Genomic DNA, 135,727 nt, shown 5'->3' on the forward strand with positions numbered 1-135,727 from the left:
GGGGAAGGACAGAGGATAATGAACAGATAGAAGAAAGGAGAATAGAAGTTATCCTCAAATTGAATAGTAAAATTAATGCAGAATAAAAAAAAAAGAAGACACGGGCATTCTGGTTATTTTAGTGCAGTTTCAGCTATTATAATAGGCATAGCGTACTTCCATGTGTCTTTACAGAGTAAACATCTAATCCCCCAGGAAAAGTAATACGCATATTTTGAAATATTACATCATTTGGAGCACAGCTGATGCATTCCCCCTTTGCTTCAGTTTCTCTGTTACAAATCTGCAAGAACACTGGAGCCAGATTAGTTCAGAACATCTCCTTGTATCTAAAACCGTCTGATTGACATTTACCGTATTTGTCCTCAACTGATTTACAACTTTGGGGTTCACAATGAATACAAACAAAAATTAAACAGATGGGGTTGCAGTTAGTGACTGAATCTCCAAACAAACTGAAAAATGGCTAACACATTTTTAATAGTTATTCAGGTTCCTTGAATTTGTTCAGAGCGTTTTTTAAAAGCAACAGTAGCTCTATCACTATTATTAAATGAACTTGCTTGACCTCCCAGAACAAAGCAGTACTTTATCTTCAAGCCCTGCCTCGGAAAGCATTCTGGATTGCAGATAAATACCTTGCTTGTAGACCATTCCGTGGAAAATATTCTTTGCAGATCAACTATTTCAGATTCCCAGAACTGACGTAGCGAACTGCGAGTACAGCTTCACTCGGCATGTGAAGAAAGAGAGGAAATCCGTGGGAAGGGCTTCATCTGTGCTGAAGAAGAGGTCTCCTTGCTGGATTCCATTATTAAACAGGCTGCCTTTAACTATTTTAACTTCAGACTGCGCTATGACACAGACATATTCAATCACACCTGAGTCTTGAACATGAACTTCAGTACAAATCCACTGCTTGGGCTTCTAGCTTTTCAGATTCTCATATTACAGCTAGCGCCATAATGAGTTAACTTTACTCTGGCTGAGATCTGACTAGGAAGCACTGCACAAGAGTCCGTTTCGTTTACAGCACATTCGTCAGATTTTTTATTTCAAGCAGCAAAAAAATAGCTCCTTTCACCATTGCACTTGCTCAGTGCAACAGAAATTAAAAAAAAATAGAGAATTCTGTTGGACTAAATCTATAACATCACTGATATTAGTACAAACTTGTCAGTTTACACCAACAATGATGAGGACATCAGCAAAATTTGACTGATCTCATGTATAGAGTTGCTTAATCTTCTGGATGGATCGATTCCACCAATCTTCCCAACGCTGAATTGTCAGCAGCTGAGCTGTGCTTTCTTCCTTGATCTGGGCAAACTGCTGCTCAAGTTTACATTTGTATTTCTGTATAAACAACAACAACAACAAAGGACAAAATTGGTAGTAATGAAATATAATTTTACTTTGCCTAAATCCAGGTCCTGATCCACTGTGTCAGAGGATTGCATACAGGCCACTTATTTTCTGCCTTTGACAACAAAACTATATGAACAATGAATTATTCACTGCCTTCCTTCTGTGTTCCTTTTAAAGACTTCTGAAACTAGATTATCAGCAATATTTAAATTTTGCTAAAAATGCAAGACCTTCATCTCACTTCCATTAGCTCCTAAGATTAAAGAGCTGCCTTCTCTAGAAAAGAGAGAGGAAAGCATGCATCTCAAACACAGAATGCACTCTGGCTCTTGCCGGAACTTCCTAAGTCATGAATATGAACTGAACTATTACAAAGCTGCTAAAAAGGTAGTTCACCTAAACAGAAACCTGTAGACTACCATGAAAACCACTTTATTAAAGAGTCCATGCTCCAAAATATAAAATACTGTATTTTTAATGCAACACACATTCAGGAAAATATTTCTGTGGTATGCATTTACTGTACCATACCTTGCTGACAAACTACGTTCGCTTCAAAACTGTACTGTAACCAGGTGCTTAGGTACCATAACTAGATACATAAAACACTCATGCAAATTTATAGTTTTGATGGCATTTGCGATTGTTGACAGTGTATTTTATATTTCTGTATTCAAATCTATATATTTTTTAAAATTAATTCAGTTCACTGGCAGTACGATTACTTCCAGGACAGACGCATGAACACTGACCATTTATTTCCAAATGATTTAACATAAGAATATGCTCCTAATTGCTGAACACTACTGTTTCGCAAGCTATTGTCAGTGCAAGTCAGAGTCTCAGAGTTGTCTGGAATGTGCTCATTCTTCTAGCAGACTTAGTGAAGAAAGAGTGATCAGTTTTATGGTGGAAACAATGATCTGTGGTGGTTCAGGATGTAAGACAGGTGTGAAGTATCCTGCAAGCCCTTCACCTTTTATGGAAAAATTGGCCTTTGTGGTCTAAGGCTAGAGCTGGAGACTTTATAAAGAAAGGTGAGTGAAAGCAAGCTGTATTGAAATGGCATTGTGGCAGCAGCTACTTTTTGAATTGCGATGCTGCTGAAACGCATGAAGTGTCACGTTTCTGACACCATCCATGCTTCTCCGATGAAACAGTTCCCTATTATAATGTATCTGAATGAGAGGGCTCCTCAAGAAACCAACTCTGTCTGCTTTTGACAACATCACAAAGAAATGGACACAAGAGAGGATTTCTACACACGGTGAATATGGCTTTAAGATCTGAAAACACTGTGTCTATTAAAAACTTATACATAGCTATAATTTTCTTCTTAAAAAAACCCATAGCAGTAGCAGCCCCACTCACAGTCCTTTCCCACAGACCGACCTCATATACAGCATCTCTTGCTTCTACTGCTGCTGCATGGCCCAGTGTAGTCTTAGCTGTGGTAACGGATGCAGTTTCTCTGCAAAGAATATACTCTGAATTGTCTGTAAGAGTAGTCATGGGTATTCCTGGCCAAGTCCTTTAAAAAACACAAATCAACCAACCAAAAAAGCCACATGAGAGACAAAGTTAGAAAAGAGAGCAGATTATACTAATTCATGTTACTTGTACTTAAAGTGCAAAAGATTAAACAGTTTCTTTAATCTCCACAAAAAGATTGCCCTAAAAACTACTTTATTTAGTACAACCACCTTTTCTTTTAAAACGTCAGGATCTCTGCACAGTAAATAGAGTTCCTATCTTCTAAGTGAAAATACACAGTATATTCATAGATTTGAAAGTGTCGAATTGATAAATAGTGGCTAGCTATAAAATTGAAATTGTATTGCTTTACAATACAACACGTAATTCACTTTTATTTATTTGGACCCATTGCTATTCTTTCTTTAAAATCACCACCCACCCAAACTGCCCCATAACTAGTTAAATGGCATTACTGTTGATGAGCATAATATTCAGCAGTTTCAACGAGTGCAGCAAAAACCGAAACTGGTATCAGACACTGTCCTCATAGAGAAGAGAAATTACATAGAACAGTGTTCACTATCTTCAAATGTTACCTCCTCCCACGTTCAATTAATTGTTTAACTTCACAGGTTTCTAGAGGAAGTCCAGCTTGTTTACGGCGGATTAAAGTGGATGTCTTCTCTCTCGGTATTTCAATTTCTGGGAGATAACAGAACATAGAGTCAGCAGCAACAAAACAACGACAGCAGTACCATTGCTTTGAAGTAACTATATGCAGCTAGATGCTCCTCACTTTCCAGAAATAGCTTTGCATGCGCAGTCATGCAAATCTTTCCATTTAAAATACTACAGCATATAAAAGTCTCCTCTTCCTAGGCAAAGTCTGCTGCAATCTTTCAGAAGGAAGGGGAGGGCTGAACAAGCAATCTCTTCTTTACTTACTTGCTACTTGTACATCATCAATAGTGACACTTTCATCTAATTCCAGAAGCAGCTTTTCAGTCAAGGCAGCTAGTGCAGAAACAAAGTTCTGAGCACACTCAGCAGCACAGTCCTGTTGGGACATTGGAGACAAGTGAGAGGAATTCCTTTGATAATTTGATCTCCCCTCCTTTTAGTTCAGCTCCAAAAGAACTACACAAGTATCCAACCTTGACATTTTGCAGCAGCTGCAGATAACAGACATAAGGCTCTAAGTTGCACATAAAAGGGTCTAAAAGTGCCTCTCTGCTGTATTCTCAACACGACCTGATTACCTAAGTACAAAAAGCTATAGAATTCATAGAATCATAGAATCGTTTAGGTTGGAAAAGACCTTTAAGATCATCCAGTCCAACCATTACCTACACTACCAAGCCCACCTAAACCAATCAAGGGTAGACTAGACTAAACCATATCCCGAAGTGCCACATCTACCCGTTTTTTGAACACAATTCTGTGTATAGTTCCCCAGTAGTTGAATATTTGGGTTAAGCATCTAAACGTGAGAAAAACAGCTACCTGTAAACGCATTCTTCTGCCCAAATCAAAGGCCATTTTGGAATTCGGGTACTTTGGGTGGACGTACTTTGTCCAGGTATTATTCTAAAACAGGGTGTGTGTGTTTCTGTGTGTATATAAAGAGCTAAGAGGAGAAGGAGATACTACTTCAGAATTAAAAATATATATACTCTGCAGACAGTACAGAATTTCGAGTAAATGGCCTGCGAGAAGTAAACAAAGAGCTTTAATGCTGGGGAACTGACCTTCAATAACCCTAGAGGATGGAGCGGTTAAAGTGTTTTGATTCCTGAATCTCTCCTGTAAAATTCTGCTTGTTCCAGTTCTTAATTTTATATAGAAAAACGTCAATTATTTGCACTAATGAAATGCACACAGAAAAAACCCTTCCAGGCATCTGTTGTCTGCAAGTAATGTAACTAACCAGAGGATGTCACTGTTGCTCCCAATTTAGACTTATATCCAACAATTCTACCATTAAGAGATAAGTCATCTCTTCCTCAGTATATTCTATGAATGATACAAAAGATCAGTTAGTTCCACAATAAATCTATGCACGTGTACACATGCGTATACATTTATTTATATATTGATCTAATGTTGATAATACATAACTTAAAAGTTGAAAGATACATGAACAGGATTGCCTGAAACTGAAAACGTTTTCTAGTTTACTTTTGATGGGGAGGAAAAATGTATCCAAGATGTACTCTCCTTTCCAAATGCAACACCCAAGTTCATATTAAGCAATGGCTTTACAGTTACCTGCAGCATCTGTGTGTTGAGATTAATACCATCAGCTTGGTCTTTTTGCCTTTTTATTTCCTCTTGGCACAAAGTGTCCAGCTGAAATAAGTTGTCTGGGTGTCCCAGAGAGGGATGTAACCGATTCTTGTGCACAGCCTTTAAGTAAATACATAAGCAAGAAATGCCTTCAGTAAAGAATGTGCAATTGAGTCATAATAAGGAAGAAGTAAACCCCACACTTATATAAAAGTATTCAGAAAGACAAATTAATTTAGTGCATTCCTTGGCTGTCTAGAGAGAAATCTTGCAGTGCAGTATATACCAAATTGCCTACCTGCTGAGAACAGGGCCTCTGATCTCACCTTGGGTTTTGTTTTCAACAAATAATAATCTCTCCTACCAAGTGGTAAAAAAGATACTGTTTATGTCTTTATATTTGTATTTTTTCCTGACTTTAACTTAATACTCAGAGGGACAAAATCTCAAGATACTACTTTGTAACATTTTCTGCATGGTCTCCATTATGATTCTGTTATCAGTTCTGATATTACCGGATAAAATATAACTCTTTTTTGAAAGATAGTAAATAATATTTCATTATCCATATGTCATAGTACCTACAAACGGGTGCAGCCATACATTATGAGCTGTATAGCCATACCACAATGTCACAGCCCTTAAAGAGTGTACTATTTAAGTGTAAGATGACAGGCGGAGCTGTACAAGATATAAAGAGGCAGCCCAATGCTGGAAGCAGTGAGAGAAGGGACTGAGTTACTAGAAATACAAAGCTTCCAGCAGAACTACACAGACTAACTGCAAACGGAAACTAAATCTGCGGGTAGCTCAGCAGTGAGTGATTAAGCAAACAGTGAGATTAATAAAAAGAAAATTTTATAATTCTGATGCATTTAGCATTGCTTACACTGGGAGCATTCCAATATGTCCATGATACATACCTTCACACTCTCCCAGTCTTCCAGCTGTTTATTGAAGAGGTGCCAAATCTGACCAGTGGAATTGCTGAGCTTCTCCTCGTGTTCTTTTAAAAGACTATCAACTGCCAACTGGGAGACATAAGGGAGCTGCTTCTCAAACAACTCCAACTGATCCCGAAATTCTTTTGGAAAAGACAGGGCGTTTATGTGATGAAGAAGTATTCGTTGCAAGGCGGGGGAAAAAAAACACAAAACAAAACCCACTCAGCTGAGTTGAGTGTACACTGCAAGGGTCAAGCAATGGAATTTTCTCTCACAGAGATTCTGTCCCTGCCATTCCTTTTTCTAGGTCCAATGCTTTGAGAAACATACACTTAGTAAAAGACATGACCTTGTACAGGTCCTTCAACATAGTCCAGTGCTCTTCTGCCATGCTTTTTGTAGCTGATAATATATAAAAGAGAATACTGGCCCAATTTCCAGTAAAATCAACCAGCATTTTTCCACTGAGTGTGATGGATTAAGCAAACTACATAATTCTTGATCACTGCAATTTTCAGTTTACATAATTGAAAAATTACATACACAAGAAATTAAAAGGTAACTGAATGAATTTACCTATAAGACAGGAATTGTAGTAAACATCTGTCTGACTTTGGTATAACAATAGATTCTGTTTGAGCACTTCTGCACAGTGTTCAAATGTCTCTGGCAGATCTTCAGGCATTGTGATTTGAGGTTTCTCTTTTTGGTAGAACTCCTTCAGGAGGTAAAGATAAAACAGAAACGTTGTTGATAATACATTCAAACAAGTCACATCTAGGCATCTAACAGTAGCAGGGATACGTAAGGCTATCAACCACCCTCTTATTTCAGACCAGTTTTCTTCCTCTGATTCTGAAATGTTTAGTTAATATTTATAAAGAAACCTGTGATTAAAAATACACTGTGTCAAATACTACTTAAAAATGAGATGCATTGGTGAAGAAAGGAAAAATTTTGGATGGCCATCCAAACATTGTAAAGAACCGAATTATTTAGCTGACACAGGAGGAGACCTATGAAAGCAAAAGAAGACTGAAGAACACAGGGTTTTCTTACCTCAGCAAGGCAGAGCAAGCTGTTATTACCTGTCCAGAGAATATTCATAATAATCCCCTTAAAAGTACTGAAAACAACAAAAAAAATTTTTTAAATTGTAAAAAAGACAAACACTCTGTAAAATGATCACATTGGCAATATTTACTGTTTTTCAAGTATTTTGTTCAGGTTTATTTTAATACATTTTTCAGAGAATACAGAAACAAATATTCAGAATGCCTAAGAACCTTCACCCCCGTTAGTACAGATTCTCTTCAGAAGAAGCAAGGACACTGAGATATTGTAAATGCTTACTGGAGAACACCTCCATGTCACTGGAACAAAAAAGCAATCTTAGCCAACGTCCTGTGCTGAAAACTTACCTTAAGAGCTTCCCAGGCATTCTGAAGGTGGGTCTAGCTGTTTACTGGAAGTATTTTGAAACACAATGTAGAACAAAATTCCCAAGCACTTAAACATCTTAGGCATTGATTTTAATAGTTTTGCATGGCACATATGAAGTATCTCTATTCTATATAATACAACTGCACATATCAAGAAAAAATACGATCATTTTCTTAGAGGAGGAGAATGGAACCATTTAAAAGTCACCTCCTAAACAGTTTTTCCTTGTTTATTTATATAAATGTAATATTGAGCACAAGAATGTAGTGTCATAAAATTTATTGATCTTCTTAGAGGTGAAAATAACTGAAAGACAAGCTATTTTATGTTTTCCAGCCCATTTTTTGTAAATGTACAAAATGGGCTCCATTGAGGCCACACATTTTAGATACTAAACAGAATAAAATGGATGAATTTTATGTTCACTATTGTTATGCTGCAAAAAGGAACTGTTCTGTAAACACTTTGACGCTTAAATATCAAGGTTAAATACCTCCAAATTCAATGGTGAACTCCATAGTTCATGATTACAAATGAAAAAATAGATAGATAGATAGGGTTTTTTTTCAGATTAACTTCTACTTCTGAAAATATACATGACTTACTCAGACTCTGGAGGCTTCTCTCCAAATATCTGGAATTTCTTGTCACTGATAACTGGTCTGGTGTATTTCTGCATCCTAGGGAGGCCAAATGTTAATTTGAAACTATCTACAAGTATTTTCCTTCTCTGGCTGATAATTTGAGCTAGTCAGTCATATGATGGACATGAAACTGAATAAAAATTGGGAAAAATATAACTCTAAAACTAGTATTATATGAAAATAATTTTTTGATGGAAAAAAATTCCCAGGATTCTCTCCTCAACAGCTCTCAAAACTTTTCTGCTGTTTTCACTATTACAGTAGCTCATTTCATCTACCTTTGGACTAAGCTGAAGACATACTACTTAGACAGCAGACCTGAAAATTAAGCCGTATTGATTTAAGAGTGTGGTTAGTCTGTATTTCAACAACTTCGAAATACAAAACAGCAGCAGATGAAGGAGAAAAAGAAGAATGTTTTTCCAGCCAAAATCTGAAAAAAACATGCAGAGCTGATCATGAGGACATAAACAGGGAAGATACCCCAAATGAGAAGCACTAAGAATTTTTCAAAGTACAGGCACTGGACAAAGTTTAGGTAAATTTCTGCATAGGAATGTTCTAAGTGAAATTCCTCCTTTCAGGTGTCTTACCTTTGTTTTGGCATCTTTTTCTTAGAAGATGAGTTCTTGGTGACCTGAGCTGCATAGCTGCGAGTAGCAGAGTTCTGAGAACCTTCATCAGATAAATTTAAGTGAGAATTATTCTTTGATGTGGGAAGAAATGCTTTATGCTTTATATTTAACAAGGAAAGATGAAGAACATTGTATAAATGCCAACTGAAGTCTTTTTTATATGGTTATACAGTTTGTGTTCTCATTTCTATGACATTTCCTTACAACATTAAGGGGACACCTATAGGAACAATAATTTCTGGCTAACAGAACTGAAGTAACCCAGCAGTGGCAACAGCAATAAAGGTTGTGCATTGGGGCACGAGTAATGGGAATGTCATAGAAAATATGTGGTAGATTGGAGGAGATTTAACAACATTAAGGCAGGAAATAAGAAAGAGAATAAATGGGCTACATTCATAGTCTTGGCTGTGATGGGGACTTAGGAATGTGGAAGAGAGAGAGAATATCTTTGGAAGTGGCTGGAGGAGTCAAGCTCTGGAGAAGAGAGATGAGGAAATGGGAACACTAGGTAGGGAGGGTAGGGAGCAGCTGGGGTTACCTCTGCACTCACCTTTGAGTGAATGATAATACACTGTGAGAAGGATCCCTGATCCCCTACAAATTTTCATGACATCTCTTCTAATTCTTTTCTCCACCCCTTTCCACTTTTGCTCTCACAAATATGGGTACTCTTTATAAAATTGTTATCTCATTCTGCAGCTTTCATCAGTTAAGAGCCAAAAATCATCTTATTATTGCAAAGTGAAGATATCCAAGAAAAAAGTTGGGATGCACAACTCTCTCGGAGCTAGCATGTAAGCCACTGGCCTGGAACATGCTAGACTGCTCAGTGATATGCTAGAACTACAATTTAGATTAATGTAATGTATTGAAAGAAATGCTGGCACACCTGGTCCTAATGAACGTGAGTGATCATGTGTCTCCCGATTTAGGCCTGAAGATTTTCTGGACGGCTGAATTCTGAAACAAAAAAAAGAGCTAAGTGGCTATTGAATACCCTGCTATTTGATATTATATAGAGAACTATGTAAGTTCTCTATCCCTACACCATGTGCTAAGTGCAGTTAAATTTCCGAGATAATATTTAATAGATAGGATTACCTTGACAACAGACAGTGTAAATACTTTCATAGGACTAACTAATTGTTTAACTGGAATTTTGGAATTTCTACAAGCAAAACTGCATTAAAATATTTATTTGCAAATCACACATTTGTCATACTGTTCATTTCACACTCTGTATGTTCATTCAACTATGTAGCATGTAATCACATTTTAAGTAAAATAAGGCTCTAGAAGACAAAAATTTAATACCTAAAATTTATCATAGCACTATCAACTAAATGTCACTTATTGTTCACAACAGGGTATTTTTGGCTATTAGAAATATTGCTCTTAAAAAGAAAGCAGTCTCAACTAGACTGATTTTAAAGCTAGACTGATCAGAAAGTATGCAGTAGTACTACCTACGAACAATATATTCAACAGTTCTGTATATACAAAGGTAAACTACAAAATATGAATTATTGAAAAGCTTCTGGAACATAAATTTTAAAAATACCGTAGTGAAGCCCCTTGTAGTATTATCATGAGTCTCATGAAGAGAAGAGGTATATATAGCAAAGAAAATATAAATAAAGATACTGACAGAAAAATACCTTTAGGCAAACAAGTACTTACTCAAGTAAATTCTTGATAACGCTTATGGATAAGTCATCAACTGCAGACTTTCCCATTCTGCTTGGATTTAACAAAGGAAATTTGACAGGATCCAGCCCCATCACCATCACTTTGTTCTCATCTCTGAGACACTCTGTTCGAATGGCAACAGCAATTGGACCTCGTAACGTAACATCTGTTGCAAGAGGAGTAAAGGCCTCCTGAAATGGGAAGAAAAATGAAACCCTGTTGACTGTAGCAGGCAATTAGTGAAAGCATTACATGTAGCTACTGATTGCTGAAGCAATCTTCCAAACATACACTATTTTGCTTCACAGGCTGAAAGTAAGTTTTTTATAATTCTAGCAGTAATGTTGTTACAGCTATACAACTCTGGGACACTTAAAAGTAGTTAAGAGTAGAGTCTCATCATTATCATAAGCAGTACTTACATATATACCCTTAAAACAATGATCCACTGTAGATTACAAAATAAAGACAGACTTTCCAGACAAGAAAGGGGGGAAAAAAAAAACCCAACAAAACACTTGATAAAAAAAAAAATCTCTTCAGGACACATTTGAGTTTGGTTTTTCTTTTAAATTATTTAAAGAAATCCATGAAATATGTATCTATGAATAGTGCTACACCTTGAAAATAAACGCTTGTGAAGAACTGAGCAACTCATTGTGATGCTGCGCATCTTTTAGTAAATTCAGTGGCGACTGATTGACTCAGCCTCTTAGAAGAGCTGAGCTAATGAGACAATGTCTTGGACAGCTTGGCATAATGCAGCTTCTTTCTTCATTTGAAAATTCAAAGCACAGATTCTGAAAAAAACCTTTAACATATACAGATAAAAATTCACTCAATATTCAATAAAAGATGGAGAACTTAAATGCTATCTTACATTATCATGCGGGCTTATTGCTTTTACTAGCAAGCAGTCAAGATACTGGCTCCTCTTTTTCAGTTCTTTCAACACTACTTTGGCAAAATCACACAACTCTTCAGGAGTCAAAGCCTGAAAGATATGGTAATACAGATGGTATTTACTAAACCAGTCCTTATCTCAGACTTTTCAAATATGCTGACTGACACATACAACATCATTTGACTCTGTTCTGTCACCATTTTATTTACACATCTGTGGAAGCAATGAGATTGTATAGAGGCTGAGGTTATTGTTTGGCAAACAGGAAAACAGGTACAGGTCCCTCCCGAGCAAAAATTCTGTGGTAAAGTACTCTTTCCACCCACCCCTCAAATGTGTATAAGCATAAGTCTATCTTAAAAATATTAGTTTATACATTGTACAAACATGCACAGTGAGTCAAATTAATACCAAGTCAAATTAAATACCATTTTGTGCTGATAAGAACTTACTTCTTTATCTGTAGCAGGATGAGCACAAGCATCTATCTTCTGATGGAGCTTCTCCAGATAAGAGTTTAATGTCACTGCCTGCAGACTGGAATTTTCTACCTAAAGCAGAAGCAGATATTGGTGAAGTGAAATCCCAATCAAGAGATTTTCAGAGGCTGCACTTTGAAACCACTAGATTTGCTGGTAGAAACACTCAATCACTGGTACTCAGAGGAGAAGTTGAAAACAATAATCACAAAAGCAACACTTCATGTCCTTTACTGCACCACACAAAAATGCTGGTTTATTCAGATGTACATACTCAATGTGCTGCAAGACCACAGTGTTCCAGCATAGCTGCAGCGGTAGTACAGACATAGTTTTAAGCTCATAATGACAGAAAATGTGTTCTGAATGAATATAAAAAGTCACTTAATGTTTGTCCACTCTGAATTCAGCCAAAAATCTCTTCAGTGGAATAAAAGAGAAATTATTATAATTCATTTAAACAAAGTTCTGAAGTTTCTGCTTGTACCTCTGATTTGATTTGCACTTGTAGATTTGTGAAAAATCGTCGCATCTTCTCCATAAAGACTCGATTCATAAAGAGGTAATGGAACTTTGTTTCAGCCTGGTTGATAAGTTCAGTAGCCTTTAAGAATGCCAGAAACAAGAGACAGAACCAATTAATTTTCACTTTTTAAACTTAAATAGTAGAACTCACCATTTCTACTTATTTTTTCCATCATGTAATTGCCACACAGAAGAGTCTTACAGTCCTAATCTGGGAGCAGGCTGATTATAAATCACATCAATATGCCAATATAATACAAAATTTGAAAGAATGAAACTCTACACACCTGCTCCAAGCAGCTCGATTCCATTTTCTCCATATCTGCCTTGATTACACGTTCAAAAGAGCCAATATGCTTACTTTCTTCCTGAAGACGCTTGCTGAAAGACTTTACCTCCTCAGGAGAAAAGTTACCTCCCTCCAAAAATAATCTGAAAGCAACCAGCAAAGTAAAAGCAATTGGCTAGGAGCTTTCCTTTTGTCAAAGACTATTTTATCTAAGCAGACCTAAAACATAGGTATCAACACAAATGGGATGAAAACAGTATAATAACTGTGGCTTAACAAAATATATTTCTTTTTTTAAAATAGCAAACTAGATGAATAACAAAATAAACTTTAATTTTACTGTTCTGCCCATGCGACAAACACTGATGCCCTGAAATAGGTAACTATTTATAAACAACGCTCCAATGAAATCTCTATACCTGCAAGCTTTGAGAAAATCCACATTTGAATCCCTTAAGTTTCCTAAAGCTTCCTCCAAATAGTTCCGGTAACTCCTCAGGGAAACCTGAATCACTTCCAGATGATTATGTAGCTCTGAGTGCAGACTGTTGCTGAAAGAAACTAACCTAACAGCAAATAATAAAAGACAGGGAAAACATAGAAAGAAGAGCACACATGATGATTCAGAGACTGCTGGCTGTGAAGACATAAACAAAGTCTGAGAACTCAAGAGTGTTTTAGTATTCTGAAAGCAACTCACTGAACTATGATTGTTTTGATGAACACTCTGAAGATATCAGCAAGCAGTTGATGCTATTGAAGAGTATCCTTCAAAACCAATTAGTCAATTGCTATTACTGTGCAGGTTCCACAAACTGGAGAAAATCTAAACAGATGAAACATCTTTTCTGCTTTAAGACTGCCAGCAGTTTGAAAATACATGAAAATTGTCATCCGTTCAGTACTGATTTTAATTTCTTCAGGGAGAGATAAAGGAAACAAAAATTCTTTACATTTTTTTAAAGTTTCATGAAGCAGTCTTCATTGAAGAGTAATGACATATGCAAACCAGGAACATCTCAGACAGCAATCAGGGGTATTTAACTACGGAAATTCACAGCCAGCAACACCTGTGGCACACTTACTTCTCAGTCATAGGAGCACAGTGGAAGACAGACTCCATGTCACAGATTCGTGAATGTAAGTTTTTGATGATGTTATTTTGCTGATCACAAAACTTGATAAATTCAGCTCTCTCCTTTTCCAGAGCTTCTGCCAGCCCTGCACAGTGGCACTCTAGACACTCTTTGTGAAGCAACAGTTCCACTGATAAGAAAGGAAATTTTACAGCATGGTCATTATTCCCTGTTTACTGTGGGCTATCACAACACTAGCCGATCAATTATGAGAAGCAGTGGTAAAATAAACTCAGCCAGATCTCAGAGCGTCTAAAACGTACAGATAAAATACATCCAATTCTGTTTCTTCGACTTTTCTCCTGTGTTGGACATATATCCCTGGCAGCTCCTAATCCATTCAAATCACAAATGTCTTGTTTGCTGTAAGCCCTCTGTTTCCTTTATTTTCGGTCACTGCTGACATCTCCATTATCTCTCTGTTCTCAGTCTTGTAATAAAAATAAAGGATTTTTTTTTTTTAATGGAAAATACACTTCTCCCTATTTTTGTGTGGGGGGAAAAAAAAAATCATTTTTGGTCTCCCTTCTGGAATGATAGTTGGATAAATCAAGAACCAGCCAATCAATCTCAGGAAAACTGCCAGAAAAGGCACCTGTGCTCTTTGCAGGAAAAAAGCAGAATTGAAAAATTATTTCCCTGTTCTCCCAAAAGAGAATTTTTTTAGTTTTTATGTTAAAGACCAACAAATCTGTCTTAAATAATTTTTTTCCCACCAGAAAACCCTGACACTTCTCATACAAAAAAAGAGTTCTGATTAGTGGCCAATCTGTAACTACTCAGTGATATTTCACATGGCTAAATCCTTCCTCTCCTGTATTCAGAAGCCAAGCCCTGGCATTTCATCTCTCCCAATACTTGCTAATTCTTTTTCTGCAACACTATTAAAATTATTTTTTGTACATTGCAAACTCTTGTTAAATAATTTCAAGGAGAATGAGGATTCACAAATACTGACAATAGAAACTGAATGTTCTACATCTTTTACAATCAAGTCATTGATCAAGGCACTGCTGGGTATTTTCCAAACATAACATAGCACAAACCAGTATGAGCTATAGAAAAGAGACATCTTTTCTGAAATATATGAGTAGCATATTATACTAGGAATTAGTAGACACTCAACTGCTTCCTATTGTCCTCTACTACCGAGTCAACTGATGCTGAAACAGATTTTGGTCCCTTTATGATCGTCTCTAAATGAAGACATGTAATGCTCAGAGTAAAAAAAAAAAAAAAAGTCGGTACCAGCTCTAGCATTGTAGATATCTGTCTCTATATTCTCCTGCCTTTGTTGATGCAAGTGAAGACGCAGCTGAAGTTCTGAATTCAGCTCCTCTTTCTTGGCAGCTACAAAGGCACAGGAGTTGGACAAGGACTCTGCAAACCATTTCTCCAAGTGTTCAAAAAAGCAGAGGCGAATCCTATGATTGAAAAAGAAATATTTAAGTGAGCAGCAGTAAGTAATAAATAAGAATTTATTAGATATATTAATTCTAAGAATTTAACTTCTGACTATAAGAAGATATGGATTCATTACCATTTGCACAATACTGGTAGAGTTTTTGAGCTGGCTGCATACTATGGAGTACCAGGCATTTTATCTTCATGGCTCTGCAGGGAATTTGGGCAAATTACTTGCCTTTCTGTAATATGTTTTCTCACTAAATAATTGTCTGTAAAATATGAATGTTCTGTAAGAGGTAAACGCTTGTGTGGTACTTCAAGAGCCATGGATGAAAAGCAATATAAAAAATTTCCCTTATTTTTATCAATTTGAAAAGAGGAATAACATCAAAATAATTAGATAATTTTTACACCCTTAGTCTAATGTTTCTTCTAAACAGCTGAAATTTGTCTATTACCTAAAGGGAAAGAAAGAACATAAGTTGTTTCCTACTAACCGTTTCTTCAGCTCTACAAACACGGTTTCTTTGATAAGTACATATTTCAGGTACATAGGAAGTGGTTCTTCTTTTTCATATTTTGTAAAATAAGTCTCTGGGATGTCAGTCTTTCCTGCTTCTTCAACTCCAAGAACTGTGTAAGAGTTTCCACTAGAAGTGGAAAAGGTCTCAACGGCAATTTCAGTGCTTTCTGCCTTGCTGCTGTTGAACATAGCCTAAGAAACAACTGGAAATCATCATCTGTTACCTTTAAATGTATAAGCATAGAATCAACAGTGCACAAGCTAATGTAAGAATTCTAAGGATATTAAGAATAATGTTCTCATTCTCAGTTTGGACAACATTCATACAGAGAATATGCTTGCACGTCTCAATAGCCAGAGTCATCAATGTTTTAAAAGGTTTTTGTTATGGTAATAAATTCACGTAACTAAAGACCTGAAAAACTAATACTTAGATATAAATACAGCTTAAATCATTCACCATGGGTTAAGAATACTATGATGAAAGACAGACATTTTAAAAAAAAATTCTATGCAAAAGGTTTTTACAAGAGTAAAAGCAGTGCATAAGGAATGGTTGTAAACTGTTTTATACACTCCATTTCCCCATAAAAAAGATCTAAAGCCCTGATAGTCCAGAAATAAATGAAAACAATAAAGACTCCCACGTGCTTTGTGTACAAACTAAATCTAATCTACTTTAAGGAATTTAGACTTACCTCAGCAAAAAGACGACTTCCTATTCATCATTATTTTGTGCAAGACTTCCTTCACCTTCATTCTCTTGTTCACTTACCTGTGTAAAGCTTACCCTCTGTTCTGCATGCTCAGTTTCCTCACTTTCATGAGGAATACTCTCCCCATCTTCTTTTTCCTCTGTTTCTTCACTTTCCTGTGCAAAGATCTCCTCATTCTCAGCTGTGTTTGTTTCTTCATTTTCTCGTTGACAACTGTCCATCTTTTCCTCTCCTTCATTTTCTTGCACAATGCTCTCAGCTTGCTGGTCCACCAGAGGTTCAGCTTCTGAAGCCGTAACTAGTTCTTTCCAGTTAAAGCAGAGTTTTACTGGTCACAATCCAAAGAAATACAGATTGAAAAACAAGCAAGCAAAAATACCTGTTTGTACCGTTGAGGTATTACCTTGATCTTGGAATGTGAAGTCTATCTCTCCTTGCAAGTTCTAAAAGCAAAACAACAACAACAAAAACCCACACACAATTTAAAAATAAGGATTTGCTTGCTTATAAGAAATCCATGTTCCTTCTCAAAATATATCTATTTCAATAAGATATGATAGTCTCAGATGGATCGCTTATCTTCTAAGGAAGTTGTAACACTCAAATTGATTAGTATCACTTTGTTACCCTGCTGTTTTCTTTTTAAAAGGCAAGTGAATTTGCTGAAATGTAGTTTGTAACAGGACAGAGTTAAAAGTATGGGACAGAGGAAGGTTTTGTATTTCCCCCCTCTATTTCTACCAAAAGCACTTCAGTGCTATGGCCAAAACAATGCTTTAGTTTATATAATCTAAATTTTAAAGCTAATGTAAATTTTCCAAAAAGTAAAAAAATTAATATGTTGGTAAGATTTTAAACCAGAAGAAGTTTGTTTTCTTTATACCTGTTTGAAGATTTCCTTTACATTAAAATGCTGGCTGATGGATACACTGTAAGAAATCAATTCCTGCAAAATAGCTTCTGGGTAAGCCATTACATTATCCATTAGAACTTGTGTGAATGTCTCATACCTGTCAAATTTAAGGTCACTGCTTAAAAGACTCAAGTATGTATAGAAATAAAATGAAATATGACTACAATGTCTTTAAATTCAAATCTAACTTTTTGACCAATATCATAAAACCTTTAGGCTAAACATTGTACTGTATCTCTTTAGCCTGAATACAATCACATCCTGGCTTGTTAGTAGAGATCGGTTCATTACAAATATATAAATATACAAAGGTTAAGAAATATTCACAATAAAGTATTTCAGATCTTTCATTTTGGATGGGAAACCATTCAAGACCTGTGCTTACATAAGGAATATTAGAAGTGAGAGGTCAAATTACTGTCTCTCATGTTATTTCTGTATCATGCTCAGCTGTGACTGAAGCTTTTTTGGTTTATTTTCATTTTACTTGGAAATGAAAACTAATGGTTCAAGCTGAGTCTTGATTCAAGAAAAATGAATGTTCACACCTGTTTTCATTTACATTTACATTCGCTTTGTTTCCTATATGAAGATAATTATGGGGAATTTATGTATGTGTTCAAATGTTCAGACAGATTACGTTCCATCTCTGCAACCTCTCACTGTATTTTCACTCACCTAAAAAGGTACGTTACCTTTGGGTTTTTTTAAATTGTCCTAATGAATATGAAGAGTACTGAACCAACAGCTCTAAACACAATTACAGTGTGAGGTGTGTGCATGTATGTGTATCTGCCTCTCAGGTCCACACCACTCTTCTAATATGTCTCTGATCTAACAGAAAGAGAAGACGTTCTGGGTGTGAAAATATAACTGCTTCCTCCCTGGCTATCGAATCCTCAAACTTTCTGCTAAGATCTTCAGCAAGGAGAGTGGCATGTGCCAATTTTGATGTGATTTTTAAAGATGCAAATGCCTGATTATGAGAAATGTAACAGAAAAATTACTAAAATATGTACTTTAGCTATCTAAAAGTTATTAGTAACTGCTAGTCCTTGCAACTTTGAAAGAGATCAAATCTGTGAGCACAGGTGATGGCACAGACCTACTTTCTGATCCCTGTGATTCAAGAATCTGAGCTACTACTTTTACCTTCTGAATAAATAGTTATCCCACTGGCATGGATGACATGGTATACTACATAATAGTACTGTTCTGGTGTATTTTTTAAATGATACCAGTCTTCCTTAGTCTTACTTCTAAAACGTGGGTATTATTTGCCTTAACCTTGTTCAATATGGAAATTATTTTATTTTACATTCTTACATGAAGTAACAAGCAGTGTTTTTCCACACCTTCACACTACAGCATAAACAAGACCTAAGTAATACAACCAACATTCAAATATGCTTTACTTTTTAAGTTTGCACTACAAAATTCATACCTAGCTCTAATGTCATCTAAAGAAGAAAGGGCGTTCTCCAAATATTTCTTCAGCTTTTCTTCAGAGCTCGCTGTTCTCATTTTATCCAAAATGATATCAAGATTAGCTTCCATCACCTAAGGCCACATAAAAAGAACCCAGTAAAAATGATTTAGTAATTACTAAAATGCTTCATAACTATTTAGGATTCAAATAATTTAATTACATACGTATATTCTACACCAAGAAGGGAAGCTACCTTACCAAAACTCATGTACTATGAAGATCTTTCATAGATAGCAAGCATCTGACATTGCCACCCCAAGTTGCATGTTATACCTATAATATGAGAACTTGACATACAAACAAGACTCTATACCTGCACAAGATCTTACGAGTAATAGAAACTTGCAGCCATTTAATACATAAAATATAATCTTTATCATCATTGCCATATCAGGAATAAGATATGACTGTACATTAAGTGTGAATCAAGCAGTTAGCAAAAAATGTACCTGACAGAATGAAACCACCCTGTAGAAATTCCAGTATAAATGTCAAAGATTACGTTTCAAATTTTATACCAGGTATTTTGAATTCCAGAGGGTTTTCTGCATTAAGAAGTCCTTTCTTTACATCATACCACTTCCTTGTTTTTACATTTATACCTGTATTAAGTTATCCTGTTTCCATCTGCATTCATCTAATTTCTTCTGAAATTCACCTTCCTGCTGGGACAGTTTGAGCTGATGGACATCCCAGAGACCCATGGCCTCCTGAAAATAGCTGTACAAGTCTCTACAATTCCGCTCGTTCTGTTTAGCCAGCTCCTCAAAGTCTCTCTAAAGAAATACATTTAAGTGAACCCGTTACTATTAAACTGTTTGCGGGAAGGTGAAATGAACGAGTAAGGGGACATATGACATGACAAAAGGCTGTCTGGAAGTACACCATGAGTATTCAACACGGTCTCTTCTATTTGGAAAGGAAAAAATAGTCCAAGTAAACTGGATAGGAAGGTGGATTTTTGTTCTAGAAGCTGAGAGTATCAAAACTTGTTTATTTTTCTGGTACTGTAAAGTACAGAATCACCAAGTTCTGCACATGCCCTGAAGTATCTGGCCATCTATCATTTTAGGAACAACTGCCCAGTCATTTTCATGTACGGAATCATAAAAGATAGGATTGAAAGAAATTTGGGAGATCATTTAAATCTACTCCTCTGCCTCCAGGCAGGATGGGATAATTTATCCCTGACAACATATTATAAATATAAACCAAACAATTATGAACTCTTCTCCTTGAATCACACCAAACTATTTTATTTGTGGGGCAGGTGTTCGGTCACACTACGGACCTCTTTCTAACATGACATCAATAGCCTAGGATGCATATGGCACTTCAGGCAGTAGCACAGGAAGAACAGACTGCTCCCAGAGAGTAATAAAAATAAATGTAATAAACATACATCCATATGCCCCAGTTCTTCTTCAAACTGACTTTTTAGTTTCTCAGTCAACTGAAGTAAGTCAGAATTCACAACTTCTTCAGCCTCTTTTTTTGTGCAAACATTCAGATTCAACAGGTTATTCTAAATGAAAAGAAAGCTGAGTTATTAACATGCATATAATATAAGAAATATTGTGTGGCTTTCAGAGAGTGTGGCTAAATTTAGTGTCTCTTCTTTTCTTGTGAATGGATAGAGAAAGATTCAACCCCCTAGATCGCACATTCTGTTAGTAAACAGTACAATTCTATTTGGACACAAAGGTAGAAACTAAGGCAGAACGGTGCAATTTCTTTCCCAAGGTAAGACAGGTTTGGCACAAAGGCTGAGGGTTCTGACCCTGCGTCCTCCACCTAAATGTGGGAGAGTACTCCTTTCATTATTGGCATTTGTTACTGCTTTTACACATTTCAAGTACAAATACTACATGCTACTGTGAAACAAAATGGACAGTAAGTTTTCTAACAGAATAAGAGAGAGGTAAAAAAGTAACTTTACTTGTTATCTCAATGTTTGGTGGATCCTCAAACACGTATTACTGTAACAACACATTGTATACTGTCACCAATAATCCTTCCAAGAATTTGCAAAGCTACGATACTAACCTTGTGTAACTGCACCTCTGCCAAACATTTTTGCTGGACCATCTCATAGTGGGTGCGTATTTTCATCATACACTGCACGTTGTGGGTATCTGAAGGATACGGAAGAACAGACCATTGTAAAGATTTCCATGTTTCACAGTGCAATGTGAAATGGCAATATGACAGAAGACCCGTGCTGACACTCAGCACAGGTAATATATCCCAGTAGCATCTTCACACTTGTACAACACTATCAACCAATAAAACAAGATGTTTTCATACAAATCTTTTTACCATTATGCTTAAAAGTAGCGAGTTATTTACAATTGCTAGCAACTTCTTTGCTACTATACAGGCTACAAACATTAAGACAGGATGTGTTCTGGAGACAGAGAAGGTAGACACACAGGGGAAGGCACACCACAGGACTCGGAGAAAGGAAGCATCTCAAATACTTCCCCTCTCATTCTCCAACAGGTAAAAAAGGGAGTATTTTTGTATGACTGAGAACTGATCTGCATTAAAATTAACCGTCTATTTTTCCCAGATTCATTCTAACCAAGTCGGTTTCTGCTAGGTCACACCATGCAAAAATGCTTGTGCTGGCAAAAGGGAGGTGATGCAATAGACAGCTTATTTTGGTCATATTGCTAGCGCAAAGCAACTTAGAAGGTACATGGAAACACGTGGAAGAATATAGCAAACACATACTTTCAAAGCAACTGTCTGACTCATTACTGCCTGGAAAAAAGAAAGAAAGAATTGCTTGAATTCCAGACTGTTTTTATGATTTCCCAACTTACCTATACTTTTGTTTAAATTCACCAAAGATGCGTACCATTCATTTATCTCAGCTTTCGTATGTGTTGGAGGCAACAAATCACTATTGAAATAGCAAACGAGAGTCAGATATCTTCAAACATAATCCAGTCAGTTCTTAAAGGATAAGACTACAAATCACAGTAATCATGCTACTGTGCTTTATTTTATTTACAGCCGTATCAGCAATGAAAATAAACCAAGATGACTGCTGTTTTTCAAGACCGCTGTTTACTGACAAGGAACTAACTGTAATCTTGTTGCTACATACATTGTAAAAGAAAAACTGTAACTATTGTAATGCATTGCATCTTCTTGTCAGGATGGACATTCAAACACAGCAGTGTTAGATTTCTATCAAGACTCCTTTCTTAATTTATTATATAAATCAAACTCCCACACAGAAATAATGCCTTGACAAGATCACCAATTTTTACTTATCTACGCATCCTTGTCTGCCCCTTTCTACTATGTTTCAAGTGTTAGTAAGATTTACTTTTGGGTTTCTGCATTGCTAGTCCTTGATCACCCACTATTTAGTGTAACTCGTGAACTGAAAACCACGAATGCATTTTTTCCATTAAAAATAGCTTTACAAAAGAAGTTTGTACAGTGCAGCAGTAATGCAGGGCCTAATTGCACACTGAAAGGGAGCAAAGTACATTTTGTAGTCAAGTCCCTCGCTAACACTAGAAAGAATTCTATTTTCTTTTGTTCCTGTTCTCTCTTTTGTCATACCCAAGGTTCTGCAAAATCTCCAGTCTCTCTTCACTAAGTAAAATCTGATCTGTTATCATATTTTCCATTTCTGTTTTCACAGTTGGGGGATTCTGTATTTCTTCATTTGCCATAAATTCTCTGTAGGATGGAAGAACACATTGAAGTAAATATCTGTTTGGGAAAATTTCATGTTTGAAATACTACATACCAGGTAAAAAAAGAATGCTAAGTTCTTTTAGCTTTTTAGTTTTATAATGGAAAAATGATAAAATATTACTGTTTACAGAAAACACAAGTGAACACTAGTCACTTTGTGTTATTTATACTCCAAAATACAACTGTAAAATTTCTGACCTGAAACTGTGAACTACATTGTTCTTTCGGATGAGCTTCCAGTCCTTGACTCTATCTTGCCATTTCAATCGATGTGATAAATCCCTCTTCATCTCTGATTTCATTAGATTAAAGAACAGCTTGTCAATTGCCCTCTGATTAGCCAACAGTGCTCTGTTAATCATCTGCATATCAAAAAATAAAGGAATAAAAGCAGCATATAACATGCAAAAAAAAAAAAAAAAGAAGAGGGAAAAATAATACAAATGATAAAGAATATCCTGCAAAATAGAAAAATCTCCTATATTGCAGTGATTGAGAGGTAGAAATAATGAATTTCAGCTGGAAAAAAAGACATTCTGGGAATATTCAGATTACTACCTTCTTGCAGGTAAAACAGACTCTCAGTATGAAAGATTTACCATGGCCTCATCATTCATGAACCTGTAAACATCAGCTGACAAGAAGAAGGAAATTTCCTCCAGTATCACAGTATACTTCCTCAGTACACCTGTTATCTGCGCAATAAAAGAATAAAGAATAACAACAACAAAAAAATCTGTATAACTCAAATGTCAGTTTCCCAAGTTAAGCAATGATATGAACAAGACAAATTTTTCCATTAAAATAAATTCAATTGGCTGACAGATTGAGAAGTGAATCTTAAAATACCTATCTTAAGTATCTTAAATACCAATTTTTTTAATAATTCATAAAAATAGTAACTGAAACATTCCATTTTGTTACTGCTGAACTGATTTCTCTTTAATATCTGTGATAATTGAGTGCTATGCAGACAGGCTGCAATCTGAATTTAAAAATCAAACCAACTTCCTTTCAAGTATCTGTAGTGAATCCACTGGTGGTTGTTTTAAGTGGACATGAAATTTAAGCAAACGTGGTCATCTCTGGTATTTTTTCATGACTAATCAAACAGAAAAGTTACTGGTGATACTGTTCATCACGTCTACATTACAAAGAGAGGACAAACTGACAGGTGTAACAGATAGCTTTGCCTACAAGGATAAAGCAGCAAGGACTTCCTTACAGACTATCCATTTACTTATCCAAACATTTACTGTGATGTCCAATGACTTTTACAGGTCAGGCTGAAGCCTACGTAACTGTAGCATGTCTGCTACTGATACCCAGCCTACCCAAACTAAAATCGGCTAAGGCACATCTGTGCACGCTCTCAGCTGCAGAATAGGTATGTCCCAACAAAATAACATTAGACCTGTTGACAGTTTGACCTAAATAACCTGCAGAAGTATAAAAGCAGCTCACATATTTCTTGCATCTTTACTATGGGTAATTGTGGAAGAAACAAACACCTTGTAACTGGAGAAGAAGTATCTTCTCCCGATTACATGGGTATAAAATGAGAGAATGATCTATTGGTGAAAAGACAGCAATCACCTACACAACAGAACCCCTGGCAGACCTCCGACTCCTGTGGAAACAAGCTACTCTTTGCTCTGCACCCAGCATTACAAGCAAATAATAATCTTATGCTTAATTAACAGCTATTAAAAGTGCAGCTCACTTTATCAGCTCGACTCCATTCAACCTTTTTTAAGGATTCATCCATTTCCCTAATCCACTTCCTTCTGGTCAAGGATTCCTGATGGATGATGTTCCACAGTTCTTCCAAACCCTGCAAGAAGGATTTACTCACAATCTCACTGAAAAGGAAATGTCAAAAAAAAAAATCCCAACCAACCAACAAGCCCCCCAAAACAAACAAGCATTTATATCTTAAAACTACAGCATGACATAAGAAGCTATGTTACACAGATCAGGTGCAAATAACTGAAGATGAGACAATGGCATGAGCTGCCTTACTTCAATCGAGAAGCCTTCCAGAATAGTGTCAAACTCAATCTTTTTAAACAGAAGTTCAATTTTTCTATCAGATTCCATCAGTTTTGTCAGAAGGAAATTTCCGGGCTCCAAAACAAAGGGTTCCATCTCCTAAAAAGGTAAGGAAGTCAGTCTATTCTTTTGAATATTAGGCCCTGACCTTAGTATAGCACTCCAGACTACCTGGATTACAAAATCCAGTCTTACCCTGCCAACGCAGGCAAGCTCATGATACATTGAGGTTAGCGCTTCTTCATGACGGCCTCGCCGGCATTCTGACAGGTATTCCAAGATGTCACTCTTCGTTTCCTCAGGAACTGCCAAGAAATAAATGAGGATGATGTAGCTTGGAACTGCTGCTGCAGAATACATAACTGTGGTGGTACATCACCCCCCCCGCCCTGTTTTTTTTTTGTTCTGTTTTTCCCCTTTACTTCATCTGCTTTACAATCTCAGGAATTCCAGGCCGCAGCTTTTGCGTAGAGAGTTGGTCAGTTAAGCGCCCCTTAATTGTACCAGAAACTCCTACATGTCTGGAGCAGAGAGCGGCCCTGTCCTTATCAAGATTCATATTACGGCTAACGAGGGGAACGAGAACAAACAGCTACCCCTGACAGCCTTGAAACAGGGTGGTATCATCACTGCTGGAATTCCAACAACAAGCCGACCTGAATTGTGGCTCGGATGGAAATTTACTGGTGATTAAAGTCAATCATCTCACAATCCTATAAACGGCAGTCCTAAGTGAGGCCCTTTGAGCTCTCCCGGACTGCTGTGGGCCGCAGCAGCATCTCCCTCTGATTGAAATGTCTCTCAGAGTCAGCGAAAACTAGCAGACTCCGAAAGTCTGCTGCTACCAGAACTCCATTGCTGGAGATTGACAACGGAGCCTGGGCTGCTGATATTCTTCACTCCCTGAGACTCTACTCTCGCCCGTTGAGAAATGCCAAGGCATTAGACGTGAGTATTTCACTAAACTCGAGGGGAATTTTTAACAGGTATACTATTTTCATATATGCGTTTAAGTTGTAAGTGTGCCTGCATGAATCAATTTAAGTAGCTTTGTAGATGTATGATTTAATTTTAAAAGGAGTTTTATATTGCTGTACTATTCTTATAGCACTACTCTCCTAAACTGTTGACCAAGTCTGGGACTAAGAGTGGGCCCAGCCGCACCTCGGCTCCTCTCTGAGGAGGAGTTTAGAAAGCAAGGGGGTCTAGTCTAAACCTCGCGACTCAACGGGAGGGCCCCCCCCACCTTGCCTTTATTCCATATATACACAATGCTTTTATGAATCATTTTAACTCGTTGTGATTTAATTCTCTTTTATGTGCTTCTATGTAGTAATAGAGTGAACCTTGCCATCTTCGAATCTGTAACTAAGTCACTGTTTTGATCAATTTTGTCTAATCACTTTATTAATCATTGATGATTGAGTGCTCTTGAAAATATTATAATTAAATTCTGCAATTTGCTACAAGTAAATTCTAACTGTTACTAAATCAAACTGTGTAAAGTCACTCATTCATAGTGCATTGACATAATCAGCAGGATTCACAGACCTGCATTCGTGACAATAACAGGCGCACAACGAGTCACTGAATCTGCACTGTGACCTCTGTAGTTTGTGCAGCTGTTACAGTGCGCAACAGCTTTCCACAGGAAGTGGTATCTATGCAAATATACATTAAAAATAGTAAAGCATATTTTAAAATTTCCTTTGATTTTATTAATTTGCAATTTTCAGAAGGATGAAAGCATGGAAGCTATGAACTAAGTTAAAGTATAATGCAAAAAACTGCAACTTCCAAGAATGAGATCTGCTTACATCGTAACTGGAATTCACTGTCTAAACACAAACTGTGATTGACTGACAATTTTATAACCATTTTTTCTATGAGTAGACTCTTCATCTTCAAAACTACTTACAAATCATCAAAAATGTGTCAGGTCATTTCTGAGCTTGATTTTATACTTTGTTCAGCTAAAACCATTATATGTATGGTGGTGTTCAGCTAAAACCATTATATGTATGGTGGCTCCTAAAAATGCAAATTAAAATATCTGACATTAAGGGAAATAAATTTTACCAACAAAATCAGGTAGGGATCCAACTTCTGCAGCTGCATTTACAGCTACACTTTTCCAAGCCTTTTGAAATGCTGTAGCTTCTCTGAAACAGGAAGAGAATAAAGCTTTGATTTGTACTAAATACTTAAGTCTAGGGATCTGCAATTGGTATAATATTCAATTTAATTGGCAAAATGTAACATTTAAGTGAACATAAGCATCATTCTAACTTCAAAGAATGTGGTTCAAAGAATTAGTGTTGCTTCTTCTGAGATGAATTGGACTGAGTAATTATCTATTCGGGGCTGATCACAACCTCGAATCTGCTATAATGGCATAAAAAGCAATAAAAGCTAGATTTAATACATGTAAACTACAAAGACATACACGCTATCTCTAAAAGGTATAAAAATCTATGAACTGTTAAGTAAGAACTAGCTAGAAATGTGGAAATAGCCTTTCTCTGCCCTCTGCTCTTCCCAGCAGCTGGGGCACTGTGTTTCTCCTTGGGAGAAGTGCGAATAAGGGTGTCATCATTCAGCGGAAGGGTTAGGGTGAAAAGGATGGATGCACTGATCTCTTCTCTCGCTCATGACATAATCATTACTGCATCATCATGTAAACCATTAACACAGTTTAAAATATAGTTCAAAAATATATAGTTCAAAAATATATATGACGAGGCTCGTGTCTAAATTGCTTTGAACAACAAAGACACAAAATTTATTTTTAAAAGAAAAGCCATACAATACGTATGCCATTGCAAATATTAGCCTGTAGATCTGCACTTCAACAGGCAGCAGCTTGTTATACTCAATTTACACCTGGCCAGGAGCAGTCTATTACAAGTCGTTAGTGCAGCGACCAAGAATTCAGGAGCATCTAGCTCCCAGTGCAAATCTTACAGCTTCATACCTATAGTCATGGACATATAATTGGGGTTTTATGCTTCTGTTCCCTACCTGTGCGATAGTGGCTTTTCTGCGGAGTCATTGGAGGGTGTTCTTTCAACACACTTCTGCTGGTAACACGGTAGTAACCTGGCATCAGTAGAAGTTTCTGAATCCCTAACCAAAGCGAGCCTTTCGCTCTTTGTGGAAAACCTAGTCTTGTTCCTTACTTTATCCAAAGAGCGTACTAAGCGAACCTTCAAAGAACCATAATCAGAATGGTTAGCGTTCTTTCCAACCTACTGAACAGAGAACAGTAACAAAATAATTGATAAAAACAGTGGGGGAAAGGCAGCAGAAGAGAAGGGTAAAATAATTAACACTACTTGGCACATACGTAACAATTTTCATCCAAGACTATTTTCAAAACAGGAAAACAAAAAGATATCCCCTTCCTCAAAGACGAAAACTGAAACAAACAGGATTGTGTGCCCAGCTTATGGTTACAAGAAAAGTCAACAGCAGAGTGAGAATGCCTGAATCTGGCTTACCGTGCCTCTTAGTTTATCTTTTACCGCTGCGTTACAACGATCCTGCTTTCCTTAACGCAAGTTCATGTGTCCTGATACACAATGAAGACATAGGAGCACCCGTAGATGCACTAGAAAGCATATGCTGATGATAACACAACTATTTTCTACTAAAACACACACAACCCAGAAAGGCTGAAACTGACCTCTGGCTGAGGTCACTGCTTTAACAGCCAGAGAACAACCAACCAACATAATTAACTCATATGGCTTTTATCACTTTCTGTTTTGGTTTTTTTTATGTTTTTTTTTTTTACCTCATCCTCAAAGATCTGTTTGCAGACGTCCCCGCTGGGAACGGGGCGCACAACCCCCACCGGCTGCATGCGGCTCGGCACAGCCGCCGTCCAGGCCCGCTGCCAGAAGGATCGCGATTTGCGAGCTAGGGGCCGAGGGGGGAGAGAAAACAGAATCACGGAATCATCGGATCGTTCAGGTTGGAAAAGGCCTTTAAGATCATCCAGTCCAACCATTAACGGAAGACTACCAAGGTGACTTCAGTTTTAAAAGGTTCTCCTAAGGGTGAAACCACACGCCTACTGCGGGCTTGCCGCCATCCGCTAAGGCCGCCGCAGGCGAGGCATTGGGAGGATCGAAAACCGAGGGGGCAGCAGCGTCGGGGGGCAGCAGCGTCGGGGCCCACCTGTACCCTCAGGGCAGCAGCGTCGGGGGGCAGCGCCCCGCGGCCCGCCCGTCCCCTCGGGGCAGCAGCGTCGGGGGGCAGCAGCGTTGGGGCCCACCCATACCCTCAGGGCAGCAGCGTCGGGGGGCAGAGCCCCACGGCCCGCCCGTCCCGTCCCCTCGGGGCAGCAGCATTGGGGGGCAGCGCCCCGCCCGTCCCCTCGGGGCAGCAGCGTCGGAGCCCGCCCGTCCCCTCAGGGCAGCAGCGTCGGGGGGCAGCAGCGTCGGGGCCCGCCCGTACCCTCAGGGCAGCAGCATCGGGGGGCAGAGCCCCGCGGCCCACCCGTCCCCTCGGGGCAGCAGCATCGGGGCCCACCCATACCCTCAGGGCAGCAGTGTCGGGGGGGCAGAGCCCCACGGCCCACCCATCCCCTCGGGGCAGCAGTGTCGGGGCCCACCCGTCCCCTCAGGGCAGCAGCGTCGGGGGGCAGAGCCCCACGGCCCGCCCGTCCCCTCAGGGCAGCAGCGTCGGGGGACAGCGCCCCGCGGCCCGCCCGTCCCCTCGGGGCAGCAGCGTCGGGGCCCACCCGTACCCTCAGGGCAACAGCGTCAGGGGGCAGCAGCGTCGGGGCCCGCCCGTACCCTCAGGGCAGCAGCGTCGGGGGGCAGCGCCCCGCGGCCCACCCGTCCCCTCAGGGCAGCAGCGTCGGGGGGCAGAGCCCCGCAGCCCGCCCGTCCCCTCGGGGCAGCAGCGTCGGGGGGCAGCAGCGTCGGGGGGCAGCGCCCCGCGGCCCACCCGTCCCCTCGGGGCAGCAGCATCGGGGCCCACCCGTACCCTCAGGGCAGCAGTGTCGGGGGGGCAGAGCCCCACGGCCCATCCATCCCCTCGGGGCAGCAGTGTCGGGGCCCACCCGTCCCCTCAGGGCAGCAGCGTCGGGGGGCAGAGCCCCACGGCCCGCCCGTCCCCTCAGGGCAGCAGCGTCGGGGGGCAGCAGCGTCGGTGCCCGCCCGTCCCCTCAGGGCAGCCCAGGCGGCCCCGCCGCCGCCAGCCCCTCACCTCAGCGCGCGCCCGCCGCCATAGCAACGGAGGGGGCGGCGCTCCCCGTTGCCATGGCAGCGCGGGGGCGGGGCCTAAGTGCGCCCCGCCCCCTGAGGGGACTCCGCCCCCCGGGAGGCTTTCCGGGACGGGGGCTCAGTCGCCTCGATGACGACCACCGTCATGAAGGCTTCGAGAGCCGCGTCCCGCACCCTACGGCTGTCCAGAGGAAATAACAGCACCTGCCATTTTCCCGTTAGGAAAAACACTACTAATGATTATAATAAATCAGTCGGAAGGTGTTTCTTTGGGACAGGACGTTTAATTAACAAACACACAACAGGCTTTGTTACAAACTTGGGAAGCCACGGCTGTGGCTGCCCCGTGGGCTGGTTTCCTCCTCCAGGAGAGCGGTAGCACAGCCGCCTCGGACGGACAGACGGACGGCTGGCTCCGTAAGAGTTCATCACGCCCCCCGGGCCAAACTCCCACCCCGGGCCGCGAGGGCCGCCTGCCCCGCTCTCACTTCACGCCAGCTTTTTTCAAATCCTCTGGCAGAACGCGGCCTTTCTTCCGGGCCCTGGCTTTCTTCTTCTCTATCCTATCCTTCTTCTTCTTCTGAATGTTCTTGCGACGCTTCTCCTGCCGCTGTTGCATCTTTTCTACCACTTTTTCTGTCCGCTTCTCCCACTGCCTTTGGCGTTGCGCTTTACGCTTCTCCTTACGCTTCAGAGCTTCTTTCAGACGCTCCTCGTCGTCACGAATCTTCACGCCTTCTGCCTTATAGAGAACATTTGTCCATTTCATCTTCTTCTCTAGCTCCTGAGCTCTCTTCTGGTCCTTATCCTTGAGTTCCTCCAGCTTATTCTTCCTGGTCTCCAGCCTGCTCAGCAGCTGCTTGTAGTTTTTGCCTGTCAGAGGAGTGATATTGCCTTTCACTGCTTTCCTCTTCTCTTTCTTCTTCTGGATCTTGCTCAACTCATTCTCTTCATGGACTTCAACCCTGTTAAAGACAACCTCAGCTGTGGTCTCCTCCTTTTTGCTTTCTGGCTCTACCGGTACCTCCTCAGTTTCTTTCTTCTCCATTTTTGCCTTCATCTTCAGCTCCTTTCTTCGGCGCTTCTTTCTCTCTCTCTCATACTTCCTTCGCTGCCTCTTCTCCAGGACTGCAGGGGGTAATTCTTTGGGATCATCCTAAGAAGAAGGGTGGACATGAATCAGGAGCCTTAAAGGGATAAAGCAGAATTAAAAGTGGGAAGTCCTCAAGTTCCTGATTTCAAACTTCCCCTAAGAAATGCACTACTTGTGACAAGAAGCCATAGGCTCAGCTTTTAGAGATACTAAACACAGTAAAGGCATTTCAAACCTTTACTCTCTCTCAACACCCTGTAGCTATGCTCCCTTTCAGGCTCTTCATGCTTTTCTTTTTCCTAAAAATCACCAGAAGCATGCTCTCCTCCAAGCCAGGCCCTACCTTTTCTCACGTGTTTTTCCAGGCCACAGAAAACACACGGGTCTCCCAGCAAAACCTACAGACGCTTCCTTAGGAGATGGAATTCGCTCAAACCCTGAACCTTGTAAGATCGTAGTCTTGTCCCCACATCCCCTGGGAGGCCAGGGAGAATTTATATTGCATAAACACACTTATCGATACATATTAAGAGTTCTCATACTTGTCCAGAAGCTTTTTTAATCTTCTCGTGTAGTCTCTGACGCAGGAGATTCATTGCAGAAAAAGAAGGGGAACCCAGTTCACTTTTGCTCCCTGAAAATGAGAGGAAGAAAATAAAAATACTTAAAAGACAGCACTAGCCACACAGAAGAACTTTCTATGGCTACAGGAAAAGCTCTGAGAACTTTTTGTGTTCAAAAAACGTGTTGACATGGCACTTTGGGGCATGGTTTAGTAGGCATGGTGGTTTTGGGTTGACGGTTGGACTGATGATCTTAGAGGTCCTTTCCAAACTTAGTGATTCTATTCTAGTTTTACTTTCATTAAAAAATAATCCAGCCACCAAGACAGGAAACATGAAATCAATTAATCCTCTACTCTTAACTGTTTTAGTGGTGGACTTGGCAGTGTTAGGTTAACGGTTGGACTGGATGATCTTAAAGGTCTTTTCCAACCGAAATGATTCTATGATTCTAACTCTTTAGATGCTGTGACTAGAACAGAAAATGTAAAGAAACCAAGAGTTTCTATTTCATTGGTTTCTTTAGAATTCCACCTTTTCTATCCATGTTATCATTGAAGACAAGCACCAAGCTAGTGGAAACAAAGACGCTGAGAACATCTATTCGTTGTGATCAGGCTTTTCAGATTCATAATGGAAAGCTGGCCTGCCATGACAGAGATTGCATCCATGCACTAATTCCCAGAAGTTACCCAGACACATAAAAAGTCTGCGATTCAGACTAAATGCTCCTGTTTCCAGAGAGCCACCCAGTGGTGATGTTACAAATTTACGTACATCTGCATAAGCTTTTGGGGCACACAGAATAAGAGATGTTTTCAATTCAGCTGAACTTCTTAAAGGCTTTCCAAACTATATTGCATGAGTGACTGAAAAGCAGCCACCTCAGCTTAAAGTAAACTTTAACCAGTTAAAGTAAACTTTAACCAGACCACGGCAACGCTGGTATTCCTACCTGCAACCAAACTCTCATTTCTGCTCCGTGTAACACCCTGTGGAGATGATTTGCTGGCTTGAGGGGCTGCTTTCTGTCCTGGAGTGGGTTTGTTGGTGGCCACCTGTTTGACTGAAGGAGCGTTTGTCTTCTCAGCTTGCTTCCTGGCTTTCTTTCTCTTTTTTTTCTTGAGCTGTCTGCCAGCATCCTCGGACTGGCCTGGCTTTGACACTAGAAGGCAAAGACAACTTACACAAAACAGGACAACACTACATTCCCACTTCATGCCATTCTGTTATTACCGAAGACTAAAGTCCTGGCAGTGCAATGGCAGATCTCAATCTTCAAAAATTACACATTCTAGGATTTATTCAGACAGCCCAAACACGCTTGCAGACTTCACTAAAATCCCAGTTCTCCCACATCCGATCACCACGTGTGCAGAAGCGCTGAGGAGCCCCGTGTTACAGCAGGGATTATTTTTTTCTTAAAAAACCGGCACAGCGCAACTCCCCCGCGCCAAGCGCCCCGAGGAGGCAAGCCCAAACTCCCACCGACCGGCCGGGAGGGACAGAAGCCGCAGCGCTGCAGCTCCGTTACCAAATTTCCTTTTCCGCGACTCTGGGGCGTGCTGCACGCAGACCTTCCTCGCCAAGCCCTGCAGGTAGGAGTCCTGGGCGGCCAGGCTGGCCATTACCGGCCCGGGGTGGCCCGCACCTCGGCGGGCCCGGCTCCCTCAGCCCGGGCCCGGCTCCCGCAGCCCCGGCCGCGCCGCCGCTTCCTCAGAGCGCCGGGAGCACCGCGGCGTCCCCGCCAGGAAGTGACCTCAGCGCGCCGCGCAGGAAGTGACGGCAGCGCGATGGCCGCGGGGCGGGCGGGCGGGCGGCCCCGGGAGCCGGCCCCGGGGCTCGGCCCCGGCCAGCGAGGGCCGAGGGCCCCGGCGAGCCCCAGCCGGACGGAGCGGCCGCCGCCCCCCCGTCCCCGCAGGCAGCCGCACGCTGTCCTGCGGTTTGCCCCGATCCGGAGGCCCCTTACTTGCCACGGCGGGGGCGGAGGAGGCGGACCCGTAAGCGGTTCGGTCTGTGGCGGCCGAGCGCCCGCCGCACCGGGCCCTGGCCGCTCTGACGGGCCTCAGCATCGCGATGGCTTCGGGCACGGGTGGGACGGCAGCCCCGCCGCAGCACCGGCTGGAAGGAGCGGGGCCCGCTCCGAAACGGGGGTGAACGCTCGTCCTAGCGCGCGCTCGCGCTTAGCGGCGTCGTATTTGGTGGCGTCCACCACCCAGAGAGGTGGTGGAGTCACCATCCCTGGAGGCGTTCAAAAAACGGGTAGATGTGGCACTTCGGGATATGGTTTAGTCTGGTCTACCCTTGATTAGTCTAGAGTGGGCTTGGTAGTGTAGGTTAATGGTTGGACTGGATGATCTTAAAGGTCTTTTCCAACCTAGATGATTCTATGATTCTATGATTTTCGCAGAGCCTCGTGGCTGAAAACACACGCTTTAGAAATTATACAAAAGAGTTAGTTTTATTAAACCACCCGATTACAAAAATAAATGGAATGGAAGAACACCAAAACAAGACATACACCAACATTCACATCCTAAGTGATGTGACGTTACGGCAGAACGCAGGGGAAGCTCAGCTTCAGTCACCGGGCTGTCCCGACCGTATTCCAGTTCAACTACACCCCCCTTCCAGCCACAGGGCTCGAGTCAACGCAGAACAACCGCAAAGAGAAAGGGCAGAAGAGGTGCCGGGCTGCTGAACAGCTGCAGACGAAGCACCAAACGTGCCGCTTGGGAAGGAAACTGCAAGAATAACCGAGCATCCCTCACTGCTGCATACACCCCAGCCAACTCAAAAGTTGTTTTTAATTAGACAAAACTATTGGCCAACATAAGTGCTGGCTTCATGTTAGCTCAGGCTATGTTAACAGAAAGTTTCTGTGTAAACACTGAAAAAGGAATCGGACCAACTAAAGCGCATTGCTGCTTCTATCTGCGGCCGTGAGCAAGTGGTACCATCCATACCTCGGCCCGATTCCTCGGTTTGCCCTTTTCAGAAGGCAGAATACTGCTTGTCGGTAAGGGTCCCCGAGAGCCTCCTCCCAACCGACCGCGAGCAAAAAGTTCAAGTTTGTGAAGCACTCTGACAGTGAAGACTGCTGTGTTAAAAAAAAAAAACAAAACCCACAAGATTCTTACTCTAGTTAAGTAGCATGGAGGTTGTCAGATGCCATCCTGAGAGAGCTTTAAAGCAGCCAGAATGCCAAGAGCCTTGGGAAGCAGGGTAAAAACCCCAAACTGCTCCCTGCCCCCACATTTGGCTCAAGTTTATCCCAAACAAATTCAACTCCCAACACTCCAGCGTGTACACATGGAAACAAACTCGATTTCTAATGAACTCTACATGTAACCATCACGTAAAAGCAAACCTAACTCTAACTTGTTAGAACAATCAACTCTGTATTTACTTATCGCTATCTCTTAAGGGAGAGGAACACTCATGGCAACGTCCCGGGGGTGGAGAAAGCGCTGTGGCTATCCAGTGAGCAGAAACCTGCGAATACAGCTGCAGCGCGTTCTCCTGACAGCGGGAGACGCTTGCTCAGTACAGCAGGTGGAAGACTTCCAGCAGTGCAGTGCCGCTGGGAGGAACACGGTCAGCAGCAGAGGATCCTCTTCAGGAGTGCTCCGCGGGGCCTGCCCCGTGCCCGTTGACGTGAGGGTGCGATGGGGTTGAGCTCTGGGAGGTAGCAACGCTCTGCTCTGCCGCGGCAGCTGTCAGAGGCATGGAGAGGCTTTCGGGGGACAGCGTGGCAAAGTCTTGTCTCCAGTAGGCTTCGCACAGTGGAAGATCATTGCTGTCACACAGACTGTAGCTTTCCAGAACAAACAACCCCAGTAAGGAGAGAGAGCGGGTGCAATAAGAGAGGAGGGGAGAGAGGGAAGGGGTGGGGGGAGCAAGACAGAAGCAAAGCATTAAGAAAATGGCAAAAAAACGTTCACGGCTGTATGGTCCGCATTCACAAATTCATCACAAGTCTCGTGACACTGGCCTTCCCTAAGACACTCCTTAAGGGCTGGTCTTGAACCTCATGGGCCTGGTGAGGATCAGGGGAATTTCAGGGACAGAACTGTTGCTACCAACTGCAACAGAGGCTTGGTTCTAATCCAGATGCTCCAAATCCCTGAAAAGATCTGGGCTGAAGTCCTGGCACCCCAAATATGGGAGCTCTGCTACTGACCTGAGTGAGACAAGGACCTCATCCAAAATTATTTTACTTGGAATTAGATCACAACCTACATGAGGGAAAGAAAAAAAAAATATAAATCCTGCTCTAAATTTACATTCAGCACAAAAGCTAGCACAATTGTTTTAGGGCCTGTCCCTGTCATGATAAAGAAGAAACCTATTTGCACCCTTGCCCTTTCAAAAAAGCGCTCCACAGAAGGTCCGTGTCTTCTATTGAAGCTCCCCAGCCTGACTATAAAGTTCTGACGGCTCCTACCATTTTCAGCCGAACCTGAGCTAACAGTTCTTCTAACAGCAGCTAACAGTGCAGACTATAGATAGAGCTGGATGAACCAGCAGTGGGGGAAAGTAATGTTTTTAAACGACTGGCTAATTCTTGCCTGTGCTCCGAGGAAAATGCAATGTGGAAGGGCCAAAACTAAAAAAGAAAAATGATGGAAGAAACTGGAACAAAACCAAAACAAATTCCAAAGAGAGGAAAGAGCTGCACACATAAGAGACACCCAAGACAAAGTGAGTGCTGGAGCGGAAAGCAGCTTGCGTTCAGAGTAAAACAAACCCAATGGGTCAAGTGGTTTTGTTGTTGCAGCTTTATTTACATTTTTAATGTATGGACTTAATAGATGCTTAGGGAAATATTTTAGATGTAGAAATACGAGACACTTCAAATTGCACAAACATGAAACATGTTGAGACCTAACCCCACACTCAAGACAGCTCCTGTGATCTCAGAGGAGGGAGCAGTGGAACATAAATGCAAGTTTGGGGTTTAGGATGAGAGAAGGCAAGCTGGACTTGGAGTTACCGCTTTGGGGAATAAGCACACAGAGCACCAGTTGCAAGCATCTACTTCCGAGCTCTTTTCTGGCAGCATCACCTGGCTGGTTTTGCAGTAGATGTGAGAAGGCAGTGGACACAGGTTTTACATCTGGGGCCTTTGTAAAATCCCTTGGAAGATCACCCTTCCCTACAGTCCCCAACACACAGCGAAGCTGGATTCAATTAGTAAAGACCTTCAGGACTGAACCAGAACTACGACTCCCTTTCTGTCAGTCTTAGACCTCAGGCCATGGTTTGCAAGGAAAACCTGGCCACAGCATCCACCACATCTTGCCCAGGGGAGTTACTAACAAAGTTTTAGCTGCGTCAGAAGCATAACTGCTTCTCTCAGGCAGTTCCAAAAGTCTAAGCTTCGCCTTGCACGTAACATTCCTCAAAAGTCGGGGTGAAAGAGCAGCTACTGCACAGCCCACAACAGCACCGGCCAGCCTGCTACTCTGTCATTTGACTGAGGGTTTCTCAGTTTGGGGAAGGGACTTCACTACTGCCCCTGGGGCAGGCAGTCAGGCCTGTGCGCAGAGGAACAGCTCTAGGAAGCTACTTAACACAGACTGAAAGCAAAGATTCCTCCAGAACAAACCTATTTGTCTTTAGTTTCAAGGACCTGCTTTCAGGTCTCCTCATCAAAACGCCATGTAAAAAGTTTAGCAACGAAACCCAACCCTACACCCAATGCGCATCCTATTAGTTACTCGCTGCAGGCAAGGGGCTGACTCCTAAGCTCCTTTAGTGCAATGGCAGTGAGGACTGCCGGGCAGGAGACGCTCCCTGCCACTGGCTTTTCACAGCCGTCGGGAGCAGCGCACAGGGACCAAACAAGCTACACAGCAAGGGGCCGCTCTCAGCTTGGCACACCTGGAGGTGTGCTGCTGCAGGGAGCTCGCTTTTCTACAGCTCTCCCTGGAGGGACGACCTAAAATAAACCAGCGACCTTTGGGGAAACTGGAGCGTGGGGGAGCAGTTTGGCAGGATGGCTGTACGGAACCCATGTCCTGGCCTCACGGGACCGCACACCTCTTTACAAATCCTGTGGATTTGTAAGACCCATGAGAAAGTAATGGTGCAGAGGCAACCCTAGCTGGGCTCACAGGACAGCACAGAATGCCTGTTTGTGGGCAAACCGGCTATTGCATTTACAGCCATTTAAGCACGATTATCACTCTGTGCTATTATGACATATTACGACCATGTGACGTAACAAAAACCTTTTTCCCCCCACATAAAACAGTAAGGTTTCATTAAAAATATCTTAGTACTCTAATTATAAAAGGACTTTGAATAAATCACTGGTTCTACATATACACACGCACACACATAATTTCTTTGGTGCAGAAAAAGACAGGAAAGAGCACAGGAAGGGAATAAGTGCTATAAAAGCCAACGACTAAGTGCTACATGATATGAGGCTTCAGCGGAGGGATCGTAGCTCTGTAGAGTCGCCAAGTTTCCTCACCTCATTGCTGCTCTTGTAAGAAAGAGCACGAAGGCAAATCCGTTTGGTGTATGCCAACATTTGTGCTTAGATGTTGGTTCTGTTACGAGGGGTTGCTTTGCACGGCATCTGGTGCCAGGCAGGTGAACAGACCATGCCAGCACAGTCAGAACCCTCAGTCCAGAAGTTAAAGCTGCCGACACACAGTGGTGGCAGCTTGGTGACAGCGTGAGAGGAGCACGTCTGGCACACGTGAGGCACTATCATCCCACACCACACCACTCTGGATACAGCTCATTGCTATGCTCTATGCAGCCTGTGGACTGGATGCACCCCTGACCTATCAGGACCTGGATGGGTGCTTGGGTTTGTGACCATCACTCTTCATTTTTGAGATATTTCTAGGATCTCTTGCCACTTTCCCCAAAAAAATGAGTACAGTTTGAAAAACAGCTCCAAACTTCTACCTCTAGTTTTATTCCAATGTCGTAACTGTTCCTAAGCTACGTCATATCAGTACCCTTTTTACTCTTAAAATATGTATATTACCCATAAATAATGGCCTAACTTCCAAAGATACCAAGCAATTAGGGTTATAGCTGATTTAGCTGGGGTTATAGGCATTCAGCGTTTTTAGAAAGAAGGGAAAGGCAAAAATAGAAAACCTGGTCATTAAAATTCTAAATAAGATTTTCAAAAGTTAATTTTTTTTGTTTGGAAGTCATGGCATTATTGCACTGACTTCACTTAGCTTGGACAGTGCACCCAAAATGATCAGGTTCTCATTTGTTTTCTCCTGCTTTTGTTTACTGCATCATCAACTAGAAGTGCTGGAGTGCATGACAGAAAATAAAATAAAAAAATAAAGTGTCTGAATTCTCTAAAGCCTGTTCTCTAAAAGTCTTTCTAAAACATTAAAAAGCCCACAAACAAATCAGTAATAAGCCTTCCACAGAAAATCCTATCATAATACTTCATAATTCAACAAAATTGAGCAAGTCTTTTTTGCTCATTTCAAATGTTCACCCCAACAGGACTCCAGGCAGCCGGGGGCAGAGGACTACAAGGGCAAAGGCACACTGTGTAACCAGGTCACTTGTGAAAGGACTCACCACAAAGACGTGGTGACCTCATCTAACATCAGGACCCGGCTCAGCAAGCTCCATCTCTAGGGAGAGAGACAGAAGCTCCTTCAGAGGGATACTCAGACAGAAGCCTGTACCCCCAAGGAAATTCATCTACTTTTACAATGATTACAAAAGATGTCTCAGCAAATTATCTGACAAATCTAGCCAAGTAAAGCAGGCGCCTAGAGTTGGATGTTGTGAATGCCTCCTTCACCGTGACATTTATACCCTGTAGGATATCTACAAGGAAAAGGCAGTTGCTTTAGTCGCAGAAAAAGAGTTTGACCTAATTAAAAACAGGAGTGAAACCTCGTTGGGAACATTCTCAAGACCTATACTGTAAGGACTACTTGTTTGTCTGGACTAACTACCCCAAAAGGGCTGGAGTCATAAGGCAGAAGTCCACTGCCCTATTTGTACCTGGAAGAGTAATATTCTTCTTCTAGCTCGTACAGGTCAATGGAGATCTCATCCCGTAGTGCAATCAACTTCTTGTCACATTCCTCCTGCAAGCTTCTCAGCTGCTGGTTGCGCTGGTTGATAGCTTCGTTCACGGAGGGGAAATCATTGAGGATCAAGAACTGCTTCAGGTCAGACACAAGCTTCATCAGGGACTCACCAGCTCGGACCTCGTAGCAGGGAGAAAAGTCACATAGCACGCAGCATATCAAAACAGTGCTTTGCTCCAATTCTAAAACAAGATTTCCCAAGCAGCTCCTTCAGCCCAAGTCTTGAATGAAGTACAAACTCCCACATTGTGTGAGGATTCTGGCAGAAGCCTGTAGCTGACAAGCCAAGCTACCCAGCTTTCCCCCAGGGAAGGAACTCACCCAACAGCCACCCCAAATATCAGGTCACTCTTCTAGCAGCAGTCCTCGTAAAAGTTATAAAGGCTGCCCTAGATGCAATAATGAACCCAACAGTACCTGAAGGATGTGCTGCCCACTGATTTGAGCAGCAGATGGTACTCACAATGTTTGCGGCTCTGACATGCATCTCATAGTTATCTTGTTCACCCTGGGTTGCTCGAGACACTTGAGTTTCATCCTCAATCTAAAGGAAAAAAGCGTTATGTATCCACCTTTATATACTAAAATCCTGATACGCGATTACTACGTTATAAGGCATCTCATTTCAGTTCAGTCCACACTTGGAATCCCTGGGGCAGCCTCTGGACTCTACTCTCACGTGTCATCTTTGCTACCCTCCCCGCTTGCTTCTGCATTTCTTCCCCGTTCAGCAACGTCGCTTGGCTGCCCGCAGGGCAGAGGCAGGGACGCCAGCAGCAGCCAGGGAGAACCAACCCCCTCTTCCCTCAGGGCTGCCCTCGGGGGAATGGGACAAAGGTCCCCCCGCCGCCCCCTCTCCCCTCAGGGCCCTTGCTCTCCCCTCAGGGACCCCCAGCTCACGCCGCAGGGACCCCCAGCTCTCCCCTCAGGGACCCCCAGCTCTCCCCAGAACCGCCCCTCGCTGTTTTCCCCTTGGGGAAAACCGCCCCTCTCCCCTCAAGGACCCCCAACCCTCCCCAGAGCCGCCCCCAGGAAAAACCCACCCCTCTCCCCTCAGGGCCCTTGCTCTCCCCTCAGGGACCCCCAACCCTCCCCTCGGGGACCCCCAACCCTCCCCAGAGCCGCCCCCAGGAAAAATCCACCCCTCTCCCCTCAGGGCCCTTGCTCTCCCCTCAGGGACCCCCAACCCTCCCCTCGGGGACCCCCAGCCCTCCCCAGAGCCGCCCCCGGGGAAAACCCGCCCCTCTCCCCTCAGGAGCCCGGGTGCTCCCGCGGGCGCGGCCCCCTCCCCTCGGGGCTCAGCTGCGGCCCAGGCCCACCTTGGCAGTTTTGATGATCTCGGTGAAGTTGTCCATGATGGACTTGACATCGTCCTTGAGGCGCTTGTTGTAGGACTGCAGCAGGGTCTCCTTGCTCTGCGGCAGCACCCGCTGCTGCGCCATGGCGGCCGCCGCCTCCCCGCCCCGCCCCGCCCCGCGCCCCGCCCCGCCGCGCCGCGCGCCACGCCGCCCGCCTCTCGCGAGACGTCGCGCCCCATAGATATTTCCCGGCATGCAGCGCTCCGCCTTTTTCTTCCTCAGGCCAAGATGGTGAGTGCTGCCGGGGCCGGGCGCATCCGTCCCCATCCGTCCCCATCGCTGGGCCGCGGCGCGGCCGGGAGGGCCGCGCGGGTGCTGGGCGGCCCGGGGGAGCGGTGGAGGGGTGTTCCGTTCCGCTCCGCGCCCGATTTGCGGTGAGCGGGGCCGGTGCGGGTAAGGCCGGGTCTGGGCCCAACCCGCCCGCAGCGCGGCGCCGCCCGGCCCGGGCTGCCGGGAGCGGGGCTGCCCGGCCAGGCCGCAGCGTTCTCCCCGGTGCAGGGCGGGCCGGGCTCGGTGGCCGGTAGCCCGCCCGGGGAGGGGGGGGGGTCTCGGCTGCTGGCGGTGTCGGGGAGCGCCGGCCTCTCCTTGGGCGGTCGCTGCCCGGATGAGGAGATCGAGACGCGGTTTTAAACGGCGTCCTTGTCGGGGAGGTTCATAAGCCTTTTAAAGCCAAATCGAAGGATTTGCTCTCTGGGAGAGCAGGGCTAGGCTGGGAGGTTGCCCGGCCGGTGAAATGCCTGCGAAAATGCATTTCCAAGGTGGAGGGGGAGCTCTTTTAAGTGCGCAGGTGTTTGAGGCACAAGAAGGAAGAACGTGTTTCTTGCTTGCAGCCGAAGGGAAAGAAGGCCAAGGGCAAGAAAGTGGCACCGGCCCCTGCTGTAGTCAAGAAGCAGGAGGCCAAGAAGGTCGTCAATCCCCTCTTTGAGAAGAGGCCCAAGAACTTTGGCATTGGTGAGTAAGTGGATATTCGGGCTACTCAAGGTCTTTTTGTTCTATGGACAGACATCTGAATTGTAAAGGGAGGTGTATTGTAATGAAGCTGTAGAGTGGAAAGTGATGAAGACAGTTGCCTTGCTGCCTGCAGTTGAGGGCTGTCCTTCATTAGCTATATGAAGGTAGAGATGGACAATTTGCTGAATTTCCCACATTACATAGATTCACGATGTGATTCTGTTGTGATAAATCTTGCCGGTTTGTGTGTGGGGTGCTAAATCAATTCAGACTTTGGTAGTGCTGTTTTTGTACGGTGTGCAGATGATGTGAAAGAATATTTGCTATCTGAGTGATAGTGCTGACACGTTACCACCAAGATCACTGATGCACTCGTGCCTATTCCACGCTGTTGCTGTCTGGGTTTGGGACAGCTTTGAGTTAAAGTCTGTATTTTTAGGACAGGACATCCAGCCGAAGCGTGATCTCACACGTTTTGTGAAATGGCCGCGCTACATCAGACTGCAGCGCCAGAGATCCATTCTTTACAAACGCTTGAAGGTGCCTCCTGCCATTAACCAGTTCACTCAGGCTTTGGACCGCCAGACAGGTAAGGATGTGCCCCACAAAGTTCTCTTGACTTTGGGTCGTTGGTGGGATATGTCTCAGAGAAAAGAAACTAATATAAGAGTTAACAAAGGTAAGTGGGAGAGTATCTTTCGAATCATTTTAGGGAGGCTGTAATAGTGACTGGGGTGATGTCAACAGCAAGCTGCTGTCTGAATTTGCTGGCTTCGGTCTAGATAGCTGCTATGTGCTTTGGAAAAGGAACAGAAAATACCAGTGCTCCCACTTAATGACCCAAACTCGGTTATCTTAACTGCATGTTCCCATCGGAGTCCGTTCTTCCAGCTTGATGTAGAACCACGTAGGGTTCTCTTATCTGTGTAAACAGATAGCTTGAGGAAACTATGAGCACAGCATTTGGGGGGGTAAGCCAGCATCCTGCAGGCTGAGACCGATACAGGGGAAGAAGGGACTTCAGGGCCTTCTGTGAAATGAGTAAGTAGTCTTTTCCAGGTGACAGTGTCTATGCAAGAAACTTTGCAGCATATGTAGAGTAACTCCCTCGTAGATGTTGCCAAACAAGTTGCTTGCTTTAAAGGAGAAAGTGCACTGCCTTTAGCCGTAATTGCTGTGGGGGTCAACAGGCATTTCCTCACCCAAACAGTGAAGGAGCTCTCTCTGCCAACAGAGGTGCATGTAGAGGTAAATACAGGCTCTAGAAGTGCTCTCGTCTTGCACTGTGCGAATGATGCTAACTTTTTCCTTCCTAAATACACTTGATGACAACTACCAAGATCGCTGATGCACTGCAGTCTTTTTAAAAGTAATGCTTAGATTTTTTTTTTTCCAGGTCACGCAACTAACTAACTAGTAGATGTTTTCTTCCAGCTACACAGCTCCTGAAGCTGGCGCACAAATATAGGCCGGAAAATAAGCAAGAGAAGAAGCAGAGGCTGCTGGCTCGTGCTGAGCAGAAAGCTGCGGGAAAGGGAGATGCGCCGACTAAGCGGCCACCGGTCCTCCGAGCAGGTGACTTTGTACATGGACTTGGCTGCTTGCATATATGGGAGCGTGGTGCTTTGTAGGAGAGAACGCTGATGTGTTGGTGCTCTGCTCCAACCAAACAGGACTGGACAAGCTATTGCGATGATGTATGAATTTCTTCACCTGAGCTCAAAGTGAAGAGCAAAACAGACGAGCTTTTTAACCCTGAGCTTTAGCAGATTGTCCATGGAATATCTTCTCTGTGCTGCTGAATGGATGTGAAAAGCTTTCACAACTTTCATAACGAAGCTGCGCTGTGGAATCTGAGCTGGGTGTATGAGGCTTATATGAAAGCTCTGAAAATAGACTGAGCGGAATCAAAGCTTACCTATAACTTGTTTTTCAGGTATTAACAGTGTCACGACTCTGGTAGAGAACAAGAAAGCTCAGCTTGTAGTTATTGCCCACGATGTGGACCCCATTGAGGTAAGCGTACTCACTGGTACGTGTTACAGGCTACCTGTGTAACCCAAGCTGAGGTCAGAACTGGGCTTGGGGTGAAAATGCATTTTAGGACTAATTTATTGTGTGAAAAGAGAATGCATAAAAAGATGTATTTATCAGAGCTGGAATACTTAGGTGTGTTCATAGTTGTCCTGGTATTACAATGAGGCTTGGCCCTTGCAATGATGTATGAATTTCTTCACCTGAATCAACAATGAAGAGCAAAACGAGCTTTTTAACACTGAGCAATTGCCACAGCCCAGGCTGATTCAAAGAATAAAAAGATGTTCTCCCTCAGTTACACAGCACGCTCCCTTTCTTTTCAGCTGGTGGTCTTCTTGCCAGCTCTGTGCCGCAAGATGGGAGTGCCGTACTGCATCATCAAGGGCAAGGCCAGACTGGGGCGACTGGTCCACAGGAAAACTTGCACCTCTGTTGCTTTCACCCAAGTGAACCCGTAAGTACTCTGTGCTGACTTGATCCACTGTAGTGGAGAAAGCAAACTGCCCGTAAGCACAGACACTAGGGCAGGTGGATATCAAACTTGGGTGTCTCTAGTTTAAAGTAGTAAAACTCAAAAATACTACCTCTGTAACATCCAGTATAGATGTCCTTTTGGATTAAAAGCTCTATCGGATCCTGAAGATACAGGTTACTTTGACTTACCAAAATGCATGGTTACTCTAAAATACATAGAATCACAGAATCATTTAGGTTGGAGAAGAGCTTTAAGATCTACCAGTCCAACCATTAACCTAACACTACTAAGTCCACCACTAAACCAGTTAAGGGTAGAGTAATAATTTCATGTTTCCTGGCTTGGTGGCTGGATTATTTTTTAATGAAAGTAAAAACTAGGAATCATTAAGGTTGGAAAGGATCTCTTAAGATCATCAGTCCAACCATCAACCCAACACCACTATGCCCACTAAACCATGTCCCAGAGTGCCACGTCTGCCCATTTTTTGAACACTTCCAGGGATGGTGACTCCACCACCTCTCTGGGCAGTCTGCTCCAATGCTTCACTGCTCTTTCAGAAAGAAATTTCTTCTAATATCTAATCTAAAGCTCCCCTGATGCAACATAGATGGAACTATTAACCTTAAGCTGAGCAGTGCAGATTCCTAAAGCATTTGTGGTTGGAGGGATTAACCCTTTGCAAATGCTGCTTATGCTTATCCTGAAAAGTCACGTTGCCACTATGAGCTCTTAAATCCCGAGGCAAAAGATTTATGGAAAATGTTAAATCGAGGCTCTTAAAGGAACTAAAACTATTGCCCACAGGGAGGATAAGGGAGCCCTTGCAAAGCTGGTGGAAGCTGTCAAGACCAACTACAATGACAGATATGATGAGGTAAGATTCTCTGTGCTGCTAGCCTTGTCTTTTAGTTTATGCTGTTAACATCCCCAAAAGCTTCCCAGTGAAACATGAATTATTTCAGACATAGTGACATCAGCTCAAAGCCTGTTGGGTGTGTTGTACCTAGATTTGCCTATGATGTATCCAGATTCTTCACTTGAGGGTGGGATAAAATGTGAACGCTGTCCCCAAGTTACAAGTAAATGGAGCTATCACAGGGCTAGGACTGTAGAGAGAGTAACAGCTTCTGCTAGGCTCAACTCCATCCCCCAAGTCGAGGAGTTACATGATAAGCCAGCACCATTCATGGGGAAGGATTTTAAATTCTTGTATCTCTGCGCTGCCCTGAAACGTGGTTCACTGCTTGAAATGTGTAGGACTTCCTAGTTGAGGGAGCTCTTCCCTTTCTGCAGAAAGGAATGGAATTGAGCAAGTTGATTGAATGATGTAGTAGGAGATTGTATGAGGCATCTAACCTGTTCTCACTTCTTTGCAGATCCGTCGTCACTGGGGTGGTAACGTCTTGGGTCCAAAATCTGTGGCTCGCATTGCGAAGCTTGAAAAAGCAAAGGCTAAAGAACTGGCCACTAAGCTGGGCTAAAGATGTACTGGATTGCTACCGTGTTTTCTGTACATAAAAAGAATAAACCCCCAGATTAAGTTTCTGTGGTCTCTTAATGGGAGCGTTGCAGGTAGTGGATAGCACGTTAGTGTTACCTCACTTCTCTGTTTGCCTTCCATCAAATGATTGAATAGTGCTGCACAGAAACAGCTGCATACAGCAGGTTCTTACTTTACTTGGAACAACTGCCCTTAACTACTAGTCCTATGCAGTAATTCCTCTCCTTCGAACACACAGGCCATCAACAGCAGCTCAGCTGTGCATGCTGTGTGATCATCAACTTCAGTGGGCTAGGCTAGCTCCGGCTTGAAGCCTAGCTTGCTTATGCAACTCTCTCAGTTGGAAATTGGCTCTAGATCATCTCCATTAGTACTTAAGACTCAGTTATGCTATGGGTTAACTGGGGTGTTAACACCATTTTAGCAGGCTAACCAGCGGGGGCCCTCTTAGGAGGTCTGTAGTGCCTCTTCCAGGGCACGGATGGTCCGTGAGGGCAGGCTGAAGTGGTGGAATAATTTAGACCTTGTCCTTCTGTTCTTTCCTGACTGCTGACTTGGTCTTGCGGCAGGCTACCAGGCTTAATAAGGCTCCAGCTGAGGTAGGCCCTTCTTGGTTTTGCTAGCCCTCATCACACTCTTACAAAGCCACAGGCTGCCTCACCCAGCTAGATGTGAGTATCCATGGTAACCTTCAAGTCTGTCAATTAAGATGCAAGATGCACAATGCAAGTCACAACGCAAGCACCTATAGGCCCTCTTTATTCTGCTGCAACTGCTGTGAACCACTCCTGAATTCAGGAATGATCACTCAGTGCAAAAAACCTGATTCACAAAATCCCTTGCCATCTTTTGGAAAATACAGCAGCAGAGAAGTTAAAATGTTGTGGCCTATAACGAACCACAACAGAAAAATGTATCCTTGAGATTAGAGCATCAATCAGCCTCACTAGAAGTCTCAACAGCTACTGAGAATTTGAAGGTCAATGCTTCCAAGCTGCAGCTGAATCGCAAATGTAGGAGCTCAGAGTCTGCATCAGTTGCTTACAGTATTTGCAGCTTGATAGCTGCATGCGCTTACTGAATGTGTTGCCCTGAAAGCCTGGGTGCTTCAGTTTTTCAGGACTGATCAGACTGCTGTCTTCCATAAAAGTCTGCTCTTGCCGGTAGTACAGAAGAGAAGAAATTAGCCCTTCCCCTCACAGAGGTATCTTCTGTATAAATTTTCTGTACCACAAGAATGAAGTTGCAGCGCATAAGCCATACCTATGAAAGAAAACAAAAGCACACATTCACACCTTTTCAAGATGGGCCAGACCTTCCCTAAGTTGACTGGTGCAATAAAACACAATTATTTCAAATTGCCTTGTGAGTGTTACTTAGGTTAAAACTTCGGGCTTTTTGTAGCTTAAGAGCTCACTCATCCAGTATCACTGATGCAGGAGCAAGAATGCCAGGCAAAAATTGCTCCCTTGCTTTCAACAGAACACAGTTCAATGCATTTTCCTTCAAAAAACCAGGTGGAAGTTCAGTCAAAGGCCAGCTGGGTAACTTACCAGGTGACGATGTACTGCATGTGCTCGTTTCTCAGGTTCACTCTTGTCTGGCCTCCGATGGGCCCCCCTGGGACTGTGCTTCCTACAGGTACAACACAGCGCACAAGTTAAATCTCTAGTCTGCACCGTGTAGAGCTGCCCTTGCTGTGAGAAACGGGAGGAAGGTGGCCGGTCGCATGGATACCCTGCTCCTCGTCCTCAAGCAATGGTGTTCCCAAGTTGCCAGCACAGCCAGAGCTGCAGGGCAGGCAGCCCTACAGCAAATGTCTGGCTGTGCTCGAGCCATCGAACACCACCTGCATCTCTTCCGAGTGTGCTGCCGTTCCCCAGCGCTGGCCGCCTATCACCTTCGAAATACTAAACCTAGCAGAGTATGCAAAGAAGGGAAAGATGCAGTACCTTTCCAAGTGCCCAAGGGAAATTACTAACTGAATGGAAAGAGGGGGAAACGGACATCAATTGGACATGGGGTTGGGCTCCTCTGTGACTTACTGAAGTCTGCATCGATAAAGATGGGCTCAGCGCCGGTCACCTTTGCCATAGCCTCCAGGTCACGGTAGTGCCAGCGGTTTTTCTCAATGTTGTTTTCAGGCACAAAAGGTTTCCGGGTTTCTGATAACCTCACCACCCCAGTGAGATCGATTTCATCTTCAATCTGAAGAGAAGTGCAGAGGAGAAAAAAGGAATCTTTCAAGGTTCATTTCATATTCTGGCATACCATGTTCTGGTAGAAAAATACGGCACTTGCCGGGTCTGATTACAAATCAAGTGGTGGTGCCCTGCAGTGGGGCAGTGCTGTAACACAGCAGGGAAAAAGGCAGATCAAGAACAGCTCCTTGCTTGTGAAAGACATTATTTACTTAACAAAAAGGTGGGAAGAAAAGGTTTATCTTCTTTGAAAAGTGCAATGACGATTTCAGTAACCCCCCATGATGCTGAACACGGCTATTGCCTTTCTTGGTTTGTCAGTAGTGCCTCTGGGTAATCACAGGGCAGAAGGCAATACGCAGCGTTCCCTGTGTCCCCCTTACCTGTCCCTTCAGCCTGGTCTCCGGTTTCAATTTCTTTTTGGGCACAAATCCTCGGTTGACTAAAATCGTGACCCTGGAGTTACATAAAGAAGTATGGCTCATGAGTGAAAGGAAATTTATTCTTGCTGCTCCCTAGAACTAAGTACCAAAGAAAGAAGCAACCCATATGTTTGGTGCCACTTTTTTGTCATCCGAGTGCACATTATAAGGGACTTCAAAAACAATTTCTAATTGAGCCTCAATGACCTAACAGCCTGTGAGAGATGCCTTTTAAGGGAGAGGGAGCAATTTATATAACCCCAACTGCTGTGATTCAGCTTTTCAAAACAAGTGAGTTGCTCACATGAACCATGACTTTCATTAACTTACCCTAGTTCTGTGCAGTAGAAAGGAGTAATGACATTTGCTCCATTTTCCGGGTGGGATGTCAGCCGCCCGGCTTCTCTGGCTTCTCGCTCAGGATCCACAAGTGACCGTGGCAAAATATAGAGTTCCTTGGAGTGGTCAAAACGCCCTCGGACCTTTACAGGTCTGTACTCCAATTCCTTCAATTCCATGGGGCTGCATGGAACAAGATGAAAACAAAATCATGGCTGCGATAGGCAAATCAAATTAGGGGATTCTACCATGGCATTATCCTTCTCCCTCATGGTTCACTCTTAGGCCAGTTGGCAAACAGAAATGGAAGACAAATGCCTCATGGAGTAAGCAGCTGGCTTAATATTTTATTACTGCCACAGTGAATCAAATCGAGATGATTGTGAGTATCCAGAGAGCAGTTCTTTTCCCCGATATCTGCAGCCCAGTGCCACTTCAATGGCACACAGAGCTGATCAGCAGGTGGATACGCTGCATGTGCATCCAGCCAACAGGGAGCATTTCTTTCCCATCCCAGACCATGAAATCGAACGACAAAACTGTTTTGACAGTTGTGCCATGTGGCCAAGTGACCTTAAAAATCTCTCTCATATCTGACACAACTGCTCCACGCTTGGGGTAGGGCCTGCTATTGATCCAAGACTCCCTGTTGCAGGAATAATCCCTTTGGGAGGTCACAGACACCAGCTACCAAGTCCTCCTTCTTCAGGAGGGTTACATATGGTACGAACTACATACCGCATTCTCCTGAACAGAGATTCATCCTTTTTACATGCATTTAGAGTACCCCACAGGGAAGCGTTCACTTATTCTCTTACTAAAAATAAGAAAATTAAGGGGATGTCTATCTTTCTAATTTGCTTGCACGTCCTGATTACCACTGCATTCCTTCATTTTCATGCATTCAGTTTAGCATAAGCTCATTAGTGCAGAGACCATTCTAACATCCCCAGCACACACTCCATGCCCTGTAGACAATAAATGCCATCTCAGTTCCATACTCTAGCGTCAGAGGGATGGGCTCTGCTGTAATTCTTGATGCCAGTTGTGCAATCAAATCTAATTTCCACTTTCGTCGCTGAACCTGAAAGTAAACACAAAAGTAATTCCTTATGGTAGAACAGAGCAATGTAATAATCCCAGTGAGCCTTAAAATCTTTGTCATAAGTTTCTCCTCAGACCTGGCCTAAAACAGGGTAATTTGAGATAGGGAAATGAAGGCTACTGACATTAATTTGAGGAAATATTTATATGAAATACAAGTGTAAAAAATAAGAATCTCTCCTTTAAAGACTTACAAATGGGCACTTGGAAAACAGAAATGTAAAATAACAGCAAATCTTTACGCTGTATGTGATTTGAACTAGATTAAACAGCCAGAGATGGAAAAACATGACAGCCCTCAAGTGCTCATCTCTTGAAAAAATGCAATATTTGTACCTGCCAAGTGCCGAGACAGAACGTGGTCAGAGGGACCAGAAAAAGACCCCATTTGAGTAAGACGTCCTCTCCAGATGCATCAGCAGCTGTTGTGGAACTTCGTGGTCTGCGGAACCTCAAACAAACATCTAGAGAAAAACAGAATGAGGAATAGGATTTGTACAGGAGAGGAGATGCCAAATTCCTGCAGAAAATGTCACCTCTTGGTATAAGGTTGAAACAGGGCAGAAGCCCAAGCAAATCTTTTCTTACCTTTAGTCTGCTGGACCAGACCAGAACCTGCTTTAGTTAGGGGATACCTAAAAAATGTTCTTCTGATCAAGCAATGTGATAGCTACATGAAATAAATAAAAAGAAAAAAAGATCCTTTGTAGTGTCTCTGCTTTGTAAAATTTGTTTCTAGATGACATCAGTTGCCTCAATGATTGCATTAATTTTTTTTTACCCATGGAGATAAGTCTCATCTGAGCAACTGCCTGTGAAATGCTACAGGTTAGGTTATAATTAAAAAAAAAAAAAAATCAAATTCCAGTTACAGAGCTGACCATAGCACAGCAAATGATCTATCCCTTTCCATCCACGCTACCAGCAAACGCAGACACCATCTGCACAAGGGCAGAGTTACAGCCTTTCTGCCACCGATTCCGCTCGCTTTTAGCACCGCCTCGCCCGGTGCAGCGAAGCCGGTCCCCGCACCGCGACGGGGGGCACGAACCCTCCGCAGCCAAAGCCCGGGCCCCGGCAAGGTCAGGGCGGCGGCTGGGGGAGCCCGGCCGGGCGCAGGCACAGCGCCGAGCACCGCGGGGGGACGGGCCCCGGGCGGGATCGGGGCCTCACCCGGCCCGGCCCGGCCTTCCTCAGCCCGCACCCGGCCCGGCTTCCCTGAGCCCGCACCCGGCTCCCCTCAGCTCCGCTCCCCTCAGCCCCCCGGCCCCGCTCCCCTCAGCTCTTCCCCGGCCCCTCAGCCCCCCGGCCCCGCTCCCCTCAGCCCTCTGCGGCCCCTCAGCCCTCTCCGGCCCGGCTCCCGGTGCTCCCCCGCTCCCGGCCCCGCTCCCCTCAGCTCTTCCCCGGCCCCTCAGCCCCCCGGCCCCGCTCCCCTCAGCTCCGCTCTCCTCAGCCCTCTCCGGCCCGGCTCCCCTCAGCCCCCGGCCCCGCAGCCCCCGCTCCCGCTCCCCTCACCCGCTCCCGGCCCCGCTCCCCTCAGCGCTCTCCAGCCCCTCAGCCCCCGGCCCCGCTCCCCTCCCCCGCTCCCGGCCCCGCTCCCGGCCCCGCTCCCCTCAGCTCTCCCCCGGCCCCGCTCCCCTCCCCGCTCCCCTCACCCACTCCCCTCCGCCGCTCCCGGCCCCGCTCCCCTCACCCGCTCCCGGCCCCGCTCCCCTCAGCGCTCTCCAGCCCCTCAGCCCCCGGCCCCGCTCCCCTCAGCTCTCCCCCGGCCCCGCTCCCCTCCCCCGCTCCCCTCACCCGCTCCCGGCGCTCCCGCAGCAGCCGCGGCCCCGCGCGCAGCAGCAGCCTCCACGTCGCCATGGCAACACCGCCCCCGGCCCAGGCCCCGGCCGTCCCGGCACGGGCGGGCCCCGCTCTGGCCGCTCCTCTCTATGGTGCTCGCGGCTCCCCGGCGCGGCCGGCACCGGAAGCGGAGGCGAGCGCCTGTCTGGCGGCGCCTCTCTATGGCGGGGCCCGGGCCCGGGCCCGCCGGCGGCGCGGCCGCGGCTGAGGTGCCCGAAGCGGAGCGGCTCTTCCTGCGGCAGCACCCGCTCCTCAGCCTCGCCGAGCCGGGCAAGGTGGGGCTGGAGCCGGGCCGCGAGGGGCTGAGGGGCGGCTGGGGCCGCCCCCGGAGCGCGGCCATGAGGGGGAGTGGGGGCGGCCGCCATGAGGGGTTCGTGAGGGGATGCTGAGCCGCGTCCCCGGGGGGGGCCGTGAGGGGGGACGAGGCCGGCTGGCGGCAGGCCGGGGAGGGTGCCCCAGCAGCTGGGCTCGGCCCCAGCGAGCTCCCTGGCCCGGGGGCTTTTCTCCCGCCATGAGGGGTTCGTGAGGGGATGCTGAGCCGCGTCCCCGGGGGGGGCCGTGAGGGGGGACGAGGCCGGCTGGCGGCAGGCCGGGGAGGGTGCCCCAGCAGCTGGGCTCGGCCCCAGCGAGCTCCCTGGCCCGGGGGCTTTTCTCCCGCCATGGCAGCCGGAGGAGGGCTGGGGAGGAGGACGCTGGTGGGAGCTTGAGGCTTCTCCTGCCCTCCCCGGCCCGGGGTTAATCCCCTGGGCTTCCCTGACCCGCCGGCGTTTTTCTTCAGGTGAGATGCCGGCTGACAGGCCACGAGATGCCATGTCGGCTGTCGGAGCTGCAGGCTTATACTAATGGCAAGAAGTATCAGCGGCTGATAAAGACAGCCAGAGAGTTCGACTATGGCAAGTTTGAGCCCCATATAGTGCCCAGCACAAAGAATCTGTACGTATTCTTCCTCTTGTGTGTTACGGTTCACGCTTTGTTCAAATTCAGACATAAAGTGATCGACCTTTACAAAGTTCTTGAGTCTTTATGGGTTTGGGGAGACTGTGAAAGTCTACACAAAGTATTTATCGACTTTGAGCACAGTGCTTATAAGTGAAAAGCCGTTAAGTAATAGCATATTTTAACTCTGTCGCTGGCTTTTTCTTTGTCTGTCAGACACCAGCTGTTTTGCAAGCTCACTCTAAGACACATCAACAAGTTTCCAGAGCACGTGCTGCGTCACGTCCAAGGGAAGCGCTATCAGAAGGCTCTAAAAATGTGTAAGTGGCTTTTCTGAAGATAAAACCAGCCAACTTTTTTCCCTGAGCTGTTGAGATTCCAGTAGCTCTACATGAAGGAAGGGGATACATTTTCTTTAGATTGACCGTAATGTACTGCTGTTGCTGTGTGTGCTCCTCAGCTAGGAAGGGAGATCCCAGATGTAGGGAGCAATAGGCCTCTAGCAAATATCTTGGAACATCCTTACTTGAGAGGAGCGGTTCTAAAACTTCCCCAGAGAGGGTGGTTCACGCATCCGGCACAGTCTCTGCGTTAACATCTTTCCCATCTTTCATGGTCCATAGTATCGCTGTAGATTACATGAATGTATATTAGAGTTGGAGCTCGACATACTTTTGAGTTGCGTTTAATATAAGTTAGAGCTGGACATGAAAGGGAATAAGGTGACTGCGTAGCCTTGCTAAATGCTGCCCAACCCCTCACACTATTAGATGAGGAGTGCCAGAAGGAAGGAGTGGAGTACGTCCCTGCCTGCTTGCGACAGAAGCACCAGCAGACGCGGCACCCTGATGACCAAATGAACGGGAGCAGACAGCCTTACAGAAAAGAGGAATTCTGGGAGCCAAAGTCCAGCGATGAGGATGGAGAGGAGACAGATGACAGCATGAGTGACCTGTATCCATGTGAGTAAGAACGTTGGTGTCGTCTATGTCCTGAAGGGAGTTTGTCGGCTTGTTTTCTCCTGGCTTCTTTTTACTGCTCCCTGCTGCTGGCGTGCTGGAGGCACATGACTTCCATCCAGCTGGGGGCTCTTGGGTTTCAGAAAAGCTTGCCACTGCCAATAAAGAAATAATAGTTATTACCAAGTAATAACTAGAGCTGGAGCACATAAGGTGTGAGGGGAGGGATACAAGATCCACTGGGATTTGCTGCTATCGGTATCTCTACAGCAAGTGCTCCCGTCTGATGGGAGTTGGTGAGGCCGTTCCGCTGACTTACACGTGGAGATGTTGCCTTGCTGCAGGAGAGCGGACACAGAACCGCCTGTGCTGAACAGTTCCCACAACGGGGCTAGTGAGAGCACCAGGCATGTTTCTAATAAAACACCAGTGTGTTTATATCCTGAGGATTTCAGTAGCGACAAGTATATGCTCGGAGACTAGAAGCAGCTTGGCAAATCACCTTTAAGGTGCCCTCCCCTTAAGGGGAGGCAGAGCCTTTGTGCACAGGGAACCAATTCTGAGCTAAATCTTTGTATTTCAGCCGCACTCTTCCCAGAAAAAAGCCCAGCAGCTCCACAAACCACAAAGGGCAGCGATGACTTTGCAACAGACAGCGAGGACGAGGGTGCCAAGCAGACTGGTGACGTGAACGGAGAGGACAGTGGAAGAATGGATGTCAGCGGAGCAGTTGGCAACAAAAGGGGAAAGGTGGGAGTCACGCTGCCACGCGCAGCAGCGGGGGAGCCCAGAACCGAGATCCCATCCTGTAGGTGTTTGTCTGATCTATTCCTGTCTGCGAACCAGCAGAAGGTGCAAAGCTGGTTCAGGAGAATAGGCTTTTCCTCATGTGCCAGCCACTGAGTCGCATCCCGAGGTGTGAATTGCTGCCAGTAAATGTTTACCCTGTCTGCTCTAACTAGGGATGTTCCTGCCTGTATAAATAGCTCATCTTTGATGGGATCCTTGCTGCATGCTCTCTTTAACAGGGAGACTGAAGACACTAAGCGTGTCTTGGTTCCGTAATCTTCCTCCCTGTAAACACACAAACACTAGTTAAACCCTTTCGAAGTCACAGGGTCCTTCTAGATCCTTTTTCTGCCTCTCTTGAGGAGCTGGCCAGGTCCTGCCTTACAGGGCATACCCTGATCCTTCTCAGGTTGGGAAGCAGGCAGACATTATGTATGTAAAGATGGGAGAAACCTTTAACTCTCCAAGGCAGCCCCTGAGGAAGGGGCTGGATCCTTTACCACTGTATCAAACTGGAAAGTTAAGGCTGGATGAAGTTTGGGCTCATTTCTATGGGGAGACCGTCACCGTATCTAATGAAACCATATGCCTGTCACAGAAAAGAATGCTAACTTGCAGGACAGGGCCAGGAGAAATCCTGGCTGACTCTGTGACCAGGGCTGCGCTTCCTCAGTCTCTGTTGGTAAAGGAGACCACAGTTTCTCTTTAAGCTATCTTGGGCAGGGTGGATTTGGTAATAAGCTGATTAACTTTTTTTCCTCTACAGAAACAGTCAGGCCCTTTAAAGAAGAAATTCAAGAGTCATCATCGAAAACCCAAGAACTTCAAGAAAGCAATCAATGGCAAATAAATTTTACAATAAATACATGGCCTGAAGCCTGTTGTATGACAATTCTGGAGGGTGCACAAGACTGTCTGAAGTGTTTGTCCATTCCAGGTAACTATTAGAGCTGGGGAGGGGAATAGTGGGGTGGAATTAAGTTGTATTCTAACAGCTTCAAGCCACCCCCCACCACCAAGGGAAGGATGACTGCTGCAGTCAAGTACAGGCGGCCCAGTGCTCGGAGCTCTTTATAGAAAGATGATTTTCAGTAGGTGGGAGAGAAAGCACACAAGAACCACTACCCAACATTTCCAGGCAGCCTATCTGTGGAGTGTCACCAGTCACACACGCCAAGTGGATACAAAGATGCCATTGTTTTATTCTGATTGTTTCCAAAAATCAAAACATTTTCAAACACAACTAAGGTACAAAATACAGCATAAAATGAGAATTTATACTTATTTCTTTTTCCACATAGAAAGCAAAAATATATTCAGAATGAATTCCAGAACACTTTGCAGAGCCAATTGATAGCTGACATCCTGCTTGTGAGAGCTTCTCAGCCACGGGGAGAGGTCACTATTTTTGGGAGATGCATGAATACAGCAGTGTATGTAGGAAACCAGGATCTTCTGCATCGGGACTCACAGTTAGTAAGTCTGCATATTGCGCTGCCTAAAAATATCTTACAGTGCCCTCCACCTAACTCTGCCCCTTTAGTACCAAAATGTTTCTGCTGCAAGGGACAGTATCAGTTCCTTTTGTGGGGTCTTTTGTTGGAAAGGGGACTTGATTTTCACAGAGGAAACTGGTCAGTATTTCATACTAGTCTATCATCCAGCTCCTTAGTTAGACAGGACACCAAAGTTGAGAAAGCCAACTTAAGGGCTACTTACAGGAGTTGTTTCTATCATTCCATTTATAAATACTATGAACATCAACAGCAGTTAAGATATCTGAGAACGACTGCCTTGATGTAGTCTAAAACTCTTCTAGGACCTGCAGTGAAATTGAGCAGAAGCATTCCGTGCTGTATATCCGTAACTGAAAGGACCAGTTTGTTTTGCTATGAAGAGACAGGTACAGCAAACACTTGAGGTGAAAACTTCTCTTCCAAAACCTACTTAAAAAGAAAGCCTGTGACCTGAACTTAAATGCTGGCTTCCCCTCCCATCTACCCCCCCCCACATAGCAACTCATTCCCATCAGCAGCAGCACATCCTGCTGTTACATAGGCTATTTTCCCTATAAGATGATGAAATTGCTGGTTTAACATTCATCAGTGCTCTTCTATTTGTAATCCGTTCTTTCAGCCTAGTTTCCTCTCCTAAAATGCAACCATTAAGCTGAACTGGCCAGGCTAGTGTCCTTACCAGGAGACCCTGGTAAATAGCTCCTGCTGGAGGCGTTCAGCTGAATTACTCCTTGAACAAACAGTTGAGCAGCTTTCTCCAGGGAGACAACAGTGCAAGGAATCAGTGTAACCTTAGCAAGTTGGTGGGGCTCACGCTTTCTAGAATTCTTTCATGATCTACTGAAACAGGTTCACCTAGTTGACTAGCAGAGGACAAAATGCCTCCTCTGAGCAGCACTAAGCATGTTCATGGCACAGAGGCTGTGGCACTGAGAGGTGAAAAGGGGGTCTTCCTCTCTCCTCGCCATTATGCTGAGGAATTCCTCTCTGAACACGCAAGTTACATTCCTGGCTGCTTATTCACCGCACAGGCTTAGCACTTGCATTCTTCAGCTATAACCGTTTGCATACAGAGTTGAGAACTGGGGCTATGGCAACACGCAGCTGACTTCCGTGTCTCCTCCCTACGCATCTCAGCTCCGAGATGGCAGAGAGAAGGGGCTGCACTCGAGAGTTCAGCACCCCAGCTCTTCTGCTGTTCAGCCACCTGGGACTTTCACAGCTGAAAGACTGACAGTGAATCTAAGCAGCAAAGGTTACAGATTAGAAGATTGCTCTCATCTTGCATGTACTGAGTAGAGGGAAAAGGGGAGTTTCTGTAATTCTGAAGACACTTTCACCAATAACCTGCAATTCAGATATGAATTTGGGGCATATATGGATGGAAGCTGGTTAATAGCAGATAGGAGCTTTTATCATGGAACCTGCAGCACAACTTGACTCCCTTCTTGGGAATTTGCGGGGGGCACGGTGCAACTTTGGGGAAAGAATGCTGAATAGAGTTCTTTTGGCACAGAATTCTAACAGAATCTAGCATTCTGACTCTTCAGGAGTATCTCCCCTCGCTTCCTTCTTGAAATCTGATCAGCCATACAGGATTCCTGATTAGCAGTACCAGATTCTCCCTTATTTCCCTGAAGAGTAGAACTAGGATATGGTAGAAAAAACCCTCTCCCTTTTCTTACCTAGAGGGGGGCACAACTACTTTCAGGGTTTTATTTTTGCCTTCTGTTTGGGGGCAAGAAAGGCCTCCCCTCTTGTTAAACAAAATGGAATTACAGGCCTCTGAGCAGCAAAATACGGTGATTTTTTTTTTTTTTTTTTTGTGGTGCTGCTTTCCCTCTTGATAAGCAATGCTATAACCAGCAATGGAACTCCTTATACACAAGACAGTTTTGATGAGGGTGAAAGGGGATCCACTTTCTTAGTTATAGCTAGAACCCAACAGCACACTGAATGATACAGTTGTATCTGCTCACAGTACTCCAAATTTCAAAACGTTGCTGACATTAAAGACAGCAACTGTTCTACTGCAACTCACTGAAGCATCAGCAAAATGTAGGTTCCTTGGGTTAGTTCCAAATCTAGGAAGTTAGAGTAAGCCTAGGCAACATTCCTTGGAGAAACAGGATTTTATCTATTTGTATTACCGGTGCCACTGTAAATCAAATTCAAAACATCTGTGCCTTTAATAGGAAGGGGGCATGTATGTGTAAAATGCTGGCAGTTTTTGTTGAATCCATAAAGAATCAGTTCTGGACTTAATATGTTATGTCCCAAGAAGTGTTGCTATTCTTGTTACCACTCTTTTTTCTTCTCATCCATGGAGACTCCGCCAGGGCCCAGTGCAACCACGAGGAGGAGCCCCCCAATTACAGACATGGTCTGGAAGAAATCATATTTGAGGAAGTCATGCATGGGCTTGTAAGCTGGGACGGTCCAGAAGGCATTGAAGTAGATGTTGATGCCAAACAGCCAGATGACTAGAGTCAAGGCAGCCAGCTTAGTCTTGAAGCCAATCGCCACCAAGATAATCAGGGCTGTGCCCACAATGTTCTGCAGAATCTGCAAGGAAAAAACCCACAAGCTTACATACAGGTCTTAAAATAGATATAGAAACACCAGAACAGAGCATAGGTAAGTTCAGCAGAACAAGCCGTCATGGCATAGATTATTTAATAACTTTTCTAAATATTAATTCTAATAAAGAAGGGACTTAAATGATAACCCTTGAGTAGCTCCTGCAGCCCATCTGGCAGTTGCTCCTACATTCTAGCTCCTTAACTCATACTTTTAGCCTCAGATACTTACAGAAAAGAAGTTCATATCAAAATGTAGCAGTGTCATGAACATGAGGACCAGCAGCACACGGCCCCCCAGCTGCATGTACTGCTTAGGAGAGCTTTCCCGCATGGTAGGGACACCAGCAAACATGCTCTTCCCCTCTGAGCGCGACTCCGCCAAAAGCAGCAGCAAGCCTCCCCCAAGGGCAAGGTTCCTACAGAAAGAGAAAAGTGGGGAAAAAAAAGCAGTTTATTACAGTTTGCACTGATCTATAGATTTAAAGCCTTATCTGACAATTTCAACTCAGTAGGAATCTGCATGCTGGTGAGGAGTGACCTATTCCACACCTCACGATGCGTGTCTGCGTTAGACTTCTCAGCTGAAACAGCAGCATTGCACACAACAACGATTTACACAAGCCTGTGTAGACACATACAGCCTGCCAGAGAAGTCCAGCACCCACAGCTCAGGCACAGCTGCTTAGCATCTGTTACAGCATGAATTTAGTTGTTGTGTTCAAGTTATTCTGTACCTCTGGTTTAGCCATATATGCCAAAGTAGGTCAGAGGTTGCTCTGAGAAAACAGAAGAGCAGTACTGCTAAAAGAAGTTGCACATTTACAGGGTTGTAGTAAGCCCAGAGTAGAGTTCCTGTGCTGGCCCCTGCCCTACCCTCAGAGGAGAGGGGTGAAAAGGTAACAGACAGCCATCACTCAGGATTTGACAAGAAAGCTCATGTTTAAGGACCCTGTCTTCTACTTGTAGAATGTGTAAGGGATTTAAAAGTTCCAGCAACGACTCTAATATCTACAAGCTTTAGTTTTCTTGGAAAATGGCTTCAGTCACGCATAAGCACAGTTGCTATTTTAGCCATTTAGGAAATAATAGCAGCTCACTGATCCAGTCTAGACAGTTCGTGAGCTCTCAGCAAGGACGTTAGTAGCAGAAGCACTTGGATCCTCATGGGTTAGGATTAGTCTTTCCTTTCTACAGCACTGAGCCTGCCATCTGTGGTTTAAAAAAAAAATATATCTGTACAGTCTGTGTTAAGTGCTGTCACTTCTTGTTTGATGTGAATGCATCATTTATAAAACTCTAGTTAATAATATGTACAAAGATCATTTCCTCTGTCAGGGAGTGGCAGTGACAGAGACCAGTTTTCATTCTGTTTTGATAAAAACTTTAAGAAGTAGACATACCTCATCAAGAACTTCAAGTCCCATAGAATGCTGTATGCAATAGTCTAGGCAAAGAAGAACACAGGTTAAAATACCATATAAACGACACTGAAGTTCTGAATTTATGTTACAGTCTCAAGCCTGTACTATCCATAGCAGAAGTCAATTAGAAGTATGTTATACTGAAGGAAACAAGGTAGGTTACATCAACATGATCCGATGAGTCAGTGTAAAACAGGGAATAGAAGCCAGAATTTGAGTTGTGCTTTAGCCCGCACAAAAATTCATTGGTTTTGAACAGGAAGGATGCTACTAGCTAGGATCCTCTGTGATGGGGACAGTCCTTTATAAAAGCTGTGTGCTGAAGGCCAAAGCAACTGCAAGTTCCACATTTGGCACATTACTGACATACAGGTAAATTGCAAGTTACTTTGCTAAACTGGTCAAGGTCAAGTATTGAATCAACATCTCCAGCTGACTAATGGCAATTACAGCCAAGGATCTGTTGGGCACATCAGAAGAACAGAAGCAGCAAAATAGTTCAATGCCATTGAGGACTGGCACTAGGCCAGGGTGGAGAAAAATTCCAGGGTTGTGAGTTGTATTTAAATATGTTGGTAGTACTGGGGCTAAGAGAAGATTTGAAAGATACCGTTTAGAAGGGCTGAAGACTTAAGCCTCCTACCTGTAATGCTATAATTCCAAACAGTCCAAAGCAGGCATATTGCACAAAGTTCCTACTCAGCACCAGGATACAGCCGCCTGAGTTGGGGAAATTGAACACAGTTACACTTCTGGCTTGCACAGGAAAAGATGCTGCAGGAATGGCAACTTGTTTTGAACCGAGCAGACTGATTTCTTTCAACTGTGCCACAGAGAACGTCAGGCAGGAAATTTTAATGGCACATTGGCACAAATCAGTTTGAGAACCAAGAATTTTTAGTGCATTTAAGAATATTTTATAATTCCAGAAGTATCTTTTATTTTTACAAAGGGTAAGCACATGCTGAATGCAGTCCCCAACACACAGCACTGTACAGCAGCTATTGGTGTTAAAGCATTAAAAGAAGTTAAAAAGAAACTCAACCTACAATGTATTTTCTTTTTTTTTTTTAAATGAGATAACTGTTAGGGCAAACATGCTGCACTCTTTTTCCTTGAAAGCTTTTGTTTTATATCCTTCCTCAAGTCTTCTGTCACAAAGCACTGACAGCCTTTGCCACTTTGACGTGATGACTGGTAACCACATTAAATTAAGCTGACTCTCTACACAAAAATATGAGGGTAAAAACACCCCAGACACAAGACAAGAAACTGGCAGAGCAATCAAGAACAGCAGATCAGGGACAAACATAAACAGAAGTTTACTTCTCTCCATTTCGGATACCCTAAGTCCACCTAGCACGCATAGAGAAGCTCTGCTTCTGGGAATATTTTGATTCCTGGGCTTTGAAAGTCTAACACAAGCACCTCTCTCAGGCTTAAGTGTACCAACTGCAGGATAAGATTTGCCATTGAGATTAATACTCATAAGAACAGTAGGCTCAGAAAGTCTTAACACTGCCCTGTTTAAGAAAATATGAGTATTTCATTTAGAGAATTCAGGGGGTGTGGTATGTGTTTATAGATGCATGTACAGAATTGAAAACAGATTGTCCTAATGGATTCTTGGCACCTCTGACTCAGAGGTAGCGTGTCACAGGAAATTCTCTAAGACTACTTCCAGGAAAGGCTGAAACAGGTCAATTAAGAGTTCTTTTAATTCACCCATGTAGTACTATCAGTTCTAAGCTGTCAATGGCTATAAAGAAATCAGTGAAGCATCCCGTGCTTACATGATTCACAGTGCTTACATGAGCCAGGGTGGCAGACACACTGGAGTGCTCTGGCATCCACCTTAACAGCCTTAGAGCCACTTACTCAGCTGTCCGAAGAGATTTATGAACACAAAGATGGAGGCCAGGAAATAGCCACAGTTCCATGTTCCATCAATGTAATCCCTCTGTTCACTCCACTGGAACCACATGCGGATGCCATCCTCCAGGAAGGTGCTGATCAGGCACAGGCGGGCCACGTGAGGGAGGTACTGCTTCGTCACCCTCAGGAACTGCGTGGGCAGACAGCATCGTTAGCAGGGAAGGAAGGGAAGGTGATACTCAAGGCATAACAGATCTGCACGCTCTGCAGACCGAGGTCAGCAGTTCTCATGCACGCAGGGTCATCAACATCTAGAGGGAAGCACATACTTGGGACTTGGATTTAATGAAGTTCTTCTCCACTCCAGTTTGAAAATACTTGGGAGCAGTGGGGGAAACCCACTGTCATGCTCCACCCAAAGAGCATTTTGGACAAGGAGTTGGAGAAAAGCCGAGTCCAGCAGCACCTTTCTAGGTAAGAAGAACTGTGTTTTGATGGAGCTCTTACTACATGAAGGCTGACCTTGGTTTTAGTTTGTCTATCTCAGGGTTTCATGTTACAGCTCAACTATCAGATAACCAGGAGCTGAAAGGGCAATCCTTCTCCCACCCACATGCTCAGGCACTCAGCACCCTGTAACAAACTGATTCAGGGAGTCAGGCTGACGGGAGACTAATTCTGTACAAATTAAAAAACATTAATTAGCTTTCTGCCAAGCTAGCTCCCTCTAACATCTCAGAAAAGCAACAGTGCGCAGCATGTGTTCTTGTGTAGCAGCAGCAGCTGTTAGATCAGTGTAGTTGTTGCATGAAATTACACCCTGTACCCTCTATGCAAATATACACAGTTTCTACTTCCATTAGAAGTAACATCCTCTGTAGAAAGAGAATAGGCATTTATACATACAATTCAGTGTAACAGGAGTGTAAAAATGTAAAAGGAGATCACATCATCACGCAACAGGTGCTGAGCCTTAGTTCTTGGGAATGCAAGATGTATCTGGTCCCACATACCCCTTCATCCTGCAAACTCGCTGGTTAGTTTGCTCTACAATTGCAATAACTATAAAGGAATGAATACAAAATTGCCAAAATAGGGTCTAGACTGGCATGCTCTATAGGACTGTGAGATGCACAGGAAAACTTACTCCCTCTGGATTATGACAAGTGCTTAACTGTCACCCAGTTTCTTAAACAGCACAAGGGAGACTTCCGCTAGGATTTGCATTGTCACTCTGAATGCAAGCTAGCACCTGGCTGGCCCATTTCACACACGGGTCCAGCTTAGCCAGACCACTAGAAGGACACGTTTGGAGTCAGCGTATGCTACCGTTTGAGCAAGTGCAATCTAGTAAGAAACAAATGTAAATTTAATCTAAAACTAACTACAAGATTATCCAGCAGGTTTCTACCTTTGGATGAGAGGAGCGATTTGGGCAGGTTGACACTTGTGAAAGTAAATGCCCATGCCACAAGCCTTCACGCAGAACTGCCAGACTCTAGAGATCCCTGTGTTAGAACTAGGAGGAGGAGCCATTTAACAAAACCCCATTATCCCACACAAAGTTTGATGTGTTGTAAGGCATATTGATTCACAGAGTTAATGCAATATTAGAATACTTCAAGCATGAAAAGGGGTGGGGGAACCCACTTGTGTATAGCTGTCTTCCACACAGCATTGACCTATATTGCAAAAAAACAGACAGAAAGGGCACACAAACCTTTTCTTTCCTAATTCAGTATTCACATTGACCTCAGGTTAGACAATACAGCTGATTAGTTTCTTTCTGGGCAGAATCTTTTTTTAAAGCTCTGGCAGCACTGCATGCTTTCAGTATATATAGGAGTGTGGAAAAAGGAGACCAAAGCCATTCCTGAAAGTTTATTCTTGCCATAGTAATTATTAAATACTAAAGGTTGTTGCAAATCCTATGCAAATGACAAGCCCTTGCTTACTGTGTAACTGAAGATTATCACAAGAAAAAAATCCAGCAAACATGCTTAATAGTTAATTAAAGAGTTACTATTGGAACAAACTACACTAATTGTACTGCATGCATCCAGAGTCTAAGGGTCAAGATTCAAGTTAATCAAGTGCATTTTAAGTGCAGCTGTACTCTGACTCAGGGCTGCCACTTCAGGCTTTTTTAAGCCATGTCAACAGTTGGATGAATGAGTCAGAAGAAAATTTGTGATCTTTGTCACTGGACGAGACACACATCTTGGTTTACAGCCTTCTTCTCTCCTGGATTTCACTGTGCATTTGGACAAACTTGCTGAGAAATACTGAGGATCAAGTTGGTTTGGAAATAGTACAAAACCGAAAGCGGTTTGTAAAGTAAGTCTGCCTTGTCAAGACACAGAACAGGCAACTTTGGTCTAGAAGGAAAAAAAACACAAGTGCTGGGTATCTGTAGGAAAAGGAAAAAAAACACCGCTGTGGAAAGGCTGAAGAAAGAAGCACACATTAGAGAGAGGATATCTGCCTCCAGGCCTCATCTTTATTGAGGTGGGTCATGTGAGCTGATCTCAACTTCCCCTGCCCTGAAACAAAACAACTGCCAACAGTCCAGGTGAAGGAGCCAAGAAGGCATTTAACATTTACCTGTTCTCGTGGCATATAGAGAGAATTTAACGCTATCTATTAAACACGAGTGTGCACATCCAATCAGCTTCAGACAAGTCAGAAAGACTGAAGCCTAAGGCAGCTGCAGTGCTAAGCAACCTTATGACACATCATCTCTGGACATCCGTAACTCATGTAGCTGCATTTACTTAGCTACACGCCAGTTCAAACCCCTGTACGCAGCAAGCTTAAAGTAAAAAAAGCTTCAGAAACAGACTGTATGAAAAAAAAAAAAACCCAAGCCAAAAGAACAGCTAGCCATGGGAGATCCAAAGAGAGGGGAAGAAAACAATTACATGATAACCACAAGAATGAACGTAACAGACATCCAAGTGATTTTATGATTAGAGGATTCGAGTATAAATCACCTAAGTAATTTAACTAAGGACAGAGTAACTTCTAAGAAACAGATCTCTAGAAGTGGGACTGAACCAACAGTACCAGACACCCTGCTTTTGTCCCTGCACATCACTAGCAACATGTGGCCCAAACGCTGCACCCTGAGACCACTTCCTATTTCCTTTGTGATTCACACAGATAAAAGCAGCACATATGGGAAACTTGGTAGCTGCAGTTAATAAACATATCCAATGAAGATACGGGACTTGAAACGCACACTCCACTAAGTACAATACATGTAAGCCAAAAGAAAACTGTCGAGATTGATGGAGGTGGCAGCGTTAAACTCATGACATCAAGTAATTGAATGGCTTATTCTGCTATGGGCTTTGCATCAGCTGTTCTTAGCACATAGTGCCTCCTTGCAAGAGGCAAAACATCTTGAGAAAAGACAACAAAATGCTAAAGTAAAACTATTTTAAAGAAGAACAGCTGTTTCTGTGTTGGCAGCCAAGTCATTAACATACACCAGAGGCGCTTTGTGTTGCCACCTCCCCCTCTAACAGGATTAGAAAGGCAAAGATAGATCTAAATGCTCCTCTTAATTTAACAAGCAAGATGCACAAGAGGATCCAGGGATCCCTGAATCAAATCTCCGCTCAAAACCCACTCTTCAAAAGGAGGTTGAAATACTCAAACCCATGAAGAGGCCTGCCCAAAGAGAGGTAACAAAGTGATTCTGTTTTGACTGTTGCCATGCTTTCTGAACTATATTCCACCTCCAACAGTCTCAAATTTGTTACAAATACAGCCCATTTTGTTAAAAGTGTCCATAGCATAATTACAGGTATTTTAAGACCAATACACAGCCAGAAGTTGGGAATTTTTGCTGTCACCTAGGTATACTCTGTCCAAACGCAGAAGCCTTTCCTGTGTGCGTACACGTGTGTATTCTTGGATCAGGGAAGTTAAGCTCATGGTGATGAACAGCAGTCTGCTCACCTACACAGAAAGCCCTCTTCTTGGCTGCACAGCATTATTAGTCTAGAGCTTCTGAGAAAGGCATATTCCAAATATCTAGCTTGTATTCATTTAAGGGATTACTTTGTTCTGGGAGGACAGAGCCCTCTAGCAGCCTGGGACACCAGTGATCTTTTCTGGAATAGGGTGCTCAATCCTTTGGCAGAGAGAAAAATCGCTTCCTTTCACCAAACTGTACATATCCACTTAAGGAGATCCCACCTAATAATCACACGAGGACAGTAACACCCATCACACTGGGCTAATCAATGTATTCGAGTTAATTGTGAAAACTGGGAACAGAGGCTTTCCCGCTTATTTCAAGAGGCAAGAAGAGAGCTCTGACCCACTAGAGCATTGCCAGCAGTCTTAATCAGGTTTTTAACTGCAGGAAAATTTCTCATGACAATGCTTTTCACTCCTGAAATGCACTTTATACCAATTCTCTTTTCCAAAAGGCTATTATTAATCAAATCTTTAAAGTGGAATTTATTAGTTATGTAGTGCATTTTGCCATCTCTCTTCATGGGAATATTCTTTCCCAGCCTAACCGAACAGGCTATTTGGCTTATAACGATAAAGGATCAGTGCACTGACATGACTGTGTCACCAAGAGAGTTTCCAAATTAAATTTTTTTAATATAAAACACAAAAAAGTTCAGACTAACAATTAAATGTTTTCTTCTCCCTTCTGTTTTCTGCAAAACAGGATATGGAGATGTTAGAATTAGCTGAACAACGTGCATCAGCATTTATGTTGGAAAATTAAATAAAACCCCCAGAGTCTGGTTCTCCCTTAGAGTCCTTTCACTGCAGTACAATGACTCAATAGTCTCCTTGCATTTTTGTCCATAATTTTTTTCAGAACAGTAGAAATACCAGGCACCCACATTCCTAAAGATTATTACAGACACCGGAAAAGTTGCTTGAGATCTGGTCCCTCTCATGGGGATTACAGAGGGGAGACAACCAGTTCTATAACCCTAAACGGTCAGTGCAGGCCCCAGATACAGCTATTTTCAGTACGATAATATCGGCACTACATGGTGACTGCAGTGAAGGGCTTAGCATGTAATATTTTAACAAGAATCACTAAAAAAGAGCTTAACTTCTGAGCACGTAAAATACTTCATTAATAACACTGGGCTGGTGTTATGGGGCTTAAAAACAAACCAACCCACAAAGCCTGTAGCTGGGCATCATTCCCAACCAAGATCCTGATTTCCTTGCACAGTGTATCACCTAGATTTTAAGAACCCTTAATAGCTTTTCTCACCCTTCCCATTGTCTAATAAGTTGCCTTCTCCGAAATGAACAGGACCACCCTCCAACACCCACCGAGTAGCTGTCTCCTCCGCTGCAGTCCTTGGAAACTGCTAACAGCTCAGAGCAGAACGGCTCACCAGCCATACTGTGCACCTGCAGGCTACGAACTCACGCTATAGCCAAGCTAAACCAATGGCTAGCTCTCACCACAAGTGATCCCACCACCAGCACTCGTGCTCACTCGACCTAAACAATGCAATAATTGAACCAACAGAAAAAATAAACTCTTTTTTTTTTTTTTTTCCCTGCCAGTTCAGCTCTCCAGTCCAGCAACAGAAAAGTGCTAGTGTGAGAGAAAAGGGGAACATAGCCTTGGGAGAAGTAGGACAACCCCTTTCACTAACAGCTAGCTGTCAGGCAAGCTTAGCTGCCTTGTAAGACCATGCCTTCAGTGCACTGGTTCACCTCTGGATTAAGAGCCACATGTTACTACTAAGTATCGCGGCATCCAAGGCATAATTTGGTAATTCAAAGGGAAATTACAGTATTTGAGAAAAGTTAAGCTTTAGCGTTTGAATGTACAGAACAGATTATTCTTGCATTTATGAGACATTCAGGACTTACTGATAAGCAATGGAGTAGCTGTAACAGGCCTTTTATGCTACAGAAATTAAGGCTCATTAACGCTAGTACAGGGAGTGGGGAAAGCAAGGTTATCAATGAGAACACATTCAGCTCCCAGAACAGCCATTGTCCAGCTTCACTACCTCTGCCTCCATCGAGAGGAGTTTCAACATGATTTCAGTCCAACTGTTCCAAGTACTTTTTTTAATCCAAGATGAACTAACAGTTTCCATAGTGCCAAGTGTTAGCTTCGCAATATATACCGAAGGTTATTGTTTAGTAAATCTCTCCACTCCTACACTGGTGCGATACCAAGTTTTAGCAGCATACACAGTACTCAAAGTATCCGATTGAGCTGAGAGGCAACTATTTGGAGGCAGAATTATCAAAGGAGGTAGTTACTTGGAAAGCCATAAAAATTGTTTTGCAATCCGACGGGTAAATGTATGCAAACACTCCGAATTCTGCAGCTAAAGGAAAGACTCATCTTTAAATAGAACATGGCCAAGCACAAATAAAGTTGTGCCATTTAAAACTCATTTCAGAAGGAAGCAAACCACATTTTAGCTCGACAAAAGAGCTTTCAGTAGTATGAAAAAAGGGGTGTTAAAGACATCTAGAAATAGTCACACAGGAATAAAGAGAGAGGTGTTATAAAGAGGTCAGGACAAGCGTTGTAAATGTTGGCAAGTAATTTGAACACTATAGTGATAATTTACTTTCTCCTCTAAAAGGAGTGAGAGGAGAAGGTAAACAGAAGATGACAAAGATGATCCAGACGCCCCTTAAACCGAATACGCCACACACCATAAGAATCTCTGTCTCTAAAAGGAGTCTTCTATCTGGGGGTGGGGAAGTACAGAACAGGTTTTCCCAGTGAAACTCAGTTAAAGACACAGAGGCAGCACAGCCCCCTCAAAGCTGCGACGTGTTACCGTGCACCACACAACTCACGCTGCTTCAATAGTCAGAGTTGTAGAACCAGGCAGAATCAGATTTTCCCGAGAACTTGCTAAATATGATTAGACACTGCCTCTTATTTTCAATTAGATGAATCACCATGACAGTGAAGATCTAACACCACCACCAGATCAACTACTTACACTCAAAATATTCCTGCTCTCATGTATAGTAAGAGATCACAAACTTCTATTTAACAAGGAAATCGGTAAGGGCCTCCACTGAAATAAACGTAAAGAATATTACAAGGAAACACAAGCTTGTTTGCTGTCGTTTTGCCCCCATTCTAAGCACAGTATCATGGTGCTGGCAAGCCTCTTCCAGTTTAGGTTTCCAGGTATCAGTCGGGGTTTAGATTTTTGCTTTTCTGACGCTATCACCCCACCCCGGTTTCCCACACCCCTTTATGCCCCATTTGCCAGCCTAGGCGGCTTGCGAGAAGCGAAGAGCACCCTCGGCTTCCTGCTCCCCTTCCATTTATTCGCCCCCAGGGAGAAGCCCGGTTCCCAAGGAGAACTCGGCTGCACAGGCAGCCCAAGAGCAGCCGCAGAGCCCGCAGGAGGGCAGGGGGCAGCCGCTCCCGCAAGGGCCCGGCCGCGGGGCCTACACCGGCCGCCCCCCCTCCGGCGGGAAGCCAGGCCCCTAGGCTCCCCTCAGGGGCGGGGCGGCCCAGGATGCCCCCAGCCCCGCCAGAGGGGCCAGGCCGCCGCCATCCCAGCCCGCCCGAGCGCGGCCCAGCTCCGGGCGGCGGCCCAGCCCCCCCCCCCCCCCCCCAGCGCGGGGCCCGCCGAGGCGCCCCCTCACAGCCGGCCCCGGCGCCCGAGGCAGCGGCCCAAGCTCACAAAGGCCGCCCAGGCCGGAGGAGGGAAGGCGGGCGGGCACCCACCTGGTCCGCGAAGTCCTCAGCGGTGTTCATGATGTCGTTCTGGCCCATGGCGGCGGGGGTGCTGGGGGGTGCTGCCGGCTGCTGCGCGCCTGGGGCCCGGCCTCTCTCTCAGGGACGGCGGCGGGAAGGGCGGGGGGAGCCGGGGCGGGGGGGGAGCGCCGGGCCGGGCCGCGCCGCCGCTCGGCTGCTGCTGCCACGTAGGCCAGCCCTTAAAGGCGCCGCGCGGGCGGCAGCGCCGGCGCACGCGGGGCGGGGCCGCCCCCTCCCTCCCTCCGGGGCCGCCGCCCCGCCCCTCCCGCGCCGCGCACTTAAAGGGGCCGCACCGCCCCGCCGCGGAAACGCCCCTCAAGGGGGGCGCGGGGTCTGGGTCTCTGCCCCCGCCCCCAGGGGCTTGTAGCGGTGTTTTTTTTTTAGTTTGCAGGCGTAGCCTGGGGGAAAGGGGAAGCGTCCCTGCCCTGCTGAGCACCGGCGGCCGCGGGGCCGCTCTCGCCCTCAGGGTCCCTCCACACCCGCCGCCCGTCCCGCCTCGGCGGGAGGCCCGGCCCTGTCCCGCCATGGAGAAATACGAGGTGCTGCCCGACGGGCCGGGTCCTTCCCTGTGGGAAGGGGGCGGCTGCAGCCTTGTGGGTGGTGGAGGTGGTGCTGGGGGGGTCGTGGCCCTGGGGAGGGCTCTGTGGCCTGGAGGGGGGGGGTGTAGGTACCCCTGGGGTGGTGCATGGCCCCAGAGGGGTGTGTATGGCCCTGGGGGGTACACGGCCCCAGAGGGGTACAGGTGGCCCTATGGAGGGGTGTGTGTGGTCCTGGGGGGTACATGGCCCTAGAGGGGTGCAGGTGGCCCCAAGGAGGGGTACATGGCCCCAGAGGGGTGCAGGTGGCCCCAAGGAGGGGTATATGGCCCTAGAGGGGTGCAGGTGGCCCCAAGGAGGGGGTGCGTGGCCCTGGGGGGTACATGGCCCTAGAGGGGTGTGTGTGGCCCCAAGGAGGGGGTACATGGCCCTAGAGGGGTTCAGGTGGCCCCAAGGAGGGGGTGCGTGGCCCTGGGCGGTACATGGCCCTAGAGGGGTGCAGGTGGCCCCAAGGAGGGGTGTGTGTGGCCCTGGGGGGTACATGGCCCTAGAGGGGTGCAGGTGGCCCCAAGGAGGGGTGTGTGTGGCCCTGGGGGGTACATGGCCCTAGAGGGGTGCAGGTGGCCCCAAGGAGGGGGTGTATGCCCTTGGTGAGGGTGTCAGCAGCCCTGAGGAAGGGACCTACATGGTCTCAGGGAGGGAAGTGCTGGGGCATTGGAGGGCCCTGGGGAGATGGGGATGTTCTCAGCAGGGGGAAGTGAGGGGAAATGTCCTGGAAGGCAGGGGAAGGCTTGTGTGCCTCTGGAGATTTGGGGTGTAGATGTGGGTGCCCATGGTCCTGCTACAGGGAGCTGGAGGTGCACGCTGTGTGGAATGGTGTCTGTGGGGAAGTGGTTTGAAGGGGCTTTCTGCCTCAATTGTTCTACCCCTTGCAGCTGAGCAAGTGCGTTAGCGTCTCTCCTCTGCCTTGCAGGTGCTGGAGCAGCTCCCGCCCGGGGCGCTGGGCACTATGCTGGTAGCTGAATTGAAAACAGAAAAGGGTGCGGAGAAGAAATACATAATAAAGCAGGTGAGCAGGTGGTTGCTAGGAAAACAGGAGTCCACTGGCACGTTGGTCATCTCCATGGGCCCTTCTGATAGAAACAAACATGTTAGGCAGCTTGGTCACTGGGTAAGTGTAGGCTTACATCTTAGTGTGCTGCTGTCTTGGAAATCAGAAGATTCAGATCAGTTTATTGGAATATTGAGGTTAAAAGTCAGGAATGGGGAGTAGCCTATTTAGGTCCATCCAGTGTGTCTTCACCTTAGCTTACTGCTCCTTTCACAGTGCAGGAGAAGGACTGGCTAGCTGTCCCAGGTGTATTTAAAGCTCTGTTTCTGGCCATCTCCCAACAACAGACTGCTCCAAGCATTAGAAAGTGCAGCTATCATTGAAAATTTCTGCAAATTCGTAGAGAATTTGCAGTTCCAGTCATCTTGGCAAATCGTTCTGGCTTAAAGTTTGCCTGTATTACAACCTTATCCTTGTCTTTTGTTTGGTGCAGGTTGAATGCATTGAAGAAAAGCAAGCAGATGAGGCCTTGAAGGAGGTATCAGTGCAGTTTTTCTTTACTACTTCACTTGCAAAGACCAAAGTCTTAACAGAACAAAGTCTTTTATCTACAAGGATTAACTAAGTAAATAGTCAAGATGTGAATCAGGTAGGACTCTGAGGGGTGTTCTTGCTGCCCTCTGCTTGAGCTCAGGCCAGAATTTCACAGTAATTGTTCCTACACTTGAATACGTAGATTCAAATAGCTGTTCTCAGGGAATAGTCTTTTTCAGGGTTTGTATTTGTTTTGTGCTGAAAACAAAGAGCACAGCTCATCCTTTTGGCCTTTAAGGCGAAGGAGAACCTTAGTCTGTTTATAGCTTATTATTAAGAACTCAATTTCTAGTTAACATATTTCATTATATATCCATTTCTCAGAGTTGGACACTTTTTGATGTGAATGATTTGTCTGGTTTTCTTCCTTTATTGTACTTTTTTTGTGCAAACTTGTTTCAGTGCCTTGAGTAACAAGCAACATCACATCAGCAATACTATTAAAATACCAAAATTTGTTTCAGAAAAATATGTGAAGTAGCACCTAATGGATTAGTCTCACTGTCCAGTATGCATGACATCTGCAGTTGAAAATGAGTGAGAATACATGTCTGTACAGATGCTTCACCTTACTCAAGAGACGTGACCTCTTTATGTACTGAGACTGGCTTTACTGATAAAGTTTGATCCAATTTTTCTGCTGATGTACGTGTCTGTTGAAATAAATGCAGTTGTACCAGCTGGGAGCATGGCTCTTCTAAGTTTTTCTGTTGTGTCTGCACAGCCACAAAGACAACTATAGGAGAGTAAGTTGAATTCTTTTTGCCTTTCACATCATCAGCAAATTTGCTGAAGTAATTGGTAATTGTTAGAGCCTTACATGGAAACCAACTTCAAGGAGATAAGCATCTCACTAGTGTCATCGTATTTGCTGAGGTTCAGGCTTGCACAGGGGTTACTGGAAATAATGGCCATGCTAGAAAAATCATCTTGACTTTCATATTCTAAGATGTGTTTTCAGGTTCGGATGTTAGGAACTGAAGAAGGGGGCTGTTTACATATCGTCTCCCTGAGGATCAGTTTATATCCTTGAATCTCATAAAGCTGTTACACTATTACATTGAGCAGAGTCTTACTGTAATATTGTCTTTAACTTGACACTTGTGCATGAAATATATAAGAGGGCTTGCACATTAGAAGAATTTGATCAGGCATGTGACATGAACAGTCAGGAACTGGCTTAGGATATTATTTAAGGTCCTGTTAAGTGGGAAGGACTGTGTAGCTATAGAAACCTCTCTGTATGTTTTTTTTTTTTTTATTCTATGCAGGCAATGGATTTGCTAAAGCTTTGTCATTCAAACATCTGTGCTTACAAGGAATTGTTTGTGACTTGGGATAACGAGGTGAGAATGAAATAGGATACCTTAAACTGGAACACATGGTTAATATTGTAGGCATGTAAGCATTTTTTCAGGTTTAAATTTGGGGTCATTGGTGTGAGGTGCCAAAAAAAAAAAAAAAGGTTATTTGATATGAAATAAGCCTGCTTTTTTAACTCCTGAATAAACATGCTGAAAAGCTGTGAAGATGCATGGATTGGAGCCCATCACATGGCAGTATTGCATGCTGACTCACTGATTCTGATGTGAATCAATGTGCAATACTGATTTTCATGCCTGCATGAAAACCCTTTTATAGGAGACTATAGGAAGCTGAAAGCCCTGACTTACTTATTTGCAGATTTTATTCAATCCTTAGGCAAAATTTGTGTTGATTTTATGGTTGTATATTTGACTTGCATTGTCCTATATAGCTTCAGATAAGATGCTTGATAATGTTTTTCTTTTTTAAAAAAAAAAACAAAACAACAACAAACATGCTGTATTTTTAATAAGAGAAAGTAAACATTGTCTCCTCTGTGAGAGATTAATCATCTTGGAACACCTTGGTACTGGTGAACATCACACCTGCCAGTTTGGCCAAGTGCTTGGTTTTATCTGTCTTACTGAATATGTTGTTACCTGCAAACAATTAGACAATTTTGGTGTAATGTTTTATTACAGATATCATCTCTGTTCCTTTGTCTGGTAATGCAGCACTCAGGCCAAGGAGATCTTTCATCTGTAATCAAGGAAAAAAGGCAGAAGTCAGAAAAAATAACAGACATGGTAAAAAGTACAGAAGAGGTGTCTGGTTGAACTGACAGAGTCTCACTGCTTTTGTTATTTCTTCCTTGTGTATTCCCTCTTTCTCAAAGTCCTCCCCAAAATCTTCAAAACATGGTGTTTTGTTGAAGGGTGGTTTTGGAAGCTATCTTCCAAAAGGTATTTGGGAGTTACTGTGTTTATGTTACTTTCATGTATATTCCCCTCAACAGGTGATTCTGAACTTCCTGGGACAGATGGTGGATGCTTTGTTGTATATACACAAGCGAAATATTTTCCACAGGTGAGTAGAAATCTTGTTCTCTTTGACAAGTCATTGTTCTTTGCAGTGACTGTTGGTTCAGCACAGCTGTTCACTTAGAGGCAGTGAATTTTACTGTTCTAAAGGGGGAGTAGGAGTTAGAAATGCTGGACTTCATGTATAGATTAGTTTTCTGTGACTTCTGAAGTCATCTGTTTCTTGAGTTTTGTCTAGAATTATCTGTTTGAATGAGGTGTTCTCTCTGCTGTTTTGAATGTGCTAAAATTCTGATAATTAATTTTAATATTAGAATATTGACCGTCTCTGTTAGGGTTTACATTTTGGTGGCCACGATGGACAAGGTATACTTTGTGTATCTAAAAGAAGAGACAACCATTGCATTCTGTGTTCAGATAAATCTGTTGCATCACAAATTGTAAAGCATTTCACAGTAAAAGAAGAAAATAATTGTTTCAGTTGATTATCACTTGTGTATTTAAAAACCCCAAACCAAAACCCAGAAACTAAAAAACCCCAAACCCCACCCCACCCATCCTCCCTCCCAAACCCTCAAACTTTCTGATGTGTAAAGATGGTGGGAACCTGTAGTTATGTATCATTAGACTCTGATTTCACAGGCTGACAGAAAATATTTGTGTTGCAGAAATCTCAAGCCATCAAACATACTTGTGACTGGTGAAGCATCCTTCATGCTTAGTGACTTCAGTACAGAAACACTTATGACAGATGAGATGAAATGGAAAATAAGAGTGGAAGAAAGTAGATATTTGTTTTACATTTTTTTACTTTATTTTTAAAAGATGCAGCTATGGTGAATATTTTTAGTCCTCAGAGAAAAATCAGCCAAAGAGGAAAAAATTATCTTCCCTCCCCTTCTCCACATTTCCCTTTTAAAGTATGAACAGGATATTCACAGACAGTTGCCTGCAGCATTAATTGTGTTCACAACTCAAAACTGTAGACGTGTCTGTGAGTCTCAGAACTCTGTAACAGATACAGTTGGAAACATGTTTAGCTTGATATATATGCAGTAACATCTTAGAAAACTGTTCATTAGTTATAGCGTGTTCCTTAGTCTTTTGTGGCATATCACCAGTAAAAAATGTCTAATCTCTGCAGAATATTGCTAAATTATTTTTACACATAAAACAATTGCCTGTGGTTCATGTGCGCAAGCAAAAACAGTGTATAATACAATGTCAGCAACATTACCATATGATTCTTATTTCAACAGATAGCAAGTCCTGGATGGCTCCAGAAACATTTGTTTTTTCTTTTACTGAGAAATCTGACATCTGGTCTCTAGGTTGTATTCTACTTGACATGACGACCTGCGCTGTTCTGAATGTATGTAATAATATTTCATTATAGATTTAAAATGTCATTGGCCCACCAGGATATCTGTAAATGAGTGTGTGAAAGCTCTTCTGATGCTGTACTCTTTACAGGCAGAAGAGATAACTTCGTTACTGCAGGATATTAGACAGGATACCAGCTGTCTTGAGGGAGTTCTGACTCTAATGCAAAATGGAGATAACTGCTCTTTGCCTTTACTTCCAATTTTACTTATGATGCTACAGATTCAGCCCAGCATGAGACCCACAGCAAAGTGAGTTCTGGATGCTTTCCATTTATTTTTTGTCCTAAACTGCACCTACCTTCACAAAGACGGGAACGTTAGCTACTGTTTGAAAGAGATTGAGTCAAGGTTGCTGATCTTACTGCCTTGACAAATTGAGTTATTAAAAAAAGTCAAAGACTCAGTGTTCATTCAGAAGTGGGTATTCTGATATGTGTAGGTGTCCTTTTTTGAAGAGTTACATTATAAAATCATGTTATACACAATTTTACAAGCCATTAACTTGAAGCCTAAGCATGGCTTGCTCATGTAAGCTCTTTCATTAGCCATTTTGAAGTAAATTGTGTAAGTTCTGTCAAAAATAATCCAGTCTTCAAAGAAGTATTGTTGGCTTTTTATATCAAAATGAAACAAAGACTGTAGAATTTTTTTTAACTTACCAGTTCTAACTTATTGGTACTGCTTTTGTCTCTTGTAATTCTAGGGAGCTGGCTGATGTTCCATTTATTAGGGAATGCGTGACTGTTGCTGGTGTCTCTTTAGTAAATCTGAAAAAGTCTTTGCCTCCCAAAATAATAGATGTGCTCCTTGAGGGAGGAATCGAAAATGTTCTAGGTAAAAAGGAAAATAAGATTAATTTAATAGTGATTTTCATAGGAAATAAACCCATATGTTTTCCAGTCAGCATATATTCTACTTGAAAATGAATTATTGGACATTCATTTTACTTGAAATAAAATGGGATGCTATTTGGAGGAAGGATCACTATACAACCTTTTCCATAACCTCGTAAAATTACCAGCCATACCTGCTGCACAAGTTAATGGGGTCAGAGATCATTCCTCAGAAAATGGGGGAGCCCCACTTATTTTGTCTGCATTTTCACACGTTTGCCAAATTATGCCAACCAAGGATCTGTTCTGTTATTTTCCTTCTAAGGAAGGAAGATATTATCTTAATTTGAAAAGGCTTTCAAAATAATGCATTTAAAGCCCCTGTCCTTGCTCTGTTTTAATATTCCAACAGGTGCCCAAAATACATAATGCTAAATACACCGATTGTAGAGGTGAATCATAAAACTTTGATATTTAAACGTTTCATGCATTAGGGGAAAAGTTTTTTCAACAATCACAAATGACATTATTTTCATTTATATCAATTCATATCTTGCACAAAATAGAGACAATTTGAATGCTTTTTATAAGTGCGTTTATCAAATACTTAGAAGACTTTTCTTGTTTTATGCAGAATTCATGCAGGCTTTCTGGGATATAGAAGAAGCACAGGCTAAAAGCATTCAGCACCTTGCCAGCTTTGTAAGAGATAAAAGTGGTAAGGCACTATTTTATTAATTTATTTATTCTGCTCTTTCCTTACGTTTTGAGATAATAGGAAGAGGAAAAAAATTCTCATGACAATAAATGAGAATGAAGTTGCTGTCTTCCTATTTCTCATTTTTGGAATGTACAGGAATAGGCCACTAGTCGATGTGATTGTGTTGGTACTTGTTTTGTAAATGCTTTTGTTGAACAGCAGAGGTGTTTTACTGGATAAGAAAAATGGGCACTGGAAAAAAACTTAGTGATATTTTAATTGGCAGCAAAGGTGAGTTGGCAAACTGACATTTGAAGAAGGTAATTCATACCAGCATTGGGGCAACCTGGGGTAATGCCCGGGACTGTAAGACTGATAGAGCAAAAGGAAGCTACGTGTGTCTAGTTTCTGTGTGTCTAGCAAAGCTGTGTGAGTGAAGACTGTATATTTTCTCCCAGCATCTGCACATTTTTCAGACTAATCTTTCAGATCAAGGTTAGTATTTTCAAAGTACCATGTTAACTCTGCTATAAAATGTGCCACCATTTGATAGTGATTGCATTTTAATGCTGGCATTGGCTTATGATGTTAAAACACAGGGGTGTTCGTATCTGTAATCAATAAGGAAAAAGAATAATTTGGTTTTTTCTTAGAGTTACCTATATCTTCAACTCTGTTACTGAAGAAATCTTTACTCAGTAATACAGCGGGCTTTGGTTATAAATAACAAAATGAATGGATCTTTGTGATTTCTCATTCAAACCTATTGCCAGCAATACAAGGCCGTGCACGCATCAGACTGACTTGTCTGGCACTTCTACACCGTGGCTTACAATGACTGACGCTCACATCTTTGAAGGTGCTCAAAGTGGATTCCTAAAAACCATCCAGCGTTTCCTCAACATTTTATCATATGTTTGTGGATTCACTGAATAGCTGTATTAGCTATTCCAAAAGCTCAAAGTCTTCCTAGAATTAGGAGACCTGGTGAAATACTTTTCTCCACAGGTCCTGAAAAGCATGGTTTCGGGCTCACGCAGTGTTGTACCCCACAACCTGCTACATGACCAGTGAACAATGCCAGTGTGACTTAATGAAGAACATGCTGGCTACGCTTGGCTTGCATAGCCTTGCAGCTGTCTTTAATAAGAGACACTTCCCATAGACACTACAAAATTCACTCTGCATTGTTCCATCTATACTTGCATTTTGTTCTTTTTGATTCAAGAATGTTGTTCTGCCGTATCACATTGTCCATAGGGACTCAGATTTATTTGAAACTGGAACTCTTGTGTTTTGGAGCATAGATACCCACTGAGCATTCTAAGCTGTGTAACTGAATGTTGTCTCAAATAATTTATTTTCCCCACAGCCTTGCCCTATCTGCTAACACTGACAGAATTGATAAGTTTTGCCATGAAGACTCATGTAGATTCTCTCAAGTTACAAGGAGATGGTTGCAGTTTATTGCTTGAAATTCTTAGTCAAGGTACAGTTATGAGACTTCCAACTTCTGCTGGGTAATACAGCCTATCTCTTGTAAAGTCAGATGTAGCAGATAGGTTTGAAATGGGTTCAGTAATGATTTTAGGGGATTAATTTAAAGTAATAGAGGAATTTAACCAGCTTTAATAGAAGTCTGGATTCTCATGGACTTTCTGCAGGACTGCCATACATGAATTCTGTGTTAGTGTTAATTTTAAATACAGGCTACTGATCGTAGGCTACCAGCTTTGTTTTCATGTTATGTAGATTGTTACTAGAGTATATAAGTAAGAGGCTCTGTGTTCTGATATTTGAATTTCAGAGCATAAAAGTGTAGAATACCTTTTGGTCTCTTGTGTTGTCCCTGCTGTCATTTTCTTGGCAATATACCCCCATAACACCTGGTAATGATACAGGTTTGAAAATAGTAAGAACTGTGTTTCAGAAAAAGAAAATTTAAAGTAAATTTTGGATTTGCGATGTGAAGAAGTGCTGTTAGTTGAATGTTTTACTTATGCTGACAGCAGGGGGTTCAGACTTCATTCAAAGCCACTGGTATCTCTTTGTTCTGTTCAAATGTTTACTTTTGACAGCTCTAGAACAGAATGTGGTGATGGCCCTGGATGAGAATGTGACCAGCTCTCTGTTAGAGACAGTGAGAAAACATTCTGAAAACGAAGAGTTACTTTCATTGGTCTGCACATTATTGATGATGATTTCAGCCAGTGGTGGGTCACCTTGTTCATTTTTGGGGAATATTCTTATGTTTTTACTTTTATAATCTAATCCAAGATATGATGCAGAACTTGTGACTTCACTGAGATGTGGATGTCTGTAGGTATTAGTTTAATAGCGGCAATATTGGTAAGATTGACTAGATATTGGTAAGATAACACTCTTGAAAGTGTAAGATACACTGCTGAGGCTTCAGGTGCTTACAGAATTGTACCTGTGAGGGTGGTCCTGTATTTCGTCTTGTTTTGGAAACAAGTACAAACTGCAAATAGTAGTGCTTGGGAAAATGAGGGCATAGAACCTGGATTCTATTTTTGGTTGTGCCATGGTGAATTGAAACCATTCTACCTAATTTCTCTACTTCGTTTTTTTTCCTGAGATTGTAACTGCTAAATATTTATAGTATTATTTACTTGTTTTCAGTGTCAGTTCACCAGTCATCAGAAGACTGGTTTTATAAATGGTTACAGAAAGATTTAGCAGCAAGGGGATAACCATGTTTAAAAAAAAAAAATAAAGTACAAAGTGTCATGTACAAATAAATTTACCATCTAAGACCAAACTATTTTTATACAGTGTTTCCTAATTCTGAAGAGGAGGTAGCTGGAATTGCTAAATTGCAAGCACTTGAAAAATAGTAATTTATATCTTCTCAGTTCCTTTTCTGCTCTGTAAATTTCAAATCTGTAAGGACAAAGGATGGCCAGGCATCTGTTTCAAAGGGTCACTTGTGCTAAACACTATGCTTAAGTGCATCTTGTTAAAGAATTCAGTCTGTTCTCTTACTTTCTTTTGTCCAGATGTTGGTATCATGTTACTGGTTTGTTATCGCTGTTTAAATATGGTTAGTAGTGCTGTCTGATGTGAAGAGAGCGAGGGGGACAAAAATACCAGATTCTACAGAATTTATTTTTCTGTGTTTTTCAGAAGTTGGTGCAGAGAATCTAAGGAAAGCTGGAGTAATTCCAGACCTTCTGTCAATTTTAAGAAATTTTCTTCATAATGAAAAGATCTGCCTCTCTTGCTGTGGAGTTCTCTGGAGCTTGGCTGCAAGTCGTAAGTAGAACACAGCAAGTATTGTGCCTAGACTCATGTGACTGAAAGGCAGCAGGTACTGTGCCTAATTGAGTTCAGGCATTCCTGTTGCTGGGACTGGATTTTCTTTTTTTTCTTTCTCCCATTCTGGAGAGATGTCTCCACAGCACTATGAGAATAACTTTAAGTGATCCAGAGTTAAATGAGAGAAAACTAAAAACTAATGCAGACTTTTCAGCAACCCTTTTTGTGATAAGGTGTCAAAGTCAAATCTTTACTGTTTAGGCCAAAGTATGGCTTATGAACAGGCTGTCAGAAAGGAGAGGGTTCCACACAGTCACGTTGTTTTGCTCTGCTCTTAGCAGAGGGAGTGCAGTGCAAAGAGCATATTAGATTAGGTATCAGGATACCATTTGGAATTAATAACATCTTATTTCTTTGCATCATACTTGTCTTGGTGGTACTGGGCTAAACCTTGAGTTGGACATCTCCTAGAGACTTGCTTTTCCAAAAGAAATGTGGTTGGCAAGTGTACTCTTCCCATTGCCTTAGAACTAAACCAGCATCATCCCACAGTGTTGCAGAGCCATGGGCAATTGCTTGAGCTGACCCCTTCTTATGAGATCATGCTGGGAGTTTTTTAGGTCATTTGTTTCTGTGACATGTTCTTGTATAGGTGTGTGGTGTTCTAATCATCAAAGAAGGCTGAAAGCACAAAATGTGCACAATTGGACTTGATGTGTGTTATTCCCTCTGTGCAACAAACCACCCATTTGATTTATGTGGCCAGCTAAATATTCATCCTGCAGACCGCATTCTGTCAAAAAGGTGGTTATTTTTGGAGGTTTCTTGCTGTGATCCCCATGTGTAATTTAAATTGCAGAGCAAATAGTTCCTGGAGAAGTTCAGCTTTCTGCAATAAACATTACTACTACTTATTAGTCCTGTAAAATTTGATTTGTTTTTGCACATTTAAAATTCCTTCCCTCTGCTGTTGGCCATACTAAAATAATGTTGCATTACTCCAATGCCATCATCCATTAAGGTTTTAACTGATAGAATTTGACATATGATGTGCTTATAATATTATTGATTAAATAACTCTGCTTGATGCGTTTCCTTTTTGTTACGGTAATTCAGAGAATAATGTAGACCAAGCATTGCTGAAAAGTGCTGTCCCTGTTACCTCTGCGGTCCTTCAAGAGCATCTCCAGAATGGAATAGTTGCGGAGTCTGCTTGCTCGGCTCTGTGGGCGTTGTCGCTCCAAGGTCTGTTTTCCCAGCCTTCTTGTCCCTTGTGCACAGAAAAGGCTAGCATGCCAAATGTCTGTCTGTCAGCAGTGATCCTTAAAGTACAGGCTGCTTGGCCTTAGCAGGCTCTGCAGATGGCAGCAGAGTTAGGAACTTGCATCCTCTCTTAACCAGGCTTCCATGCACTTGCTCTCTAACACTCCCTAATGAAGCTATTTTTGATGAGCCGTAGCAATTGCATAACTAGATACTGCTGATGGGTACTGTAACGACAGGCATCTACAAGAACCTTGCTGTGCAGAGCATTCTCTCTGGCTTCTCTCTGAAGACCAAGAATCCCATTTGTGTTACTCCATTGAACACAGCATCAGTGTTCTGTGCAGCATGGGCTGGGAGGTTTGTTTTTATGCCGTTTGTTTTGTAAATTGGGAACAATATTTCAGATTAAAAAATGAAACGCCTATCTCTTTCATTGTCACACGCACTAAGAAATGCATCCTTGCAGTACTACTCTGTCTTATTTCTTCCTCACGCAAGAATATTGCCATGTGTTTACCTACTGCCCTGTGCTTATGCCATCGTTCCGCTAGGAAGAGCTGAAGTAAAACACCCTAAGCAATCGCATTTCTAGTACCCACCTGCAGAACAGGTTGAATATTCAGGACTCTCCACTACTTCTGGCTTGGAGGATGAAAAGGAATCTTGCCATAGATGTATCAGAAATTTCTCCTAGACCCCTGGATCAACTCATGATAAGACTTTATTGGGCCTTTTTTACTGCAACACAGGTTTTCATGTGTTTTCTTTGTAACTTTTATTGTGTAATTAAAAAGTAATTTCAGAAACAGGAGGCAGAAGTTGAAATGCTCATGAGCGTTTTAAAGGCTTTTGAGAATATTGAAGTTTTGGGGGTTTGTGTGTGTGTGTGGTTTTGGGTTTTTCTTGCTTGTTTGCTTTTTTTAAAGGTTGCTTAACTGAAAATGAATATGAGCCCACAACAGTGCTTCTGCTGGATGCACTCAGGATGAACCCAGAAAGACCAGTGCTGGTGAAGAACGCCTGCCTGGCATTAGCAAGCCTTCTAAGGCTATCTGGTAACATTCAGCAACGCTTTTTTTTATTAATTACAAATCAGCTCAGAAGTGGATGCTTCGGTACAGTTCAAGAGTTCATAGTGGGATTGGGATTGGCATTGGCATTTGCTCTCCCGAGTTAGTCTTTCCTTGTAGGACTGGAAGAGGAAATAGTGAAACTGGAGGTGCGAATCTTTTTTTCTTCCCATGGAACCAGCATGCATGTATGAGAAGTACTAGATCAGCACAATCTGATCCATTAGCAACTTGAGTGTTTTACTTATTTTTACGATGAAGTTGTTTCAACTGTGTAAATGGGTAGAGCGCAATCAATGTGGAAACAGTAAACATGAAAATATCACTTCTGCCATGCATGACAGTGTCAGCTGCTTATACAGTCATTGTCTTGTTGCCCAACTATGCTTCAGAATAGCATTTAGGAAGGCTGAAAATAATGGACATGACTTCCTGGAAAAATATTATATGTGTGCTAGCTGGAGCAGGGGACTGGAAAGCAGATAATGCAGTCTGCAGCTACCAACTAGCCCAGCAGTGTTTGTCTCCCTTTCAGAAATCGCAGCTTTGAGATTTGTGATGGATTCAAAAGGCAGTGGAATAAACCTGATCAAAGATGCCTACCACCTTCACTTCGATGATCCAGAAGCGGTGGAAAATATCTGTGTGCTGACTAACGAGATGGTTCAGTACGGTGAGATGGTGTTCGTCAAGCCTCTTCCTCTCCCCTACCCCCAAAAGATGGTAAAGAAAACCCTAACAGCAGCTGCTCAGGGATGTTAGTTTCTCTCAGGAAAGACTATATATCCGAGAAAGGGGGATGAATTGGAACCGAGAGTTCATCCCACTTGCTCTTGAGTAACTATAAATGCCCCTCTGAGGTTAGGATGTTATAACTTCATCTTATCTTGCCTTCTGTTTGTGTAGATCTGTCCCCTCCCTGCTCTCCTTTAGCTCCTGCTGAAACCATTGACAGTTGTAACTGTAAATTATCCTGTTCATTGACATTACAGATGACGTTGTGCTGGATATGCTGTCCCAGAAAATGGAAGAACTGCTGTCTGAAATAAAAATCCGTTTTTCATCTAGCACGGTATGTAGAAGTCACTGTGATAATAAATGGTGGATGCTTATTATTTCTGGTTATGGATTTTATCATTCTCCAATAGCTGGAATTGCATAGTACAGAAATTTACAGAATTATGTGTATATGGGGTGAAGAGGGAGTTTCTAAAAATACTTCTAACTGCTGGAAAGAAGTAGTTGGAAGGTTTTTTTCTTTATGCTGTAATTTTTAAAAACTATGTTCTGGTCTCTTGCAACATTGCATTGCATTAATTTACTACAGTCTTCATACTAAAACAGGCTAAAGTTTACAGGAATAAAGCATAAGTATATTACATCCAATTATTTTTGCTTTCTAAGTGACATCCCTAAAAAAAAAAGCCAAACAACAAAACCAACAAAATAAACCCTTGTGACAGTTTGCCTGAATATTTAACTTAAATTCCAACAAGTAGTCATACTGAAAAAAGGTAACTGTTGAAACACCAGAAACAAAGTTATTCAAGCTGTTTAATGTGTTACACTAATATTTCCTTGGCAATGGCTTGCTGTCAAGAAACCAGTAATTAGAAGTTTGTTCATCAAGCCAATAAAACTGGTTAGTCTTATAACTTTGCTCTTTTTAGTTACACATTTAGCCTGCTTACATAATTTGTCTCAAAGACAGTTACACACAGGCTTGTTCTCCAGTGTCTCCTGCAGACATTGCCTGCACTGTTTTAATGAACACTGCAGCTTATAAGCTATAAGTGCAGAAAAAGAATCACAAAAGAGAAGAAAGCTCCCTCTTCTGTTGTAAATGTAATTTGTTGTTCCCCGCGTCCCCTGTTGACAGACAGCACAGACAGACAACGCCAGAACACTTGTTCTGGCAATAGTGTGTGACATGCAACTGCTGAACCTCTGAAACCCATTCCTTGTACCTTCCAGTATCCATTTAGATTATTTAAATCACAGCATTAGTATTCAGTCTGGTAATTACAGTTGCTTTGGATTTGGCACAATCAGACTGCACATACGTTTAAAACACCACTCACTTTAAAGGCCTATGTTAGACACAGTGGTTTTATTAATAAAGGAATATAAAAATAAGTGAAGCAACAAAGTCATCTTGTATTTGACAATTCTCACATTTCTCTCCAGGAGATAAGGACCCTTGTGGATGCAACGCTTTTGAAACTGCAGAAGTAAAAGGAAAACTTTTTGTATAAGGACTTGTACACTTCTGGTTCAGACATAAAAGTTTGGATCCTCCAGAAATATTTTGAAAGATTTTTCTCACCAGAAAGACTAATATTGGGCCATTAATAATACATAAACAGTTATATATTCTATTGGTTTAGGTACCACAACTGTGAGACTAACAGTGATAATTAAGAATTCACCTTACTTTGTAGACTTTAAAATATTTGAAATAAAGATTTTTAGTCTTGAGAGTTTCAGCAAAGTGATGACAGTTTATTCCTTCATCTATTGTAATTTAAAAACACTTTTTTTAACTTACTCAGTGTGTATTTCCTTTGCAGAAATTGAACTGATTAAGTACTTCACAAATGCAGGCATTTGTTAGAAGTACTGTTTAAAGACAGTAGTAGGCATTAGGCAAGTTATGATCCAGGAAGGGGATACTAGTGGTATTCTTGTACGGCAGCAGTCACGTACCAAGTTAGGAAGTATTGCCTTTTGATTTTTATGAAGTAGCTGCTGTCAGTTCTGGGTTCTCTGTAAATTTGTCCTGGAATGTGACATGAAACCAGCAATGCTGCAGATAAAAACACAGTGTAGAATCATTCAAGTTTTACAATTTTTGTTGTTAGATTTGTTCTTAACAGCAGCTTCCCATTTCTTTTTCTCTAAGGTGTACAGTCTCATAGCTGCTTGTGCATCCTGAATCTAAAAGAGAACAGAACAAATAGGAGGCTTAATGAAACATAGCTTTCATGGTTTAAGAACATTATTGCTAATAAGCAGCTAAATCTTCCATCATCTAATATATCCTTTCAATTAACATTTCATAATCTCTTTCTAAATTTAAGTTCTGTGAGTAGTGGGAAGGGATGAATGTGTTCAGAATGCATGGCCTACCACAAGGCTACACACTTCTCTTTCTGATTGTGACTTGGAAAGCTATAATGAAAAAGCACTCTTGATACAGTATCTTGGAGATACCCTCACAATTTGCCCTGCTTTTTCAGTTCATTCCTCTATTATTATCCTCCTGTCCACTGAAAGAAAGGAACTAACTGCTGAGATTCAGTAGTAGGCTCCCACACTATTTTACTCAACCTGCCACAGTGCAGCAGTGCAGAATGCTGCTTTTAAGGTAAGCAGCCAATACTTTCCCCCAGGGGATTTTAAAATAATAAGAACTAATATTTAAACAAAATACAGCTGACTTGTGCAAATTAAGTTTATGAAAATAAGGAAATAATCCAAGTGGTATGAGACACATAAGAGTAAGCAAGTTTAGATCACAATCTTACTGCATGCTGGTATCCAAGCAGAGCTTGCTAACTTTCCCTGAGAATTGAAGCCACAGCATTCTGGATTGAACCCAGATCCTAGAGCTAATGTGTAGTACCTTGCCGGTCTACCCAAAAATGTATGTTCTGCTGAGATACATACCGAGCAGTGCTCTGATGTCTGCACTTGGACATTTAGCAGTCTCTCACAGAGCAGTTTCAATGATGGCCGTGCAGTCTAGAAATAGAAAAGATAAAATCATGCCGTCTCACACTACTTGAAAAATATATAGGTGTGTGTATGTATATATAAAAAAAATACTAGTTTAAGTGTATTCCTCAGTAAAGTACAGCACATCTCAGCTTCTAGTGGTGAACTGTCAAGAAGAATTAATGAATTAGAGATTTATGCCTACACTCCTGAGAGGATTTTACGTGTATTACCATAACCCTGAGATTTATGTTTGGGGTGCTTTGTTGTGAAAAAGAAAACCTGAGTATATAGTTACGAAACTTAAAATATTTCCCTATAATCTGAATGTTTACTCCTGCAGTCTAAGCAGAAACTTGAAGCCATCTATTTTTTTTTTAATATCCCTATGGAAATTATACTATTAAGAAGATCACATAAGCCTTACTGTAAGCAGAACTGTGCCATCTTAGTTTGCTATCCAGAAAAGCATTATGAAGAACATGCAAGTGCTGAAGAATGGGAGAGCCACTGAATTTTGTACGCAGGTATTACTGGTAATGTTTGTACTGAACTAAGCAACTCACTGATATACTTCAAACACTAAGTAAGCATTCAACTAGACTAGTATTTTCAAATGACAAAAGCAGGCATCCCTGTTTCAGGTAGGAAAGAAGGAACAGGGTCAGGTAGGGGCAAGTGCAGGATGAGTGAGCTAGCAGCTGGGAGTCAGCAGCTCGAGAGGTAATTGAGGTGCACGTTCCTGGCAGTTTCTTACCTTGACTCTCTGTCTGAAAGGTTTGTATCTTTGCGTGTCGCGTATTTTCTTCTTAGGATGATCAAGAAATAGCACCTAGAAGAAATTACATTTCCAGTCCAAAGTGTGCTGTTGCATGGGAATTTATACAGCTGAATGTACAGCTTCCTGCTCTTTCCTTCGATCCATTATAAGAGAGAGTTCAAAACCAGGAATGGACAAGACCAAGATCACCCAGACACTGGCTGGATTCAAGAACCACAGTTCTACTCGGTATGAGAAACAGAACTGGATCTGGAGGCACTACCTGCAGTGCTGGTACAGCATGACAGAAGATAGCTGTCTCTGGCAACAATGACCAGACTGCTGAGCTTTGAGGGCTAAGCAAAGCATGCAAACAGGTGGTTTCTTTTTTTCATCATTCTGTTTCTTTCCTGGCTCTTTAGTAAGCAGATCAGTGCTACTAGCAACAGAGTTTGGAAATTGAAGAACTTTAGTGGGCAAGTGACTAGGGCTATACTTAGTGCAGCATCAAATAACAAGAAACTGAGAAAAGGGTGATAAAGCTGTAGTTTCTAGGAGTTTAGGTGTGTTCACCTGATCCAGAAAGATGTATTAGGAATTTAATCAATCTTAAATTTTTGGAGCCTTGTCTTCAAAATAACAAATCTGCAGCCATGTACCTTTAGATCATTGTGTAAAGCATGTCCAACTAGAATCCTGCCATTCAAGATGTCAGCGACCTCCTTCTGAACTGTTTTAAAATCTTCACCTAAAAATACCACACAATGAAACACTTTCCATGAGATGCATAAGACAACTAAGCAAACTACAGCTAAAATACTGCCTCTTTTTTGTGAAGGCAATTGTATCCTTGGGACTGTAGCTCTACAAATTTGTAGAGTACACTAAATCCTCTGCTTGTTACGAGAGCATAGAGAATTCCATAAAGAGCACAGCACTAAAAGGAAATAAACTTCCTATTATTCCCATACCATAATCCATGAGTTAATTTCTTAGTGGCATTAGGGACCACTCGTAAAAAGTACTTTTCCCCCCAGTTTTTCTTAACATGCATACATTTTGTTTTCCATTTCCCAAAACAGGTCTAATTTTTCCAAGCTCAGCCAATGAGGCTTCTGTAATAGCCTGTTAAATTTTCACTCCTGAAAGAACACTTTGGGGGGGGGGGGGGGGGGAAAATCTCCTACCTGTATTTATCTTCTCAGGGCGTATGCCACTAACAGCTGTTCTGTAATCAGTCACCTTTTCTGTAGGCTTGACGTACTTGTCATAAACGCACTTTCCAAATTGGTTCACGATGGACACGCGAGCCACAATACTGTCTTCACCCTTGGGTCCCACTCCCACCATCTCACAGTCCATGGCTACAGCTCGTGTCAGCCTAAAAGACAAAGGACAGCTCGGTGACACCTCTGTTACGGGGACCGCATAGTGGAGTTCACACGGTTCACATGTTGATATGAATGGGGAAAACTTGATGGTTTGTCTGTCAGCAGGCTCATGGAGATGTCAGCTTATGCTGTGCACCTGCAAATCACAGTTATTAGAAGATAATCTCGATGCCTCTGCTGCCATCCTGGAATGCCACTCACCCTTCAGAAGCCTTTTCTTTAACCAGCACCTGCTCCACAGACTGTTTGGATTGGCCTGTCTCGAGTCCCAGATTTCTTCGAGCAATTTTTGCTGCTTCAGGTCCTATTGCTGCTTCAATATCTTTTGGATCAACATCGTCAAACCAGATTTCAGCCCTGGTAAGTACAGATTTAATTACATATAACAGTCTTAAAGTGGTCTTGCATCTTTATAGTGTAGGAAAAACTTATTTTTTAAATGAAAAAATTAGCTCTGTGAAAATCAGTCTAGTACTGTCACCTATGCAGGTTTGTTGCTGTATCTGAGGAGTAGGGCCAGCATGCATCTCATTTCCCCCCGCATTTAGTCTGGAAGAGTGCAGGTGTTCTGAATGTACTGCTCCTTATGTACATAGAATCATAGAATTGTTTAGGTTGGAAAAGACCTTTAAGATCATCCAGTCCAACCATTAACCTAACACTACCAAGTCCACCACTAAACCAATTAAGGGTAGAGTAATTAATTTCATGTCTCCCAGACTAAATAGTCACATGCACCTATGATGCCTGAAGCACTCACTCTTTGGGTTGCTGCTCCACATGTTCTTCAGCTTTCCTCCTCTTATGTTTTATCTCACCTTTCTCCTTTAAAATATTGCCATTTTTCTTTTTTTCTTGGCAGCCTTTCCCATTGCTTCTGGTGCCATTTAAACTCTTATCTGTTCCAACCCTCTTGGATTTTGGCTTAGCCAAAGGAGGATTGTCTTTAGCAGAACCATTGTCCATTTTATTGGTGGGCTTGGCCTTTACCACATTCCTGTTCCCATTGACAGCTGGAACTTCTTGGCTATTCCCCACTTTGAGTGGATGCTTCTTTTTGGTGTCCGTTTGACATGTAGAGAGGGACTCGTTGGAGGCATTTGCCTTTTGTTTCAGTAGCTAAAATGACCAAAAAAAAAAGAAAAGAAAAATGGATTATCTCCCTCTCCGTTTCTGACCCCGCCATGGTTCCCGAGGGCTCCTCAGTGCCCCTCAGTGCCAAGCGCCCTGCGCTCTCCGGCTCCAGGGGAATTACCCGCAGCGCGACGTCCCAAATGCCTGCCTCCAGCGCTTTATTTATTGACACAAAGATTCTTATTTTTTTTTCTAAAATTGCAATAGACAACGTGGGACGGCGTTCAGAGAACGACAGCATGGCTCCGGCCCGGCCCGGCCCGGCCCGCCCCGGGCGGCTTCCCCAGCCCAGACCCCCGGGGGACGGCCCCGGCTCGCCCCAGCCGCGTCCCCCCGCTCCCCCTCACCTCCTGCAGCGCTTTCCAGTTGGCGGAGAACTCCCGGGGGCTGCGGGGGGGAGCTGCTGCCGCCGCCGCCGCCATCTCGGGGCCTTTCGGCGCGGCCCCCGCCGCCGCTTCCCCGCGGCCGCGCCAGGCCTTCTTCCTCCTCCTCCTCCTGCCCTTGCTGCCGGCCGCGCCGCTCGGCCCCGGCGCCTCGGGGCTCTGCTTCGCCATGTGGCCCGACCCCCGCGGCGGGGGAAGCGAGTCCCGACCGGGCCGGGGCTCCCGCTCTCCGCCACGCCGGGCCCGGGCCCGAGCAGCGCTGCACCAGCCCGGCAGGAAACGGCGACCCGCGCTTCGGTTCCGGGCTGCGGGGCCTGCCCCGCTGAGGGCCCGGCAGCCGGTGTGGGTTCACCCCCGCTGCCGTGGCGGAGGCGTGGGGCCTGTCAGGGCTTGAACAGCACCGAGTCCCTTTCCCCCCGCCCCCAGCCAATCGCCCCATGTGTGTTTGGCTGCGAAGACTGGCTCGAAGCGCGCTATTGCACTTTGGCGGCGGCGAGGTTGCAAACATTGCGCAAAGCTTCCCTCCCTCCAGCTGTTCCTGTAAAATCCCGGGCTGCAGGCCGTTCCCCCCGACTGCCCCTCTCTGCAGAGGATCAGCTCCCCTGTTTGTTTAAACCCTGCACTCTTCCCTTCCGCTCCACGTGATGCCGTGGGCCAAACATCGTCTTAATCACCCCTGGGCTGGCGCTGGCTCCGCAGCGCTGGTTGCAACTCCTCCAGCATGATTGTCAGCTTGACGATCCGGGCGCTCGTGATGCTCCCCTTGGGGTTCTGCTGGCCGTCGGCTTTCCAAGAGGTGAGTTTGTCCTCCAGAAAATGCAGTTTCCAGGAAGCCTTTTTTATTTCTAGGAAAAAAACCGAAGAGACAACACGACGCGTTCTAAGCCAAAATCCATCAAACCTCACTAATCAAGAAGATAAAGCTGTTTCCTCTGGGTGACTCTTGTGCAGCCCATGCTTAGCGCAAAAGAGAGCCATGAGAACTTGGCATCGCTACTTGTTGAGTTGTTCGCTGGCGTTCCTTCCAGGTTACATTCTGTATCAGGTTCAGTTAAGCGATAGTCTTGTATCCATTTGTTTTTCTTAAAAAAAAAAAAAAAAATGTAAAGCTATTCTTCTTCTTGCAGAAATTTCTCGGCGCTTTGGATGCGGAAGATGTTTTCTCTTATTTTGGAACCGGCTCGGTGTCTGATGGTATGCAGGGCTCATTCTTGATTTTGGAACGCGCCTGTCAGTTTATTTCTAATCCCGTACATTTGATAATGCTAAGAACACTTATTAACGAACCCTGATCTGACAAGCGTTTAGCATTTCTGAGTCACATTACTCAGTGAGGCAATCCATGTTTCAGTGTGAAAGCAGTTGAAGAACTGGGTCAGTATTTAAAATCCGCTGAAGGAGACATGATAAAGCTTTTTGCACGTTTCTCCTGCGGTCCTCATTCTCTTTATTAGTATTTTTCTATGAGATTAACAGATCCAGGTCTTCTGACTGGGAAGATTTAGACTAAGAATAGCTTTAAATGCACTTGATAATTTTTTTAAAATAAACACGTGGAGACACTAGTATTCTGGGTCTGGATTGATGGTAGTTCAGTGTAAAGATATATTTTAAATTCTCAAATCCTTAAAGCAAGGATGTTGTCTATTGTGAGTTCACCTAGTGCTCATCCCAGTGTCTCTGTCTGGATTATGATAATTCTCACTCAGTAATACTTAACATCTGAGGAAGTAAAATTGTCTCAGCCTTTGTTAAATGAACTGTTCTCCTTATTGAGAGAGAAAAAGCGTTGGTAAGTCAGGAGCTGTTTTCAGAGCTGTTGCCTGTTCCCAATCAGGTTATGGTCACTTTGGAATACGTGAAAGCATAGAAGTTCTTTGACTGTTGACACGATAACCCTGAAGGGCCACAGTTGTCATTTGGAGAGTGTTTTTTCCTAGGGAGATAGGAAACATTTGTTTTCTATCATTGTTTCTCATAACTGTTCCCCTTGTTCTGGTCTTGTTTCATTTCTTTCAGTACCTGAGTTTGTGGTTGCTGAGCCAACTTGCCCGTGTAAAGAAGAACAGATTGGGCTGACGTCCTGTCGTATTCAACATTGCTCCATTGAGGCCTGGGGAGAACTCTATGCCTTTGAATTTCTAGAGGACCATGCCCTCCTTTCCTCTTCCTTTGTGAGCAACCAAGTGGTGAACTCTTCCTTTACCTTACTGAAGCGATTCTCAGGCAACTGTTTTGCAGGTGGAAATCCACTGCAACCTCCCGGGGCTAAGTGTAGAGTCACTTACTGTGAAGGGCAGCTGGTGAGTATGCACTGAACTTATTCTTACGAGCGTTCACAGCCTTTGTAGGTTTGCAGCTTGATGCACCAAACCTGTGTGAACCATCCATTTAATAAATCTGAGTGTTACAAAGCAGTAACAGGAAGGATATGGCACACAGTTCTCCATTGATAGCAAATGTCTTTGGAATAACTCAGAGATGGAATTTCATCTCCTTTAGCAAGGAGTCGTCATTGCAGATGAGGAAAAGATTCATATCAGGCCTGTCAGAAGCAAAGATAAGGCCCTGCTGAAGGACCTCAGCTTCTCCAGACCCCACATTCTCTTCAGAAGTGCCGCAAGAGGGGACAGTACAGCAAGAGGTAATGTATGTGGAGAGGAAGCCCTGCTTATTCTGCTTGGAAAAGCTGTATCCTGGTAGTGGGGTTGTTTGCATGAGCTCAGAGGAAAAATCTGTATCTACAAATATATGAGTATACTTGATAGACGTTTCTCACCTCACTGAGGTGTAATGGCTGTGCTTTCATTTAGGTATTTGTTATTTTGATAGCATAAGTATGTTATTAAGGATGCTGGCAAGTGAAAGAAATGGAGAGAAGTGGGAAACCTGAGCAAACAATTGGAGGAGTGGTCTTCCAGCTGGATTATTCTAGTCTTTCAGGAACAGGGAGTGGATCTGTAGGACCTTTTGTGTTGTCTTGCATTTTAAACTCCCTATGTCCCTTTGTGCTGTTCAGCAGGGCAGTTTCCTTCTCCCCGGCAGAAGAGGGCTGAGGGAGCTGTCAAACATCTGGAGCTGATGGTCGTAGCAGGTCCAGATGTTTACTTGTACCACAAAGAGGACACGGAGCGATATATTCTTGCCAACCTGAACATTGTGAGTAGCTTTCTGTTTGGATTGCTCTCCCGGTGTGGGAGCTCATGGTGTCACAGGCTGTGTCACAGGCAGATGGACCTCTGTGAGTGCACTTCCAGAGGTGTTTGTGGCTGCCTGCTCGTAGTACAGAGCACTGCTTATATACGGGGTGTTCCTCTCTGCTTCCCTTGGCACTACACGGCAAGCTTTCCCTTGTACAAGGAGCTGCACAAGGAAAAGTGGCTGTTAGAAGCTTTGGGGTTGTAGCCTTAAAGTCCATGTGGAAAATGTAACTCTTCATTTCATTACTAATATTGTTGTATGTCAGGTACAGTAGAAAGAGTTTTATCACCAGAGCCTTGATCCAGTCCCTGTTGCTTTCAGTGAGGTTGAACAAGATCCACTGAATTAATCTTACATTTTACATTTCAATGTTTTATTTCCATTACAGGATTTCTCTAAATGTATCCCTTTGCTATTATTAAGAATTTGTTTATGCATTTTCTGTGTGTGTATATTGCAAAAAAGTCTTTAGCATTCACTCTCCTACCCTATGAAACTGTTTTGCATGCAGATTTTTCTTTGTGCTTCAGAGTATCTGACAAGTCTAACAACAGTTCTCATCTGTTGACAGATTTATTTACATGTGTAGTGCATACTTTAATGTTATACTTCCCAGTGATTTTATAGTTGCCCCTTATGATTACCAGGTGTGTTACCTTTGTAGTGAATGCAGCTCTGTTATTGGGAACGGGTAGCGGGAGTCACCGAGGTGCCTTCTTTATTGAATTCTTTCTATCTCTTAACAGGGGGCAGAGCTGCTGAGAGATGCCTCACTGGGTGCTCATTTCAGGGTTCATCTTATGCAAATGCTTGTTTTGAGAGAACCAGAGGTAAGCAGGGAGGATTATGTTCAAATGTTGTCCAAGGGGTTGCTAAAAGTTATATGAAGTGTGCAAACGTGTGCCTTCGCTCTAGGCAGAGGTAAATATCACAACAAATATCACCTCCTCGCTGATCAGCGTTTGTGAGTGGAGCAGGAAGGTCAACCCCCAGAACGACTCTGACCCCCAGCATGCTGACATTGTCCTCTACGTCACCAGGTACTGAAGCTCCCCTGCCCTGGGTGGGGACTGGAAACAGGGCTGATGGTGTCCAGCTGTTAGCGCAGTGACAGTGATTTGCACTGGGTCTTCCAGCTGTTGGGCATCACTGAGTCTTTGGAAATGGGCTGATTCTCCTGTCTGGGGTTGATTCTCCTGCCCTTAGTGTAATGCAGTTATTCAGAGGTGCTGTTTCTTCAGTTTCTGAAGGAACTGGAATATTCCCCAAGCACCTGGGGAATTCCCCCAGCCAGACTTGAGCAGACATTGTGTGCTTCCAGAACAGCGCAGCCAAACCCACTGCAGCTTTTTGTGGGCAGAAGAGTCAAACAATAACTGGAAGTGAAAACCCACTGGTGTTTTCTGTGGAAGATTTCTAGTGCTACTCTGACTCGGACATTTTGTCTGACTTTCAGACTCCTTGCTCTAAATTGCCTTGGCTAAATTTGTTGAAGGCAAACTTTTCTTGAGTGTAATGGCTTTGTTTTAGTGTTCTTTCTTCAAAGAGATGATGATACTGCTCTGCCTTTTACAAATAGCATTAGGTCATTTTATTCTGTTCTGTTTGTCTGGGGTCATGGGGATTTTTTCAATGTAGAATCACCACAAATTTTGAACAGTGGGCGTTCGTGGGTCCCTGCTGCTACCATCTTCCCCAGGGAGCTCCATGTGTCAAAAGAAATGTTAGGTAGCTGGCAAAGTTAGATCAGGACGGTGCCAATAAATTCAGTTGAATGTCTAGACTTGCCTTTATTAGCTGCGATGGTTCTTTGCTCTTTCCTCTGTATGTGTCTCCCTTACTTTAGGTTTGACCTGGAGTTACCTGATGGGAACAAGGAGCTACGTGGAGTGACTCAGTTAGGTGGAGTCTGCTCCTCCTTCTGGAGCTGTGTTATTACCCAGGACACTGGCTTTGACCTTGGGGTCACCATAGCCCATGAGATTGGGCACAGGTCAGTAGGAAAGCCCCAGAACAGCCCAGTACGCTTTATTCAGGTAAAAACATGTCACAGTTTAAGGGTTTCTGAAGAAGGAAAAGGATCTCTTGGCATAACAGGGGGTTTCCAATAGATTATTCAAAACTTTTGGAAAGAGTTCCTTGCATTTCTTGCATTCCCGCATGCTCTGTGACAACTAGAAGCTGCAAAGAGGAGATAAAACCTTTGTGACAACAGTAGAAGGAAAGGCTGCAGAGGGAGCTCAGTCCTTGCTTGGAGAAGAGAGGCTCTGAGGGAACCCAGCCTCTGGGTTTCTTCTCCTCAGTGCACTGTGCTTCTTTTGTTACAGTCTTGGAATCCCCCATGATGGTGAGGGGAATCCATGCAGCAGCAGCGGTTACATCATGGGTTCAGCAGGAAACCACAACAGCATTGACCTTGCCTGGTCACAGTGCAGCCGAGAAGAGTTCCTGGCCTTTGTCAGGTAAGGGAATGGTCGAGTTCTGTGTGCCCGTGTGGGAGCGGTTCCCTGTGCTGGGAGCTTGGGAGAGAGCAGGGAAAGACAAGGAATAAAATAAAATAAAATTCTTGGAAAATGAGGAACTGTGAAAAGCTTGGAGTTTGTTTATTTCTTAGCACTTGTGTCTGTTGCTGAGGTTAAACCCCGTTATTGCTTCAAGTAGCTGGAAATTACTTTGGTTAGTGACTAACATGCCTGGGCTGTGTTGGACTTCTCAGACACTAGCTCAGCCTGGAAATTTTATTTAAAATGTCAGAGCATCTAGGTTTAAACAAGCATTGCGGGTTGTGAGCTGGCTGGGTGAAGAACAGGAATGGGTTTCTGTTATAACTTCAGCAGCAGGGAACTGTGAGCATCTCCAGGCAGCTGCTGCAACTAAATCCATCACAGCCCACAGTAAGCATGTGTTGTCTGGGAAAGCAACAGCCAACTCCCAGAATGAAACTCGGCACAAGTTTGCAAACATGTCATTGTCCTTACTGCCCACAGCTGGGAAAGTGATATTTCTTATGTTTCTATCAGCACAGGCCAAACAAACTGCTTGAATGACCTGCCGGCCATGGACAGCAGCATCCCTGGATGGAAGCCTGGCTTGTACTATGGAGCAGATGAGCAATGTAAAATAGCCTTTGGGAGTGTTGCCACAGCATGCACCTTTGCTGACAGCAATGTTGTAGGTAGAAAGTTTGTCTGTCTTGCTAGGGGCAGCAGGGAAATGTTCTGGAGCCAAGATTCAGGAAAAGGGAGCTGGGAACATTTTTTTTATAAAGGGATGGAAGGTGCTTTCCTGCCACAGATTTCTTGGCAAAGAACAAACCTTCAAAGGCTTTTAAAATGCTTCCCTTCTCCCCATCAACTCCTTTGTTCACATAATTCTCCTTTAAGGTTTGCACAATACTCAGAGCCTTCTGTCCAAAGAGGGGCCTGGCAGTGCTAGCGCTGGGTGCACCTACTCGGGGTCCTGTCTTAGCGAGCTCTTGTTCATAGGATCCCTTCAGCTTCCCCGCCATTGCTCAAGTCCTCATGTCTGAGAAATGCAGCATGGCTAATAGCTGCCATCTGGACATGTTTTGTTAATGAGGAAGCACTAAGGTGGGTGAAACTTTAATTGCTTCAGTTGATCATCTTCTAGCATTACCGCTGGCAGTGATGGTCTTTTGATATGCCCACAACTTTTGCCCAGTAGCTGGAGAAATGAAGGGACTTGCTTGCATTGTTGGGTAGGTGTGGGGAAACCAAGCATCCGGGACACGCACCATTTAAACGGAGTGGCTTTTGGGACTGCTGTGTTGATAAGCCAAAGTGACTCCCTGAACTCCCTGATTTTCTTGTCACGCCAGGACATATGTGAAGTTCTCTCATGCCATGTACAACCAGGAGACAAATCCAGCTGTACTCGGCTTCTCGTTCCCCTCTTGGATGGTACTGAGTGTGGAATCAATAAGGTAAAGAAGCTGCTGATCTGATATCTGAAGTGGGCGTGGGTGCTGTGGAGCTCATGAGACAGCAAGACGTTGTCGGTGGCTGGAAGATACATGGCACTCACTGCCCCTCGGCCAGGGAGCTGGGGCCAGGCACCCCAGTCACAAACTGGTACCAGCTGATCTTGGTGTTTCCGCCTTCTCTGTATCTCTAGAGTTGCTTTGCAGTTCTATGACCTGATACCTGAGCTCTCCTCAAAGGCTTTGCTTTCCACTTGGAATGAACTATCAGCTCTTTCTTTTAAGCCCAACCTCATGTTAGACCATAATTAGGAATGGGACTCTTCTAGGCTCTTGTGGGAAGGTGCTTCATTCACCTTGGGATTCTCTGTTACAGTCTGGCCTGCAAAAAGGTGGGGACTTGTGCTACCCTTATAGATCTCAGCTCTGCTGGGTTCACTGTGGTGCTGCTGCCAATTTTCTGTATTCTTGGTCTTAGTGGTGCTCCAAGGGACAGTGCAGCTCTCTGGAAGAACTGAACCCCATGACAGTAGTCCATGGGCAATGGTCTGTCTGGAGCCCCTTCTCCTCCTGCTCCCGCAGCTGCGGAGGTGGAGTTGCGATAAGGCAGCGGTTCTGTAACAACCCCAGGTGAGAGGTGGGGAGCTGGGGAGTTTGCAGTGCCTCTTGGCCGATGCAGGCCCGGGGGGTCTGACTTGCTCTTTGCTTGAGACAAACCTGCCTCTGTTGAGGAGTCCTTCTCCTGTCATTTCCAGGCCTGCTTTTGGGGGGCAGGAATGCCGTGGCGCCAGCAGCCAAGTGGAAATGTGCAATACTCAGGTAATGGAGCTCATCGCATCTTCTGAGCCTTTTTCTTAACGCTGTTTAACCCTTTGAGAGCTGTATGGTTTGGGACTGTACTTCTCACAGCTGACTGCTCTGGGGAGGAGGACTAAAGATCTGGCATATAGCCTCTATCTGTCTGACAACAGGAGAGGTATTTGTTCCACTGTGTCTGAAGACAGCAGTATTGTTCATGTGTAATGAAGCATTTTCTCTATGCCTTCATAGCAGGACAGATGCTGAGAAAATAGTGACTCACTTAATGATAGTTTTCTTATATTGTTCCTGTTTTCCTTATCCATTTATTTTGTATAAATAGCAAAGATATCAGCTTCCAAACACAATTCTCTGCATACACCACAGCCTCCCTTTAAAGTGGTTTTCTTTATTTGCAGTTGTTTTGGTGTTTTACTTACTAGCCACTGCTTTCTGCCTTTAGCTAGTGGGTAAAATGCTGCTTGGGATTCTGCGCTCAGTAACTTCCTTTCATTACCCACACAATTCTCTCTGGATGTAGGCCTGTTTGATGACCCAGCAAGACTTTATGGCTGAACAATGTGCAGCGACAAATTTAAAGCCACTGTATCTCACTGTAGAAGCGCCATCCTTTTATACCTGGACTTCTGCTATTGGCTTTGCCAAAGGTAAGGAAAGACTGAGAAACCATGGTTTCTTTGCGAAGGGGAGCGCTTGTGGACCTGTCTGTACGTTGAAGTCAAAAGGCCGTTTCACTGATTGTTTTAGTTTTCATATGAAACCTGGATACTCTTTCTGTCAGATCTTTTTGACTTCTTCCCATTGCTTCATGGGCAGCCACGTGCCTTTCTGAAAGAGTAACTCCTTTCTTCGTCTGCCTCCTCCAGGGGACATGCTATGCAAGCACATGTGCAGGGCCATTGGAAACAAATTCATGGTAAGCCGCGAGGACAGTTTCATAGATGGAACCAGATGTGAGCAGGATGACTCTGAGCACCACGGGGTTTTCAATCTGTGTGTAATGGGAAGCTGCAGAGTAAGTGACTGGGGAATCCAGGTGAACCTCTGACATGTAATCTGCCCCAAAGAAGTCAGTTTACTAGGAGCAGGGGAAAAAACACAGCGTCACAAACAACAGAATGAGTTCTTCTCAAAAGAAGTGAGTTTTGTTCTTAGCTTATTGGATGGAGTCCAACAAGTCTACTATTCTGTCTGTGCATCCAATGTCAATGCCCTCTAGATAAGACATTCTGCTAATTATGCAGTAAGTACGTAAGGCTATTCATCCCTAGTCCAAGAAGCAATTGGTTTATGTGTTGGTTGAGGAGACATCAGTAGCTGTTCGGTTTGCATGGTATAAATAGCCCTATAAAATGCTGACTCTGTTGGAGAAAAGTTACATGATTTGAACATACCAAGTCAGTGGCAAAATAAGGAATAAGACCTGGGAATCATAAGTCGACAAATTGATTGTTGCGGTATTGCTAATCAAAACTGAAGTATAACTTTTTTTTTTCCTGGATTGGATGGGAGAAAGGCATTCTTTCATGATGAACTTGAATATAACTCCCCCGCTCTGTCTGCATTTTAGTAACTGCTCAATGCTGACCTGGTTGTATGTTTTCTGTTGTTTCTTTACATTCCCAGAATACACTTCTAAAATGTTATGTTTTTCTCATTATCCTTATGTTCACAATGTTTTGTAATGCATTTCCACCTAGTGAACAGCAGAGGGTGTAGGCATAATCTAGTCTGATTTCTGTTGTTCTATTGGCGACAGTGATAAATATGTATGTTATGGCAGCATCCAAAGCCTGGGATCAGTGCCTCTAGCATAAATTCAGCAGTTGCACATGTTTTTCTGCTAAGCCTGCTGAGATCCTCATGCAGCTTTGTGTAAATTAGTCTTGTTCGTGGGAATGAGGATAGAATCTCTTTTCTGAGCTCCATGGGATTGAAGGCCAGGCTGAAGGATGTGAGCTAGGTTTGGGTTTGGAGTTTGGGGAGCTAAAGATTCCTTTAGAACCTGCCATTCATGTTTACTGTTCTCCTGGGTGTTGTTTTTTTTTTTTTCTCTCATCCCCCCTCCAGAAAGAGTTTGTAGAAGAGAGGGAGTGCAGAGCCTTTATTTTAGGTCACGGGAGAAATCTTTCTGAGCTGCTTCTTATGGGAAAGAAAATGTCACACAATTAATGAAACTTGTGTTCTCAGCTAAGACTTTCCAGTCCCTGGCTTTGCATACTGCTGTACAGTGGTAGATCTAGGTCCAAATGCATCTTTGTCTATGTTGTCTTCTTAAATTCAAATTACAAATGAAAAAGGCGGTTTCAGGAATTCAGGCAATGTTGCTTTCATTCACTTGTTCTCTTAGAATAGGCAAGTCTTGACAGACTCTCTCCTTTGCTCAGGCATTTGGGTGTGATGGCTGGATGGACTCCAAGATGATAATGGACTCTTGCAAGGTCTGTGGGGGTAATAATACCACTTGCACCGAAGTGAGTGGATCTTACACAGGAGGAAAAGCTAAAGGTGTGTAGTCCTCACCCTCAGGCTCAACATTATGGTACTGTTTGTATGCTGCATATTTGTATGCATATTCAATGTTCATAATCTTCTGTATGTGACTTGTTGTTTCTGCTTCTGCTCCATTTTATTTTATAGAGGATATGGCAATGGAGTTTGGGTAGTTGACAGAGAAGGCAGCTAAGATCTGTAGCAGGGAGGTAGCTGTTGTGTAGGCAGAGTGACTTTTTTGGTCATAGTTCTTCTCTGGACATGGACCAGAAATGTAGTCATTTGGGAAATCCAGAAAAGTATTGGGAGCTGGGGGTTGTGTCAGATGCTTCCTAAAATGTTAAACATCCATTTGGGAACTGATCTGGCTCTTGCAGTATCATATATAGATATTAGCAGAGAACATAAAAAGAACAAAAGAAAGATGAGAACAGGCACAGAATTCAGTTCAGTTTTGTTTGCTGTATTCACCATCGCTATGTTCAAGCCAAGCTGATAGACCTAAGGTCAGTGTGAATTTAGCCTGCTGACCATCACTGTTGTATCCTTTTTTTTTATATTAGCTATATATCCTCTGTCTGCAATTAGGCTTTGTTGCTGCCTGTAAGGCTTGTCTTCCAATGGATAGCGTGCTACTAAGGTGAAGAGGGGTTAATCTGTAATCCCCAGCCTTTTTAACAGACGTACGGTAATGGAAGGCGACCATATCTTCTTCCTTTCCATCATTCCAGAGTACGTTACATTTCTGTCCCTGCCTTATAACACCACCTTGGTCCATGTTACCAACTGGAGACCACTCTTCACACATTTGGGTGAGTTGAATGGAAAGGAGAGGAGGGACTACGGGCAGAGCTAAAACAAGTTGTAAAAACAAGAAAATGGAATTTGGGAGGAAAGTTGTTGATGATGGAATTTGTTTGTGGGATGTTCTCCAGTGGGAAGTGGTAGAAGCTGTGCTCTTTGGGACACCCAACTTAGATCAAACTGGCTTCTAGCAAATGGGCAGTCTGTAGCTGCCAGCACCAGGGGATCCTGGTGACCACATCATATCTCTTAACCTCACTGCCACTTTTGCTGCTCTAGCTGTGAAGGTTAAAGGAGAGTATGTAGTTGCGGGAAAAGGAAAAATCTCACTGAATGTCTCCTATCCGTCGGTGCTGGAGGACAGCCAGATCAAATACAAAGTGTTTCTCACCAAGGACAACCTGCCAAGCCTGGAGGAAGTCCATGTGGACGGGCCAACACAAGAAGAAATTGAAATACAGGTAAATTAAAATAGCAGAGTTGGAAAGGGCCCAGTAAGAACTGGCCAGGCTGAGTTTGTGTAGCTCTGCTGCAGTGCAGGTGTAGTAGGCTTCATGTCCAGGGCCAGTGAAAATGGTGTTCACTAAGAGTGACGGTGTTGCTCTTCTTGGGAAAGGTTGAGGGTTGGCTGCCTACAGGCTTTCTGCAGCTCTGGGGGGTGGTTGTGTGGGGAAAAGCATACCGAGTTAAATCTTTTGCTTGGCTTAATCTTTTTTTAGTGCCCTATGCACAGAATTCACATGGTGAGTACTCTGACAGCATCTGGCAAGAATTGAGAGTCATAGCACTGAGGCTCAGGACTGGATGGAAAAAAGGGGGACTAGTTTCTCTTATCTCCGTCCTAAGAAACGAGTCTGAGTTGATTTGTGCGTTGACCACAACTTTTCCCTTCACCAGGTCTATCGACAGTATGCAAAAGAATACGGCAATGCCACCAACCCAGACATCACCTTCAGCTACTTTGTCCCCAAAGAGAATCTGACGTATATGTGGATTCCTCAGCAGGGGCCATGCTCAGTGACCTGTGGGGAAGGTGAGGCACCAGTACTCAATCTTTACTTTTTACAGAGATCTGGGCAGACTTCTAGTTTGGCTGGCTGGTAGTCACCCAGATCTTTGCTCTGTGGGCTCTCCTGGGATGACTGAAAGAAATGTGACATCAGCGATAGGTACTTGGTTATAACTTATTAAACAACTGAACTGAATTTAAAAGCAAATTGTTGAAAGTGAGCTGCAGTTGGCAGTGTTAAACTGGTTAAACTGAACCAAAGAAAAGAGTGGTACAGCTTTTGAATTAAATTAGCAAATCAGCAAATGAGCTGAATCATCAAAATGATAGTGAAAATGTTTGATCATGAAGAGGATTTTTAAATAGGTTTTAACAGAACTTTTGGTTATAAGACTAAATAATTTTCTCAGATTTTTCAAAGTTGTGGAAGACTGTAATTTGAAGTTGGTTAAACATCAAAAGTCTGAGACCAAAGTGGTATCTAGTGTCTAACTAAAGCTGCAGAGCTAATTATTAAACTTCCTTCTTAGAATTCTATTCCTGTGCCGTGACTAATCCTTTCTGTCTCCCTGAAGAAATCACAATGCAGATTGTAACAGATCACTCTGGTAGACGGTCTGACATCTTGTTTAGCAGATAATACAGATGACACTGGCAATCCTCTCAAGACTTCTATGACAAGGATTTAGAAAATACATTAATGAATACTTACGGAAGTCAATCTATAGGACTAGTCTGGAGAGCTTTTCTCCAGCAGAGTCCCCAGGTGAACTGATTGCTGAAACCCTGAAGTAAAGAACTTAAAATGCTCTAGGGCCTCCCAGCTAATGCAGTCACAAACAAAAAAATGAGAAAGCTGAGACTTAAAATAACAGAAAGTTGAGAATCCGAGCTGCAGTTGCATCTTGAGAGGTGAAAGTGATACTCAGGCCCTCCTTACCAATAGACATTATTTCAAAACAAGGAGGGTAGTGAAAAGATAACATTGCTGATTGATTCTTGACATTTGCTTCTCAGGGTCCTGCTCTTTGAGATTCAGGAATGCCTGTCTCTGTGGGTAACTCATTCACTGCAAAGGAGACTCTTCACAGCTTTGCTTGTAACTTTTTTGAGTTTGGCTTTTCACCCGCTTTACCTCTTAGGTTCAGTATTGTTAAAAATTTTGTTTATAGCTGTAGTTTATGAATATTTCATTTCTTGCATGCCACAGGCACTGCAAGCCTGCAGTTTCTCTCCCTGTACCTCTAGTCTAGGTCTGGATATTGATGATCACTTTGAGGACATTGGCACGGTGCTGTCTGGGTGCAAAGGCTGCGTGATGATATTACATGATTAGTTCTACAGAACGTCATTTAAAAATGGCTGACTGCTAGAGCTTGTTTTCAGCAACCTGTCCCTCATCGGTCAGACATCAAGATCATTAGAAGTAGTTTGGACCAAATTATGATTGATATCCTTGTTCTTGCAAATGCCAGTTTAGAGCAATCTTTCCATTTTGGCAGTGGATTATCCATCAAACTTCTCATCTTCTGGGGTGTTCATCTTGGAAAGTCACTTTAAAACTCTTGAGGAAAAGTTATATCAGAAAGAAGGGGTTTGTGTGTTGTAGAAAGTCTGTATTCCAAAATATGCCATTTTCCTACACAGATGATTTGAGTAAAGCAAAATTACTGCATCTTCCTAGTATAACAGAGGTGAACTGCTCACTTTGTTTATAACTTCCTTTCCTTTTCCTTTTGCACCCCAGGGACGCGACCAGTGGGTCACGTGTGCTTTGACCAGACAAAGAATGAAATAACAGAGGATCAGTGGTGTCTGGAGCTCCCACAGCCCCTTTCAGAGCCCCAGCCCTGTGCCATGGAGCCATGCCTGTACAGGTTGGTGTTCCTGGAAGCTCAGCTGAATTCTTGCTTCGCTTGTCCTTTCTCTGCCAGCTTACCCAGTCTCTGCAGTCTCATTTGCATTGTGCAAGGTGAAAAAGAAGGAAAGGTATGACGTAGTTTCTTCCTAATTATAATGGCGTAGCGGATCCCAAACCATGTTCCATCTTTCCTGGTCCCATGAGGTAATTGAGATGTCAGCTGAATGAATGGGAGATAGTCCTTCCAATATTTTACAGTAGCCTGCTAAATGAAAATACTTTGAGGGCATGGCCAGGAGATGTCTGCTCACATCCTTTCCAGGATTGTGCCAACAAAGATTTGATCTTACTCTGGAGGAGACCCTTGTGTTAATTAGACTGGAAAGAGGGCCAAGAGCCAAGCCTCCCCGGACATTGATCTCATAGGCATTTTAGTGTTTAATCAAAAGTGATTACACTGTGAACTATAGCTGTTTAGCTTAGGTGCTTTTAGTCCTAGAGAGTTGTCAGTGCAAGGATTTAAATTTCCAGCAGTTGTCCTCCCAATTACATCCAGACAAGATTCTTGAAATAGAGAAGCTGAATAGTCTGTACAGCCCATTTCTGTGATCAGTGGCATGCGTAATAAACCTCCAGATGATGCAGATGAGAAATAGGGTGATATAATTACTTCCTGTTTAGGTGGAAGATATCTCAGATAGAAGGATGCTCTGCTGTCTGTGGAACTGGAGTTGCCCAGCAGAATCTGACCTGTGTTCAGTTTCGTGATGGATTGGAGACTGTTGTGGATGACAGCTTGTGCCTAGCAGAAGAAAAACCCCTCTCCGTTGTGCCCTGTGTGGTTAATGTCTGCCCTTTGGGCTGGGACAAAGTGAGTTTACTGGCTTGGATTATTTCAGGAGTCTCACTGGGAGCTTTGCACTTGTGATCCACAGAAGGCTACCAGTTAAGAAGAACCACCTTACTACTGGAGTCTGGGAGGGTGGTATACACCAAGGATGTCTGCCCAGTTAAAGGTTCATCCTGCTGCTTTAGACGGCTCTGTCCCTCTTAATTTATGCTGCTGGATGCATCAGTTCATAGTGGTGGTTTGTTTAGGGCAGCTATTGACTATGTTCCTTCTTCATTTCTTCTTGCAGAGTCCAACAAAACCAGAAACAGAAATAACCCCTGGTCCACTAGGAAATACCTCACTGGCAAACAGAGAGGTTCTGACATGGTAGGGAGGATTGCTAGCAGGGAAGAGGGCTTCTCAGCACAGGATCACTGATCCAAATCCGTACTGGGGAGCCACTGCCAGGTTTACATTTACAGATGGGGAAGATACTGCTTTAAGCATCTCCAGTGTCAGTTAATCTCTCTTCAGGTAGTGTGAATTAGGAGGGGTCTTGGCTGTTGGATGTCCTTAGCTATTCCTGATACTTATATGTTCTGCAAAAATGGAGAAAGTGCTTAAACGTGCCTCTTTCTTCAGTGACAGCAAATATGTTATAGGCTTGATCTGGAGGTGTCCCCCAGCTTCATTAGATCGGGACCGGTGTGGAAAGCAGGTGCCAATGTCAGTCTGGGTCTTTTTGCTCTGTTCTGAGGACGAAGGTGCACACTTACTTCAGACTTCGGAATCACTTGCGCATATCCAACTGGAAAATCGGACCGTGTATGTCTGGAGCCCTCTAGCCGGGGAGTGTTCCGTCTCCTGTGGTAGAGGTGAGATCTTTCAGTGCTGCAGGGAAATGTTACTTGGCTGGAGGCGTGAGCTCAGTGCCTTTGAGCTTCAGGGACCTGGTCTTTTCCCCGCTACAGTTCTAAGTGCATGGGTAGCTGCGGTCACAATTTTTTTTTTTAGTCTGGAAGAGGCAAGGGGGCCTGGCTCAGACAGGGAATAGTTTAGAGGGCTGGCTGGCTGCTGCTGTGGTTCAGAGTTGGGGGGGATGAGTGCAATAAGTGTGCCTGGAGCTTGGGCAGAGTTTGCTTGTTTTGTATACGCAGATGTGACTGACACTGCTTGGCTTATTTTCAACCCTTGCGCGCATGCCGTGCAGTAAGATCACTTCCCTTTCTAGGGAAGACTCAGCTACAGTACGTATGTGTGGCTTTTGACACCAGAGAAGAAACCCAAGAAGAAAACTGTCATCCAGTGCCAAAGCCAGAGAGCAGGATGGAAGTCTGCGATCTCAGTCCCTGCCCACCAAGGTAAAGCAGTTACCAGGAGACAATGAGCCAGTGAGAGGTCTTTCCTTCCTCTCTATCTCCAGGGACATGGTAAAGTAAGGGTCAAGCTACTCTGAGGATGTTATCTTCCTCTCCCCTGGTTTGAAAGCACAGCCAGCTGCAAAAACAGTAGCACTGATCCATACTAAGCAAAGTAACTGAGAGTGTTTCCTGGGCTGGTATATTCTCAAGCAGAACTAAATGAAGTCTTTGGAGTTTGAGTCCAGGGAAAAACTGAAAACCTCTTGATCCCTTATTACCCTGGGGAAGTAGAAGCAAATCTGTAACTACAAAAGGTGGTGACGCATTTGCCAGCTGTAGTTTCCACATAACATCAAGGAAAGTAGCTAGAATTAAATGCTCTAAGAATCTGGAATAGCTGCTCTGAGAACTGAAGAAAATTGATTGCACTTTCCTCAGGATTTATGGTATTGCAGACTGCACTCAGTGGGGTGACTGCTCATCTCTCAAACACGAGCCAGCGTGTATATGTGCATTAACAGAATTCCAGTTGTACTTCTGTAGACTGGTTGGATTTAGAATCCAGTGAAGACGTGTGACAGCTGGAGGTACTCACTGATGGCTGCGTTATTCCCAGGTGGCACTACAAAATGGGCCCGTGCAGTGTAAGCTGTGGAGGAGGTGTGAGGCACAAGGTCCTCTACTGTGCAAGGGAGACCGGGGAGAAGGCAGAAGAGATTGTGGCAGACACCCAGTGTGATGGTTTGCCTCACCCAGAGGAGCAGGAGCCGTGTAATTTGGAGCTGTGCCCTCCAAGGCCAAAATGGCCACATGGGCCACAAGAGCATGCACTGGGGAAGAGCGGTTGTCCGTGAACATGTATGGTGTGATCTGGGATATGGCTCAGGGCTGATAAATGGGGCAGAGCTTGCCCTGCCCTATTTGCTGTGGGACTGGAAAGCCACTGGCATCTGAACTTTTTTTACGTGCTACAGGATGCCGCTCCCAGGATGAAATATTGGTCGGTTTCTGATCTGAGTGTTCAGAGTGGTGTGCGTTTTGGAGGGAGATAAGATTGGTTTTGCAGTTAAGCCTGTGTATGTCACCCTGGGGAAGACTGTGATGGACGCAGAGTAAGACTTAATGTATATTTCGAGTCTGTGGGCTTCTTGCAAAATGTGAATGCCCTCTGTTTGGGTCCACCTCCAAACGTGCTCCAGGCTGTCCAGCCTTGTTTCAAAGGCTGCCTTCTAAGTACCATAGGCAGCAAAGCGTGTGAGGTAGAGGGGTGAAGCTGCTGAGAAGCAGAAGGGGGAAGGATGAGGGAGTTGCAATGTATTTTCTACAGTGAGAGATAGTAGAGGGTGGGGATTCATCACTAACTTAATTTTTCTCCTCCACGTCCTCTGTCAGATGGAAGGTAACCCCAGCTGGCCCCTGTTCCTCCAGCTGTGGGCTCGGCTTAGCTGTTCAGCTGGTCACCTGTGTGCAGATTCGCCAAGGCAAGGAGATTTTGCTGGAGGACCGTTTCTGTCCTGTGGCAGAGAAGCCCCTTACCAGTGTCCCCTGTGTCATCCGAATGTGCTCTTATGAATGGAGCTTCAGCGAGTGGACAGAGGTATTTGCTCCTGTTCAGATGCAGCACTCGATGTCTAGTGCAGCGGTTTTATAGCCATTCACTTCCCTAAAGCATACGGGGGAGAAACACCACTTCTGCCTTGTATATTTACTTCCCACAGAAATGCTAAACTGTTTCTAGGGAAGTTTTCCATCCTTTCCACTGCCCTGTGCTTAGCAGCTGTAGGTCTGCTTCCCACCTTTCTCAGCTCAGGTTTTGTCTGCAGTTTAAAGATGGTCCATGGCATGTTTTCTTCTGGAATGCAGATCTTTGTGGATTTTTTAGGAAGTGGTTCTGCAATTCAAAGATACAGTTTGGAAGATCCCCTGGGAGTTGGGCCATCTGATAGCTGATGAAACTAGAGCACTGAAAGGGCAAGTGATAGAACAGCATCAGTGAACAAAAGATCAGCCCCCCAGATCATGCCCGAGCCAATAAATGTATTTAATTCTAAATACCAACTGAAACACATGTATAAAGGCCTGTGGGTTTCTTCCTCTGCAGTGTTCAACTTCGTGTGGGAATGGCATTCAGACACGGCAGGATTTCTGCCTCAACCTGCTAACCCGTAAGCCCGTGAGCCCCATCTTCTGCAGGCACTTCCCCAAGGCCATTGTGGTACGTGGCTGCTCCGCAGGGCCCTGTCCTGAGCAGGCGGTGGGGACCAGGTCCCATGGAGCAGAACTGCAGACAGTGACACCAACTGTGCATCTGACGACGGCTGCCACTGCCAAAGAGGAGAGATACAAGGACCTGGATCTTCCTCCATCTGCTGTGCCTCAGGAACAGACAAAGACCAGTGGAGGTGAGGAGGACACTACCAAAAGGTAGAGATAGGTGCTTACTGCATGCAGCTGGGTTGTGGTGACCCTACTGCCGCACAGGGACAGGAGCATGGGAGGTAACGCTTCTGTTTAGGAGGGACAACGTGCTGTTCCTTCTGGCATGCCGTGAGCTGTCCATGATATCTGAGCTAGGAACAATGACTCCCTTCCCTGGGCTTCCCAAAACTCTTCTGACTTGGGACTCCCTGGGGCAGCAGGTGACTCTTCCTGTGCTTTACCCAGAAGGTGTGCACTTGTCTGTTCATTGTGCCACAAAGGGAATGGGGGCTGTTTTCAGCAGCTGTAGTTCCTTCTAGATGTGTTTCTGACCTGTCTCTGCTGTACAGATGTCTGTGGAAAGCTCTTTCTTAATGCCACCGGGGTCATCAACATGATGGGTGTAGAGAGCAGCGACTGCACTGTGGCCATCGGACGTCCTCTCAGGGAGGAGATAACCATCAGCATCCTGGAGAGCTCCCTCAACTGCAGTGCAGGTACTGCCCAGCGCGTGCTGGGGACTAGCCTGGCCCTTTGGGAAATCTGCACCTCTTTGGCCCGTGGGCTTTTGGTGCCCTGAAAAGTTCTTGCTGCCTTGGAGCCTGTGTATTCTCTGAAACCATTTCACAAGTTTTTCTGTCCCACCAAGTCGTTGCCAGATGGGACTACATGAAGATGATGCCTTTCCTCCCTCTACGTAATGGTTTCTTACCTGTTTTGTTGATAGATATGAGATGAAAGGAGTTTATGGGGTTAAAGAAGCTGCTTGCTTTGGCCTGTTATAAACTCTGTCTGTAATATACCCTCTTGCTGGAATCAGTACAGTTAGATTAGTTAACTGGACTGTTTTCATGACAGATTTTGATAAGATAGGGACAAGATGCAGAAATTACTTGATTCCAGACCTATATAGAATAGGTTGCAGCCTTTTACTTAAAGTGTTTCTAGTCCCTGTGCTCATCCATTCCAGGTGAGGTAGTGCTGTTTTCTGGGCGAATGATGTGGCGGACAGGCTGCAGGAAGCTCCCTTTGTCACTGATAAATTCCAGAACGAACACACTGATTGTGAAACAGCGTGTTTTGCTGCCAGGAAATGGGGTAATTCTTCAGTACAACAGCAGAACTGCAACTAAAAAATATTACCAAGGTATCTTACTGAAAGCTTTTCTATTGCTTTAGATTAAGGCATCCATGACAAGGCCCACAGAGTTCCATGGATCATGGTTGCCTGTGGAAATCTATAGAAACCTTGCTTCATTTTTAGCAACTAATAAGCCTCTTCTTGAGGAGTTTTGGAATTAATATTACTTGTGGACTACCCCTCCGTTTTAAAGGCAAGCCCCTGCAGGTGTTTGCTGGTGCTTGGAGGTTCCCAGATGAAAATCCTTAGAGAAACTTTTCTGCCTGGGTTTAATTTAAATGATTTCTTCCTTGGAGATGCTGGACACTTCTCTAAATCCATTTTCTTTTCTGCTCGCTTTCCACCTCTCAGACTGTGACAAGCAGCTGTTTGGTCCCCAAGGTGAAATAGTGAATCCTGTGCAATTGCCTGATCAAAGGCAAGAAGTCGTGTGTCGGACCTTCATCAATGTGGCTCCTCGGCATCGCATAGCTATCCGTGCCCTATATATTGACCTGGGCAATGAGACGCATTTTAATTACATCCTGGTGAGTCAGGAACCTAAAAGGGATGGTTTGGATGGGACCGGACCCATGTCCTCATTAGAGATTTCCATCCAGATGCAAAGTTCAGTCACAAATCCTAGAGGGACAGACTCTGATCTCTGTTACGTAAGCGTAGATGTGAGTGAGCACTACTGATGTCCACTGTATTTCTTCTAACCTTTGTATGGGGCAGCTTTTCCCCCTGAGTGACCAATTTGCAAGTCCCCAGTATTTTGTGGGTACTTCACTTGCAGGCTGCTACGATATAATGGTTTGGTCTTTATGCAGGTCCGTGACGTCAGCACCATGAAGACGATGGCGTTCCATGGGAAACAACAGTTCTTCTGGCAATCAACAGGAAGCCAAGCTGAAATTGAATTTCATGAAAATGTTAAGGATCACCGAACCAGTTTCTGGGCTGAATATCATGCTATTGAGCTGAAATAAAAGGGGCCAGGGCCTCTGCACTGAGAAAGGCCGTGGTCCAGTTAGTCACTGCTGCCTGTTCGCTGCTCGAGGTCACATGAGTCATTTAATCTTTTTGCAACTGCTTCCCCATCTATTGAGTAAGAGCAGTAATATCTACTGACTCCTTTGGGATCTCAGTTAGTATTTATAAAGGTATGCAAAAGACATGTAACTACCAAATATTTAGCAAATAGTCCTCATACGGATTTTCTGTCTGTGTTGATTGGTATTAATGCAGTTTACATGTCTGCAGTTAGTGACTTGGACACTGAAGTCTCAGGGTCCTCCTTCTGTAATAGGCTGTGACCTTTTAGGTTAGTCATTTAATTTCTCAGTGGCTCAGCGTCCCATTACAAACCTCTGTATACCACAAATAGCTATGATTATGGTTTAGCCATTAAGTTCACTCTCCTGCAGTCTAAATGCCCCTTAAAACTGAGGCCTATTGAAATTCTGGAACGCTATAAGGACAGCAGAGATGTGCATGAGGATGAACTGCTAGCACAAGAAGACTAGAGATGCGTGTGAGGGCAAGACAGTTTCTTTGCCCCGGCGGGTAGTGCAACACAGGTCACTCAGAAAGCTTGAATGTTTTCAGGAGTTGGCTAGACTGAGGCACTGCTGACCTGCGCAAGCCCTGGTGACAGTTGGCTTTCTATAGGGGGACTAAATGACATCCAGAGGTCCCTCCCCGGCCACCCCTTCTGTGGTTCTACTATTATATATCTGACAGTGATACCAGTACTTCTTTTCTATGGGAAAATAAAAGAATTCTGTCTCTTAATGATGGGTTTGGTGCCAAGACATATTTACTCGGATAAGAACAGTAGCTGTGCTATTAATCTGCCTGCATCTTCATCTCACAGGAACTGTGCAATGAGAGATTGTTAAGACTGCATAATACAAGTTGTAGCAGGAAGAGGTATTTTAGAGTAGTGACAAATATTCACTCAAGTTTGATTTAAATACATTTTTAGGTTGTTTTTATTTATTATCTTGAACATTTAATATCTTGAACATTGGACCGTGCTTTGGTCCAAATCTGTCATGCTCCTCAAAATCACAATATACTGCTTAAGGGGTCTTTTCTGCACCTGGAGCCTGGCTGGACGCATCCGCCCTTGCTCTTCACACTGGATGCAGTAAATGGTTCTGCCTGGGCAGTTTTAACCCTGCTTCTGCTTTCTTTCAGTTGAATTCTCTGACATCTTTTTACAAGCGCAAAATCTTATTTTCTTCTGTCTCCTTAATAGTTGTTTTTTGCTAGTTAAGCCCGGAGTTTTTTGCTTGCCAGCCTCCGGATTTACATTCCATCCCTGGAAGAGCTAGAAAGTAGATTCTTGAAGCGAGATCCTCGAGGAGCTGGATGTATCAGCTATCCCACTGTAGTGCGTGGGTGATGCAGGCACTGGGCCTTCATTTCCTGTCTAACAGGAGATGTTAATGAAAAGACATCCTTTTCTTAATCCTTTTTAGTAACCTTTTAGCAGATGGGATCTGTCTTCCCACTCTGCTCTGGATCCCAAGTCTCACTGCTATTTGTTGTTCCAGATCAACTATGCAGAGTCCCCGGTCTGCAGAGATGGGCTCTGGTTACTGACTGTATGCTCCATGTTAATTTGCAAAAAATGCAGCTGTTGTCTTTGTAATGTAAGAGAATTAAGGCTGTTTCCCTGTACCGTTTCTTCGGATACCAACAGGTTGCCAGCTGGGCCATCTCTGACTTGCAAACTCCTACTTCTACTCCCATTTTCTAGGGAGAAAACCAGATTCCCTTCAGATTAAGGGGAGCGTTTCCCTCTTATCTCGAGGGCAGAAATTTGTAACGCTGTTAAATTTCCGTTAATGCAAAAAATTTCATGTTTCCCTTTTTTTCCGAGCACACGCTGGCTGCCTGGATACGAGCATCTAGTCGTTGGCCGGGGGAAGCGGGACCCGCGGCTCCTGTGCACCCCAGACCCTGGCGCGGAGTGCATGCCTGCGCGGCTGCTTATGAATATGCACACGACGGGCTCTGCCCACCGGCCTTTTAATGAGAGTGACATCAAAGCCCTGCCTGCTGGAGGAGGGGACCCACAATGCAATACGCAGGCAGACGTGGAGGCAGCTCCCACGGCCGCTGGCATCGCTGCTGCAGGCAGAGACCCTCCATTGTCAGCCCTGGGGGGGCTGCCGGGGCCCAGGCCCTGCATGGGGGTGCGGGGAGAGGCCCAGCAGTGGCAGGGCTGGGTTTAGGGGCTGTCTCCAGGGCTGGCTGGAGGGGGGCACGGGGTGGGGAGTGTCACCTGGGGGGGGCCATCCTGCGCTGCCGGGGCTCAGCGGGGTGCTGCCCCCTGACCCCCCCGGGAGCAGGGGTGCGATGAGCTCTCAGGATGAGCAGTTCCAAGCAGCAGCCCCTGACCCGGCGGCTTCCTCCGCCGATGATGGCATGACCTGGTGGTACAGGTGGCTCTGCAGGATTGCCGGGGTCATCGGGGGCGTGTGTAAGTATCCCCTTCCCTCGCAGCCAAAGGTTGCCCCGCGGCGCCGCTTGTGCATGCAAAAGCGCACGTGGGGGTCCCGCCTGCCCCTTGTTAGGGTCACGTTTGGGTAGGGGGGGGCGCGCCATGAAACAATCATTTGGGGTTGCGGGTTTGATTCTGCTGTAGACGTTAGTTTGCTGCGTTTCGGGCGGAAGGAAGAGCGGCGGACATGCCTGAAGTGGGGTGGCTTTAGCTGGCACACGAAGGACGTGCTTTGCGCTCGCCGAACTTGCTGAACTTCGGCACCTGGAGGAGAGACGTCACGGGGGGATCTGCAAATCCTCAAGTTTCTTCTTGGGTAAAGCACTCGCTGGAAGCGATGGGAGCAGCAGCCGAGCCCCTGGTCCTGCGGGAGGGCTGTGGGCAGGTAAACTAGACGATGATTTTACTGCTAGCACCAGGCTCAGGGTGCTCCGCAGGGTCAGGTTCAGGGCTTGGACAGGGGCCGCGGGATTTGGTTCATCCTATTGGACTGTCGGGTGTTTGTATGTTCCTGCAACTTGTTTTCTTTCCCCGTCCTGAATGTCAGAGCATGTTTCCTGTTACTCCTGTTGCTGATCGCAGAGGGCCTGCCTGTGGGTTTTTTTGAAGGTGAATAATGGACTTGGTTTCTGTTGTGTGTTTTTAAGGCGTTTGGTCTTGGACACGGAGAAGAAGGGAGACGGTGTACAGCAAAGTGAGTTGGCTGTGCTCTGAATTACCTGCTGCTGAAAAAAATTTTCCCAGGGAAAGAGTTTTTGCAACTTTGCCAGAAATCAGCCTGTCCTGTAGTGCTGTTTTGCTACATTCTGTGGAGAGATTAATAGCTCTTAAAAGCAGGAGGGACTGTTATGACCGCTTAGTCTGATCTCCTGCAGAGCACAGGATGGAGAATTTCTTCTGCTTCAGGTCCACGACTTCTAGTAAAACAAGAGTGTTTCTCAGCCAGTGCAGTCAGCCCTGATTTATTCCCTCGGCTGTAGCATTTTGTCTGACCCTCCTTTCTCTCTGCCCCCCTTCCCATGCCTGCCTCTTGACTCGGGACTTGACCGCACAAGCCCAGGGTGTTTTTGCAGCCAACCTTGTAGACCATGGTATCGTTGGGCAGGCTCATTACAGCCCTTTTTGGCTAAGCTGGTAAAACATATGCTGCTCTCACTGTTTTATGTCTTAGGTGCTGAAATTCTGGACGTGTGAAAAGATTTGGTAGGACTGCTCTTACGGGGCAAAAGGTACTGGCCTCACCATGCTCTGCCTGGGGCCCCCGCACTTCTGTTCCCGGCAGACGGCCAGGAGACCAGCTGGGACGTGTCTTCGGTGCAGGTCCCAGGTGGGGGTTTAGCGTAGCGGCGTCTTTCCCACGGGCTGGGGCTGTAGCCGGAGCCTCGGTGCTTTTTATGTGGCTTTGGCCCATGGATAGCTCAGGGGGATGAAGAGCTGGAGAGGGTGGCTCTTGGGTTGCGTTGGTGGTGTCACCCACCTCATGCTAGAGCAGCTCATGAGTGGCTGAAAAGCAGTGCAAGTCTTTGAAGATGTATTTTTTTTCTCTGCCTTCATGTTTCAAAGCAGCTGAATTATGCTTGGATTATTTTCCCAACCTTTTGTTCACAGCTCTGAGAACTCATGACTTAAGGAAAGCTGAGAGTTTTACGTATTTGGGTGAGTCTGGGCAAAGAAGCTTTTGGAAGAAGGGCCAGGCTCTTAACAAGGGTTGCTGATGATTTGGGAAAACAGACAGCTTGCTCTGTAGCCCTGACAGTCTCCCTTGATGAGGTTCATCAGGCAGAGAACGGGGCAGCGTGAGACACAGACACTTCTTATGAGCAGGGAAATGGGAGACTGTGGAAAGACGCAACCCTGCAGTGCCCTGTGCTAGTAATGGCCCTCTTCAAAATGCTCCTTGTTCAGCATCACCTTGTTGAGGGTGGACAGTTTGGAAAAGGAGTGACTAATAGCACCGCAAGGCTGCTATTTTCAGAGCTTGCTGTGAAAGAACAGAAATAATTTATAAGGATTTTGAGCAACTGGATTGTGGTCCTGCTACAGGGCTGGATTATTTCTTACAGAAGGAAAAATTCCCTGTGGAAAGGAAGAGAAACTTTGTTAGCACAGGAGAGACTGGCGGACAATGTCTACCACATGCAAACACCTGCAGCCCACAACTTGCTTAAGCCAGAAAGGTCCAGGGGACGGAGCAGGAACAAGAACAACAAGGTTCGGGATCTGTTTCCGGCTCTTGCACAGGCTGGCTTGGTGACCTTGGCCAAGTCCCTTCTCTCCCTTGTGTTCCTGTTTGTAAAAGGACGAGGAGAGTCTGTGGCTTTTGTAAAATGCTCTAGGAGCAAAAATAGGCTTGTGTTGAGGACAGTGACCAGCTGCTTGAAATGAATAGAGCCTTTGTAGGGGGTGGTGTTCTTCCCCCTTATTTTAGCTCCCAGTTATTTGTGCTTTCTTAGGGGTTCGGGATGGGACAGCAGTTAAACAAATGGCAGAACCGTCTGTCTTCCATAGCTTACGTGCCATTGAGCATTATCTGCATTTTAAACCTATTGCGAGGCCTCTGTTTTGCAAAAAGAAGTCTCTGGGTTGGCAGCTACATCCCCTTTTGGCTACCGAGGCAGGAGCCAACCCCTTCCCGGCGGGACAAGGATGCACCAAAGCTGCTGTGGGATGTGCTGCTCTGCAAAGGAGACTGAAGGTCACCGAATCGTTAGCTCTGTGGCTGTTGGCAGCCACCACTGAGTGCAGTGTTCCTGCGATTAGAAACCTTTGACTCCTTTCCCGCTGGTTGGTGCTCGTGCTGACATAGGGGCTTGCTCAGCTCAGGCTTGCTGGGTCATTAGTCCATTGGCAACTGGGGTGGCTGCTTAGCTGAGGCTCCTGCAGGGATGCTGAGTGCTCAAGGGTTGTCTTGGGGTGTTCGAGGACAAAACCAAACAAAAGCCCTGACAAAACAACCCCTGGTTGGCTAGATCAAAACAAAGGAGTAAGGCCCAAAACCTGCTTGGAAAATAACATTCTGCCTCCCTCCATTTGCTCTGTGGTGGAGACAAATTCTGTAGCTGTGAACGGCTTGGACCTCTACGCTCTGCCGTGCTGTTCAGCAAGGCAGGGTTCTGCCCCAGCCCTGGCTGCGTTTTGGGGATAGCTGAGATGCAGCTGGCTTTTGCTGTTCTCCTAATTATAAAGTACCAGAAAGTCATTTAGCATTATTTTCAGAAGTGTGCTTTCCTGGGGGAGAGCAAGTGTCACCAGCTGGTGGTGCTTCCCCTGAGCTCCTCTTCCATCAGCATCCAAGGGTTTGTTGGTCACAGAGAAGAATGAGAAACCTTCGTGTTGTGCCCTGCTCTCTGAGCTGCCCACTGCTCCCAGCAATCCTGCTTGCCATTGCTTTTCCAGTTCTCCAGCTGTTTGCGTGTGTGACCGTGAGCAGATCATCCCACCCCAGTGCCTCAGTTTCCCCTGCAGTGTGGGGACGCTGACACTGGTCCATTTGCAATGGGGGGATGAGAAATGCCCTTGGAGCATGGATATTAACATGTCCTCTGGCATTTCTCCTCTGCTGGCTGATCTTGTTCTTGCAGGATTCTCTGAAAGATTTTGGGTCCTGTGGAATAGTCCTAGGAAGCCTTTAAAACTAACCTTGTTTGGTTGTTCCCTAAAACCAGGAGGTCACTTGCTTGTGGGATGAGCTTAGATCGGTCCTGTCATAGACCTGCAGTTCTGTTTCCTGGTCTGGTAAATAAGAATAACTATTTTTAAGGGAACTTTGAGGATTCAGCGGTGACTGCTTAAAAGAAACCTTGCAAACACGTGCCAGGCTTTTGAAGGTCAGGACTGCTCACAGCAGCTCTGCTCAGGGATCCCCTTAGCAAAACACGAGCAGACATCTGAAATACCCGAACCCAGGCTGGTGTCATTCTCAGAGGCAGACTCTGCTGCTCTTCGTTGTGCCGCTAATCATCCCCAAGACAGCCTTTAAGGGCTGTATAATTTTAGCTGGAGTTTTGCAGGGCGGTGTTATTTACTTTGGACTCTGTCTGTGTCTCGCTGCCGTCCCTGCCTGGGCTTGGGTTCTCAGGTGAGCAGCGGCAGCCGGTTGGTATCGGTTGGGGAAAAGGGCCGTATCAAATGCTGGGAACGCTCTGCAAGTTTAATGAGGCAGGAAGGAGGCACATGCAGCCTCAGCGTGGACGCTGCTGCCTGGTTCCTCTCCTTGCATTACAGACTCAGGAGTGCTGGGGCTATTTTGGGCTCTGCTTTATCTAGCATCCGCTTCCATTTGTATTAGCGGAGACCCAAACTTGGCTCTCTTCTGCCCATCTCTAGTGCAGAACCAGCACTGTGTGGCTGAGACTGGGTTCACTGGTGCTTTATTTATTGTTTGCCCATGCGCCTTGGTGCTGCAAGTCATGTTTTTGCTGAACTTCCCCTGTGCTGCTCAGAGACGGGTGCCTGCTGGGACCTCTTTGTTCATCCCAGGACAAAGCAGTAATTCCTTAGCAAATAAAACCCAGGGTGCCACAGGGTGCCACATACGTGACTCCACGTAAAAGCAAACGCTCTGTTGTTCTACACAAGTGAAATAGTTGTGCAAGTGTCAGGCTGAGACACCAAGCATTCGGAGCAAAAGGATACCTGACCGGAGGAGCTGGAGACAAGCCCTCTCCCCTGCATCCCAGGCTCCTGTTTGGGCCATCAGACCTTTCCACCCACCTTCCTGTGCCGGTCTGTACAGGCTGCTCTGCAGTGCCTCGAGGTGCCGGCCAAGGCAAGGGCTCTTCTGGTTAGCCCCTGCTCTGCAAAACAGCCCAAAACACAGGAGAGCAAAATCATGCCGGTGTGGCTGCAAGGTCCCACTGCTGGGCAGAGCTGGGAGGAGAAGCCAGCCCTGCGTGCCGGGCTCCGGCCCCGCTGCCCCCTGGGCACATGGGGTTGGTCTTCATGGTCACCGAAAGCCTCTTTGCTTTCCAGCCTGTGCCTTCGCTGGCCTCTGGAACTGCGTCACCATCAACCCCCTGAACATTGCGGCCGGCGTGTGGATGATGTGAGCAGAGTTTCTTTCCTTTTTTCTGCTGGGAGGGAGGTTCACTTAATTAAACACCACTGGGCAACGGGCAGAGCTGCCCTGCTTGGGCAGTGGAGATGAGTGAAACGTCCATCAGGCTCCGCAGGCTCTGTGAATTGCCAGATCTTGCTCCATTGGGCGGGTTGAGACGCTGGGTTTATTCTATTTATATTCTCTCTTTACCCCTTCTAGGCAAATACTGAGATACCCTTATCCAAAATAAGCCTGGGTGACCAGGGCTTGGGAATTATCAAGAAGCGGGGAGGGAGCGCAGTGGGGTCCAGCCCCACCATTCCCTTCTGCCTGCATTTGGGCACGGGAGCGGCTGGTCTTGGGGGGCTAGGGGGCATTGCTGACCCTCGCGCTGGGCCACACGGGCAGGATTAACTCTGGTTTGCTCTATCTGGAGGCTCAACGCCTTCGTCCTGTTCCTGTGCGAAGCCCCCTTCTGCTGCCAGTTTATCGAGTTTGCGAACGCTGTCTCTGCGAGGGCGGACAAGCTGCGGCCCTGGCAGAAAGCTGCTTTCTACTGCGGGTGAGGATGCTCCTGGGGTGTGTTGTGGTGGTGAAGCCATCCTGGGAACCGCGTTGGGATGCACGTGGGCATGCCACGATGGACGAGCATCCCTGCATCCCATGGGGATCGGAGCTCGGCTTTGAGGGCTGCCTCTCTCTTCCAGGATGGCTGTGTTCCCGGTCATGCTCAGCCTGACGCTGACCACGCTCTTTGGAAATGCCATTGCATTTGCCACCGGGGTGCTTTATGGCCTGTCGGCGCTCGGCAAAAAGTAAGAGATCTGTCTGCTTGTGGAGGGGAGGGAAGGGGAAAGTGGACCTCCAGCCCTCACCCTCATCTGCCTCCCTAAGTCTGTGCTTTCCTCTTGTATGAACCATGCTTTCAGGTGTAAATGCTGCCAGAGAACATCTCCCTGCCATCATCTCAAAGCCCTGGGAAGGAATCATAGAATCATAGAATCGTTTAGGTTGGAAAAGACCTTTAAGATCATCCAGTCCAACCATTAACCTACCACATTAACCTACCAAGTCCACACTAAACCAATCAAGGGCAGACTAGACTAAAACATGTCCCGAAGTGCCACATCTCCCCTTTTTTTTGAACACTTCCAGGGATGGTGACTCCACCACCTCTCTGGGCAGCCTGTTCCAATTCTTGATCTCTCTTTCCGTGAAGAAATTTTTCCTAATATCCAACCTAAACCTCCCCTGGCGCAGCTTGAGCCCATTTCCTCTCATCCTATCGCTAACTACTTGGGAGAAGAGCCCAACACCCACCTCACTACAACCTCCTTTCAGGCAGTTGTAGAGAGCGATAAGGTCTCCCCTCAGCCTCCTCTTCTCTAGGCTAAACAACCCCAGTTCCCTCAGCCGATCCTCATAAGGCCTGTGCTCCAGACCCTTCACCAGCTTTGTTGCCCTTCTCTGGACACGCTCCAGCACCTCAATGTCCTTCTTGTAGTGAGGGGCCCAAAACTGGACACTATTCCAGATGTGGCCTCACCAGCGCCGAGTACAGGGGGACAATCACCTCCCTGGTCCTGCTGGCCACACTATCCCTGACACAAGCCAGGATGCTGCTGGCCTTCTTGGCCACCTGGGCACACTGCTGGCTCATGTTCAGCCGGCTGTCAACCAACACCCCCAGGTCCTTTTCAGCCAGGCAGCTTTCCAGCCACTCTTCCCCAAGCCTGCAGCGTTGCATGGGGTTGTTGTGACCCAAGTGCAGGACCCGGCACTTGCCCTTGTTGAACCTCATACAGTTGGCCTTGGCCCATCAGTCCAGCCTGTCCAGGTCCCTCTGCAGGGCCATCCTGCCCTCCAGCAGATCGACACTCCCACCCAGCTTGGTGTCATCTGCAAAAAGGAAGGTCCTAGGGTTTGCAGAAGCTCTGGGCTTTCCCTTGGGAGCTCAATCTAGGTTGCCCTGTGGGTCCCAGCCGTCTTTCTGCAGCTGTTGGACGGACGGGCCCAGCTCTGGGGGTGGTGAGTGGCTTTGGTGGGGTTGGAGAGGGCCAGCAAGTCTCATTTCACTCCTGGCATCCCTCAGTACAGAGAGGCCCTGGCCCCGGTTGGGATGCACTTACCCACTGTGGTGGGCACCCGGAGCTCACGTCCCCACGCTGTCCCTTCTCTCTGCAGGGGAGATGCCATTTCCTATGCCCGGATCCACCAGCAGCAGAAGCAAATGGATGAAGAGAAGCTCACGGGGGCCCTAGAGGGACAGGGTCTCTGAAGCACGCAAGCTTGGGGTAACCTCTCCTGGACACTGAAGTGGTGAAGATACAGAAATCCCCTCGGCCCTTCCCTCTGCCCGCTCCCCTCTCTGTTACACCACGATTTCCCTGGACACTGTAGCAACTGGAAATCTCAGGGGCTGGGGCAGGCTGTGCCCTCTTCTCACACCAGCAGCCAGACCTCAGCGCGTTGGCCCCTCTCTCCTACTCAACCCCAACCAAATATCTCGCAGTCCCTCTATTTTTTTTTTTTTCTTTTTTTTTTTTTTTCTGCAGAGGTGCTGGATCTTTGAGTGCTGCTTGACAAGCCTGAATAGGTAGCCTTTTTTTGGAGTGACACCTGATAACGAGCTGAGGATGCAGTGCTCCTTTGGGAACTGCTCTCCGGATGGGGTGAGGAGGGACAGAGCCGAGGTGCCAGCTCCTTGCCTGCGCTGCTCTCATGGGAGTCAGGGAGCTGCTGGCCTCACACCTGAGGGTAATCTGCCGTTACATGTTTTTAGTAACGCTCTCTGGTGTGGCCCTTCCCAGGTCTAATACACTAATTAATCCAGGGTTTAGCAATACATGGTGATGCTTAAGCTTGGTCTTCTTCCATTGAGTATATTTTAATATGGGTCCAGTTAGGCCAGGCATCGGAGGCATCGCTGCATGGGAAAGGACTTCCAGCAAAAAACCTGTTTAAAGACAAGAGCCATCTCTGCAGAGGAGCTGCCAGAGGTGCTGGGGCAGATCCTGATACCTACAAAGCACGGTCCCCCCTCCCTCTGGATACAGCTGCAGGCAGTTACTGCAATTTACTTGAATTATAAGAATGAATGACTTTGTCTTAATAAGGGTACTTTTCTTAAGCTTCACTCTTTTACTGGAAAAGAAGGGAAGTGAGGTTTGCTTTACCTCAGCTGAAAAGGGTACTATTGCTTGGAGCCAAGTGGGGGTTTTTTGCTGATGTAAGGGTTAGTGGTGTACAAGAGCATCCTTATCTCATGAGGCCGGGACTCTGCTCTGTTATCTCTCACTCCCTGCATCTGCTCCTGCTCCCATGACCCATCCATCCATGCAAGGGACCTGCTCTTTGCTTCTGTCTGGTACAACCTTTGTCTTTGGGCTCATGCTCTTTTTGCATCAGTCCTGAGCTGGTTTTGTATGGGAAGGCGGCATATCCTTCCTTTGCAAACACAGAGAAGGCTGCGCCATTTCAGTGTGGATAGCTGGGATGTCTTGCTGCTTTATTCCAGGCTCCATCGGTGGTTCTCGCACCGTATTTCCTCTTTGCTTTGTATCATGCAGAAGAAAACTGCTCACCAAGTCCAGATCCCTCTCTTCTTATCGTGGTTTCTTCCGGGGGTGGGGTGGGGTGTTAATTTATTTGATTTTACATGATTGCTTTTTATTTTGATTAGGAAAAAGGGTAATAATTTATTTCTAGTTATTTAAGTATTTTGATGGAACTCATTTTCTCTGGACATAGGAGAAAGGAGTGCTCTATTTCCTGTCCTCCAAAGGACTGCCTCATTTCACTGGGGGCTCTCTGAACCCAGGGAGAGCCCTTGCTGCTGTAACTGGGATGCTGTAAAATCCTATTTCAGCCTTCAGAGCATTTCTCAGGCTTTGGAAAGCATGTTCTCCTTCGACCTCTTTGTCTTCTTCTGGGCCACTGGCTTGACAAAGTTTGTTTTCCCCCTCTTCTGGGAGAGAGAAGGGAGGAAAACCGGGCTGTAACTGCGAGGTTGGAGGTTTGTGCTCACTCAGCAGCCAAGGCAGATAGCAGCTACGGTGAGCAGTGGCAGCGGGAACTGCAGCCTCTTCTTACTCCCCTGCCCTGGGAGCTGAGCTCCTGCTGCCACCCCCATTTCGTGGTCCCATTTGAATCACAGGGGTAGCAGAGGGGTTGTGCTGTGGTCTGAGAAACGCTGCTGGAGGCTGAGTGCTGTCTGTCAGAGGAAGGGTCTGTCCGCCTGCCACTCTGCGGCTTCCGAGCAGCGTCGTGTTGGAAACTATCTCTATAACATGTCCTTCCTTCAGGTCTGGTGCACATTGGCGTTAGCCTACCAACACCAGATCATCCCTGGCAGAGCCTGGGATGGAGCCGCTGCCGGAGGGGGTGGCTGGGTACGGATGTAGCGTGTGCGTTGCAGCGGGAGCAGAGCGGTCCCTGGAGATCGGGGGGCTAAGCAGCCTGCTAATGTTAACTGTTGTTTCTTCCTTGGAGTTCAGGGAGGTGTGAGGATTTACGCCAGTCAGGAACGCGGCTTGGGTTTATTTACACATGTGGGCCCTTGCAGCTGGATGCTGGGTAGCTGCTTTGTGCTAAGCCCCTTTCCCCCCAGGCCTCTGAACCGTGATTGCTCTGACACCAGCTTGTCTGGGATGCAGAATTGGCACCGCCAGCCCAGACGCAGCTTGTTTCAATAAAGGCTGTGCCGTTTCGGAGCCCCCAGCTCTGGGCTGATCCCTGTTGCCGCGTGCAATACACAGGCCATCAGCCTTCCCTGTGCGCGTGTGCGGGGACCACAGCCTCCTGCGTGGGTCACGCTGCCTGCAGTGATGGGGTGCTGCAGGAGGAATACACTGCAGCCTGCGGGATGCTTCAATGGTAATAGCTTCTCTGCTCTTCGAGCCAGCGGTATCCCTGTGTGGTACCTTTACTGGGTGGTTCAAGTGCAAAGCCCTGCCTAGCAAATAGGATTTGCTTTGATTTCAGGGGGGTTTGGGGAGTTAGGTAGTGTTTAGTAGAGGAATGTTGCAGACTGATGCACGTAGCTACGAGTATGTCTTTGGTAGTGACTGCTTTGCTCTGTGAGTAGTTCCACAGTAGCTGTAGTGACAGGAGGCACAAGGCAAACCAGAGGCGATAGAGTAACGCTTGCAGGCTGATCTACGCCCACGGTGATGAACCACAGAACTGGTAGGACCCTCGCTGGCTTCATCTGATTGTCCTAATGACATAGAGCAGCAGCAGTCCCTGGGGCTGTTGCAGGCAGGTACTTCTCCAGGTCACCCGGAGGGCTCATCGGCACCGACGGGTCCGCTCTGCTCCCTTGGCACCAACGGCAGAAGTCCCTTGGACGCCAGCAGTACTGGCACGCTGTGATTTGTGGCGGTTGGGTCTGACACTGGGGCCAAGGCAAGCGAACAATCTGCATCAGCTCTGCCACCGTTAGCAGGTTGCAAAGCTCAGCTCTGAGCTCAACACTTTCATTGGAAATGGGCCTCAGGGACTCTTCTGTAAGAGCTGAGCTGGAGCCTTTGGCCACAACGCTTAAAGGCACCGTGTCTGTTCGGTTTGTCTGTGCCTGCCGCAACAGGACGTGTCTCAGATCCATGCTCCAAGAGTGCTGAGTCCTACAGATGCGTGTCTGGAATGGGAGCTCATGGGAATTTCGTCTGTCTGTGGTGCAGCTGAAACCAAGCCAGATGCTGCCGTCGTTGCAGATGTGGCTTGGTGACAGCACCCATGGCTTTTAAGACTTGTAGTGACAGTTAGTGGATGGTCTCACCTCCATGTGGGCAAGAGACTGTTTTTGTGGAGATAGAAAGGACCTTTAGAGTAGTAGCATCACAGTAGTTAATATGCCCGTTCACAGTGCATGGTGGTTATTAATTGTGTTTAGAGGCACCATCAGGGTGCTTGGAGCTGTGTAAGGATAAATGAAGTTAAAAGCCCTGCTCTAGAGATTTTACAGGCTCAATCCAATCCCCACTGATGGCATCCAGGCTGGACGGCTAATCCACAGGGTCTCTATGGAAGAGGTTCTGCTTGACCGGTCTTGGAAAGGCCTCTTGGGAGATGATGGGACAGAAGTTTTGTTACATGAGAAGTCAAGAGCGGGTGATGCAGTGACTACAGTGAGTTGTTGACAAGTGTGGAAAGACACCCGGGTACTGGCAGCATATGTGCACTTAGCAATGGACTGTTACACCATTCACCACGTGCGCCGTGCACTTCTTACCCACATGCATTTATACGGTGTGCAACTCGTCCATGCCCCATTCAGTCATGAAGCTGACAGCACTTGTGCATATCAGCTCCACTGTCCCCTGGGGCTGTCCATTCGGCATGAAGAGAAGAGCAGAAGCTCGATTTCCGCTGTGTACCCAGACCTCGCTGCTCTGGGCAGGAGCTGATTTTGTAACACCGATTGATTCTCTGTGTGTGCAGTGAATAAAAAGACCATTCTACCTCTGCAAAGAGCCGCTGTGATTTCTCAGACTTTAAATGTTGTAGCAAAACCCCTCCGACTTTCTACATGGAAGACAGGAGGTCACTCAGAAAATACTTCTCCAATGAGGTTCTCACAGGACCTGAAGAATCCAACCTCATTTCATATTTGGGCATTTCCTCCTTAGGCTGAGCCCTGGGAAGCTCAATTCATCTTTGTCACATTTTTTCCTCAGGAAAAAACATCCACTGTCTTCAGGGAAGGATTTCACCGAAGTGAAGATATCAAGACCTGGTCCATAGCCATGTGAGAAAGAGAATGCTCTAGCACAGGGCTGCCAGAGATCCTGATCTTCAGAAGGTCAGTGGAAACCAGAGGCTCTTGAGACCTCTTGTAATCAGGCCATGCTTAGAAACAGTCATATTCCAGCCAGGGCTGAACATCTTTCTGGAAATGGGTCTCAGCTGCAAAGGTTAGGTCTAATACTGAATTTTCTCTGTGGCTTTGATTTTGGCCCATCTCTCTTCCTCTCTCGCAGGCTGCTTTATGTGAATCCTCTGATAAAGCACATCTTCTCTTAGGTGATTTCTCTCATCTCCTGCTGCAGGGGATCTAAATAGTAGTTAGCATATCTTGAGATCTGGGTCAAATATGCTGTTACCCCATGCTTCCTTGTCATAGCAGGCTGAATGTTCCAGGAATGAGAGGACACAAGCATCTCCACCAGACCTCGGGGTGCCAAGTGCATTTCAAGAGGTTGGACAAATGCTTGGGCAAATCATCTTCCAGCTCAGCCTTTGTTGTTCTGCCCTTTTGGGAGGAGTTAGGTTGGATGTGATACTCAGTAAGGCCATTCATTCCTCGCAGCCATAACCACCTCCTGCAGCTGTGTTGTAAATAGGGTTAGGCTCTAAAAAAAAAAAATATAAAAGTCCTTAATCCTGCAGGACTCACAGGAAAGGGGTAAGAGCAATTTGCTACTAACTATGCAGTTGAAATCTCAAAGTGATGGAGGTGGAGGCTCCACACACAACCATGATGGAGGTGCATCCACCTTCCTCTTTGTGGATGAGTAAAACCCTGGGGTGGGAAGCACCCACCCCAGTACAAAGTATTGTCAGTACCTACTGTGTCTTTCCTACGGTGAATCACTTGCACTACAGCTGAATGTTTGTCTGTTCCCATTCTTTGTTGTGTCCTGGATTTTCTTTGTGAATTGTATTTGGTCTTGTTCATTAGGCTTCTAGTGTAATGTGTGTTTTTAGAGCAATAAAACGTGGCAGCTTTTTATACAAAATATCTGGCTCTGCCTCTTTCAAAGTCCTTAAGTACATGAGACTCATCCGGGAAGCTGCAGGCTGCTGTGGTCCCCTTGTCACAGTCATGGTCTGCCTCTCCCATCCCACCCATCTGCAGCTCCCTTCTCCGCAAATCAAGGCAACATCTTGCAGTTGGAGGCAAAACTGTTTTATTCTTGCAACTACATGATGAACTTTTGCCAAAATGGCTACAGCTGTTAACTCTGTTCCAGCCAAACCCTGGGGCTCTTGGGCTGCTTGGGTGGCTGCTGAGTGAAGGGCGTGCATGGTCTCTTGTCCACAGCCACATGCTCTATTTTCCAGGACATGTTTATCTCCAGCCTGGCGCTGGTTACCTGGTCCCATACCTCGGGTTGACATGTTACCCGAAGAGCAACAGGTAGTGTCAAATGACAGGAAGAGAAGGTAAAGTTCCAGTTAGCAACTTCTACATCCAAAGCAAGATGGTCATTGCAGCCTGTTCCTCTCCCATTGCCTTCGCAGAGAGCTCCAGCCTCCACCTCCAGCAGCACAACCATTTTCTTTGTTGCCCTTGAGCATGTGGACTGGTGGCCTGGCACGGCTGGCAGACGGCAGCTCCTACCTCATGAACGACCTCCGGCCAGTCCTGAAGAAGGCCTCGATCTGTTCCAGGGATCTGCCTTTGGTTTCTGGAACGCAGCAGCCTGTGAATAAGAAGTTCCCAGCGCAGATGACAGCGAAGAATAGGAAGGGCACCTCGAGGCCAAAAGCTTCCTGGAAAGTGGGATGGAAAGCAGACATGAGCTGGTGCAGAGAGGGTCTGAGGAGGGGCTGCCAGACACCCTCCCAGGGCAGTACCCACCACGACTCGGAGGAAGAACTGGGTGAGGGTGAAGGCTGTCAGCCAGCTCACGACGACACAGAGGCCCGAGGCCACCCCACGGGCTTTCAGAGGGAGGATCTCCGACATCAGCAACCAAGTGATGGGGCCCCAGCCCACGGCATAACCTGCAGGGGAGGAAGGGTAAGGTGAGTCTGTTGAGGCTTCAAAGCCCACCGGGGAGTGCAAAGAGCCCTGTGCAATCCTGCCCTGCTCCTGCATCAATCATCGTTGCCCCCATTCACGCTCTGTCAGTCCTCAAAGTGACGTCAGGTGCCATCTTTCTTGGATTTCCATGGACATCTGCCTGCCTTCCAGCTCCAAGCTCCAATCTCCTTGCTCTGTATCACCCTGCCTCAGATGAGAAACGTCCCCCCAGGCTGGTACCCAGTCCTGTGCTGTGGGTCCTGGGCTCTCGCTCTCTGCACCTACCCATTATGAAGAACATGGTTGCCAGGAGTGGGATGAGGGTGATGTAGTTGGTCGGTTCAGCAGGAAGGCTGGCAGAGCTCACCAGGGTCTTGTTGGCAATAGTGCCGTTCTGAGAAGCTGGCATGAAGTGGATATAGAGCCCCATGGTCAGGTTGGAGGCCAACATGACACCAGCTGTGGAGAGATGCAATAGCATAGCGGGATCGATGGGTGAGTGATCACCTCCCTGCCAAGGGCCAAGCTTCCAGGAACACCTCTGCTCAGGAGCTGAGCTACCACCAAAGGAAAGAAACCTCCCCCATTCCCTGCTAAAATCCTGTATGCTGAAGTTTCCACTCCTGCACGTTTGCAGAGCTCTTGGAAATCCTGAAATAAGAGGTTCCCTTGCACAACAGTGGGAGAGAGACATACCTGATACGAAAAGAAGAATCTTCCTCCCAGCTTTATCCATTGACGCAGCAGCGATCGCCACCGAGAACAGACGTACCAAGCCAACAAGAGCTGCATCGTACTCTGGTTTCTGCAATGGCAAAAGCAGTGGGAAAGCTGAGATGGGAGAACCAGGGAAAGTGCAGGTTCCTACATGTGTTACCTTGACTCTGGCTGATGCCTTTGTCAAAGCTAGCCTCCTATAATAAGAGACCAGAGAAGAAGAGCCTGAAGCTCAGAGGAAGAGAGCGGGGAGACAATGGGGCCAGTCCTGCTCCCCATCTTCATGCAGCCTTTTGCAGGGCAGGTGCCCAGCAATTGCTACCAACCAGGTATTTTAAAAAAGGCTTCAATGTTGGAGCCTTGGAGCTGCAGGGGATTTGGAAGCGCCATCACTGAAGATGGAGCAGTCCGAGGACGGGCTGAACCCCAGGGCTCACCAGGATGACGGATGTTTTCTTGAATATTGACTGCAGGTACACGAGGACACAGGTAACACCGGAGAGCTGTTGCAGGAACCTCATCCCCACCGCGATCAGGATGGGCTTGTAAATGAAGGGGTCCTTGATCTCGGCACAGGAAATCCGCCGGCTCTGGAGGGGAAAAAGCCAGAAAGCTGAGGTGTTACCACCTCTGGGCTCCACGGCGGTGCCCAGGAGTTGCCCAAAGGAGGCTGGATTTTGCAGTTTTCACATTACATCTCCCCTGTGCTGGAGGTGAGCCTCCTCACCTGCTTCCTCACGCTGTCCTTGATCTGCTCGTACTCCCGGGCATAGTCCGTGTCCTTGCCCCGCAGCCAGCACAGCGACCCCAGGGCCTCATCATCCTTCCCCTGGGAGAGCAGGAATCGTGGCGAGTTGGGCATGAAGCAGAGCAGGATGATCATCACGAGCACGGGCACCTCCCCTGCGACGGCCAGCCAGCGCCAGTCCAGGACCAGCCCTGCCAGAGCAGCATAGTTAGGAGGGGGGTCCTGGCCTTGCTCCTACATGGGCTCCCCAGCAGCAGAGATTTAATAAATCCAGAGGGGGGAAAAAGAAAAAATCCCCAAAACTAGAGGGAGATTTTCCATGTTTTTCTCCTAGCAAAGAAGCATTTTCAGCTGTTGTTCAATATGGGGAAATTCCAGCAAGCTCCCCTAAATCTTAGAGGATCCAGCAAGATCTTGCAGCAACCAGGGCACACGCTGGCAGGAAATGCACACGCGGTTCATTGTGTGCTGCCCTTCAGACCTGATGAAACCTTGGCAGGACCCAGGTCTGCAGGCACGGTGGTGGCCACGGGGGTTATGGGTTCATCCCTCTGAGCACACACACAAGCGTGGGTTATGCACAGGCGATCCTGTCCAGACCCCCTTTGCACACCCGTGGTGGTGGTTGTGAGCTGGCTGCGAGGGGAAGGAATCCATCAACTCGCTGAGAAAGTTGTTTAAAATGAACTCCCCTTCCCTAATGTCTTGCTGAGGGTTTCCTGACCTCTGAACACCAAGATACTTGCCCAGCGCGTACAGGATAAGAGAGCCCAGCACTGCCATGGTCTGAGGACAAGCGCCCAGCATGCCTCTGACCCCGGGGTGGGAGATCTCCGAGATGTAGACCTGGAGTGGGACAAGACATGCTTAACAGAGCTGCAACATACAGAGCCGGCACCACCAAAACCTGTCCTCTGTCACCTCGCAGTCACCCACTGCGGCCAGGGGAAACCCAAACTGCTGGGAAACCGCCCTCTCGGGGTAGAAACGTGCACAAGTCCGGTGGCACGAGCTGGTCCTGGCAGGCGGAGAGGACAGCCTTGCAGGCACCGCCACTTTCCTCCCTCACGCTGGCATGGGAGAAGTGCTCCAGCGGCATGCTCAGACTCCCATTACTGGAAAAACGTGCCCCAGGGTTACCCAGTTCCTGCCTTCCCCTCTGCATGCAATATGAGGTCAGCATTAAACGTGGGAGGAAATAACTGCCGGGAGGAACAGGGCAGGGATCGAGGACCTGCCTTCCCTTTTCTGTGGGCAAGAAAATCCAGCACCGTGGGGGCAGCTCAGGCTGGCCGTGCCAGGGCTGCTAACCCATCCCCAATTGCCCAGCTGCAGCCCTGGTGCTCTGCTGATGCCTCCAAAAAGCAGCGGGATGCCCCAGGCTCAGCTACAGCACCGCCCCGTCTCCCACCGTGCAAATCCCCAGCAAACTCCCTCCCAGGGCACGTTACCGGGATGGAGGCGGACGTCACGCCGCCGGCGTAGCCCGTCAGCACACGGCCCAGCAGCAGCATCCCGATCCCCTGGGCACCGGCCATCAGCGCGTATCCCACGGCGGAGGGCAGCGCAGAGAACATGATGCTCAGTTTGCGGCCCAGGAGGTCGTTGAGGAGCATGGCGCTGAGCCCCCCCCGCCGCCGCTCCCAGCGTGAACACCGACTGCGGGGGGAGACCCAGAGAGGGGCCGCGGTGGGTCTGGGCTCCCCTCACACACCCACTGGCTCTGGCCCCCACCCCTGGCAGGGACAGCCCCGCTCCTTACCCCGAACCAGGACGCTGTGTGCTGGTCCAGCCGCAGCGCGGGGTTGGGGTGAGCCTCCAGCGCAGGGATGACAGGTGAGGGGTAAACCAGGGCGAAGCCAAAATTGAAATTCCCCAGGACAGCAGCAAACACAGCCAGGTAGAGCCGCTTGTTGTGGAGGCTCCTGAGGGAGCAAGAATTACATGTTGGGTGCCCTTATTGCACCCAGCAGAAACTTTAACTCTGTCTTGCAGCTTCCCCCAGCCTTTGCCGAGGCTCTCGTGACACCCATGGAGAGATTTTCCTGGGGAATGGCCCTTCACAGCCCCAGGCTGGTGGGGTTTCTCCGAGCAGAGCAGCAGCCGCTCCTGCTGTGTGGCAGGGGGACAAAAGCCTGTCCCCCCGGGCACTGCCGATGTTTTCTTCTGTGCCGGGCAGTCTTCAGCAAGTTGAAAACACTGAGAAAAGCAGAAGCTGCAGCCGAGGAGCACCACAGACCCAGCTGGCAGCTGACTCGTCCCGGCAGAGCAGGGAGGGGTTTCCTTTCTGGCCCCCTGTGCCCCACAGCAGGACCCTATGCCCCCACAAGAGTCAGATGCCCAACAGCAAGCCCACCCACAGCTCTCCCAGGTGGGCTCATCCAGCACTGCACACCCTGGGCAGGATGAGACCTCATCTCAAGGTAACCCAGGAATGACAGCAGTAAGAAGCAGCTCTTCCACCGGCTCCCCCCAGCCCGGTGCTCTCGGGATGGGGGGCACAGCCCACCCCATGGCCAGCCCCACGGCCCCAGCCCGGCCCTTACCGCAGGTACTCCTTGTCGAGCCTCTTGCCAGCGCTCTCGGGGAAGGTCCGGTATGAGGAGCTTGTCTTCCTCACGAGGGGCTCCCGCACGCCTGGCTCCATGGCAGTGCTGTGGCCGGTGCCTGCCGTGCTGTGGGTGCTGCTTCGCTCGGGGCCGGATGCTTGGGGCTGCCTCCAGGGACGGGGAGGAAGAGGCAGCTGAAAGCGAAAGGGGAGAGGCTGCCTGGGGTTGCCTAATCAGAGAAATCTGTGCCTTGTGGGCTCACACCCGGCTGGCTGCTGGGGAGGAAACTGGGGGGCCGGAAAACCAGCAGGCAAAGAGCCACAGGGAAACAATGGTGCCCTGCAGCCTTCACCCGGCTCCCGCCCAGACCCCGTCCCTCGCAGACGCCATCAACACCAAAACCCATCGCTGCAGCGGCACTTCAAGGGATGATCCTTGCAGAACCGTTTCCACCAGCAGAAACATCCCTTTGCTAAGTCCGCGTCTCTCCCCCTTGAGGAACCGGTACCAGTTAGAGCGGCCGAGCGCTGCTTGTTTTTACAAGGGTAAATTGCACCCGCGTGAGCCTCCACAGCCACCCTGGGGAAGAGTTTTCAACGTAGACCAGAGCAGAGGAAGATGAAGGAGAGGAAATGAGAGGGAGGTGAATACAGAGGGGGCACAGGGAGCAGGTGAGAGGGATGAAGAGCGCTGATGAGGATGGAAAAGGGGAGGGTGGCATCTCTGCCGTGCTGGGTGCAGCTGGGCTGCCCATGGGTGCCTTTACCCCCTCGCCCTGATCCCCTCAGCCCCGCAGGGCTCAGCGGGCAGCGTTGTGCTGAGGCATCTGCAGGTCCTGGGGGGCTGCAAGGTCCAAACTCACCCTGTAGGAAAGGGGGACACACACCTACTGGCTTTGCGCTTGGATTTAATTAGCAAAAGATGTCTTTCCCTAAACTACTGTAGTGCTCCTCTTGTTTCCATCATTCACCTTAGTCCCTGGTGCTTTTGGGACCACCTGGATGGTTTCTGCACCCCCAAGTCTGCCTGGGAGCCCCAGTGACGCTTTGGTGTCAGCCAGGACCCATTACGCTCTTTCCTCCATGCAATCTGGTTCCCCTTCCACAACCACCAAGTGCCGCATTTAGTGTCTGATCGATGCTGGGGATTTACAGCTGACTCAGGCACTCGGGGCTGTTATTTCTCTGCAGAAAGAAAGGTCATGGAGCAAGGGGATGTTGGGGTGGCAGGCCAGCTCATCCAAAAACTTTCCAGTGTCACGTTGGTCCAAGCAGGGATGTTACAACAGCCTCCAGCCGACCTGGAGCTAGTCCCTGCACCCTGGGCACCCTCTCCATCAGGGAACACCATCGGTCACCTCCCTCGCATGCATTTTGCTCCGTGCATCTGGGCTAGCAGCGCCTGTTTGCTTCCGCGGTGGCAATGCTCTGTGCAAGGTCACGGCCCTGCATGGGGCAGTGGGGGCCAGGGAGCATCGCTGCTGGTTGCATCTTGCAGACCAAGGAAAATCTGTGAGTGGCCTTAGGGAATTTGAAGAGGAAGGATGCTGCAAATTCACCCGGTGAATTCCCTAAGGCCAGTCATTGAGAAAGTTATTCTTTATCCTCTCTGCCCCTCCCAGGCCTCAGCTTTTTCCTGAAACCAGCTATACTGAGTCTCTGCAATGCAATAGCTGTCATGTTCCACCCCAAAGCAGCTGCCTTTCAGCCTACGAGTTAAAAAAAGGGCCCCTAAAGCAGAATGCTGTAGCAGAGGGAGGGTGTGCTGGGGGTGGAGGGCTGCAGGGTGATGCTGCTGGGGCTGCTCCAGGTGAAAGGTGGCTGCAGGTGCTGAGCATGATGGAGCTCACTGGGGAACGTGGCTACAAGGTAAGGGCTTTTCTCTTTTTCCTCCCTGATCCTTGTTCTTGCTATAAATATCTCTAGCAAGGAGGAAGCTGTGGGCTTGCTGGTTAGTTATTGCTGGCTCTTTCCATCGTGGAGCAGCTTGGCTGCTGCTTTTGGGGACCGTGGTGGGGCTGAGCCTGCTGCCCTGTGCAGGGTTGTGCCAGCTCTGTGCTTGGGCTTCTCAGAGAGGTTTGTGTGCTGGCTTGTGGGTCCCTGCCAGGAGCGATATTGCTTAGGGCAAAGGTGTGAAACCTGCATTCCATGTCTGTGGTGTGCTTGGGGGTGAGCGGAAGAAAGGCTTCTGTGTGTGTTGGTGGGTCTGTTGTCTGTGCATCATTTGAATGTTTGCATCTCTCAAAGACAAGGGTTGGGAGCTTCCTGTTTGCAAAGGTGAAAACTGAAGCAGGGTGAGATGATGTGTCTTGATGGGGTGTGGGAAGTCGGTGGCAGCGCTGGGCGCTGACCTGGCTGTGCAGCCTGGTGCCTCGGGCAGGGAGAAGATGACTCGGAGCAGACTACCATGAAATGGCTGTCTGCACGCAACAACATCTCTTGCTAATTCACCTCCCTCCCTTCAGTTGTTTTTGGAGATGGATGTGGCCTCTAGCGAGAGACTTTAGAAAGCAGGATCTGCATCTCCCCCCTGGAATACTGTGCTCAGTTTTGGGCCCCTCGCTACAAGAAGGACATTGAGGTGCTGGAGCGTGTCCAGAGAAGGGCAACGAAGCTGGTGAAGGGTCTGGAGCACAGGCCTTATGAGGAGCAGCTGAGGGAACTGGGGTTGTTTAGCCTGGAGAAGAGGAGGCTGAGGGGAGACCTTATCGCTCTCTACAGCTACCTGAAGGAGGGTGTAGTGAGGTGGGTGTTGGTCTCTTCTCCCATGTAGTTAGTGATAGGATGAGAGGAAATGGGCTCAAGCTGCGCCAGGGGAGGTTTAGGTTGGATATTAGGAAAAATTTCTTCACGGAAAGAGAGATCAAGAATTGGAACAGGCTGCCCAGAGAGGTGGTGGAGTCACCATCCCTGGCAGTATTAAAAAAATGTGTAGACCTGGTACTTTGGGACATGGTTTAGTGGGCATGGTGGTGTTGAGTTGGTGGTTGGACTGATGATCTTAGAGATCCTTTCCAACCTTAGTGATTCCTAGTTTTTACTTTCATTACAAAATAATCCAGCCACCAAGCCAGGAAACATGAAATTGCTACTCTCCCCTTAATTGGTTTAGTGGTGGACTTGGTAGTGTTGGGTTAACGGTTGGACTGGGAGATCTTAAAGGTCTTTTCCCACCTAAACAATTTGATGATTCTGTCCGGGGCTTTGTGCTCTCCCAGGAGCAGGGGTGCTGAGCCCCAGGCCCTGGCAGCTCCACGGGGTCGGGCTGTGCTTGGGTGCGCAGGCTGGGTGCTGGGTGGCCAGGGGCAGCCCGCTGCAGCCCCTGGGACCCAGCAAAACAAGCCTAGGACCCGGGACCTGCTCTGCCGCTGCAGTGGGGTGAGCCCGGCTGTGCTGGTGTGACCCCAGCATGAGGGTGCGCAGGGCTGGAGCCCCAGGTGCCACATCCTGCCCGAAAGGGGCTATTGCCTGTGTCTGACAATTCTCATGCTTCTGGCTACAAAGTGACCGTTAACTGAAGAGTCATCAAGCCCATAAATGGGTTGTTGTTGTTGTTTAACCTGGCAGGCAGCTGAACACAAGGCAGCCGTTCGCTCGCTCTCCCCCTCCCCAGTGAGATGTGGGAGAGAATTGGGGAAAAAAAAAAAGTAAAATTCATGGGTTGAGATAAAGACAGTTTAATAGGACAGAAAAGGAAGGGAAAATAATAATAATGATATACAAAATAAGTGATGCACGATGCAATTGCTCACTACCTGCCAACTGATACCCAGCCAGTTCCTGAGCAGTGATTGCAGCCCCCCGGCCAACTCCCCCCAGTTTCTATACTGTCCATGACGCCGTATGGTATGGAATAGCCCTTGGGCCAGTTTGGGGCAGCTGGCCTGGCTGTGCCCCCTCCCAGTTCCTTGTGTGCCTGGCAGAGCATGGGAAGCTGAAAAGTCCTTGACTAGCATAAGCAGTACTTAGCAACAACTAAACCATCAGTGTGTTATCAACGTTATTCTCAAACTAAATCCAAAACACAGCACTATGCCAGCTACTAGGAAGAAAATTAACTCTATCCCAGCCGAAGCTGGGATACTGGTTTTGCTCTATTTATGTGGTAATTTGATTACCAAGGTTTTTCCCTAAATAGCCCCGTTAGTGGGAGGCTTTTGGGAGGGAGCAGGGTGATGCAGCCCAGGGAAGGCTGGCAGTGGCTGCTGCGTTTCCTGGGCTGGGAGTGGTGTTAGGATGGGGCTGGGATCCTGCTCCGGGCTTGGCCACCTCCTCGGCCTGTGGCCACTGCATGCACTTGTCACAGACGCTGCAGAAGGACACGGTATCTGTCCCAAACCTGAAGCCACTTGGACATGGGACAGAGAGGGGAGCTCACTCCAACCTTCCCCCGCCCTTATATTTGGGGAGAAAAAA

At 45.6% G+C, this 135,727-nt stretch overlaps 12 protein-coding genes and 3 non-coding genes across 18 annotated transcripts; 8 read left to right on the top strand and 7 right to left on the bottom strand.

Annotated features, from left to right (window-relative positions):
- Positions 1 to 1,224: 1,224 nt before the first annotated feature.
- On the bottom strand, positions 1,225 to 28,506 carry CCDC180 (coiled-coil domain containing 180). Its single transcript, XM_075716980.1, has 37 exons — positions 28,438 to 28,506; positions 27,663 to 27,847; positions 26,721 to 26,803; positions 24,837 to 24,946; positions 24,612 to 24,740; positions 24,313 to 24,423; positions 23,189 to 23,284; positions 22,788 to 22,951; positions 22,452 to 22,571; positions 21,698 to 21,777; positions 20,916 to 21,004; positions 20,272 to 20,394; positions 19,472 to 19,645; positions 18,825 to 18,940; positions 17,351 to 17,477; positions 16,871 to 16,910; positions 16,542 to 16,771; positions 15,726 to 15,943; positions 15,070 to 15,245; positions 13,771 to 13,951; positions 13,105 to 13,251; positions 12,684 to 12,828; positions 12,359 to 12,475; positions 11,845 to 11,943; positions 11,369 to 11,482; positions 10,480 to 10,679; positions 9,689 to 9,759; positions 8,755 to 8,887; positions 8,123 to 8,197; positions 7,134 to 7,200; positions 6,651 to 6,792; positions 6,054 to 6,214; positions 5,113 to 5,250; positions 3,790 to 3,901; positions 3,441 to 3,546; positions 2,761 to 2,899; positions 1,225 to 1,356 (listed from the first exon to the last, which is right to left on the bottom strand). The coding sequence occupies exons 1-37, from the start codon at positions 28,504 to 28,506 to the stop codon at positions 1,225 to 1,227; spliced, it is 4,719 nt and encodes a 1,572-aa protein (XP_075573095.1).
- A 1,828-nt stretch (positions 28,507 to 30,334) lies between these two features.
- Positions 30,335 to 33,181, bottom strand: SURF6 (surfeit 6). The gene is made up of 4 exons (XM_075716579.1): positions 33,066 to 33,181; positions 32,487 to 32,696; positions 31,511 to 31,602; positions 30,335 to 31,031 (listed from the first exon to the last, which is right to left on the bottom strand). Exons 1-4 carry the CDS (start codon positions 33,157 to 33,159, stop codon positions 30,360 to 30,362), a joined length of 1,068 nt encoding a protein of 355 aa, XP_075572694.1. The 5' UTR covers positions 33,160 to 33,181; the 3' UTR covers positions 30,335 to 30,359.
- Positions 33,182 to 33,947: 766 nt separating this feature from the next.
- On the bottom strand, positions 33,948 to 41,104 carry MED22 (mediator complex subunit 22). 2 transcript variants are annotated; one of them, XM_075715951.1, is made up of 4 exons: positions 40,950 to 41,104; positions 40,094 to 40,174; positions 39,542 to 39,750; positions 33,948 to 35,348 (listed from the first exon to the last, which is right to left on the bottom strand). In XM_075715951.1, exons 1-4 carry the CDS (start codon positions 41,070 to 41,072, stop codon positions 35,150 to 35,152), a joined length of 612 nt encoding a protein of 203 aa, XP_075572066.1. In that variant the 5' UTR covers positions 41,073 to 41,104; the 3' UTR covers positions 33,948 to 35,149. The 2 variants fall into 2 exon arrangements, with proteins under 2 accessions (XP_075572066.1, XP_075572064.1); XM_075715949.1 differs by having other exon boundaries at positions 33,948 to 35,342; positions 40,950 to 41,081.
- An 86-nt stretch (positions 41,105 to 41,190) lies between these two features.
- RPL7A (ribosomal protein L7a) lies at positions 41,191 to 45,999 on the top strand. The gene is made up of 8 exons (XM_075715948.1): positions 41,191 to 41,219; positions 41,819 to 41,939; positions 42,379 to 42,528; positions 43,374 to 43,514; positions 43,876 to 43,955; positions 44,300 to 44,430; positions 45,259 to 45,328; positions 45,831 to 45,999. Exons 1-8 carry the CDS (start codon positions 41,217 to 41,219, stop codon positions 45,933 to 45,935), a joined length of 801 nt encoding a protein of 266 aa, XP_075572063.1. The 5' UTR covers positions 41,191 to 41,216; the 3' UTR covers positions 45,936 to 45,999.
- Positions 42,238 to 42,310, top strand: LOC142594371 (small nucleolar RNA SNORD24). Its single transcript, XR_012831365.1, has one exon. It is a non-coding gene; the product is annotated as a small nucleolar RNA SNORD24 (small nucleolar RNA).
- Positions 43,627 to 43,703, top strand: LOC142594370 (small nucleolar RNA SNORD36). Its single transcript, XR_012831364.1, has one exon. It is a non-coding gene; the product is annotated as a small nucleolar RNA SNORD36 (small nucleolar RNA).
- Positions 44,151 to 44,223, top strand: LOC142594369 (small nucleolar RNA SNORD36). Its single transcript, XR_012831363.1, has one exon. It is a non-coding gene; the product is annotated as a small nucleolar RNA SNORD36 (small nucleolar RNA).
- Positions 46,000 to 47,150: 1,151 nt separating the features above from the next.
- SURF1 (SURF1 cytochrome c oxidase assembly factor) lies at positions 47,151 to 51,881 on the bottom strand. The gene is made up of 9 exons (XM_075716752.1): positions 51,819 to 51,881; positions 50,610 to 50,691; positions 50,358 to 50,485; positions 49,919 to 50,001; positions 48,909 to 49,100; positions 48,540 to 48,612; positions 48,001 to 48,163; positions 47,509 to 47,590; positions 47,151 to 47,218 (listed from the first exon to the last, which is right to left on the bottom strand). The coding sequence occupies exons 1-9, from the start codon at positions 51,879 to 51,881 to the stop codon at positions 47,152 to 47,154; spliced, it is 933 nt and encodes a 310-aa protein (XP_075572867.1). The 3' UTR covers position 47,151.
- A 71-nt stretch (positions 51,882 to 51,952) lies between these two features.
- SURF2 (surfeit 2) lies at positions 51,953 to 55,414 on the top strand. Its single transcript, XM_075716713.1, has 6 exons — positions 51,953 to 52,138; positions 52,642 to 52,796; positions 53,016 to 53,119; positions 53,570 to 53,761; positions 54,342 to 54,508; positions 55,314 to 55,414. The coding sequence occupies exons 1-6, from the start codon at positions 51,953 to 51,955 to the stop codon at positions 55,395 to 55,397; spliced, it is 888 nt and encodes a 295-aa protein (XP_075572828.1). The 3' UTR covers positions 55,398 to 55,414.
- A 336-nt stretch (positions 55,415 to 55,750) lies between these two features.
- Positions 55,751 to 69,717, bottom strand: SURF4 (surfeit 4). Of its 3 annotated transcripts, XM_075716601.1 has the most exons (6): positions 69,663 to 69,717; positions 61,946 to 62,132; positions 60,711 to 60,787; positions 60,047 to 60,090; positions 58,876 to 59,062; positions 55,751 to 58,629 (listed from the first exon to the last, which is right to left on the bottom strand). In XM_075716601.1, the coding sequence occupies exons 1-6, from the start codon at positions 69,708 to 69,710 to the stop codon at positions 58,363 to 58,365; spliced, it is 810 nt and encodes a 269-aa protein (XP_075572716.1). In that variant the 5' UTR covers positions 69,711 to 69,717; the 3' UTR covers positions 55,751 to 58,362. The 3 variants fall into 3 exon arrangements, with proteins under 3 accessions (XP_075572716.1, XP_075572718.1, XP_075572717.1); XM_075716602.1 differs by lacking the exons at positions 55,751 to 58,629; positions 58,876 to 59,062 and adding an exon at positions 59,590 to 59,855; XM_075716603.1 differs by lacking the exons at positions 60,711 to 60,787; positions 69,663 to 69,717 and having other exon boundaries at positions 61,946 to 61,977.
- A 490-nt stretch (positions 69,718 to 70,207) lies between these two features.
- Positions 70,208 to 84,986, top strand: STKLD1 (serine/threonine kinase like domain containing 1). The gene is made up of 19 exons (XM_075716539.1): positions 70,208 to 70,231; positions 71,202 to 71,297; positions 71,773 to 71,817; positions 73,145 to 73,219; positions 73,880 to 73,984; positions 74,194 to 74,264; positions 74,887 to 75,002; positions 75,478 to 75,590; positions 75,692 to 75,852; positions 76,307 to 76,437; positions 77,071 to 77,154; positions 78,509 to 78,625; positions 79,215 to 79,349; positions 80,284 to 80,412; positions 81,532 to 81,660; positions 82,608 to 82,736; positions 83,287 to 83,424; positions 83,744 to 83,823; positions 84,939 to 84,986. Exons 1-19 carry the CDS (start codon positions 70,217 to 70,219, stop codon positions 84,984 to 84,986), a joined length of 1,917 nt encoding a protein of 638 aa, XP_075572654.1. The 5' UTR covers positions 70,208 to 70,216.
- On the bottom strand, positions 84,847 to 90,307 carry REXO4 (REX4 homolog, 3'-5' exonuclease). The gene is made up of 9 exons (XM_075716540.1): positions 90,101 to 90,307; positions 89,380 to 89,738; positions 88,821 to 88,976; positions 88,416 to 88,609; positions 87,888 to 87,976; positions 87,226 to 87,300; positions 86,421 to 86,495; positions 85,458 to 85,688; positions 84,847 to 84,974 (listed from the first exon to the last, which is right to left on the bottom strand). Exons 1-8 carry the CDS (start codon positions 90,305 to 90,307, stop codon positions 85,587 to 85,589), a joined length of 1,257 nt encoding a protein of 418 aa, XP_075572655.1. The 3' UTR covers positions 84,847 to 84,974; positions 85,458 to 85,586.
- Positions 90,308 to 90,857: 550 nt separating this feature from the next.
- Positions 90,858 to 110,986, top strand: ADAMTS13 (ADAM metallopeptidase with thrombospondin type 1 motif 13). Its single transcript, XM_075716707.1, has 30 exons — positions 90,858 to 90,932; positions 91,264 to 91,330; positions 92,156 to 92,439; positions 92,639 to 92,780; positions 93,156 to 93,295; positions 94,084 to 94,167; positions 94,253 to 94,377; positions 95,184 to 95,330; positions 95,665 to 95,799; positions 96,358 to 96,508; positions 97,176 to 97,280; positions 97,756 to 97,907; positions 98,033 to 98,096; positions 98,617 to 98,743; positions 98,963 to 99,111; positions 100,484 to 100,604; positions 101,321 to 101,401; positions 101,673 to 101,854; positions 102,291 to 102,426; positions 104,150 to 104,279; positions 104,945 to 105,134; positions 105,853 to 105,970; positions 106,327 to 106,456; positions 107,073 to 107,252; positions 107,849 to 108,053; positions 108,558 to 108,858; positions 109,225 to 109,371; positions 109,845 to 110,021; positions 110,367 to 110,542; positions 110,828 to 110,986. Exons 1-30 carry the CDS (start codon positions 90,858 to 90,860, stop codon positions 110,984 to 110,986), a joined length of 4,380 nt encoding a protein of 1,459 aa, XP_075572822.1.
- Positions 110,987 to 113,366: 2,380 nt separating this feature from the next.
- Positions 113,367 to 120,827, top strand: CACFD1 (calcium channel flower domain containing 1). The gene is made up of 5 exons (XM_075717003.1): positions 113,367 to 113,490; positions 118,483 to 118,555; positions 118,986 to 119,111; positions 119,257 to 119,364; positions 120,734 to 120,827. Exons 1-5 carry the CDS (start codon positions 113,367 to 113,369, stop codon positions 120,825 to 120,827), a joined length of 525 nt encoding a protein of 174 aa, XP_075573118.1.
- A 6,062-nt stretch (positions 120,828 to 126,889) lies between these two features.
- On the bottom strand, positions 126,890 to 131,410 carry SLC2A6 (solute carrier family 2 member 6). The gene is given in 11 exon segments (XM_009483208.2): positions 126,890 to 127,045; positions 127,134 to 127,279; positions 127,584 to 127,757; positions 127,995 to 128,103; positions 128,453 to 128,605; positions 128,743 to 128,954; positions 129,510 to 129,609; positions 130,215 to 130,394; positions 130,396 to 130,422; positions 130,526 to 130,688; positions 131,310 to 131,410. Coding segments are annotated over 11 exon segments (1,521 nt in total).
- Positions 131,411 to 135,727: the final 4,317 nt, after the last annotated feature.

The sequence above is a fragment of the Pelecanus crispus genome, chromosome 9 (assembly GCF_030463565.1).
Source record: "Pelecanus crispus isolate bPelCri1 chromosome 9, bPelCri1.pri, whole genome shotgun sequence".
Classification (NCBI taxonomy): Eukaryota; Metazoa; Chordata; class Aves; order Pelecaniformes; family Pelecanidae; genus Pelecanus; species Pelecanus crispus.

What these genes read in the sequence shown, in the direction of transcription:
- CCDC180 (XM_075716980.1), bottom strand. Translation starts at nt 28,506, where the DNA reads ATGCAGCCGGTGGGGGTTGTGCGCCCCGTTCCCAGCGGGGACGTCTGC. An exon ending in GTTATCAAGAATTTACTTGA is followed by an intron (nt 9,760 to 10,479) that starts GTAAGTACTTGT and finishes TTTTTGTTTCAG; the next exon opens with AATTCAGCCGTCCAGAAAAT. An exon ending in CTACAATTCCTGTCTTATAG is followed by an intron (nt 6,215 to 6,650) that starts GTAAATTCATTC and finishes CTTTTCCAAAAG; the next exon opens with AATTTCGGGATCAGTTGGAG.
- SURF6 (XM_075716579.1), bottom strand. Translation starts at nt 33,159, where the DNA reads ATGGCCAGCCTGGCCGCCCAGGACTCCTACCTGCAGGGCTTGGCGAGG. An exon ending in AAATGAGAGTTTGGTTGCAG is followed by an intron (nt 31,603 to 32,486) that starts GTAGGAATACCA and finishes TCTCATTTTCAG; the next exon opens with GGAGCAAAAGTGAACTGGGT. An exon ending in TTAAAAAAGCTTCTGGACAA is followed by an intron (nt 31,032 to 31,510) that starts GTATGAGAACTC and finishes CCTTCTTCTTAG; the next exon opens with GATGATCCCAAAGAATTACC.
- MED22 (XM_075715951.1), bottom strand. Translation starts at nt 41,072, where the DNA reads ATGGCGCAGCAGCGGGTGCTGCCGCAGAGCAAGGAGACCCTGCTGCAG. An exon ending in ATGTCAGAGCCGCAAACATT is followed by an intron (nt 39,751 to 40,093) that starts GTGAGTACCATC and finishes CCCTGCTACGAG; the next exon opens with GTCCGAGCTGGTGAGTCCCT. An exon ending in GAAGAATATTACTCTTCCAG is followed by an intron (nt 35,349 to 39,541) that starts GTACAAATAGGG and finishes TGTTCTGGAAAG; the next exon opens with CTACAGTCTGTGTGACAGCA.
- RPL7A (XM_075715948.1), top strand. An exon ending in GCCACCGGTCCTCCGAGCAG is followed by an intron (nt 43,515 to 43,875) that starts GTGACTTTGTAC and finishes CTTGTTTTTCAG; the next exon opens with GTATTAACAGTGTCACGACT. An exon ending in GCTTTCACCCAAGTGAACCC is followed by an intron (nt 44,431 to 45,258) that starts GTAAGTACTCTG and finishes TATTGCCCACAG; the next exon opens with GGAGGATAAGGGAGCCCTTG.
- SURF1 (XM_075716752.1), bottom strand. Translation starts at nt 51,881, where the DNA reads ATGGCGACGTGGAGGCTGCTGCTGCGCGCGGGGCCGCGGCTGCTGCGG. An exon ending in TTCTACTGCACAGAACTAGG is followed by an intron (nt 48,613 to 48,908) that starts GTAAGTTAATGA and finishes ATGTAACTCCAG; the next exon opens with GGTCACGATTTTAGTCAACC. An exon ending in ATGCAGTACATCGTCACCTG is followed by an intron (nt 47,219 to 47,508) that starts GTAAGTTACCCA and finishes TTTCTTTCATAG; the next exon opens with GTATGGCTTATGCGCTGCAA.
- SURF2 (XM_075716713.1), top strand. Translation starts at nt 51,953, where the DNA reads ATGGTGCTCGCGGCTCCCCGGCGCGGCCGGCACCGGAAGCGGAGGCGA. An exon ending in GCCTCGCCGAGCCGGGCAAG is followed by an intron (nt 52,139 to 52,641) that starts GTGGGGCTGGAG and finishes GTTTTTCTTCAG; the next exon opens with GTGAGATGCCGGCTGACAGG. An exon ending in TTGGCAACAAAAGGGGAAAG is followed by an intron (nt 54,509 to 55,313) that starts GTGGGAGTCACG and finishes TTTCCTCTACAG; the next exon opens with AAACAGTCAGGCCCTTTAAA.
- SURF4 (XM_075716601.1), bottom strand. Translation starts at nt 69,710, where the DNA reads ATGGGCCAGAACGACATCATGAACACCGCTGAGGACTTCGCGGACCAG. An exon ending in CTGAGGACTTCGCGGACCAG is followed by an intron (nt 62,133 to 69,662) that starts GTGGGTGCCCGC and finishes CTGCCCACGCAG; the next exon opens with TTCCTGAGGGTGACGAAGCA. An exon ending in GACTTGAAGTTCTTGATGAG is followed by an intron (nt 59,063 to 60,046) that starts GTATGTCTACTT and finishes CTCTTTCTGTAG; the next exon opens with GAACCTTGCCCTTGGGGGAG.
- STKLD1 (XM_075716539.1), top strand. An exon ending in AAGCGAAATATTTTCCACAG is followed by an intron (nt 74,265 to 74,886) that starts GTGAGTAGAAAT and finishes TTTGTGTTGCAG; the next exon opens with AAATCTCAAGCCATCAAACA. An exon ending in GTGGGCGTTGTCGCTCCAAG is followed by an intron (nt 81,661 to 82,607) that starts GTCTGTTTTCCC and finishes CTTTTTTTAAAG; the next exon opens with GTTGCTTAACTGAAAATGAA.
- REXO4 (XM_075716540.1), bottom strand. Translation starts at nt 90,307, where the DNA reads ATGGCGAAGCAGAGCCCCGAGGCGCCGGGGCCGAGCGGCGCGGCCGGC. An exon ending in CCCTGAGAAGATAAATACAG is followed by an intron (nt 87,977 to 88,415) that starts GTAGGAGATTTT and finishes TGGTATTTTTAG; the next exon opens with GTGAAGATTTTAAAACAGTT. An exon ending in CTTTACACAATGATCTAAAG is followed by an intron (nt 87,301 to 87,887) that starts GTACATGGCTGC and finishes AATTTCTTCTAG; the next exon opens with GTGCTATTTCTTGATCATCC.
- ADAMTS13 (XM_075716707.1), top strand. Translation starts at nt 90,858, where the DNA reads ATGATTGTCAGCTTGACGATCCGGGCGCTCGTGATGCTCCCCTTGGGG. An exon ending in GCTTCAGCGAGTGGACAGAG is followed by an intron (nt 108,054 to 108,557) that starts GTATTTGCTCCT and finishes CTTCCTCTGCAG; the next exon opens with TGTTCAACTTCGTGTGGGAA. An exon ending in CGCATTTTAATTACATCCTG is followed by an intron (nt 110,543 to 110,827) that starts GTGAGTCAGGAA and finishes GTCTTTATGCAG; the next exon opens with GTCCGTGACGTCAGCACCAT.
- CACFD1 (XM_075717003.1), top strand. Translation starts at nt 113,367, where the DNA reads ATGAGCTCTCAGGATGAGCAGTTCCAAGCAGCAGCCCCTGACCCGGCG. An exon ending in GCGGCCGGCGTGTGGATGAT is followed by an intron (nt 118,556 to 118,985) that starts GTGAGCAGAGTT and finishes CTCTATCTGGAG; the next exon opens with GCTCAACGCCTTCGTCCTGT. An exon ending in CTGTCGGCGCTCGGCAAAAA is followed by an intron (nt 119,365 to 120,733) that starts GTAAGAGATCTG and finishes TTCTCTCTGCAG; the next exon opens with GGGAGATGCCATTTCCTATG.